Consider the following 144,179-nt stretch of genomic DNA (forward strand, 5'->3'; position numbering starts at 1 on the left):
ATATCTACATGTACTCTGAGAGAAAGTACTCTCCGTTGAGAATTCGATGAGAGACCCGTGTCTCGATACTCACGTCTGATTGCTGAATCAGAGTTTCGTATAATTATGAGTTTACGATTTTATCCTTTGTTGAAAATCCACCATATACAATCTCAATCTCTCGATTTGATCTTTACTCAAGCAAATAGAAATCTACGAGTCTTTATCAAAGAGAGATAACTTGGACGGTACCAAAGACCAATATCCAAGGATCAATCAACTACAATCAACAACCAAAAGTTGGATTAGAGAAGTTGATAATCTTAATGCACAACCTGTATTATTTCAATTATATAAAATATAATGCGGAAAAGAAATAACACAGACACCAGAAATTTTGTTAACGAGGAAACCGCAAATGCAGAAAAACCCCGGGACCTAGTCCAAACTGAATACACATTGTATTAAGCCTCTACAGAGACTAGCCTACTGAAAACTAACTTCGGACTGGACTGTAGTTGAACCCCAATCAGTCTCCCACCGATCCAAGGTACAGTTGTACTCCTACGCCTATGATTCCAGCAGGATACTACGCACTTGATTCTCTTAGCTGATCTCACCCACAACCAAGAGTTGCTGCAACCCAAAATCACAGACTTGATAATAAACAGATCTGTCTCACACAGAAAAGTCTATCAAAGGATAAATCTGTCTCCCACAGATAAACCCTAGTTTTGTTCCGTCTTTTGATAAATCAAGGTGAACAGGAACCAATTGATAATACGGTCTTATATTCCCGAAGAAAAACCTAGATTAATCAATCACCTCTCTACAATCCTTCCTGACTACACAAGCGGATTTTCGAGGAATCACAAACAGTGAGACGAAGATGTTTGTGACTTCTTTATCTTGCCTATCAGAGAACTCTCACGATCCCAAGCCAATCAATCGATTGTACTCGTACGATAGAAGATGCAAGATCAGACCATACAACTACGATAAAGTAGTATCGGTCTGGATTCACAATCCCAATGAAGTCTTTAAGTCGTTAACATGATTTTAGAGAAGAAAATCAAAGGTTAATGGAGATCGACTCTAACGGGCGCACTAGTAGCACACAGACGTGTGGGGATTAGTTTTGCACAATGCTAGATGTCTCCTTTATATAGCCTTCAAATCAGGGTTTTTCCTTAGTTACAAAGCAATCCATATTCACCATTAGATGAAAACCTGATTTAGATTCAAGCTAATATTTCTCAACCGTTAGGTCGAAAAACCTAGCTTGTCACACACATTTTGGTAAATGTTTATTGGGTTCGTGAAAACCATGCCCAAACGTGTACGTGTATGTTGGTTCAACATAGTAACCCAAAAAGGTCAACCATATGAGCATTTCATATTAACCTTGTTCTTCTTCACCATAACTAGTTCAATTGACTCAAATGAACTAGTTAAAGAGTTGTTCAATTGCTATGAGTTCTTATGTAACTACACAATACACAATTGAAACAAAGATGATTAGATTCGATTGAATCGGCTCATGAACTTTATAGCCACGGTTTGCATAAAGCATTCCTTAGTAATTTAAGTTTCATGTTCTGAGCACATCTTTAGATCATAACCTCTTAAGTTCACAAACAATTTCACGAACTTAAGTTAATCGGTTGATTTTTCCAAACTCAGCAGAAATTCTCGGAAAGAGAACTTCCGCCAGTTCGCGGACTGGGTTTGCGGACTGAGTTCACGGACTTAGCACACAAACGAGTTTTGGAAAATCTAGCAGAAATTCTCGGTCGAGAACTTCCGACAGTTCGCGGACTGAGTCTGCGGACTGGGTTCGCGGAGTTGGCAAGCCAATTCCACAATCCTCCCGATTTCTCTTGATCAACAAAGTTCGAAAACTTCGGTTCAAGGAATACATGGTTATGTAATCTAAACTCTCATTTCAATCATTGAGACATTCTCAGAGGACGCTATGTAGCCGTTATTCACAGACCGATTCACGTCAGAGCAATTCTCAAAGTGATTGAAACTTTTCATGACTTTCGTCACTAGGTGAAGATAAACTCGATCAAAGCGAAGCGATTTACCAACACACGATTTCGAGATAAAATATAAGCAATGAATGGTCAGCTCGAAATCTCAAATGTGTATGGTCTAGTCTATATAGCATACGACTTTTGTCTCATAAGAAGTAGGAGATAGAATAGATAGACTTTTGAGTGATAGATAAGTTCAAGTCTCCACATACCTTTTTGTTGATGAAGTTCCACGGTTCCTTGTATAGATCTTCGTCGTTGTATGATGAATCGCCATGAAGTCCTTGAGCTCAACTACACTTTTTTATCCTAGTCCGAGACTTAGATATGTAGGCTAGAAATCAAGACTCGGAGTTTTGATCACTAACATTGACAAACATGCTTGAGATAGCAACGCATGCGAGGTTGACCGAGCTATGCTGTAACAGTCTCCCCCTTTGTCAATTTTAGTGACAAAACTATTAATACATATGGAATACAATAAAGATAAACTTTACTGGCTCCTATTCCATAGTCTAATCTTCAACGTTCCTTGAAATCTTCGTCTTTCCAAGTACTCCAATGATCCCAAAGGTTGTAATTTTAGCACCATCGTTATTGAAGATCCGTAGCTATAACAATGAGAGAAATCGAGATTCTCGATCATTATTATACAGTGTCATAGTACTATTATGTAACATCAAAGTCCAATTGTATTACAACTTTAACAATAATACTACGGTGATATGTATCACTCCCTCTTAGTCAATACTCCATCTCGATCATGGAAACCACTCCCCCTTACACAATGATCCGAAAACCATATGTATTTGTAGTGTGAACTACAATATTTCTCCCCTTTTTTTCAATAAAATTGGAAAAGGTACAAGAATGAGATCATAATGAAATTTCCACAAGAGACATTTCATGACCAAAAGAAAAATACATACCAACTTAATTTAGATGCAATCTAATAGCCGAAGCTAACAGCATTCATCAAGGAGTTTTAAGATACAAGATAACCCCTATAAAATTCCACAGCCGCACTCCCCGCAAGATATTACCATTAAGCACAAGTTCAAAAGAACTCTTCCCCATTTGATGTAATTCCCGAGAGAACAACAAGAACGACCTTAATTTCTAAAGAAAAGAAGGATTTTTTATTGGACACCAAAAACCATGAGAGCGATTTTCTATATCCAAAACTCAACCAAATTAACCACAAGTAAACCCATGATTAATTCAATTGGAATACGCAACTAAATCAAACCACAAAAGTGATCAATTTAATTGAAGGTGCTCAACATAAGTAAACTCACGGAGCTACGACTAAGTCAATCATATGGAGATGACTAACTTAACCGTTCAAATACTCAACATAAGGAAAACCTTACGGAATATATGACTACATTAACCAAAGAACATGATAGTGTAGCCTTTCATATACTCAACACAAGAACTTGTGGAATATATGAAAACTCAACTAGATTAATTACAAGAGAACCTATAGTTAATCTAATTGGAATACAAATAACCAAACTAATCACCGAAGTAATCAATTTAATTATTTTGGGCTCAACATAAAAGAACTTATGGAACCCCGACTAAGTTCATCATAGAATATGACAACCTTAACCGTACATGTACTCAACATAAGAAAGAAAACTTATGGAGTACTAACTAAATAACCAAACTAGTTGATTAATTTAGTTCCTAATGCTCGACATGTAGCATCTCATGGAACAACCAACAAAGCCAAGGTAAATCGACTTAGTTGTAAGGTGCTCAACATAAGACACACAATGGAGCCTTCACGGTAAAACATAATAAAATGGATCAATGAAGATCAATACCGTGGATAACAGACAAGGATCTATTCTATTTTCCATCATAACGACATAATAGACTTTATCCTTGTCGAACAAAAAGATTTTATCCTATTTTCCATCAAATACATGACTGCATAGGCATTACTTTTGTATATGTCAAAAGTCCATTCGTCCTTTCATCAATAAGAATACCGATTCATGAACGACCTTACCTTTGACCACAATATGGGACATTCAAGTTCACGGACGCAAACAATACATATCCCATAAAAATATTGCAATATCACAAACCATTAAAATCCTGCAATAAACATCATCCTCCATATATTTTTAGAATTTAAAACCAATAAACCTAAAAAATAACATAAGAAGATGAAAACAAAAATAACTATGTGTAGTCACAATCATCGCTATTCAAAGCACTAGTTATTATTCCAACTAATCCAAAAAGAAGACATCCTAGGCATCTAAAAAGACAAGCTAGAGAGAATCAGACTCCATTGTTTCCCTGACAGCGAATAGGGATAAGGGCACAACATGATCCTCACAAGACAAGGAGTCTTCCGGCTTGTGAACGACAGCCTTCCCTGCATTATCAAAGAGATGATTCTATTTACGAAGATCATTGATTTGAGATTTTATGAGACCAAGGTCAGACACAACCTTTTCCAACTCAGATTTCACTTTATAAAGACCTTTTAGAGTATCAACAAGCTGTTGTTTTGCTTCCCCAAAGTACTTAAGAAAGTCATGAACAACTTCAGCAGAGATCATATCATCCTTCTCAACATCTTCATGAGAATAAGCAAAGAAGCATGAAGCATTGGGATGATCTTCATCTACAAGTGTTCTCTTCTTCTTGGAATCAACCTCGACACCTTTTTCAAGAAATCCTTTTGCAAAACCACCATAGCAAGAAGAGGAGGAAGACATTCTTGAAAATCCAAAAACCACCAGGAGTACACGTACGTGACTTGCAACCCTAAGAAGTTGGATATATATTCTTTGGGGACAACAATTAAGGGTTTCAAACATAAACTGTTGACTCGGGCCAGAACGGAATCCATTCGAGTACTACAAGTACCCAAGAAATAAAGTCCTTCAACAAAATGAAAACAGGACCTAAAAACACGTTTTAAAACAGTATGCAACAACTTCTTTTGAATTAACCAATACTTGATCTTAGCGGATCTGTCAACACAAGTTTGGCTATGAAAGATAAGAAAATAGCTTAACTTAACAGATGCAAGCAACAAGTATACCTGTTTTTAACACAACTTACTCAACATGACTTTATATGAGTAAGTTCTCTAACCTTGTGATTAATGAGCACAAGTACGAGCCCCAGGCTCATTACGAGGTTTATGTCTTTGGTTAAGTTTGTATTTCCTCTTAGTCTTACAAAGGGATCCTGTTTGACATGAGAAATTATCATAAAATTTACTGTCATCAAAATAAGAGACATAGTTAGAGTTCTTACCAGAAGTGTCTTGACATGAGGAAGAAGATATTCCGTTGACAAGCTCTTTGTATCTTACAATTATCTCTATAATATCATTTCTTATCTTATCAATTCTCCTTTCTTCTGGAATGATTTTCTCAACAGGAACAATGTTGCATTTAGAGACAAGGCGTCGAACTTCCTTAGAACGATGTTTATTAAGATGTCTATTCTGCCCTTGAACATTGGAGGAACACAGTGTACTGACTTTCCTGGTAGCATACACAGTATACGTACGAAAACAAATTGGCTCAATCATACGGATGTCAGTCACACCTTTGAGAATCAAATCTAGGTTGTGTTAAAGTTGAACTAAGGAGTCTTTATTCAACTTGGAGTTTCTCTCTTGTCTAACAGAGCACTTGGTCTCACAAACAAGACATACCTTTTGATCATACGAATGATTAGAGAATGCAGTCTCAATATCATCGTCAAAAGAGTTGTCTCTTTTACAGAATGTCCCAAGTTCAAGATTGGAGAAACCATTAGGAACATCTGTATTTACTTCTGAATGTAAAGCATCAAAAGTTCTTGGTACATTAGATTTCTTTGAACATCCTTGAATGGAGAGTTTATTCAAGCGACGTTCAATATCCAAGCCATCCTTTTCGAGGCTGGCCTCAAGAGTCAAGAATGAAGACTGATCTTCAGCGTTTCCATGGACTTTGCACTCTCTAGCAATACCAAGAAGAACATTGAAATGGTGTTTCATCCTAACAGCTTGAATTCTAACAACATTTAGAATCAATTTACTCTCTTCAGTTGTATCCCATTCATTAGAAGAGAAGATCTCTTTCGAAGGGTAATCATGAACACTCGTACCATTGTTTGTCTGCCTCGTCGAATCACAAGGTTTCTCTATATTCGAGATTGAACTTTTCTCTTTAATAGATTTAGATGAGAGAGAATCTTTATTACTGGTGACGCGTTTATCAGAGATAGTACTCTTGTCCATAGAGTCAGATCGCTACAAACACAGACTGATGAGGTCTTAGCGTGTTTTCCTGCTCTGATGCCAATTGAATAAGCGGGGGTCTAACAAAACCACCCAATATTTCGCTTAGAAATCTGTATGGACAAACTACAATATGCTTTTTATGAGAATCAAATTGACAGTCAGACTCAATCAATAAAAAGATATATCAAAGAGTTTAAATCTCAATCTCTCGATTTGATCTTTACTCAAGCAAATAGAAATCTGCGAGTCTTTATCAAAGAGAGATAACTTGGACGGTACCAAAGACCAATATCAAAGGATCAATCAAGTACAATCTACAACCAAAAGTTGGATTAGAGAAGTTGATAATCTTAACGCACAACCTGTATTATTTCAATTATATAAAATATAATGCGGAAAAGAAATAACACAGACACCAGAATTTTTTTTAACGAGGAAACCGCAAATGCAGAAAAAACCCGGGACCTAGTCCAGATTGAATACACACTGTGTTAAGCCTCTACAGACACTAGCCTACTGCAAACTAACTTCAGACTTGACTATAGTTGAACCCCAATCAGTCTCCCACCGATCCAAGGTGCAGTTGTACTCCTACGCCTGTGATCCCAGCAGGATACGACGCACTTGATTCCCTTAGCTGATCTCACCCACAACCAAGAGTTGCTGCAACCCAAAATCACAGACTTGATAATAAACAGATCTGTCTCACACAGAAAAGTCTGTCAAAGGATAAATCTGTCTCCCACAGATAAACCCTAGTTTTGTTCCGTCTTTTGATAAATCAAGGTGAACAGGAACCAATTGATAATACGGTCTTATATTCCCGAAGAACAACCTAGATTAATCAATCACCTCTCTACAATCCTTCCTGACTAATTTTCGAGGAATCAAAAACAGTGAGACGAAGATGTTGTGACTTCTTTATCTTGCCTATCGGAGAACTCTCACGATCCCAAGCCACTCAATCGATTGTACTCGTACGATAGAAGATGCAAGATCAGACCACACAACTACGATAAAGTAGTATCAGTCTGGCTTCACAATCCCAATAAAGTCTTCAAGTCGTTAACCTGATTTTAGAGAAGAAAATCAAAGGTTAATGGAGATCGACTCTAACGGGCGCACTAGTAGCACACAGACGTGTGGGGATTAGTTTTGCACAATGCTAGATGTCTCCTTTATATAGCCTTCAAATCAGGGTTTTTCCTTAGTTATAAAGCAATCCATATTCACCGTTAGATGAAAACCTGATTTAGATTCAAGATAATATTTCTCAACCGTTAGATCGAAAAACCTAGCTTGTCACACACATTTTGGTAAACGTTTACTGGGTTTGTGAAAACCATGCCCAAATGTGTACGTGTATGTTGGTTCAACATAGTAACCCAAAAAGGTCAACCATATGAGCATTTTATATTAACCTTTTTCTTCTTCACCATAACTAGTTCAATTGACTCAAATGAACTAGTTAAAGAGTTTTCAATTGCTATGAGATCTTATGTAACTACATAAGACACAATGGAAACAAAGATGATTCGATTCGATTGAATCGGCTCATGAACTTTATAGGCACGGTTTGCATAAAGCATTCCTTAGTAATTTAAGTTTCATGTTCAGAGCACATCTTTAGATCATAACCTCTTAAGTTCACAAACAATTTCGCGGACTTAAGTTAATCGGTTGAGTTTTCCAAACTCAGCAAAAATTCTCGGAAAGAGAACTTCCGCCAGTTCGCGGACTGGGTTCGCGGAATGAGTTCGTGGACTTAGCACACAAACGAGTTCTGGAAAATCCAGCAGAAATTCTCGGTCGAGGACTTCCGACAGTTCGCGGACTTGGCAAGCCAATTCCACAATCCTTCCGATTTCTCTTGATCAACAAAGTTCGAAAACTTCGGTTCAAGGAATACATGGTTTTCTACAGAACTCACACCTATATATGCATATGTATATATAATATTCACATGAACAACCCATAAACAAGATATCAACTTCTAAAGAAAAAAAAAGTTGCTTACCTGGTCGGTGTCGGCCGGAATATGGACGGACGATTAGCGGCGACAGTCGGACGCGACGAACTCCGGCGAAATTTTTCTGCTCTCTTTCTCTGCTTGGATGTGAAGAAGATGAAGGGATGAAGGTGGTGTTCGGTCGTGGAGGAGAAATAATAAAAAAAAGAGGTGTTTGTCCCTTTTATATCAAATTTTATTTCCAAAACCTAATTCCACAAGGATTTCCTTTCTTGGGCCCGGACCCGCGAATCCTAAATCGACCAAGGTTCCATCACCAATTCAGCGGTGATACACCAACTTACGCTCATTAGACGATGCTCTATCATGCTACTGGGATCTTCGTTGAAGCCATGGTTCGCTCATACAATGAAAAACCCGGTAACATTCTATCTTACAACTAAGTTCAATTACTTATTTCGTATGTAACTAAAAATCACCATCCGGTGATGACTGAGGAACATGACTGTCCCTCGCTAAGCATGGGACTTAATGTTGATGGTGGATTTTCGACAAAGGCTAAAATCGTAAAAGCATAATCTTACATATTCCTGATCCAGCAATCAGATGAGTATTGAGGCTCATGTCTCTCATGAAAGCATGAAAACTTATGCCACAAGAACCTCTGACTGAGTATATTGTCTTTCAGAGCCTACATGAATATGCAGTGTCTCAATTGAGGCAACGACACATTTCATGAATACTGAACAATTTCAGTAATTACTTTTATATAGAATCAAACGATTGGACGGCTCCTAGACAGCTTGCCTGCTAGTGTAGAGCGATAACGTCTTCAGGATGTAACAATGTTTTCCTTGACTATATAAAAGACATGTGTATAGAATCTTAATGATTGGACGGCTCCTAGAAAACTTTCCTGCTAGTATAGAGCGATAACGTCTTCAAGATGCAACAACGTTCTCCCTGACTATTCATAATAAATATGACACTTCAACTAGTTCATATCGCTCAATTCTCGAATAATTAATGCTCCTAGACGACGTGCTAGTATAGAGCCATCAATTATTTATTTATAGTCATTGGATTCATCAATTGAATTCTTAGAAAATATTTCTACAATTCTTCATAATATTACATTACTTCAATTCATGGTTCTTCCCAGCAGAATTCCATAGGTTAGTAATAGATATTCAACGTACGGGCATCTGAGCCACTATCAAGTAAGCCCCGACCAAAATGGTGCAAGTGTACTCAACAATAATGCACTAACGAGCACCTGAATGCACGAACGAGCATTCAAAAATTATGAAGAAACAATGAACCTATGCAAAATAGGAAAGAAAATAATAATAATAAAATATTAATTGAGGCGCTAAGGAACCAAGCCCACCGGCCGGCCGAACATGCCGTCATGAATGGACCCACGCCTCTTCCCATATTTTATCCTATTTTATTATTTTCCTTGATCTCATGAAAATTCCTTCATTTTAACAAACTCCTTCGTTTTAAGAAAACTCCTTAGTTTCATGGTGTTTCCTTCATATCAAGGAAATAATAATAAAATTAGGAAAAGTGTCACGGGACCGGGCTTACTAGCCGACCGATCATGCCCTAGCTTTAGCCGGTCCCACACCTTAATTCCTTATTATTTTATTATTATTATTTTCTTCATCTTATGAAACTCCCCAGTTTCATGATATTTCTTTCACACCAAGGAAATAATATAAAATTAGGAAAAGTTCACGGGACCGGGCCACTAGCCGGCCGACCATTCCCTAGCCATGGCCGGTCCCACATGCCTTTTTATTATTATTATTATTATTGTTTCCTTCATCTCATGGAAACTCCTCCGTTTTAACGAAACTCCTTCGTTTCAATAAACTCCTTAATTTCATGATATTTCCTTCAAATCATGAAAATAATATAAAATTAGGAAAGGTACCATGGGACTGGGCTCATTAGCCGGCCGGCCATGCCTTAGCCATGGCCGGTCCCACACTAATTCCTTATTTTATTATTATTATTATTTCCTTCATCTTATGAAGTTCCTCAGTTTTAGCAAAACCCTAATTTCTTCATATTTTCCCAAATGTTGGTTAAATGCACATCAGAAACTATCAAAATTCTCAGGACTGAGACACGGACACTCTGGTGACATGGGCATATTACCTTGACCAACCAAGGTTGGATGTTATGTAGGATCAGAATCTCGCAGCAATAATGCCTCAGCGAAATTATTAACAACACAACACAGCAGTGTCGCAGAATAACTTCAGAAACGAAATAATAAACGACGTCAGCTAAATCATGAGAAAAATGTGATGGTCCTGCGAAAATTAGAGAGTTTGTGAGATTAACATTTGTAAGGTTGCGAGAATGTCGCAAGTCATATCCGAAAATGAAGGTTAGATTAGCTGTCATCCACTATGTAAAACTCTATATAAAGAGCCGATCAGCTGTAAGGAGGGACAGATCTTTTTCTGATTGAGAAGCAAGTAAATATGAGAGAGAAAATCTAGAGCAGTGGTTAATCTTGATTCCTTTATCTTTTCTTGTAAGATTGTTCAAAGATTCATCAATAAAATTAAGATTGTTAATCTAAAATGAGTTGAATGTTAATGAAATCTTGTGAGGGGTGTACTGTAGGATTTCCTGCAACTACATAATGACGCTAGAAACAGGGACAGATTGAAGATTAAAGATTATTCTAGAAAAAATTGAAGATTAATATTGAGATTTGTCAAGATTTGGAGTGATTGATTAAGAATTTTACATAATCTCTTGCAATTCATTAATATTGAAGAAATGGCTAGAAGAAGAAATACATCAGAACAACCAACTACTGTTAGAAGAAGCAAGAGAATTGCTGGAAGGGAAAGAAGTGAAATGGGAGAATCTACTAGAATGAGAAATAATAGAGAAAATCAAATTCAACCACCAATTCAACAAATACTAGTACAAGGGAGGAATACAAATTATGATAGGGTGAATATACACACTTGGCAAGCAAATTCAGCAGAAGAAGTAGAAGAAGAGCAGCAAACCAGAAACCATAGACAGGTAGAGAGAAATCAAGAAGCAGATGAAGGAATAATTCATTAAGATGAGGAAATTGGAGCATTAGAAACGTTGAGACGAAGAATACATGAAGAAAGAAGAGCTGAGGCAGAAGAACGTGCGAATTTAACAAGGAAAAATCACGAATTGAGGATGGAAAATATGAGATTACAGAGTAGAATATCGAGAAGTATTACAAAATCATATTCAAGATCGACTAGAAGAGATATGAGGCAAAACTCACCCACAATTAATGCCAGATCTAACATTCAAGAAGAAATATCAAATCCTGATGAAGAACATCGCGAAAATAGGGAAAGGACTGATGATCGTTACGTTCCACAAAATAAAACTTTTGATGATAGGCAGAATGATAGAAATCAAGAGAATGGACAACGTCAGGGACAAAATAATCAAGATGGCGAAGGGAATCGAGAGGAAGGAAGGAGAACTTTACATGAGAGAGAATCTCAAAGAAATCGACAAACAATCGAAGAAGAAATTGAAAGACATTATGCTGAACAAGCACGTTTGTGATGAGGTCTCTCATTATGCTAAACGTGCTTGTTCAGCATAATGTCTTTCAATTTCTTCTTCGATTGTTTGTCGATTTCTTTGATCTTCTCTCTCATGTAAAATTCTCATTCCTTCCTCTCGATTCCCTTCGCCATCTTGATTATTTTGTCCCTGACGTTTTCCATTCTCTTGATTTCTATCATTCTACCTATCATCAAAAGTTTCATTTTGTGGAACGTAACGATCATCAGTCCTTTCCCTATTTTCGCGATGTTCTTCATCAGGATTTGATATTTATTCTTGAATGTTAGTTCTGGCATTAATTGTGGGTGAGTTTCGCCTGATCTCTCTTCTAGTCGATCTTGAATATGATTTTGTAATACTTCTCGATCTTCTACTCTGTAATCTCATATTTTCCATCCTCAATTCGTGATGTTTCCTTGTTAAATTTGCACGTTCTTCTGCCTCAACTCTTCTTTCTTCATGTATTCTTCGTCTCAACGTTTCTAATGCTCCAATTTCCTCACCTTCATGAATTATTCCTTCATCTGCTTCTTGATTTCTCTCTACCTGTCTATGGTTTCAGGTTTGCTGCTCTTCTTCTACTTCTTCTGCTTAATTTGATTGCCAAGTGTGTATACCCACCCTATCATAATCTGTATTCCTCCCTTGTACTAGTATTTGTTGAATTGGTGGTTGAATTTTATTTTCTCTATTATTTCTCATTCTAGTAGATTCTCCCATTTCATTTCTTTCCCTTCCAGCAATTCTCTTGCTTCTTCTAACAGTAGTTGGTTATTCTGATGTATTTCTTCTTCTAGCCATTTCTTCAATATTAATGATTTGCAAGAGATTATGTAAAATTATTAATCAATCACTCCAAAGCTTCACAAATCTCAATATTAATCTTCAATTTTTTCTATAATAATCTTTAATCTTCAATCTGTCCCTGTTTCTAGCGCCATTATGTAGTTGCAGGAAATCATACACTACACCCCTCACAAGATTTCATTAACATTCAACTCATTTTAGATTAACAATCTTAATTTTATTTATGAATCTTTGAACAATCTTACAAGAAAAGATAAAGGAATCAAGATTAACCACTGCTCTAGATTTTCTCTCTCCTATTTACTTGCTTCTCCACCAGAAAAAAGATCTCTCTCCTCCTTACAGCTGATCGGCTCTTTATATAGAGTTTTACATAGTGGATGACAGCTAATCTAACCTTCATTTTCGGATATGACTTGCGACATTCTCGCAACCTTACAAATATTAATCTCACAAACTCTCTAATTTTCGCAGGACCATCACATTTTTCTCATGATTTAGCTGACGTTGTTTATTATTTCGTTTCTGAAGTTATTCTGCGACACTGCTGTGTTGTGTTGTTAATAATTTTGCTGAGGCATTATTGCTGCGAGATTCTGATCCTACACATGTTGCAATGGGAAAATCATGATGCTGTATTATGCAAGTATTTCGCATCCAGATTAACAGGGGAGGAATTAAAATGGTTCGAAGGTCTACCAAAGAATACAATAACATCCTTCAATCACTTGCAGACTACATTTCTGGGGGCATATATAAGTAATAATTCTTCGCGACCTGGTATTGAAGACGTATTTGTATTAAAACAAAGAATTGACGAAAGTTTGAAACACCTAACTAAAAGATGGAGGACTATGTGTAGAGAAATGGCTGGCCGTGTGTATGAGAGATATCTTATCATATCATTTATCAATGCTATGTTTGCAACCAACCTATTGTATATCCAAATTTTCAGAGTCAAGAATACAATCACAATGACTGAATTGCGAGAACTTCAGGAAGAATATATTGCTCTAGAGGAAAGGAAAAATGAAATGGAATCATATCCAGTTGCGAACACCAGTTCACAAACAGCGAATGCAAGCTTATTACCCAAACTAATAAACACAGTGGCGAACACCTCGCAAGTACAACAAGAAAAGGTGACGGGCAACAATCAACAGAAACTGGTGGCTATGGGAAGCCGAGATCAAGAGGAGTATGAAAGAGAAAGAAATTTCTACAATCGTGGTGGAAATAAAAAAATTCAAAGACTTGATCAGCCGCAAGAAACTTATGGAGGTCAAAGACAAAACTATTATAGAGGACAAGGAGGTCACAAGGTAGTATGGGAAGAAATCAAGATGCCACCTCTAAATACAAGTGTGGAGGAAATATGGGAAGCTATAATTTTGATGGAGAATATACCAACACTATGGAACATGGGAACAGAACCACCTCCAAACCACAGAAGTCATGAGTTTTGTTCTTATCATCATTTTCATGGACATACTACAAATGATTGCAGAAATGCAAAAAGAATTATTCTGAGAATGATAGATCAAGGAAAACTAAACCACTTTTTGGTAGGGCACCCACAATCTCAACCATTGCCACCACCACCAGAGCATCAAAAAGTAAACACGATGAAAAAGAAGGAAACATTCTTCATAGAAGTTGGTGCAAAAGCAAAGAATCTATTCTGTCACTCTATCGTACATTCATACAAGACAATTGAAGATTTTCATGACAACGTTTTGAGTAGAGTGTTCGCAAGAGATAACGATGGAAGAGAAATTATGAATATTGCGAAAATCTCGCCACTAGAGGAATGGCAAAAACAGATTATTTCTTTTACCGCAGAAGAAATCCCCGAAGGTGAAGAGGTACATGATAATCCATTGGTAGTAAAATTAGAAATTAATCCAAAACCGAAAGAAGATGAGGATGATGAAGCTGAAGATTCATGGGCAATTAATAGGATTCTAATCAATACTGGAAGCTCTGTGAACATCTTATTTTATCATACTTATAAAACTATGGGAGGAAGAGATGATGATCTTATACCATCAACATATAAGATATATGGTTTTAATGGTACTGCCAACAAGCCTAAAGGGGAAGTTACTATGCGAATTCCATTGAAGGGAATATCTTCTGAAATCCAATTCTGTGTCGTTGATGTAAAATCACCCTACAATGAATTAATTGGTCGACCTTTGCTACATGGGATTCTAGGTGTAGCTTCAACTTTCCACCAATGCATAAAATTCCCTCACCCCAGCGGTGTAGGAATCATAAAGGGAGATTGGGTTGAAGGAAAGAGGTGTTACGAAACTGAGGTAGAATCCTGCGAAGGAAGAGCAAACAAGAAGGAAAATTGACGACACAAAATCAAAGAGACACAAAGAAGTGAGAGGTCGATGGTGGATGCAATCGAAAGAAGAGAAGAAGAGATGTTGCGAAACTAATGCTAGCTCAGAATAAAAAATGGTGAACACACCACTACCAAGGAAACAGCAGCAGAAAATAACAAAGAAGCAGAGGATAGCAAAGGTAATGTATGAATGATTGATTTGTTGTGACACTCTCACAATAAATAAAATTCTCAAAAATACATTTTATTGAATGACAAAATTGAGATTGCGAAATGCAAATACAATATGATGATGTGCAAGAATCTCGCAGAGATAATGAATTCTACAAAAGACAATCAGAGAACAATGACAAAAGAGAAAGGGGCAAACCTTTATGGCGTACACCCTAGTTCGCAAATACAATTTCGCAAGAGGCAAATGTAAGACCTAAAGTACGTCATATAAGGGGGTACCTGTTGCATGGCTCAGAAAAAGGCTACACCGCCACCAGAACCTGAGTCATGGAGATTTGGGGTCAATAAAGCCCATCCACGAGAGGCACCTTGGATTCTCAGCTTAAGCATATGACTTAGGTTGGGCGACTAAGGTAATAAGGATTCTCCCAAGGAGTGCAGAATCTGATCAAGGCACCGAGGTACACGGTTGAGTCAAGAGTTCCAGGGGCGTCTGGAGCGTACCTTGCAATTCTTGACAAGTCTTGGATTATACTACACTCGGCCCGAAGAAAACCCACTTAGGGTGCAGCCTCGTAACCATAAACCCTATAGGTAAAAGGGATAAGAGGCTGTGAAAACAACTGGTTTTTGTTAAAACTAGATGGGAGGAGTTAACCTTGTATGGTCGAAGTACGCCTCCTTGAAGGGGCTACCAGGGGGAAGATAAGGGTGGCACCCTCCATTAGGGAGCTGATAAGTGTCTTAAGACGCAAATGTCATGAGGCTTTTTACTCGCAAGGGTATTAAGGCTTGTCATATTTGTGCAACAATCCTGAAGAGGCAATAATACTAAAGAAAAAGATAAGACGAGATCAATGGGTTTTCGCATGAAAGTGCGAAGACGTCCTGCGATTTCGTCGCAAGACGGCAATGTAATGGGGCTTTATTTTCGCAAGAATATTTAGGCCTGTCATATTGTCGCAACATTCCTGAAGAGGCCATAATACAAAAGAAAAAGTTAAGGCAAGATCAATGGGTTTTTGCATGAAAGTGCAAGGACGTCCTGCGATTTTGTCGCAATGACAAGAGGTGGCATAATAAGACCTTTAACTAGGAAGGAAAAATAAGACCACACAGGAGAGATTTTGAAAAGAATCAAAATTCACTTTGCATATGATTGCGAAATTATACATAAACAACTGCGAAGTTGAGGCACAAAATAAGAAAAATCTGCAAAATCTCTCATTTGGATACAAATAACAGAGGCAAGTATGGGAATGAATGAAATTAGAAAATGTTATTTGTCTCCACATGATAGATTTACGCAAAAATTAAAAAATTAATGATTATATTGATTAACCATATTGCAAGGAAGAATTGTTTTAATGAATGCAGGTCAAAATGAAAGAAACTCATATATTAAGGAATATGGAGAACCAAAAGAATTCGCAAATATACAGAAAGAGGAATAAATGTACAAGTATTACAGAAGATTAAAGAAAAACAAAGACTACTTCTTAGTTGATCCTTCATCATCTTCATCAGACTTGTTCCCTTCTTCGTCTGCATCAGAACTTTTATCTCCATCAGAACCTTCATCACCATCAGATTCTTCATCATCAGCTTCGCTATCAGAAATAGTCAGACTAGGAATGTTCTTTGGGATCTCCTCCAAGAGACAAGGATAATCAGAATGAGGAATACTATGGTCATCACAAACCATTTGAATAGTTTGATTGCGAAAATGCATAGCATCATTCTTAAAGTTCGCAACAGTGATCTTGATTTGATTCTTTAATCTAGAATACTTATCGTTGCGAGAAGAAAGATTCTTTGCGAGTTCCTCTTTTTCAGCTTCAAGTTCCTCAATTCTTTCGCGATATCTACTTTCAGAATCTGTGAGCAAAAGGCAATCAATTAATAACTTGATGAAAATTCATAAGAAACAAAAGATTAGTGAAGAAGAACAGTTAATAACCTTCTCTGTCAGAAATCATATCTCTAATCAAGGCTGTATGCTCAACTTGGAGACTAACATTTACACCTAAATCTTTTCTGGCATCGTCTAAGATTTTCGCAGCCCAAGCGAATTCATCCTCATTATTTATAAGGAGACGAGAACGAATTTGGTTTTCTCTTTCGCAGAGCTCGGTATTCTTGCGGTTAGCTTCATCTCGTTCAAGTTGAACTTCAAGAAGGGTCTCTTGGAATTTCGCCAAAGCCTTAGCACCTTGATCAGAGATGCGATCCTTATCATCTATGAGACCGCTAATTTTGGTTCTTAGCTCATTGATTTTCTCTTTAGAATTAAGAAAGAGACGCTTAAATCGGTTGGCTAAGCCTAAACTAGATCTATGGTCAATCTCTAAGAGGCGAAATTTGGATCTCAGTTCATTCAGAGAAAGAGATGAAATTTTATCATTTGAGAAACTATTTAAAGATTTATTAAGACGCTCAAGAAGGGTATCATTATCCAAGGCATTAGGAAATGAACGAAGAATGGTAGCTTCATCAGAAAGACCATAAATGTCTGCAAAAAGGATCAATCAAATAAGATAAAACAACAGGATGAATGAATGAAGGGAAAGGAGAAAAGTAACATACCATAGAGTTGATTATTAGCTTGCTGAAGACTAGAGATTATTCTTACGAAGAAGAATCAATTTCTAGTTGTTTGTTCTTCTCGCGAAGACTTTGACTTCAATTCCAGTTCCTCATTCTTTGCACGAAATTGAAGATTCTTCTTTTCAAGAATTTCGCGTCTCCTCTCCAGATCTGAGGCAACACGAAAGAAGCTTTTCCAGCCTGCGAGAAAATGTAAAAAGTATTAAAATAGAAAGAGATTTTGAGTTACATAATGAAGAAGTAAAAGACGAAAGCATACCAGACTATTAAGAGAATGCAGGAAGTTGGGAGTACTGATCTAGAAACTCCGCGAAGAGAATTATCACCATCCATAAAGGAACATCGCAAATTGTAGCGAGAGCTTTGCAGGTATTAGCGAATTGATTATCTATCCCATTCCTTGCCAAGAATCAGAAAAGAGGCCAGAGAGCTTAGCCATAGAAGATTCAGATGGAGAATCTTCATTTGCAGCAAGGTCATCATTATCCTCATCACTCTCGGAGTTTTCATGAGAAGGAATATTTGAAGGAGAGGAAGAACGGATTTTCTCTTCTTTGAAGGAGGAGCAGTTGGTTTTTCCCTGCGAAGAGCACCTTTGCCTTTATCACCAGTCTTCGCAACATTGGCAGGTCTTCTATTTCAGCAATAATCTTCACACACAGATAGAAATAAGAAATAGAGGCAACAATATACTGTTTAAAATCATAAGAGAATATTTCTTACCTCATCTGTGTATGAGCGAAGAGCTAACAAGGTACTAGCCTTCCCAGTCCGTGATAGTATCTTTCAGTTTCTGGATCTGTAGAATGTCGCAAGAATCAGCGAACAAAAGAATAAAGACAAATAAAGAAATATAAAGTGGGAAACTGGAAAGACATACCTCTTTCTCCTTCTCGGGCCAAGAGAATACCCAAGGTTGATAGAAGCGAGATTCTCAGGAAGAACATTTGACCCAGCAATGTAAGGTCCTTTCAGCATCAAGGGAAAAACACACCATTTATCATCTTTGGATTGGCGAGGAGTTGTGTTCTTACCAGAGCCAATCAATGTCTTGCATGAGTATTTTAGCTTCATCAATATTATCTTTCCTTTTCAAGCGAATACCCCAGCGAGTATTCTCTTTCTTCATGGAGATCAATTCATAATTTTCAAAGAAACCCGTCACTGTGTATTTTTCAGCAATTATCTCCAATTCTGCGAATTTAGGATCCCTAAGTTCTTTGGAGTAAAGAGATTCTTTACCAGCACCACGGTTAGCGAATTCTAGCATCAGACGGATGCAATCCCCACTCAATTGGAAGATAGCTCGTGAAAATCCCGAGTGGGCGAGAATTTCATAGAATAGAGGAATATCTGGGTCATAAAGAGGAATGGGGAGACCTGCGAGAATTTGACCTAGCAAAATTATGATTGATTGATCATCACAATATTGATCAGAGAAAAGTTTGATAGAAAGAATTGACTTGGCACTTTCACCAGGAATGGTAGAAAGTGTAAAACCTTTATCAGCAAGATCTTTTTGGACGTCTTTTAAGTTTTTCTCATGTTTATGACCACTTGGAGGCATATTTGAATATAGAGTATGGGAATGGATAAAAAGTAAGAAGATTGAAGAGGGAAGAATTACAGTAGCAGAACTTACTGAAGAACAATAGAGTTGCAGAGATGAGAGAATAAAAAGAGAGGAGAAAGTAAAAAGAAAATGGAAAGAAGAGTAAGAAGAATATATAAAGAAGATTTTTTTTTACTCGAAGAAAGAAACACCATTAAGGCGAAAAGACGTGAGCGGTTGAAAAGCAGCGGTTACAGAAGACGTGTCAAGAAATAGATGGAAGAAAGAATACGTGTGATAAATGCAGAATATGAAGAGATGAACAGCTGCGGAATTTCTCACATCATTCTCTGCTTTGCAGAGAAGATATGAGAAGAGGCAAGATGTAGGATCAGAATCTCGCAGCAATAATGCCTCGGCGAAATTATTAACAACACAACACAACAGTGTCGCAGAATAACTTCAGAAACGAAATAATAAACGACGTCAGCTAAATCATGAGAAAAATGTGATGGTCCTGCGATAATTAGAGAGTTTGTGAGATTAACATTTGTAAGGTTGCGAGAATGTCGCAAGTCATATCCAACAATAAAGGTTAGATTAGCTGTCATCCACTATGTAAAACTCTATATAAAGAGCCGATCAGCTGTAAGGAGGGACAAATCTTTTTCTGATTGAGAAGCAAGTAAATAGGAGAGAGAAAATCTAGAGTAGTGGTTAATCTTGATTCCTTTATCTTTTCTTGTAAGATTGTTCAAAGATTCATCAATAAAACTAAGATTGTTAATCTAAAATGAGTTGAATGTTAATGAAATCTTGTGAGGGGTGTAGTGTAGGATTTCCTGCAACTACATCTTTGGCTTGCAAGAGGCCGGTCCCACATATTTTCATAGTTTGACCTAATTTGTTCATATTAGGTTCAAACTCTTTCAAACAACTTGGAATTTCATCAAACGATCGTCAGTCGGCCCCATGACCAACCAGGGCCGGTTCCATGGTCCCTTGGTCGGTCCCTCATTCCGTCATATTTAGGTTTTATCACCTAAGGCTCAGACGAGCATTATTTCAATAAATGATTAAACCAACATTTAATCATCCTTTCACCAATTGGTATTCAAGAGACTTTGGTGCTGGCTCACTCGAGCATTTGGGCGCTACATGGTCAGCCCATCATCCCATGTAGCCGTTCCCTCCTTCACTCCATAGTTGATTTCAATAAATCATCGATTGATCGACAATTGATCAAAATTAGGGTTTCAAATCCAAGGCTCATGATTCCGAACAGGTTTAAACACTTATAATTTTATGTTGATCCCGTGATCAACATTTTAATTGATTATACTCGGTCCAGTTGCCAGTATTTTAAATTAATATTTTATTTGGTCCTGCTACCAATAATTCATAAAACGAGCAACATTTTCTCAGATAAGCAATATTTGTTCAACTATCAATATTCAACAATTCATCGAATGAGCAACATTTGTTTACCTTACTATCAACATTCATTCGACAAATATAACTCTGTCTCAACAGACATGTTCAATTCATGAGTCTTAGAACATTTGTGAATCATGGTCGACTCAACAATACAAAGACTCATCGTCTCATCAAGTCAACAACTGACTAATACGTCTGCCTTGCAAACTCCACAATCACGAGACATCAATCGTGTCACATGGGGGATCTCAACTAGGGTTTTGTTCTGGCGGTCTACAACACGTGTGTTCATCCACGATGAGAATGTGAGCAAGTCGTGAAAACAGTTAGAGGAGTTAGCAAAGTAGTGGGTGGACAATCAACCAAGTCTCCGCACGATGAGAAACTGGTTTTAACACGATTTCCCACTTCCCCAGCAACTGTCACACTTCATGGGATCAATGTGTCTACTACTTTTGACAATATAAATAAGTCTCTGAACCCATGATTGAAAGAACAGAAGAATTCTGATCTCTCAAGAATTCGATCAATCAACCAGAATTTATTCGAACTCAACAGTTCACATGAAACTTGCAGAAACCTTAAACACATTCACAATCTTTGATCACCATTGATTTCACACATTTCTCAGCTTCCCTCCTACAGATCGACCCATCCTCTCTTGTGACCAAATTGACTCTGGAACGACCATTGTCTTTATTTAGGCCGGAGTCTTACAAATTGATCTCTCGAATTCAAGCACTCCATTTGCAGTGCATCTGTGTGAGGTTAAGAAGTTTGCTCGGTTCAAGGATTCTCCTCCGCACGGTCGTCTCCTTACTTCCTCAAAAACCAGCAAATCGTTTTTCCACATCTACACACGCACGAGACCGGACCCACCGGATGGCCGACCATGCACGGGTCGTGGCCGGTCCCACGCCTCTCAATCTTTTCTTTTTTGTCTTATTTTATTATTTTCCTTATCTCTTGTAAACTCCCTTGTTTGAGCAAACTTCCTCGTTTGAGCGGAACTCCTAGTTTTCCATATCTCTTCACACAAGTTGAAAAATCTATATTATAAAAAAAAAGTGGTGTTTGTCTAGCCTGTTAAATCGGACCCTCGATTTCGTCATCCCACGACACGGATATAAATTTGGGAGAGATATATTTTCTAGCGTCCGATCGGGAGACAAGACAAGAAGAGATTTCCTAATACAACTCGGCTTCTTATTAAGGACGAAGATCCTTTATTACAGAATAAATACCGAATTTAACTGGATTTCCTAATCCGTGTTTTTGGTATCTTTGTGCATGCTCTATATAAAAATCCCTCGCCATGTTTACAACAAAAGCATAGCTTTGCTTTTTAACAAACCATTTTCTTATTCGCAATGCTGTGTTTTTGTTCTCTATCTAATACTACTTGATTATTTTATGTAGTTCCCTGAATTTGATTGTACTGATTTCAGTTTGTTGAATTTTCAAGTATTTTTTTTGTCAAAAGTAGAATAAGAAATTTATGCATCTTTTTAAGATTGTTGCAATATGATTGATACAACGAAGCAATTAGGTATTAAAATTTAACGGTTTCTTTTATCAGAATTATGAATCGATTCATTAATTGTATAGAGTTTGATTTTGATTATTTGAACAAAATCAAATACTTATTTGGGTATCTGCGTCTTTATGAAGATGTCCGGTGTTTTGGAGTTTGAATTGTCAAAATCACTCCAATTTATTTCAATTAATTAAATTAGGGTTTATTTGAATGTTATAGCTAGATGCAATAGGGTTTAGTAGATGGCATGTTTACTTGAGCTTGAAAATTTAGACAATTTCTTAATTATTATATAAGAAATGGATAAATTTTGGGTTAATTTCCAACAACAAAGAGTCTACAAAGGGAGATCATAAAGTGCATCTCCATATTATAAAAAAAAGTGGTGTCTGTCTAGCCTGCTAAATCTGACCCTCAATATCGTCATCCCACAGCACAAATATAAAGTTGGTCCAGTGATATTTTCGAGCGTCCGATCGGGAGACAAGACAAGAAGAGATTTTCTAAGGCCTAGCACTATGGTGCCCCGTTTCCCTACCCTATCCCTCAAATGTAGGGAAGAAACTCAAAACCCAACCATTATGATTTCCCATATCCCTTCCCTACTTGGCAAAGTGGATCAGATCATATTCGCCTTGTATGGAAGGGAAATCACACGGAAACTCAGTTTTCGTGTAAAAGACCCCTTTATGGAAACTCAGTAGCCGTTTGGCAGTTGATATGGCTACTCAGTTTCCGTGAAATTTTACACGGTAAGTCAGTTTCCGTTTCCGTAAATTTATTTGTTTGACCTTTTTTCTTTTACACCTCTCTCACACCCCATCCTAAGCATCCATCATTCACAACGGCTCTATCTTCTCCACCGTCGGATCGCAACGGTCATTTTTTCAAAATCCTTTCAAAAATCCTCTATAAATACAACTCTAATTCTCTATTCAAATCACTCCAAATCCTCTTCTTACAAATTGTTTTCTTCACTAAAATCTCTCAAATTATCTTCTTTAAGATTTTAATTTTTTTATGATCATCAATGTCGGAGACTTAAAGGGAAAAAAAGGAAACATAGAGCGAGATTTAGTACTTTAGAAGATGTTCACATTGTTACCACGTACTGTGCTCTAGATGAAAGTAGTTTCGAAGATAAAAATAAGTTTTATAAAAACGTTTTTCAAAAATTTGTGGAAGCTTGTGGTGGGAATCCACACGAGCGTACTATAAAAAGCGTCCGTAATAGGTTTATTGTAATCAAGAATGAAGTGGATAACTTTTCTGAATGTGTTGCAACAGCCGTTGCAACTAATCCGGGCTTGGACTTTAATAACCGAGTATGTTATCTTAATATGTTCATTATAGTTGTTGTACATGTTGTTTGTAAATAATTTTATTTATGCGTATCTTAGTTATGGTTTGTTTACATTGATGTAGATGATAATGGCGAGAAGCAATTATATTGAAATACACAAAAAATCCTTTACTCAAGATGTTGGGTATGAGATGCTTAAAGATGTTCTAAATGTACAAGTAGGTGTAGCTGAAGATATGGATCAAGATTTTAATCATATGTCATCTTAATATCATGGAAATTTCTCAAATATGTTTAATACTCAAACCCCATCTTCTCATAATCCATCTACAAGTCAATTCGTCGAAACTCCATTTGCAAATAAATTTCCAAACGCTTATAATGTCCCTTGCGGTATCCCTTTTCCAGCAGGATATACCCCTAGTAAGAACCCAAATACAATACCTGCAACGTCGTCAGGTGGATTTACAGAACATAAACGCAAGTCCAGAGCTTCGGAAAAAGACACAATTAATAAAATGGGATTTGGACCAACCACACCGGCTACACCATCATCGCAAGACTCATAAATGAGCGACACGGGCAGTAAACTTGTTGATTATCTAAAAGAATCCCGAATGACACTCGCACCTCGTCAACAACGACAAAACCAAATTATGGAAAGGTTGCTAGATATAACACAACAACAAATTGAACACAATCGAGAGAGTGAAGAAAGGAAAATAATGCAAATGGATCTCCAATCGTTGTCTCCAAATGCAAAAAAGTACTTTGAATTAAAATAGAATGCAATATTGGCCAAGCAGTTGGAGAAGCAACAACATAATCAGTTTCATTTTTAATTAAAAGTTTGTTTTAGTTTTAAGTTATTGAGTTTAGAATTTTATTTTTAATAGCTTAGTTTCATTGTTTTTTTTTTAAAGTAATGTCGTGTTTGTGTCCTGGTAATGTAGTTTCTTTTTTCTCAGTAATATTAATTTTTATATTTCTAGTTACGATAATTTGAAGAAAAAAAATCTTCTACCAATGGATACTTTGTAACGACTACTTTATTGGTTACTTTCTAACGGCTAATTTCTAACGCCTACTTTCAATGCCTATTATATATTTTCATATGCTTCCCTAAACACAAACAATCAAAAGTAGGACACTTGTTATCCTGTGTATCTCCTATTATTTTTGTTTCTGAAGATAACATAATAATGGTTGGGTATACCGTAGAATAAGATCTTGCAATCACCACAATGTTTGTAAATGCTGCTACTATGCCTATTGAAGATGTTCAAGAACTCTCCTCCCATGAAAAATGGATGCTGGTGTTCGACGGCTTCCTACAAGCGTTTGGAAATGTTAATAACCGAACCAGATGACAAGTTCAACAACGGATTTTTCAAATTCAAATAGCGGTTCGCAAGTACATTGACATTCAAAGAAAGATTCATGGTTACGCCCGACAACACATGGCAATTGCGATTACTGTAGGTCATCATAAATAGTTATGATATTTGAAATGTTGTTTCCAAATAAACACTAACCTATTACTTTATGCTTGTTTTACGTAGGAGGAAATGGCCAAATTTGTGTTCCGACTAGATACTCGTACAGAATTTACATGTTATGAGTGATACTTAATCTTTAAGGCTAACATTCCTGAATACAATCCGGAAATGAATGTCGGTGATCCTCCAGAAGACGGACCCGACGATTAGTATATGCGGGTGTTGTTTAAGATTTTAAGATTCCTAAGTGCAACCGTGATTACTAAGAAAAGTAACCTAGGTTCTTATATTCAATAATTGTAATGTAGTTTATAACGTTTATATCCCACCGACTACTTTACAACGGCTACTTTCAAACGACTATATCCCAACGAGTACTTTATAACGGCTACTTCTGATGGATATTATAAATTGTCTTATCTTTCTCCAAATAGCAAACACCTATTTTCATACACTTTGCAAAACTCTTAATCACCTCTTTCTATACCTCTCATAACTCTTCATATGAATACAAGCATGAGATCATTTGATCCAATTGCTAGAGGCGATGGATCGAGCGATAATGGAGTCACCCCAGATCTTGCCGATTCACATTTTTTCGACCTTATCTCTTGAATTTGTTTCTGGTTTATCAATCATACATAATCAATTCAATCAGATCTTCATCCTAACCCATATCACCCTAAAAAAAACCAACTTTAATTTCATTTAATTGACGTCAAAATTTTCCTTTACCAAAACCCTAGATTCAATCTTCATAACCAAATAAGAAGATTTCCATGGTGACAAATTCCAGACTAGAGTTAGGACTCCTGGGGGGCGAAAGAATAGATTAAGATCTGGGATTTATGGATTTGAGGAACTGATGAAAGGCACAATTTTGAAAGGTATTTTGGATTCTTTTCCTTTTGAGATTTGATTTGATCTAATCTCTTGATAGGGGTAAGTTTATATGTTTTGATGTTTAGAAGAGGATCTTTTTTCTAGTGATTATTGTCTTTTCTCTATTAGAGATGTTAGATCTGTAAATTTCGTTCAAAAAAAAAAAATTATGTTGTGTAGGCGTATCATTTGGTTTTTGGGTTTTTGATTCTCTATTTATGTTGTTAGCTTTAGGATAGTAATTGATTTGTACTAAATCTTCTTGCTGGTTTGATTGGTTTTTTTCGCATCTTGGTTTGGAGCTCTGACTCCCAACAAGTTTTGATTGGTTAGATATGAAATCATTTTGCATTTATGCGCACTGTTTCGTGTTTCAGTGCTAGTAATTTAAGTTTAGCAGTTGGAGTGCATTACTTGTATTGTTTCTGCAGTTAAGACATTATTTATTTGATTTTCCACTTCTTAAGTTACTCTTTAGAACCTTTAATTGCTTCTCTGTCTAATCCTTCTTGTTACTGTTATCTTCTTAGATTCGTAATGCGATTCCTGCTTAGGGTTGTTATTGAAATTTGGCTCATCAAATATTCTGTTAAAACTGCTTTGATGTTACGAGCTTAAATGCTGTGTTTGGTGTTTGATGATTTAAATTGGGATCTCCCAATTGGATTTGGTGTATGTTGTTAAAAAAAACAAAAAAAAAAAACAAATTTTTTTTTTAAAACCTTGTTGTGTTTCTTTTCTTTATGGAAAGAAACTTGAAAATTCGAAATCCTTCCTATTTGTGTCTGTTGTTCTTGGTGGTCTTTTGACCAGTCATTCGGTTTTCCTTGTATATGAAGTAGTTTCCTCAGTTGTGATTTATGTTGGTATACCGCTGATGCTATTCAATGTAATAGTTCTTATGCTTCTCCTTGTCTTCGGTTTTTCTTGCTTGTGAAGTAGTTGCCTCAGTTGTGATTGATGTTGGTATACTGCTGATGTTATTCAATGTAATAGTTCTTATGCTTCTCCTTGTCTCTGTTCGACGAAGGATTTTGCTTATTCTTCAGTTGTTTCGTATGTGGTTGTAGCCTTGTTTTGATAATCCTAGAATGCGCATTATGTTATTTTTTAGATTCTTGCTCTTTCATATAGTTTTTCTGCTGAATAAATTTGAGTTCTTCACCTTTCCATCTCTCTTGTCTCTATTTCTTAGTCCATGAATTTCTCTTTAATTTAGATAGTCTTGAATCATTTGAGAAGTTGTGTGCTCTCTGTCCGTTCTGAATGTGGTTTGTGTTTCTGCTTTTTCTTCTCTGTCCCTTTCTTGTGGTTGTCTCTCTTTAGTAGCTTCCCTCTGGTTTTTCTGACTTAGGATGACGACCTTTTTCTAAATCAGTTCCATTTTTTAACATCTTAAATTCATTTACGTTCAATATGTCGTGGGTTATAGTGATAGTTTAGAGCCTGTTTTTTCTGTCTGGTCCTATTAGTTACCTTTTTTATTCATCTGGTTATTTTTTCTAAGTTGTACTTTTACCTGCCAGTTATCTGTGTCCAAATGAAGAATTCATCCTCAGTTTCCAATCCCAAGCTCCTCTGATCAATCTAAGCCCCCGGGTAAGTCCATTTAACTACCGTTTAATATCCTCATTTTCTATTTATTACCTTTGCTTTATCTCTTAACTCCCCTGCTACTTTAGTTTGTAGCGCTGCCTGCACTCCGTGATGATTAGCTTTTTCAATTGTGTAATACGTCTGACAAATGTGTATTAGTCGAAACTATTTACTGTTTCTTCACATTTTATATCTTATAATTCTCTTTGTAACTGCTGCATTATAAAGCACACCTTCTTAGTTTTAGTTGTACTACATTTTGTATATGCTGTTTTTTCTACAACATTATTTTTAGGCTAGAGTTTCACAACATTTATTATAGGCTATAATTGTTTTTCGAAAAGTTATATATGCTAGTGTTGTAATACATTCTCTCACGAACCTGGTCAACTTAATCATAACACATCAACTGGTTTCCTCTTCGATCCTCATCCTAATCTCCATTTATATACCCACAACATAACTTCGGGTATCTCATTATCACACACCTTCAATTCTAACTCAAATCATCAAAACCGGACCTAACCTTCTTGAACACACGGTCACATATAATATTCAGCAAAACCCATTTGAATGTTACCAACATCAAAACCACATTACTCCGTCCTCTCACACCCTCCTCTTTTCCTTTTTGATATATTCCTTTTCTTATAATGACTATCCTAGCATGGAATTGTCAGGGAGTAAACCACCCAATTCCTATACAACACCTACGTGGATTAATTTCCCTTCACAAGCCAAGCATTGTTTTCCTTTCTGAAACTTTAGCAAATCAGCATCATATGCAGGGCCTAGCACTTTCCTTACAGTTTCATAATCACTTTTCAGTCCCTAGAATTGGAAGAAGAGGGGGGCTTTGTCTAATGTGGGAGGATAACTTAAATGTACAAATATTACTTCATTCTCAAAAATACATTCACACATTGGTAACGCCTACACCCCCTGAACAACCCTGGATATGCACCGGTATATATGGACCACCACACCCGGACATAAGGAGAAACTTTTGGCAAAACTTTCCATCAATCTTCAACAACATCAACCCGACTACTCCATGGATTTTTCTAGGAGTTTTCAATGACGTTCTGGATCAATCACAAAAAAAAGGAGGAAGACAAGTAACGTATGCTCAATCTCAACCTCTCCTCACAATGATGGATCAGATGGGACTCATGGATTTAGGTTTCAAAGGCGACCCTTATACTTGGACTAACAACCAGGTGGGACAAGACAACATTATAGAGAGATTAGATAGAGCAATGGCAACACAACATTGGCGTACTGCAAATCCACATGCGGCAATTACTCATCTCCCAAGAATAGCAAACGACCATGCTCCAATTCTATTACAAGGAAAAGCAATAGATTGGCAAGGAACAAAAAATTACAAATTTGAACATTTATGGCTCTCACATCCGCAAGTCAAACAGGTGGTTGATTCGGCTTGGATACAACAACAAGATCTAGAACCTACCCTAGACCTTCAATTAAAGCTCAAAAAAACCGGACAAACTCTCATGGAATGGAACAAGGAAACTTTTGGACATCTTCCAACTATGATCAAAAAATCGACGACAAAGATCAAACAGGCTCAACATCAGTGTGCTACCCAATCGGGTTACAACCTGGAATTCTGGCTTGGTCAGGAACAACAACTAAGAAGAGATCACACAGAACTGCTACAATGTCACGCAACATACTGGCAACAAAGATCCAGTATCCAATGGCTACAATCAGGTGATCTCAACACAACCTTCTTCCACACTAAAGCAACCATCCACCGAGCATGCAACAATATACAACAACTTCAGGATCCACAAAACAACTGGGTCAATAAGAAGGAAGATGTGATTCAACTCATTCTTGACCACTTCTCCCAACAATACACTGATCAACCTACAATCATAGATGAAGATCTTTTCAAAGATATCAATCCCAGATTAAGTCCCAGACAGATGAACCTTCTTACTAAAGAGGTAACTGCAGCATAAATCAAAAAAGCTTTATTCTCCATAAACTCAGAGAGTGCTCCTGGTCCAGATGGTTATACAAGTAAGTTTTTCAAATTTTTTTGGGAAACAACTCATCGTCAATTGATTGACATGGTTCACAGTTTTTTCAATGATCTTAGTATACATCCTCTCATGAACCACACAAACCTAACTCTAATACCCAAAGTGGACCATCCATCAAAGCCTTCTCAATTCAAACTCATAGGACTCTGTAACGTCACTTATAAAATCATTGAAAAAATCCTAGTTAACCGAATTAGACAAATACTGTCTTTTTTGATAAGTCCTTTTCAAAGTGCATTTGTTCCACAAAGATCAATTCATGATAACATAGCAATAGATGGAGAGCTATTTCACCATATAAAAACTTCAAGCCTCACCAAAGACCCGAAAATAACTCTAAAGCTGGATATCCAAAAGCCTACGACAACTTAGATTGGGTATTCATCAAAGCTGCCTTCACCAAACTTGTATTTCCAACAATCTTTGTAGATTACATTATGTTATGCGTCACAACTGTAACATACTCGATCAACATAAATGGCACACCTAAAGCAGAAGTTGGTTCGAGGACTTAGCATTTCAAGAAAATCTCCACCGATTATTCATTTAATATATGTTGATGATCTTCTAATCACATATAAAGCTTCTGCTCCGTGTAATCTCCAACTCAAGAACCTGTTTCACTCTTACGGCACTTCGGTAGGCCAGGTAATTAATACTTCTAAATCAGTAATTATTCATCACCCGAGATTGGATCCAATTGAAATAAGTAATCTGCAACAATTTTTCAATATTTCATCCACATCAAAACCCCCAATTTATCTTGGAGTCCAATTCAAACAAGGAAGAGCATCTAATCACACCTTTGCACCGCTCCTTCAAAGATTATGTCGAAAAGCTAAAGGGTGGATGACAAAATGTTTGACTCCAGCTAGAAGAATTGTCCTCATTAAAACCTCCCTAACCCCCACCTCAAACCACATCATGCAAACACAAAATCTACCCATCAATGTCCACAAACAAATAGATCATATCACGAGGAATTTTTTCTGGGGACATGATTCTTCAGTTAAGAAGCTTCATCCTATTGGTTGGGACAAAGTAACAAAACCAATATCTGAAGGAGGGTTAGGCATAAGGAAAAGCAGTGATCATAACAAGGAACTTCTCATGAAAAGAATATGGAATTTACATGAACAACCTAACTCCATTTGTGGAAGTCTATGCAGTGAAAAATATCTCAATCAGCAACCAATTCTACAGGGCATTGACACAATATCGTCTTCCTCCAGCGCTCAATGGAGAATATTTAGCATCACTCATCCCTACCATGCAATAATTGATTTTTCATTGTATTGGAAATGGGTTATCAACACCAATAGAAGCCAACTGGATTCCGCACTCCCCAAACCTAGACCCAGCTCAATGTTACCCTATCCGGAAAGTGCCTGATATCTTGATCCGATCTCTCATAACTGGAACCAGAAAAACTAAACACCCTACCCAATCATACAACTCAGAAAATAATAAACATCCACCTACCCCAAGATAGCCCACATGACAGAATAATCTGGCCCCATTCAAAATCTGGAAAATACACTACCTCTTCAGGATACAAATGTCTAACCCAAGGTCAACCTACTCAAAATCCCCTCCCACCTACAAAATTATTGTGGACTTTACCGTGTCCACCAAAAATTCAGCTTTTCTTGTGGAAAGCAATCAATGAGGGTTTACCAACCTTTTCTCTCCTACATCACATCCATCTGACCAATTCCGACATTTTCCCCAGATGCAACACTAATCAGGAATCAGCGATTCACCTTCTAATTCACTGCCCAACGCGGACTGCAGCTTGGAACACCTTATTCACTCAACTATCAACCTCACCGAACTCCAACTATAACCCCACATGTCCTTTAACTCCACAAACAACCATTTCCTAAATTCTACAACAATCAGCACCAGTATCTGTCATCTCCTCTGTTTGCTTTCTATTTTTGACCTTGTGGCTGGACAGGAATGAACTAATTTACCGCCAAAAGCAAACAACATCAGAACAAATACTAGCTTGGGCGAAAAGACAGCAGCAAGAATACTCTGTGGCAATAGAATATTTACCTACAGTATTACCAGGAGATTCATCGGCTCTTAACCACTCAAGAAATGCCAAAAGGATTTCGACAATTTCGGTAGGTTGGTCCACACCAAACTTGAATTGTATTAAGATTAACACGGATGGGGCAGCCAGGGGGCATGCCGGTTTCGCAAGTGCCAGTTTCATATGCAGAGACTCCGAAGCCCGAACAATTACGACTTTAGCCCAACCTCTAGGAATTACAACTACCTTAACTGCAGAAACTTGGGCTCTGCTATTGGTATCAAGAACATCAGCAGAAAGGCAATGGCCAAAAGTTCTCTTCGAGACAGACTCATAAAACCTTCTGCTCTTCGTCACATCCTCTACTGATCCTCCTTGGCATATCTCAGGGATGATTGAAGAAATAAAGATTAGAATACGACAGATTCCGCAAGCCGCTATCCAACACAACTACAGAGAAGGAAATCAAGCAGCAGATGGCTTGGCCAATCATGCGGCTGACGGAAGTCAAATGGGAAACCTTTCAACCAAAATTTGGGACCAGGCAATCCCGGTTTGTATTAATCAAGTTATTTTTCATGACTCTGTGGGTACCACATACCCACGTCAAATTGTAACCTAATCTTCTATCTACAAAATACATGCTTCAAAAGAAAATTTTTTTTATCCAATTGAAGATTTGGCCAACATGAAAGTATGGTACACCGAAAGTCGAGTTGTAGATCTCTCCCTTGTAATGGAAGAGGCCGACACCTTTTGGGCGAAGATATAACCCAATATAAACAAGATTATGAGAATCCAAAGAGAAAAAGTCTTCAAGACAGGTACCAAATTATCCAAAACGGCGTATGCTATTTTATAGCTATTCAACAACAGATGTTCAACGCCAACCATATTAGGCTATCCCCTCAACAATTTGTAAGTATTTTACAGTTGTTTTTGAAGAAACCTAAATTGATTGATTTTAAATTATAACAATAAGTATATTGTGTTGTGTTATTGTAGCACGAAGTCGTTAAAGCGCGTTATTTAGAGGAAAAGGGGGATGCATTCACATTTGATGAAAGCCATAATTTGATGGTATCTAAAATCCCGGAGTATCAATCGCCGAACAATTCCTCTGGTTCATCCAATGAAGATTGAAAGTTTAATAAATGTTTGTGTAGATTTTGTGGGTAAATCTCTGTGTAAACCCTCACGAGATTATAACTCGTCCACTAGGGTGACCTAGGGGTTTAAAGGCTTGTTGCACGTGCTAAGTGCATCCGTGATTACTACGACAAGTGATTTGGATTTTTATTCAATAGTTGTTGTACCCTTTTGTGGAATTTCAATTTTAGTTATGTTAAACTTTAATTAAATAAAAGATAGAATATCAGATCATATCTAGATTTAAAGAACCGATTAACATAAAAGGTTAAATTAATATAAGATAAAACATTCAAATATAATCATTCTTCAGGATTGTAGATCCGAAGACTTAATTAACATCTGATGTGGGAACACATAAAGACAGAAGATTACATAAATATAAGATAAAACATTCAAATACAGATCCGAAGACTTGATTAACATCCGATGCAGGAACAGATAAAGACAGAAGATTACATAAATATAAGATAAAACATTCAAATATAAGATTACATTCAAATATATGATAAATATAAGATTACAAATACTGAATTTAACTGGATTTTCTAATCCGTGTTTCTGGTATCTTTGTGCACGCTCTATATAAAAAGCCCTCGCCATGTTTACAACAAAAGCATAGTCTTGCTTTTTAACAGACCATTTTCTTCTTTGCCATGCTGTATTTTTGTTATCTATCTAATACTACTTGATTATTTGATGTAGTTCCATGAATTTGATTGTACTGATTTCGGTTTGTTGAATTTTTCAGGTATTTTTTTTGTGACAAAAGTAGAATCAGAAAGTTATGCAGCTTTTTAGGATTTTTGCAATAGGATTGATACAGCAAAGCAATTAGGTATTAAAATTTAATCGTTTCTTTTATCATAATTATGAATTGATTCATTAATTGGATAGAGTTTGATTTTGATTATTTGAACAAAAAATCAAATACTTATTTGGGCATCTGCATCTGTATGAAGATGTCTGGTGTTTTGGAATTTTAATTGTCAAAATCACTCCAATTAATTTCAATTGATTGAATTAAGGTTTATTTGAACGCTATAGCTAGACGTAATGGGGTTTAGTGGATGGCCTGTTTACTTGAGCTGACAATTTAAACAGTTTCTTAATTATGATATAACAAACGCATAATTCTAGGTTAATTTCCAACAACAAAGAGTCTACAAAGTAAGCTCATGAAGTGCATCTCCATTCGATGCCTTGGGTTACCTGATATAAATGTGTTTCCTAACTGCGAGAAAAAGGAAGGGTCTGTGAGAAGGTAAAGAAGTGAGTTTAGTGAGCGAGTAAAAAGGTAACTGTCGGTTAGTATTAGGGTTTTAGGCAACGAGGAGAAGAAGCAGTGAATTGAGTTAGTTGAACAGAAAGAATATAGAGAATATGTTGGACAAAAATTCTTCTGCGACATTAAGATTGTATACAGTACGGGATGAATAGTTTACATATAAAGTAGGGTGTAGAGACTTGCTCCAGGAAGTAGAACACAATTTCCCACAATGATATCACTGAGTCCTTCCATTGGGAAAGACCCCTATTTATAGTTATTTCCCCAAATGGGGATGTCAGGTGTATGTCCTTTCCTATCTTTCTTTATCTTGCTACTGCCCCCTTTGGTTGTACAACTGTACTTCAGGTTCTTCTAGATGGCTTTTCCCACGTGACGCTTCTACACATGTGCTTGAGAGTCCAAGGAAGGTGTACACTTAGTGATGCCCCTTACAGGATATGGGGAACCCGACTCCTCCTTTGGGTGAGGTGTTACGTTACGCTTCTTCTAGGATATGGGGAGGCCTAATTTCCTCCTTGGTACTTTCCAGGTATCTACATTAAGTCCCATGGTTGTTTGGGCAAAGCGTTAGCCTTCTCAACAGTCTATTGTCTCCTTCTGAGGTTTCCTGATCGGTTCATGCTGACGCTTGCACCTCTCTCGCAAGTCTCCTTTCTCGGCGTGTTCTGACTTGCTTATCTTGCGAGTCCCCTTATGTAAAAGCGGGGGTCTAACAACACCACCCAATATTTCGCTTAGCAATCTGTATGGACTAACTCCGAAATACTTTGCTAGAGAATTAACTAGACAGTCAGACTCAATCTAGATAAAAGTATCTCAAGGAGTTAATATCTCTCTCTTGATTTGATTTTTACTCAAGCTAAAAACAATAGCGAGTCTTTATCGAATACAAGGAATACTTGGACGGTACCAAAGACCAATGTCCAAGGATCAATCAATATCAATCAACAACTAAAGGTTGGATTTCCAATTGATGATCACGAAGGCACAACCTGTATTATTTCAATTATATAAAATATAATGCGGAAAAGAAATAACACAGACACCAGAAATTTTGTTAACAAGGAAACCACAAATGCAGAAAAACCCCGGGACCTAGTCCATATTGAATACACATTGTATTAAGCCGCTACAGACACTAGCCTACTGCAAACTAACTTCGGACTGGACTATAGTTGAACCCCAATCAGTCTCCCACTGATCCAAGGTATAGTTGTACTCCTACGCCTCTGATCCTAGCAGGATACTGCGTACTTGATTCCTTTAGCTGATCTCACCCACAACCAAGAGTTGCTGCAACCCAAAATCACAGACTAGATAATAAACATATCTGTCTCACACAGAAAAGTTTATCAAAGGATAAACCTGTCTCCCACATATAAACCCTAGTTTTGTTCCATCTTTTGATATAAAATCAAGGTGAACAGGAACCAATTGATAACCCGGTCTTATACTCCGGAAGAACAGCCTAGATTAATCAATCACCTCTCTACAATCCTTCCTGACTACACACGCGGTTTGTCGAGGAATCACAAACAACGAGACGAAGATGTTTGTAACTTCTTTATCTTTCCTATCGGAGAACTCTCACGATCTCAAGCCAATCAATCGATTGTACTCGTACGATAGAAGATGCAAGATCAGATCACACAACTACGATAAAGTAGTACCGGTATGTCTTCTCAATCACAATGAAGTCTTTAAGTCGTTAACCTGATTTTAGAGAAGAAAATCAAAGGTTAATGGAGACCGACTCTAGCAGGCGCACTAGTAGCACACAAACGTGTGGGGATTAGTTTTGCACAATGCTAGATGTCTCCTTTATATAGCCTTAAAATCAGGGTTTTGCCTTAGTTACAAAACAATCCATATTCACCGTTAAATGAAAACCTAATTTAGATTCAAGCTAATATTTCTCAACCGTTAGATCGAAAAACATAGCTTGTCACACACATTTTGGTAAACGTTTACTGGGTTCGTGAAAACACTTCCCAAACGTGTACGTGTATGTTGGTTCAACATAATAACCCAAAAAGGTTAACCATATGAGAATTTCATATCAACCTTGTTCTTCTTCACCATAACTAGTTCAATTGACTCAAATGAACTAGTTAAAGAGTTGTTCAATTGCTATGAGATCTTATGTAACTACACACGACACAATTGAAACAAAGATGATTCGATTCGATTGAATTGGCTCATGAACTTTATAGCCACGGTTTGCATAAAGGATTCTAGTAATTTAAGTTTCATGTTTAGAGCACATCTTTAGATCATAACCTCTTAAGTTCACAAACAAGTTCGCGGACTTAAGTTAATCGGTTGAGTTTTCCAAACTCAGCAGAAATTCTCGGAAAGAGAACTTCCGCCAGTTCGCGGACTTGGTTCGCGGACTGAGTTCACGGACTTAGCACACAAACGAGTTTTCGAAAATCCAGCAGAAATTCTCGGTCGAGAACTTCCGACAGTTCGCGGACTGAGTCTGCGGACTGGGTTCGCGGACTTGGCAAGCCAATTCCACAATCCTCTCGATTTCTCTTGATCAACAAAGTTCGAAAACTTTGGTTCAAGGAATACATGGTTATGTAATCTAAACTCTTATTTCAATCATTGATACATTCTCTGAGAACGCTATGTAGCTGTTATTCACAGACCGATTCACGTCAGAGCAATTCTCAAAGTGATTCAAACTTTTCATGACTTTCGTCACTAGGTGAAGATAAACTTGATCAAAGCGAAACACTTTATTAGCACACGATTTCGAGATAAAATATAAAATATAAGCAATGAATGCTCAGCTCGAAATGTCAAATGTGTATGATCTAGTCTATATAGCATACGACTTTTGTCTCATAAGATGTAGGAGATAGAATAGATAGACTTTTGAGTGATAGATAAGTTCAAGTCTCCACATACATTTTTGTTGATGAAGTTCCACGGTTCCTTGTATAGATCTTCGTTGTCGTATGATAAATCGACATGAAGTCCTTGAGCTCAAATACACTTTTCTATCCTAGTCCGAGACTTAGCTATGTAGGCTAGAAATCAAGACTTATAGTTTTGATCACTAACATTGACAAACATGCTTGAGATAGCAACGCATGCGAGGTTGACCGATCTATGCTCTAACAATCTCCCCCTTTGTCAATTTTAGTGACAAAACTATTAATACATATGGAATACAAAAAGATAAACTTTAGTGGCTCCTATTCCATAGTCTAATCTTCAACGTTCCTTGAAATCTTCGTCCTTCCAAGTAATCCAATGATCCCAAAGGTTGTAAGTTTAGCATCACCGTTATTGAAGATCCGTAGCTATAACAATGAGAGAAATCGAGATTCTCGATCATTATTATACAGTGTCATAGTACTATTATGTATCATCAAAGTCCAATTGTATCACGACTTTAACAATAATACTATGGTGATATGTATCACTCCCCCTTAGTCAATACTCCATCTCGATCATGGAAACCACTCCCCCTTACACAATGATCCAAAAACCATATGTATTTGTAGTGTGAACTACAATATTTATCCCCCTTTTTGTCAATAAAATTGGCAAAGGTACAAGAATGGGATCATAATGAAATTTCCACAAGAGATATTTCATGACCAAAAGAAAAATACATACCAACTTAATTTAGATGCAATCATGAAGCCGAAGCTAAATGCATTCATCAAGGAGTTTTAAGATACAAGATAACCCCTACAAAATTCCACAGCCGCACTCCCCGCAAGATATTACCATTAAGCACAAGTTCAAAAGAACTTTCCCCCATTTGATGTCATTCCCGAGAGAACAACAAGAGCGACCTTAATTTCGAAATAAAAGAAGGATTTTTTATTGGACACCAAAAATCATGAGAACGATTTTCTATATCCAAAACTCAACCAAATTAACCACAAGTAAACCCATGGTTAATTCAATTGGAATACGCAACTAAATCAAACCACAAAAGTGATCAATTTAATTGAAGGTGCTCAACATAAGTAAACTTACGGAGCTACGACTAAGGTAATCATACGGAGATGACTAACTTAATCGTTCACAAACTCAACATAAGGAAAACCTTACGGAATATACGACTACATTAACCAATAGAACATGATTAGTATAGCCGTTCATATACTCAACACAAGAATTTGTGGAATATATGAAAACTCAACTAGATTACTTACAAGAGAACCTATAATTAATCTAATTGGATTACAAACAACCAAACTAATCACCGAAGTAATCAATTTAATTGTGTTGGGATCAACATAATAGAACTTATGGAACCCCGACTAAGTTCATCATAGAATATGACAGCCTTAACCGTACATGTACTCGACATAAGAAAGAAAACTTATGGAGTACAAACTAAATAACCAAACTGGTTGATTAATTTAGTTCCTAATGCTCGACATATAACATCTTATGGAACAACCAACAAGCGAATAAGAATAATCGACTTAGTTGTATCGTGCTCAACATAAGACACTCAATGGAGCCTTCACGGTAAAACATAACATGATGGATCAATGAAGATCAATACCGTGGATAACATACAAGGATCTATTCTATTTTCCATCATAACGACATAATAGACTTTATCCTTGTTGAACAAAAGATTTTATCCTATTTTCCATCAAATACATGATTGCATAGGCATAACTTTTGTATATGTCAAAAGTCCATTCGTCTTTTCATCAATACGAATACCGTTTCATAAACGACTTTACTTTTGACCGCAATATGGGACCTTCAAGTTCACAGACGTAAACAATACATATCCCATAAAAATATTGCAATAAACATCATCCTCCAAATATTTTTAGAATTTAATACCAATAAACCTAAAAAATAACACAAGAAGATGAAAACAAAAATAGCTATGTGGAGTCACAATCATCGCTATTCAAAGCACTAGTTATTCTTCCAACTAATCCAAAAAGAAGACATCCTAGGCGACAATGCCTTTGAGAAATTCAGCATCATTCCCGAACTCCTGGTTGTCAACAACCATTGGAACATACGGTTCACGAAGATAGGAGTTTATATCAACGAACTGTCTTGGCTGATTATGTCGTACCAGGGCTCTCTGAATTTCTAAGGACTTTGACACCAAAGCCTTTATTTCACGAATCTTATTTCTTACTTCCTTCAACTCATCAAGAACATCGGAAAACTTCTGAGAGTTAGAAGGCACGGCCCTGGGATTTCTTGTATTCCTTCTTTTTCTTTTCAGGGACTTAGAAACAAAAATATTTTTCTTTTTCCTAGATTGAAGATTTAACAATCATGTTGACATCCTTTCCATCTGACATGGTGCTTTGAGAACAGTTATAAACAACTGGATTTGTGTGATTGAATCACTTAACTCAACAAGCAATCTTATATAGGATGTCAAAAAGGAAAAAGGAATGTAGGGTTCGAAACCCATTGACAGGTTCGTATACGCCCAACTCTAAAATCCTATAAAGAGTAGAATTGTCGATAATAATCCTTTATTTTATTTGATAGACAGAAAATAACAAATCTAAGAAAAGAAGGAAAAACTTTACTGAAGCCTGAATCAATACTCAATCTTGTCTCTTTTCGATCAGGCACATGAGACAAGATTTTCCCAACAACACAATCAAGTTGTGTTGCGATGAACAACGATTTGTCCATCTTTTTCCTCAAGGGAGGAATCTTCAGACTTCTGTCCATCAAAACGATTCGACCATACTTTCTTTCAAATGGTCTTACTCTATCCCTGAAAACCAACTTCTTACACGAAGATAAGATCCTACATACCTCGGCGGTCTTCTGAGCAAGTTTCAGCTTCCTTGCTAATCGATCTGCTTTTCGTTGAAGTTTGTTGGGGTGCCTTATTTGGTGCTTGTACTTGTAACACCTGTATAGTTCGTGTCCCTTCATCGAACAAAACGAGCACGTCAAACTTGGATAGTATTCAGGCATCTGAGATGTGAAAGCAACTAGACATACAGTAGATCCTGAAACATTACTGACAGGGTTTTCAGTTAGAGAATCTTCCATCTTGATTGGGTTTCCTTCTTCTCCGAACCCATTGAGGTTGATATATGTATTGCTACAAGTATCAAAATCGATGTTTTCACCAAGGAGCCCTACACTTGATTTCCTATCTTCATCGGAATCATAGGTTTCAGACATTTCATCAAGTGTTACAGCTAGACTTTTGTTCCCAGTGTATTTTCTACGATTTGGGCATTCATTAGCAAAATGGTCAAAACCATTACACTTACAGCACTGAGGCATGTCCTCGTCATCAGCCTCGTCAGCATCCCTGTTTTTAGGAGGTACGCGACCGTGAAGTTTGTCTCTTGAAAACCGTTTACTTCTCTTCAACAGAAGATCCTTAAACTGTCTTGTGATCAAGGAGACCGACTTGTCAAGGTCTTCATCTGAAAAATCATTCTCATACTGATCATCCTCAGAGACATGGACACTTTTACCTTTGGCAAGTAATTTAGTGCTCTTCTGTGCTTTAAAGGCAACATCCTTACCGACTTTGGATGTATGCTCATGGTCAAAGATATTTAGCTTCCCAACCAAGGTGATCTTGGAAATATTATTGAGGTTATTCCCCTCAACGATGGCATGCTTCTTAGACTCGTATCTAGATGGCAGCGATCTGAAAATTTTCATCATAATGTCCTTTTTCAGGAATAGTCTTACCCAATGCAAAATATGCATTAACAATTTCATACACTTTGTGATTAAACTCATCAAATGTTTCTTCATCTGCCATACGAAGGTTCTTCCAATAAGAATTAAGGTTTTGAATCCTAGCTTCTTTTTCACCGGAGTTTCCTTCAAATACGGTTTCTAAGATATCCCAAGCATCTTTAGACCTAGTGCAATTAGACACATGGTATTGAAGACTTGGGGCAATGGCATGTATGATAGCATTTAACCCTTCGGAATTCTGCTTTGCAGCAAGAATCTCGGCAGCATTATATTCACCAATATTCTTGGGAACAGTTCCATCTCCAGCTGCAACAACGAGAGCATCATAACCATTCACCACATATACCCATGATTGAAAATCACGCGATTGAAGAAAAGCTCGCATAGCAATTTCCCACCATAAGTAATTGGAGCCATCGAAGACTGGTGGTACGTTAATAGAGATAGAACCCCTGTCCATAGAGTCAGATCGCTACAAACACGGACTTGTTAGGTCTTAAACGTGTTTGCCTGCTCTGATACCAATTGAAAAAGCGGGGTTCTAACAACACCACCCAATATTTTGCTTAGAAATCTGTATGGACTACCTCCGAAATACCTTGCTAGAGAATCAATTAGACAGTCAGACTCAATCTAGATAAAAGTATCTCAAGGAGTTAATATCTCTCTCTTGATTTGATTTTTACTCAAGCTAAAAACAATAGCGAGTTTTTATCAAATACAAGGAATACTTGGACGGTACCAAAAACCAATGTCCAAGGATCAATCAATATCAATCAACAACCAAAGGTTGGATTTTGAATTGATGATCAGGAACGCACAACCTGTATTATTTCAATTATATAAAATATAATGCGGAAAAGAAATATCACAGACACCAGAAATTTTGTTAACAAGGAAACCGCAAATGCAGAAAAACCCCGGGATCTAGTCCAGATTGAATACACACTGTATTAAGCCGCTACAGACACTAGCCTACTGCAAACTAACTTCGGACTGGACTATAGTTGAACCCCAATCAGTCTCCCACCGATCAAAGGTACAGTTGTACTCCTACGCCTCTGATCCCAGCAGGATACTGCGCACTTGATTCCCTTAGCTGATCTCACCCACGACCAAGAGTTGTTGCAACCCAAAATCACAGACTTGATAATAAACATATCTGTCTCACACAGAAAAGTCTATCAAAGGATAAATTTGTCTCCCACAGATAAACCCTAGTTTTGTTCCGTCTTTTGATATAAAATCAAGGTGAACAGGAACCAATTGATAATCCGGTCTTATATTCCCGAAGAACATCCTATATTAATCAACCACCTCTCTACAATCCTTCCTGACTACACAGGCGGTTTGTCGAGGAATCACAAACAGGGAGACGAAGATGTTTGTGACTTCTTTATCTTGCCTATGGGAGAACTCTCACGATCTCAAGTCAATCAATCGATTGTACTCGTACGATAAAAGATGCAAGATCAGATCACACAACTGCGATAAAGTAGTATCGGTCTGGCTTCACAATCACAATGAAGTCTGTAAGTCGTTAACCTGATTTTAGAGAAGAAAATCAAAGGTTAATGGAGATCGACTCTAGCGGGCGCACTAGTAGCACGCAGACGTGTGGGGATTATTTTTGCACAATGCTAGATGTCTCCTTTATATAGCCTTCAAATCAAGGTTTTGCCTTAGTTACAAAGTAATCCATATTCACCGTTAGATGAAAACCTGATTTAGATTCAAGCTAATATTTCTCAACCGTTAGATCGAAAAACCTAGCTTGTCACACACATTTTGGTAAACGTTTACTGGGTTCGTGAAAACCATGCACAAACGTGTACGTGTATGTTGGTTCAACATAGTAACCCAAAAAGGTTAACCATATGAGCATTTCATATCAAACTTGTTCTTCTTCTCCATAACTAGTTCAATTGACTCAAATGAACTAGTTAAAGAGTTTTTCAATTGCTATGAGATCTTATGTAACTACACAAGACACAATTGAAACAAAGATGATTCGATTCGATTGAATCGGCTCGTGAACTTTATAGCCACGTTTTGCATAAAGCATTCCTTAGTAATTTAAGTTTCATGTTCAGAGCACATCTTTAGATCATAACCTCTTAAGTTCAAAAACAAGTTCGCGGACTTAAGTTAATCGGTTGAGTTTCCAAACTCAGCAGAAATTCTCGGAAAGAGAACTTCTGCCAGTTCGCGGACTAGGTTCGTGGACTGAATTCGCGGGCTTAGCACACAAACGATTTTTGGAAAATCCAGCAGAAATTCTCGGTCGAGAACTTCCGACAGTTCGCGGACTGGGTTCGCGGACTTGGCAAGCCAATTCCACAATCCTCCCGATTTGTCTTGATCAACAATGTTCGAAAACTTTGGTTCAAGGAATACATGGTTATGTAATCTAAACTCTTATTTCAATCATTGATACATTCTCAGAGAACGCTATGTAGCCGTCATTCACAGACCGATTCACGTCAGATAAATTCTCAAAGTGATTGAAACTTTTCATGACTTTCGTCACTAGGTGAAGATAAACTTGATCAAAGCGAAACGCTTTACCAACACACGATTTCGAGATAAAAGATAAACAATGAATGCTCAGCTCGAAATGTTAAATGTGTATGATCTAGTCTATATAGCATACGACTTTTGTCTCATAAGAAGTAGGACATAGCATAGATAGACTTTTGAGTGATAGATAACTTCAAGTCTCCACATACATTTTTGTTGATGAAGTTCCACGATTCCTTGTATAGATCTTCGTCGTTGTATGATGAATCGCCATGAAGTCCTTGAGCTAAACTACACTTTCTATCCTAGTCCGAGACTTAGCTATGTAGGCTAGAAATCAAGACTTATAGTTTTGATCACTAACATTGACAAACATGCTTGAGAAAACAACGCATGCGAGGTTGACCGAGCTATGCTCTAACACCTTTTATCACTCCCCAGAATCCTTCTAGAAAATCTTTCCTCTTAGTTTCCTCTGAGATTTTCGACGTAATCGTCCGTAGGCGCCCGCAAGCTGCCTTTGCAAGTTCCCATGTTCCTTTGAGCTACTCATTTTGACACTTGCGCCTTTCCCTCAAGTCCCCTTGTATTACATTCCTATTTTTGTAAGTCCCCTTGTCCAATTCCTTGGAATTTTCTACTTTGGATCTCATACATGTCGTCCTTCTGGATCTCTCTTACGACACATCCATAGGCGCTTTGTAAGTCCCCTTGTCTTCCTCTCTAGGTCTTGAAGGGTTCGTACACGTGTCATCCCCTGGGACTTGGGTAAGTTGAGGCGGTTGGTCTTTCCTCCTGACAGTTATTGATCGTGGGTTGCATCTTTTCATTTATTCTCGAAAACCGTTTCAGTTACCGTCGGTTACACTTCTCATATGCCTATAAATACATATTCATACATCATTGTGAAGTTATTCATTCATTCTGATTTCCTTCTTTCTTCTCTCTCCTCCAAAATGGTATTGGCGCCTTTCCTTTTTTCACTCTTTTCTTTCTCATGAGCGGCCACGAGAGCTCGGTCGAGGGCGACTAGAACGTCAGTTGTCTGGTCGAGGCGCCTCTAGCACTAATTCTTCTTCGATTTCTGCTTCAGCTCATCAGGACGCCGGATCTTCTCATTTTCACGTAAGTTGGGGTTTGGTAACTTTGTTTTGTCGGTTTACCAGTTTATTTTATTTATTTATTATCTCTAAAAGAGAATGAGCTTTTCACTCTCTTTCTCGCCTCCCCCCTCTTTTTTTTAGGAACGGGCTATGGCGAAGCAGGGTCAGTCTGACGCTAGAGAGGGTAAGGATAGAGGGAAAAGGAGCAAGACCCAAAATTCTCACCAGACGACTTCATCCCATCGAATCGCTCAATTGATTCCCCCAGCTGCCGTGGATCAGGTTGCTCCATCTGCATTTCTTATCTCAGGCAAACCAATGGAGCAGAGGCTTATCCGGGATGGGGAGAACTATGTGACGGGTTTTGGGTTTTGGGTTCCTCCCCGTATGAGCCACTATACGCTCAAGTTGCTATGCAGCATGGTCATATCGGCTCGGATGCAGTTTTCCCTGACCCTAATATCATCATGTCCTATACCTTAAGTGTGTTGGATGTGTTGGGAAAAATGGTGGATGCAGGCGATCGTCCCACAACTTCTCAGCTTCAAGGTTGGCGACGGATGATCACCATTGCCGCTAACATGCAGTTCAACATTGGATGGTTAGAGATGCTTTGGCAGGAGGCGGAAACCAGGGTGAATGCTCGCCGGACTCAGCTGTCGAGTATTGTTGCTGGTCTTAGAGAGAGGATTTCCACGAAGGCTACTCTGGAAGAGTTGATGGTGATTCATGAACGATTAATTCGGGAATCTGTCGAGGTAGTTAGCGGGATTACTCAAGCCAAGATGATGTTAGAAGAGGAGCAGAAGTTATTGGAGGAGGCGGAAGCGGAGCTGGCGGAGCAGGCTGGTGACTTGTTATTATTCATTTTAATATTTTCCTTCTGAGACATTGGGTTTTGTGTTTGTATTGTATTCTTTTCTTGTGGCTCGTATCTCGAGTGTGACTCTTTTGCTAGGTGAATCGTTTCATCATCCCTTTATATGGGGGTTAAAGATTCTGTTGAAGTTTATTGTTTGTTTTGTTGTATATTGGATTCTTTTCTTGTTTTATTCTCGGGTCAATGGCTGACTATGTGCAATTGTTAGGGGAAATTTCCTTACTAAAGCGCCTTGTGGGCGTTTTCCTCTTGATATGCCAGCATTATCAGCGGGAACACGCAGAGGTGCATGGGATGTTGATGGATGTAGAGGGTCAGATAGCAAGCCTTAAGTGTGCTTGACAGGTCGTACCTGTGGCTTTGTCGGAGAGGCGTTCTTGGCCAAAAAAACCGTAGAGTATCCTTTAGGTTGGACCCTAGTTAGTAAGTTCGCGAATGATTCGCGAATCATTCGCGAATTTTTCCGTATCACGAATTTTACCGTCTTATTCGCGTACGTTTGCAACTCCGAACCCAAGTCGCGTATTATGTGGCATTCCCGGATTATTCGCGAATCGTTCACGAATTTTACGTATCCCGAATGATACGTCCGCTTACTTCGCCATAAATTCTTTAGCTTTTACTTTTCAAAGACTCCACTTTTTGGGCTTTACTGGCTCCCGAACATACACGACCGAATATTAGACGTGTTGTAATTTTTATGAAACAAAACCGACTGAAGAGATTTGAAGGTGAGAGAGATCTCAAACTCACTAACCAAGCATCTAAACCACTATACGACGTCCTTTTGGATAACTAATGTTGTATATATTATTAATATCATCATATTGAGTTTATTTTTTCCTTAAATAACTCACACATATGCATAAAAATTGGTCTATGACCTTATAAATACAAATTATTTGTTATATATAGATACCGAATTTTCAGAGCCGAACTCACATTTATAAATCGAATTATACACGTACGTATGCCGTTCCGAATTAATGACGAATCACGTCCCGTTGACCGAATTTTGGACCGAATCTGAATTTTACAAAACCGTATAATACTCGTACGTTTGACGTTCCGTACGTTTGCCGAATCCCGAATTGCTAACTAGGGGTTGGACTTGATATACATTTCTTCTTCTCAAAATGCTGTCGACGTCGCACTCTCTCTTGTCTTGGCCGAATTTAAGAGTCGTACACGTGTTCAAAGAGGCTAGGGTTTGTCAGTTTGTTGAGTTGGTCGTGTATATATGTTTGTTTTCAGTTGGGCATTTCTCATTGCCTTGTTCTTTGTTGTTGTTGTTTTGTTTTTTTTCCTTGTTTTTTTTTTTGGTTCTCTTTCTCGTCTGTAATTATTATTTTGTTTGGATGTCGCCCACTTGTTCCGCTAAAGAGTGGGTGTTGGCACTGCCTGTGGCGCCCCGGGATCATCGAGAAGTCATATATGAGCAAGAAATCCGCCGCTTATGTCAAATTAAGGAGGAATGCGTGCAAGAATTGGCAAGGTGTGAGCGAGCCTTGGAACAGACGCGCGGATTGGTCTGAGTGTGCAGACACTTACTACATGGCGTGCAAGGGTATTATTTCTCAAGTCGACCTTGGCAAGGTAAAGAGTCGTTTAAGGCGGGTCGGGATCTTGCGGATGAATGCTTATGAGGCGGTGAAGGGAGCTCGTGGTAGCTTGACTTTGGTAGAAGAGGAGATAGTAAAGTATCGTATGATGTTGACTAATTTGTAACGTCCATAATTGTGTAACATCCGTAATTGTGTTGAAGGTTTTATTTGTTCAAGTTCTTCGTTGTTTTGTGGAGATGTCTCGTGAGGAGTTGGTGATTGAGATTGAACGTCTTGAACACATGATGAAGGCGGCGCGTATCATGTTTAATTATTTTGTAGAAGAGAATAGACATTGCTCGCGTCTTCTGGCGGGGTTTGAGCGAGAATTACAGTTAGCCATTAGTAATATTGTTCCCATGGCCTCCTCTTTTCTGGAGTGTCGTCGTCAGTGCTTGGAGCGAGTGGACGTTAGTTATGATTGTTATGTGGCTGCACATATGCTTATTAGTATTTTGGAGGGAGCTGTTATCGGTACCCAGTCTTTGCTTGACATAGCCCCTTTAGGGCTGCACAAAACCGACTCAACACACCACGCACCCGCCTGAAATTATCCGCACCCGACCCAACCCATTTAGGAGCGGGTCGATTATGGGTCACAACATCAAAACGCATCGTATGGTGGGTCGACTGTGGATGACAGCTTCCCTCACCCGACCCAACACACCCACCCACCTAAATATTTCTAAGTTAATTCTAACCCTTAGATTACCTATCCTAAATGAACCACAGCCGTTGAATTAATGATATATAATGCTTATAAATGCTTTTTTTGTCGTAAGAGTCAGCTTATGATGTTAATTTTCTACACTTTCAAGTAAACACTTTCAAGTAACTTCTTATGATCTTAATTGTCTATACTTGACTTGGGGTCAGCTTTTTGATAAAAGTTATTACATCCAATCTGTAAGAGTCTTTTTTTTTTTGAAAGTTAAATAGATTAAAAGACCAGAAAAAGTTCACAGAGAGTTACTCAATCTGTAAGAGGCTTAGTTATTTGTATAAAGGTATGTTTAACAGTAAAATTGTTAGTCTGTAAATGTAATGTAATGTTCATTATATTTTACTGTGGGTAACCCACCACCCACACGATCCAACCCGTCGTAATGTGGGTCGAGCAAAAACCGACTCATTGTAATGTTTGGTTGGTTGCGGGTGACAACTTCTGTTACCCACCATCAGTGGATTGGGTGACGGGTGAAGCCAAAACCGACCCAATCCAACCCATGTGCACCCCTAAACCCCTTAGGGCGACTTTATCATATGTATAAGTCTGATTATTATTAATATAAGAGTATTGTCTTATCCCTTGGTGTTATTTTGTTATCTTTCTTGTAATGTTGTTGTTATCATCATCAGTTTTGTTCTTATGGATTCATTAAAGGGGATATAATTTGGGCGCCTACGCCACAGAAGGCACCAGAGCCGCTTTGGTGGGAAAAAGTGTTCCCTTCCCATGATATTTAATAGATTTTTTTTTCGGGAGTATTTCTTGGATTCATTTTAAGGGAGTATTTTTTGGGCGCCTGCACCATGGAAGGCGCCAAGGCCTCATTAGTAGGGAACAAAGTGTTCCCCCTCCTTTTTTTCTTTTTTTGGAATTTGAAACAAAAGTGATTTTTTTTAGGCGCCTGCGCCACAGAAGGCGCCAGGGCCCTTTGGTGGGAACAAAAGTGTGCCCTTTCCATATTATTTTATGGATTCATTTAAAGGGAGTATTCCTTGGGCGCCTGCGCCATAGAAGGCGCGTGGGCCGCTTTGGTGGGAATAAAAGTGTTCCCCCTACTTTTTTTTTCTTTTGTTTTTGGGGATTTATTTAGAGGAATAATTGTTTGGGCGCCTGCACCATGGAAGGCGTCAGGGCCTCATTAGTAGGGAACGAAAGTGTTCCCCCCTTTTTTTTGGAATTTGAAATGGAAGAGGTTTATTTTAGGCACTTGCGCCACTGAAGGCGCCAGAGCCGGTTTGGTGGGAACAAAAGTGTTCCCTTTCCATCTTATTTTATGGATTCATTTTAAGGGAGTATTTCTCGAGCGCCTGCACCATGGAAGGCGCCAGGGCCTCATTAGTAGGGAACAAAAGTGTTCCCCCTCTTTTTTTTTTTTTTGGAATTTGAAACGAAAGTGGTTTATTTTAGGCGCCTGCGCCACAAAAGGCGTCAGGGCCGCTTTGGTGGGAACAAAAGTGTGCCCTTTCCATCTTATTTTATGGATTCATTTAAAGGGAGTATTCCTTGGGCGCCTGCGCCATAGAAGGCGCTAGGACCGCTTTGGTGGGAACAAAAGTGTCCCCCCATTTTCTCTCTTTTTTCTCTTTTTTTTTTTGTTATTTATTTAGAGGAATAATTGTTTGGGCGCCTGCACCATGGAAGGCGCCAGGGCCGCATTGGTAGTAGCAAAAGCGTTTCCCCTTCATTATTTTTTTTGGAATTTGAAATGGAAGAGGTTTATTTTAAGCGCCTGTACCGTAGAAGGCGTCAGGGCAACTCATGTCCCAGAGAGTGGGTGTAGGAAAGCTCATGCACTCCTTCCATCAAGTGGGAGGAGGGTTTAGTCACCCGAAGCCATGAGGCGTAGGGGGGAGGGTTTTTTAGGAACTGATGACCCAGAGAGTGGGTGCAAGAGGGTTCATGCACTCCTCCTTTTATCACGGGTAAGGAGGATTTAGTCACCCGAAGCCATCTGATGAGGTATAGGGTGTTTCTTAGGCACTCATGTCCCAGAAGGTGGGCGCAAGAGGGTTCATGCATTCCTCCTTTTATCAAGGGTAAGGAAGATTTGCGTACTCCTCCCTTTAGAATGAGAGTTTATACGGATCTTTGGGTCTCAACCGATGAGCATCCGACGATTCTTTGATATAGTTGCGAAATTAAATATCAAGAAGGCGTTTTATTCGTAGTGCAAATTGCTTACATATAGAAAGTCTTAAGCCACTTGCCACTGACTTTATCATTGGTTTTACCCATAATAGGAGTACCGTCAGCATGCTCGATTTTGTAATAGCCGTTCTCTACTGCTTCAATGACCCTGAATGGTCCCTGCCAGTTTGGCGCGAATTTTCTAGCGATGTCATTTCAAGGTACATGAGAAAGATGCTAGCAAATCCTTGACATCGCTGTTGACGAAGGGTGTACCGTTGTCGGACCCGATGCACATAGGTATCCTGAAGCGGGTAATGATGTGCTTTTTGATGAAAGCGGCGATGGTAGCCCCAGTAGTACTCTTCAGTGGGATGGTTTCTACCCACTTGGTGAAGCATTCAGTTGCCGTTATAATATATTCGTGTTGCTTGGAAGATTTTTGTGTGATAGGGCCGATTATGCCTAATCCCCAAGTGTGGAAGGTCCAGGGTGTGGCGACACTGTGTAGTGTGGTATGCGGAGCGTGGATTAGATTGCCGTGAATTTGACACTGCTCGCACTTCCGAACATACTCGGCTGTGTCACTTTCCATCGTAGGCTAGTAGTATCCTGCCTCATAAATTTGCGCAAATAACCTAGCCTTTCCTTGATGCTCACCGTCATGTGTTAGCTCCATCACGCGAAGGGCTTCTGCTTTGTCGAGACATGTCAGGGTTTGCTGCCCGAAGCTTTTGCGGAACAACTTTTTGTCGAGAACAAAGTATCTGCCAGATTTCTTGATTAGCCTAAGGGCGGCCTTCTCGTCACTTGGTGAGGTTCGATTAGTTAGATAGTCGATATAGGGCTCTCGCCAATCCCCTTCGTCTTCCTCAGCGACACAGATCTCTGCTTCTTGGGGAGATCCTTGACAAATGACACAATCATCTTGGGTTGCTTTTGCTTGTTCAGCCTGACGAGGTGTCGAATTCGCAAAAATAAATTCCTTACTTCTCTTACACTAACTAGTAGTATACGGATAAGCAGGTTCGTTCCTAAGGGAGAGCTGAGCTAAAATTGTCGATTTAATTTCTGAATATTAATGCAAATATGAGGATGAAAATGATCAAAGACTCTTTCTCGGTCACAAAATATGAATCTTATTGATATAACTAGTTTCTGCAAAGTATCTCATTACTAATAACCCTAGAATATTTAGTACGCTCAAATACTCCGCAATCTCTTAATTCACCGAACACGGAAGCGCTCGACTACCGAATTCTACTTGTCAAGTTTCCTACAAGTACGCTCTCTAGGTGTGACTTAAACAAGTGCATTAAGTTCTGTGAGATAGGCTATTCCTAGTGACAAATACATAGGCTCGACTCATCTACTAGTGTCATTCTCTACACATGGATATTTAACAAAATCCCATCATCAATATCCACGTATTACTACTTGTACTCGGAACATCTAGACAATGATGGGTCGAAGAGTTCTCGAATTAGCAGACGAATCATCCATAAACCAATTTAATTTGCAACTTAAACGATTCATAAACAATTCACATAAGCAATATTAGCACAATAGAGAATGAACAACAAAAAGACATATTGCAAGAAACAGGCAGTTTTAAATATCAATTCTGAATCATGTTTGGACGTCGAAATCGTCCCTAATCAAGATGCAATTAGCTACTGGAGTTCATGATAAAACAACGCAAAGCAATACTAAACAAGCAAACCAAACAGCAGGTGGATTTGTGGATGTGAAGATGGATTGCCGTGGCTGAAGAGGAACGGCAGTGGCGCGAGCTAGTCAACTGGATGATAAACGGAATGGTGATGGCGATGTAAAACTGCTGCTGATGCTGTTTCCTGTAGTAAGCTGCCTTGTTGCTGTGGCGTGGTGGGATGCACGAGATGGAGATAGATGGAACAGCAGCTGGTAGTGTGAACTACGGTCTGGTGGTAGGATGCTGCTGCTGTAGAGATAAATATGGACTGAACCAGTGCTGCTGGAGTTGCTGCGAACAGGTGGAGTGCTGGTGGATAGAGATGCAGATGGTATTGGGGATGCAAAGTGAGATGCGGGTGGATATGCAAGTGCAGGTGATCTATGAAGTGCTGGTGGTAATGGTATATGCAGAACGGATTACGATGTATGCAGTTGGAATGGTAGTTCCTCCCAGCTGGTGGTAATATGGGATGATGTATGATGATGGAAAGATGATGCTGGTGTAGGTGGATATGCAGGTGAGATGGAGATGATTATGCAGATGGTGGTGGTTGTTTCAGCGACCAAAAGCTCGCTGAAACTAGGGTTGCGGCAGCTGTAGGGGGTATCCGATTCTCAAAGGCAAAAGGCTGAGTCTTTACTGGTGTTTCGCCACAAAATACTGTCAAACCTTAATGCTTCTTCTGACCCATCTCAGCACTTGTCTTTTCAGTGCTAGCTCCAGTCACAATACAACCCAAATCAGCCAACCAGTCGGGTTACCTGTAGCTTGTATTCAGCACACAACTCATGTCAAACCTGGCTGTTTTCTCCGCCTTAAACACAGACCCAAAAGTGAAATCAAACTCTGATTCCCTGTCCCTTTCTTCTCGCTCTCGAAACCATTGCTAATCCCCATCACAGACTCACAAACATCCGGCTAACAGCAGCAAAGGCTCGGTTCAGTGAACTATATGAGTTGCGGCAGAACTGGACAGTCATTCAGGCATTTAGTCGAGCATCTTGTGTGTCAGAAACTGGTAATGCAGAGATGACCATTTTGCTGTTCTATGAGCTCTCCTTTAACTTGGAATTTCGAATTCAACACCCATTCTCATAAACCTTTTTAAACACACAAACATTCATTAGTTGGTCACCGTTCTTCAAATTAACAGTAGTGACTTCACACTCTCAACTGGTTTTCCCATAAGCAAATTTGTCCAAGCCAAATCAGAGCAAACCCATCCTGATCCTTCAAAGCTTACTTCGAATCCCTGTTCTAACAGCAAACATTCAATCCCTCCATTCATCTGAATGGCAAGAGTACCTTTTTTCTTCATTGTTTCTCGGTGCCAAAACCCATGTATAGTCCTTATCAGTTCGAACTACATGCTCCTTATTTGCCTGAACTTGCGAACCTCTGTAAACCAAACAGGGCCCAGCAGACCTGAACTTGCCAGCGGCAAAGTTGGACTTGGTGCAACTTGTTTCAGTGAAAGAATCACGGTCTCAAACTCAAGCCAACTCGCTGTCTGTTTCTATTGCCTTACACTCGTATGTTCACAGTGACTAAGACCTGGCCAGCAGTGAACCTGGTGCAAGGGTCTTCGCTGCTCAGCACACATGTGCGTTCCTATGGTGGTGAAGTACACTAGCAATTTGAAGCCTTCAAACTAGTCCAGCACCTTGCTCGCACAATCCACCAAGGCATCTCATGGAGACGTCATTTCATGCCGATACGCATCACTTCGACACTTTTGCTTCCTTTTTGCGAATTTAAGCATTGTGCCTGAAAACATAAAAACAACGAAATAACAAGAAAACTAACAAGAAAAGCATGAGAAATCGTTATAAAAATTGGGTGTTTTAGACACCTATCAAATTTCCGCACACCTAATCTTTGCTAGTCCTCGAGCAAACAAAACAAAATTAAAATATAACAACTCCGTGTCGTCGAGGCTACAGTTACTTTTAGCATAAATAACAAGCCTTTAAACTCCTAGGTGTCCCTAGTGGACGAGTTATAGTCTCGTGAAGGTTTACAAGAGGTGTACCTACAAAACCTTTTACTCCAAATCCCAACTACCTGTGATTACATGAGGAGGTACCTTGATGCAAATCCAATTCATATATAAGTAAACAAAGCTCTACTCGGAAAGTCGAACAAACCACAATACTCGGAACCTAACTAACCACAATCACATATGAATAAATTAAGAAGATGGATATAGAGATAGATGGTTGCAATGTTGATTAAAGTGAACGGTGTTTCCCATATCTGTCTGAAGGTCACTGTCAAGATGAACCTAAAAATCCTATTGGATTGAGATACTGGTCTGAATTCTAATATCAACTCAGCTGGCATATACAAGGGAACCAGTGGTCGATAATCCTAATTCTAGATCAACTCGACTGGCAAATACAAGGGAACCAGCGGTCGATTTATTAGTTGAATAATAATAATAATTTTCTTTTTCTTTTTTTCACTTTTTTTTCTTTTTCTTTTTTTTTTCTTCGAATTGACAACATGATTAGATCTTTTTGATCCAAGCGCATGCTTCTTGTCAGCAGATTACATGGTAATTCCCGTGGATCCTGCGTTCCACGCTTGTTTAGGCGACGGAGACAGAGAGAACACACATATTGCTATCCAAGTGTCAATTTTTTTTCTTTTTTTTGTTTTTTTTTCATTTTTCAAATATAAACTCCGGTTGGTCAAATTGGTCTGGTCTTTTTTTTTTTTTTTAGTAACTCAATCACTCTATTTCAGCCTAGCAGTAATAACAATTCGATGTTAGTGATCCACCAAATCACTTAGAGAAATAAAAAGTGCAAAAATAAAAACAGAAAGTGATATGGTGACGATTCCGAGATATGGTAACAACTATCATATAATTTCTAACACCTGAGTTCTGTCTTTTTAGTCAATGGGTTCCTCAACTCCTGCAACCAAAATGGTTCCATCCACTTATATTGTTAGTGTCATCCTAAAGGCACAAGTTTCTAGATTTTGAAGTTTATCATGCAATTTTTTTTTTAATTTTTTTTAATTAAATACATTAAACTCTACAAATTATATACAAATTACATAAACTGATACTCCAACTCATAGATATTTCTGAACAATAGAGGATAAACACTAAACTAGTTATTTAGTTGGCATCTAATCCCGACTCAGTTGAAATATACCTCATCGTCAAGAACAAATTCCATCTACTTAGAAAGGCTAGTGTTTATTCTAGATTTTTCAAAAATCACTAAAAGTTAGAGTTTTGTATACATCAATTTTTTTCTTATGGAACCCTACCCCCACACCTAAATCAAACTTTGTCCTCAATGTTTCAAACCATTGCAAAAAGAATAAGAGGAATACTTGAAAAAGACAAGGAAGTAAGAATTGAAATTGTGCACCTGATTGACGCATACGAGAAACATTCAAAATAGACTCCCCATATATCAACAATCTGAAAATTTGAGGATCCACCCACAAAATAATCTGCATATATAGCAAAAGCCTCACAAGAATATTAGCAAACTGTGGGGAAAATGAAACTATCATCCCACGAGAGTCACCCCCACACTTAGTTCTTTCTACACTCGGAAGTGTATATAAAACATAAGTGGAAGGCACTTCTATTGGTTTTTCTTCGCAAACCTGCATGGTATTAGATTCAAACACATATGGTGGATACTTGGAAGCAAGAAATTCGGAAAGAACTTTTGATTTTTTTTGCTAAATCCAAGTTGTATTAATGAATAACCAATATGTACAAAGTGTTCATAAGAAAAGAGATCAAAAGACCCCAAAAACTTACAAACTACTTGAATCTGAAATAAACAACATTAGGAAATTCTAAAGACAAAAGGAAATCAGGCCTTTCATCATAATTTAAACCTTCACCATTACGAAGATAACATCCCCTTTTAGCCATCTTGTCTGCTGCAAAATTAGCCTCACGATAAGTATGAACAAAACGAATAGAGTCATAATTGTTTTGTATTCTTCTCCATCTGTGCTTGACAAACCAAGGAAGATTTGTACCCGTCAATGTCTTAATTGTGCCCATTGAATCAGAACGTACAACCACTTTTTTAACATTCCACTTCATAGCCCACTCCAAACCAACAATAATACCATAAAGTTCAGCTAAGAAATTAGTAGTAGAACCCAAACCAATACTCATAGCACCCAAAAAATTACAATCAGCATCACGAACAACAACACCAGCTCCAGCTATACCCGGATTTCCTTTGGATGCTCCATCACAACATAATAAAATTTCATCCCTATTTGGCGGACTCCAAAAGCACTCAATTGGCTGAACCTGCTTAACCTTCCTATGCATCACACGGAAAAAGTTCAAAAGATCCAAGTCCGTTGTAGTATTATGCATGAAACCCTTCAAACGACCAGCGTATTCACTAATCAAATAGAACACTCTCTTCTTAAAAAAATGAATGCTAACAGAAGAATTCTGAAAACATGCCATATTTCTTGTTTGCCATAATTCCGAGCGAATCACCAAAATAGCTAAAAGCCATAAATCTTTGACAATTCTACTTCTACCCTTTGCTGATTTATATGAATTCACAATATCATAATAAGGTGTTAGATTAAACAAACCTGAACACCACTGCCAAATTTGAGTTGCAAACGTACAACTCCAAATAATATGCTCCAAAGATTCTTCCTCCATGTTGCACAAGTAACATTTGTTGGCCATTTCAACTTTGAATCTACTCCTGATCTTGTCTTGAGTTGCACAAACCTCACGACATATCTTCCAATTCTGAGCAGCCAATTTGGGATGAACTTCTTTCCTCCACAAAAGACCATAAATTGCTGATTTTGGATACGCCTTCTAATGATATTCTTTGCTGAAGAGACTGAAAAGTGGCCATTCATCTCCGGCATCCAAACTCTACAATCATTCCCTCCTTGTCAAAGGCAAATTTGTAAGATCCACACCCGCACGGACCAAATTCTGAATATGATCTCCCTGCATCATCCAAGCATTATTAACAATAATATCACTGACCTTGACATTTCTGTCCAAGTCAGTTTCATTAAGCATATCAGCAATACACTCATTACCATACCAAACATCAAAATAAAGAGATGTAGACCTCCCGTCCCCAATTAGAACCTTGGTATTCTTGTCAACAATAGAATGAATCAGTTTCATGCCCGGCAAAATAGAAGAATTTACCCCATAAAGCTTTATACTACCCTGCTTAGTAGTAAATTTCGCCCATAAGAAACGAGCCCATTTCTTGTTAGAAGAACGAATACTCCACCATAGCTTCATAAGAAGCCTTATTAGTAACAACCATGCTGGTTATACCAAGACCCCCTTCCTTCAACGGACAGCAAACCTTTGGATATCCAACAACAAATTTCCTTGCAACATCAGCATCACCCGACCAAAGAAAATTACGAATAACTCTTTCAGCCTGTTGAACAAATTTCCTAGGCCATTTGTACACCGCCATGTTGTGAATAGCATAACTCGCTATCACTGAATTGATAAGAACAACTCTATCTTGAAAAGAAAGTAACTTACCTTTCCAAACTGAAAGTTGGTTCTTAATTTTCTCTATCACATTACAAATGTGACGATACTTAACTGCTCCAGGCATAATTTGAACTCCCAAATACCTGTCCGGAAAAGTAGTAACTTCCATACCCAGTAAATTAGTGATAGTCCCACAGCGACTCAAAGAACCACCACCATAATAAATCTTACTCTTTTGACGACAGACAGTTTGGCCCGAGGCACTTTGGTATTTACCAAGCAAAGCAAGAAGATTATGCAGACTCTTCATATTGCCTTTACAAAAAATCATAATGTCATCAGCAAAGAAAAGATGTGTGGGAGAAATACCTCTTTTGGAAAGCATAGGCGTCATCATCTTCTCAGCAAACAACTTTGTAAGATTTCTACTAAGAACATCTTCAACCAGAACAAAAATAAGAGGAGATAAAGGATCACCTTGCCGAAGACCTCTATTGATTTTGAAGAATCCCTCTGGACTTCCATTAAGAAGAATAGAAATCCTTGCTGAGTTAAGAATAGCCAAAATCCAAGAACACCAATTTTGAGAGAAACCATACCTTCGAAAAACCTCTAAAACAAATGACCAACTAACCGTGTCAAAAGCTTGAGTAATATCCAGTTTCAACCCCAAATTGCCATCCTTACGTTTGGTTTTCAGATCATTGATCATCTCCGACGCCACAGTAATGTTTTCATGAATGTTCCTCCCCTTCATGAAAGCAACTTGTTCTTCTGAAACCAAATTATCAAGAACACTCCCTAGTCTTGTAGCTAATATCTTAGTAAAAATTTTAAAGAAAAAATTACTAAGACCAATAGGCCGAAAGTTTCGAAGAGTGTTGGCTCCTCTAACCTTGGCAAGAAGAATAATAAGACTAGAATTAGCACCATGAGGAATGATTTGCCGTTGCCAACAGTACGTGATAGCTCTGACAAGGTCATATTGCACCACGTCCCAACAATGCCTATAAAACAACCAGAGAAACCATCTGGCCCTGGCGCACTATCCGCACCCAAATCAAAAACAGCATTCTTAATCTCCTCCATAGTAGGAATTTCATCCATTCTCTGACTATCCTCCACCGAGATGATGTTATGATCATAATTAAAAAGCTCCTCATCAATAGGCAACTCATCACCATTAAACTTTGACTCAAAAAAAGAAATCGTATAGTCTCTAATTTGATTACAATCAGTAATAACGGCCCCATTATCATCCACCAACTCCGAAATCATATTATTACTCCTGCGCATTCTGATATTAGCATGAAAGAAAGAAGTATTACTAGCTCCCTCCAAAAGCCATTTATTACGTGACTTTTGCTTTAGCATAGTAACATGATGAGAACGAATTTCCTGAAGAATAATGAAGCCTCCTTGGCAGAATTCAGCTTAGTTATATCCTCTGGATCCTCATCCGAAATACGAAGAGCCACTTCCATAGTCAATTCAGCTTGTTTTAGCTTAGCAAAAATATTGCCAAATACATGTAAATTCCAATCCTTCATAGCAACTTTTAACCTCTTGAGCTTGAAAGGAAAAATAGAAGCAGGAGATCCTGTAACCGGTGCATTCCAACAATCACTTACCATTCTCATGAAATCAGAATGAGCAAACCACATCTTCTGAACTCTAAAAGGAGCTCTCTTCGGTCTAGTATTAACAAAAGGAAAGCCAATAAGAGTAGAATGGTCGGAAACTTCACGGGGAAGAGCTTTACACCTCCAATTCTCATACTTAATGAGCCATGCCTCATTAATCAAAGCTCTATCCAGCTTACAAAGGATTCTATGAACACCATATTGCCTATTAGACCAGGAATTTAGAACCCAAAAAATCAGCTTCAAAAAGATTATTATCATCCATCCAATCACTAAACTCATTGATGACTGAAGTACGTGGTTGATTGCCTCCTTTTTTCTCCTCATTACGAAGAACACAATTAAAATCACCCATAACCAACCAAGGAGTATTAATATCAACTGAGGAAAGTTGTTGCCACAAACTTCTTCTCGTGACTTGAAAACAGCTAGCATGAACAAAGGAAACCAACACCCCCTCTGTTGCAATGGTAATAGCTTGTCTACTAGTATTCATAACTACAGGCGTAGCTATGTCAATGGACCAAAAAATCCATATGTTACCTTTAGACGAATCAACAGCATTATGAATAACTTCCTTCTTATAACCAGCCACATATAATTTGTGTAAGAAACGCAAGGTACAATGCACCTTAGGTTCAGCTAGACAGAAAATATCTGGCTTAAAATCAAGAATTAACTCTCTTAACTTATTTTTGGCTGCATCCCGTGCAATGCCATTAATGTTCCAATAGAGAACACGCATTAAAAACCAGATTTAGAGACCTTACCAACTATAGAAGCAACTCCAGAGTTCACTCCTGGTGAACTCCTTGTTCAACACCAACACGGACATTAGAGTCCTGAAGAGAAGCGGATTCAGAAATTGGTTCCAAAGAAGTATTCCTACCAGCTGTAGTATTCACAATCTTATGCATGGATAGCATGCGTATTCTCTTTACTTCTTGTTCAGCCCTAAACTTTGCATCAGCTGTGCTTTCCTCCACATCTTGCATAGAATTAAGAGCACTATATTTATTGTTATTCAATATAAACTCCCCAGCCGTGAGCTGATCACAAAGAGGAGTTGGAGTTGAAGTCACAATCCTAACAGGTTTAGGAATCCTAGTTCCAACCAAACTTGTCATATTTGAAGGATTAGTTTCACCCACTTTTCCATTCAATAATATGGCTGATTTTGAAGCCTGTGCTTGTTTAGTTCTCGCCAATTCAACATAGACAGATTCAAAATCAGCTTTGGCTTGTGACATAACAGCCTCCAACTGCTTAGCTTTCACCAGCTTAGCAGCAAACTCCTCATCAACCACGTCCCCAACAAAAGTCTCTTCATCATCATGAATAACCTCCAAGCTGTTTGTATCCTTCTTTTTTCCTTTTTTCTTACGCCTAGCAACTTGCCATTCACCACCAACCTTGTTATTCCTCACAGGTTGCGCTTCACCAGTTTCGTGAGATTGATTGGTAACCAAAGGTGACGCTCAGAAGTTTCCTTGGAATGTTTTCTACACTCCTTATCATTATGACCAATTAACTTGCACTTGGAACAATATTTTGGAATTTTTGGATCGCAACAGCTTGCCAAAAATCCAAACCCCCCACCGTGATATGTATAGCATCAGTAGCCGCTTCAGAAAAATCAATATCCACCAAAACTGAAGCAAAGTGTCCATATTCATGTTCAAGAGTTCTTCTATCAACCACAATAGGAGTTCCTAACGATTTTGCAAGAGACAATAACGTTTTTTCTGTCCAAAACTCCAATGGTAACCCTGGAAAAGTAACCCACACCGAAGCATGAGATGTGCGTTGCTTCTCAGCATCAAAACCAGGAAACCACTCAATTAGGTTTAACTTTTGGTTTCTAAAAAACCAAGCTTCAGCATTCAAAATCGTATCTTTGGCTGATTGCGTGCGTAACTTGATGGTAAAGAAACCTCTACTCATAGGAATTAATTGAACAGCATCTTGGCTTAACTTCCATTGATTTAACAAATCGTTTTTCACCTCTTGAAAGGTGATCCCTTTAAGATCTAAACGACCTATGAGACTGAATTTCCAAATATCACAACCTTCTAAATAAAACTCCTCAGGCAAAACAACAGCAGGCTTTCCTTCTTTTGACGTTGGTGTTGGCAAGGTTTTGAGATCAATAGAAGTTGTTGGAAGTTGTTGTTTTCCTTTCAACTGATCAGCATAAGAGCGAGTCCTATTAGTAGATGATTGAGGCGGATCCCCCATCTCAAATCACCTAAAGATGATTGAGAGGAAGAATGAAAAAAGTTGAAAGTTTGTAAAACCCTAAGGAAAAAATCGCCTCAGAGCATAGGAGAGAGTCTATTTTCTTCTGTGGAAAGAACTTTTGAAGCACATAATTCCAGCCCCAAATGAGGTATTTTCCTAAAAGATTGATTACCAATTCTATGAGAAACTACTTAAAGTTTGGGAGGATCATCATTAGATGAAAATTCATGTAAAGGGTTAGACAAACCTCGCATAATCTCGTGCATTACGGGATCCTCAGTATTTCTAAAAAAGTCCATTGATTCTCCTACATCACAAGTATCACAATTCTCATTCGAACTCTTTACGAGCCATTCTTCATCAGTTTCTTCTATATCCAAGTCCTCCTCATACGAAAAAAAATCAGAATCTTCCATAAGCAAATTGTCGTAATCCTTATGTGCTTCGTCACAAGTTCACTTCTCATTCAAAGTATTCACAATCTCTGAATTAGGGGTGTTATTCACAAAGAGGTCATAATCATCATCGCTCTCATACACAACATAAGTCTTACCATCAATTACGGTAGTGTTTCTAAACTCAACTTCTTCCTTTTGAATAGGAGAATGATCATTATAATCATGAGTCGAGCTAGTAGCACTATCATTATCAACATTTTCCAAAGGTTCATCATCCTCGGAATATTCTTCTTGGGGCTCTTCTCAATTATCAATACGGCGGTTAACCTCCATATGTATGGCCCTAGAAATTGCTTGAAGAATCTCTTCCATTGCTCCCTCTTCTTCCAACCGCTCATATTGTCTAAAGAGTTTCTTTATGTTAACACGTTTTCCGCTACTACTCACAATAGGTTCTCTAGACCACGTCTCTTCCCGTTGAATGGGTGAAAGATCATAAGTACGATCCGGAACAGGTCTAAATATACTATCATATGTTTCACTTGGTATGAAACTCTGCACGTTGGGAGTTGAGTCAATCTGGTTCCATGTACGTTGCAAATCCATGAATTCATTAGGCATCTGCAAGAAACTAGATTGGAACGTATGAGAAGTATAACTATCCCCCCATCCTTGTGATTGTCCACTTACATAACCTCCAAAAGGTTGTTGCGATGTATGAGAAAAATCACAAGGTCTTGTAGAATAGTCATCATAACCAAAAGATTGGTTTTGATTGTATCCCACATATGGTTGGAAGCTATTGTAAGAGTGAGATTGAAAATCAGAATTATCACCATAGTGTGCTTGGTCTTGTGAACCATATATGTTGTTCCCAAAAGGATACATCTTGAAAATTATGCACACAACTCGTTAAGAGACTTACCTCTTGTTCCCAATTGTGCACACGCAAAGCAAGTGATTGATGGTACCTGAAATAAGATTCTAAGCAAACAAATTAGCAAAAGATAAAAATAAAAGCTAAATACAAAAACAGAAAATCAAATAACAACTCAAACTACCGACTGCTCCCCAGCAGCGGCGCCAATTTTGACGAGGTGTCGAACTCGCAAAAATAAATTCCTTCTCTTACACTAACTAGTAGTATACGGATAAGCAGGTTCGTTCCTAAGGGAGAGTTGAGCTAAAGTTGTCGATTTAATTTGAGCTAAATATGAGGATGAGAATGATCAAAGACTCTTTCTCGGTCACAAAACATGAATCTTATTGATATATCTAGTTTCTGCAAAGTATCTCATTACTAATAACCCTAGAATATTTAGTACGCTCAAATACTCCGCAATCTCTTAATTCACCGGACAAGGAAGCGCTCGACTACCGGATTCTACTTGTCAAGTTTCCTAAAAGTACGCTCTCTAGGTGTGACTTAAAAAAGTGCATTAAGTTCTGTGAGATAGGTTATTCCTAGTGAAAAATACATAGGCTCGACTCATCTACTAGTGTCAATCTCTACACATGGATATTTAACAAAATCCCATCATCAATATCCACGTATTACTACTTGTACTCGGAACATCTAGACAATTACCGGTCGAAGAGTTCTCGAATTAGCAATCGAATCATCCATAAACCAATTTAATTTGCAACTTAAACGATTCATAAACAATTCACATAAGCAATATTAGCACAATAGAGAATGAACAATAAAAAGACATATTACAAGAAACATGCAGTTTTAAATATCAATTGTGAATCATGTTCGGACGTCGAAATCGTCCCTAATCAAGATGCAATTAGCTATTGGAGTTCATGATAAAACAAAGCAAAGCAATACTGAACAAGCAAACCAAACAGCAGGTGGATTTGTGGATGTGAAGATGGATTGCCGTGGCTGAAGAGGAACGGCAGTGGCGCGAGCTAGTCAACTGGATGATAAACGGAATGGTGATGGCGATGTAAAACTGCTGCTGATGTTGTTGCCTGTAGTAAGATGCCTTGTTGCTGTGGCGTGGTGGGATGCAGGAGATGGAGATAGATGGAACATCAGCTGGTAGTGTGAACTGCGGTCTCGTGGTAGGATGTTGCCGCTGTAGAGATGAATATGGACTGAACCAGTGCTGCTGGAGTTGCTGCGAACATGTGGAGTGCTGGTGGATAGAGATGCAGATGGTATTGGGGATGCAAAGTGAGATGCAGGTGGATATGCAAGTGCAGGTGATCTATGAAGTGCTGGTGGTAACGGTATATGTAGGATGGATGGCGATGTATGCAGTTGGAATGGTAGTTCCTCCCAGCTGGTGGTAATATGGGATGATGTATGATGATGGAAAGATGATGCTGGTGGAGGTGGATATACAGGTGAGATGGAGATGATTATGCAGATGGTGGTGGTTGTTTCAGCCAGCAAAAGCTCGCTGAAACTAGGGTTGCGGCAGCTGTAGGGGGTATCCGATTCTTTGTAGCTTTTAGGTTCTTTTTTATAGCTCCAATGTTGCTGCGAACTTACATCCCACGAAAACCCAATTTCCTAATTCCTCCCAGCTTCTAAAATACGTCTTCAATATGCTCCATTGATACACACGAATCAACGGCAAAATGCTGAGTCTTTACTGGTGTTTCGCCACAAAATACTGTCAAATCTTAATGCTTCTTATGACCCATCTCAACCCTTGTCTTTTCAGTGCTAGATCCAGTCACAATACAACCCAAATCAGCCAACCAGTCGGGTTACCTGTAGCTTGTATTCAGCATACAACTCATGGTAAACCTGGCTATTTTCTCGGCCTTAAACACAGACCCAAAAGTGAAATCAAACTCTGATGAGAGATTTCCTGTTTAGTCCACTAAACCCGATCCGGATTAGTGGCTAGTCCAGCGGGAGACAACATTTACTCCCTAGTCCAAAAAAGATTTGAAAAGAATAAAATTACTCTACTAACCCTAACAAATAATATACTTTGTATGTTAGTAACATATGTAATATGTAGTAACATATATACTAGTATTAATACTAGTTTACTAGTATTAATACTAGTTTACTAGTATACTAGTATACATATGTAATATGTAGTAACATATGTAACTAGTAATATGTAGTAACTAGTAACATATGTAATATGTAGTAACTAGTAGTATACTAGTATACTAGTAACTACTAGTATACTAGTATTAATATGTAGTATGTAGTAAAATATGTAGTAACATATATAGAACAAATGTAGTATGTAGTAACATATGTTACTAGTATCAATATGTTATATACTGATACTACATATTAATATGTAGTATGTTATACATTGGCACTACATATTAATATGTAGTAACATTATTAATATGTGGTATGCTATATATTGATATTACATATTAATATTGATACTACATATTAATATGTAGTATGTTATATATTGACACTACATATTAATATGTAGTGTCATATTAGTATGTAGTATGTTATATATTGATATTACATATTAATATGTTACTAGTATACTAGTTTACTAGTATAATACTAGTTACTATTAGTACTACTAGTATACTAGTATAGTACTAGTTACTACTAGTAAACTAGTCTACTAGTACACATGTTACTACTAGTATAGTAGAGTAGTTACTTAATACTAGTTTACTAGTATACATATGTAATATGTAGTAACATATGTAACTAGTATACATATGTAATATGTAGTAACATATGTAACTAGTAATATGTAGTAACTAGTAACATATGTAATATGTAGTGTCATATTAATATGTAGTATGTTATATATTGATATTACATATTAATATGTTACTATTATACTAGTATACTAGTATAATACTAGTTACTATTAGTACTATTAGTATACTAGTATAGTACTAGTTACTACTAGTAAACTAGTCTACTAGTACACATGTTATTACTAGTATAGTAGAGTAGTTACTTAATTTACGAGTAACATATTCTTTTTACTATTAATATAGTACATATTGATATGTAGTATGACCATATTGATACTATTAGTATATAGTAACATATTACTAGTAATATTCAATGTGTAGATACTAATTAGATCTGTAAGGGTGTTTTAGGCATTTAGAAAATACACTTTATAATCTCCACAAAGTTTTTGGACTAGCGAGTAAATAATCTAGTCCAAAAACATGTTTTTGGACTAACGAGTAAATGTTTTTCGTGGGTGGACTAGCCATTAACTGGGTCATGAAAAATTGGACTAAATAGTAATTCCTACAACTCTGATTCCCTATCCCTTTCTTCTCGCTCCCGAAACCATTGCTAATCCCCATCACAGACTCACAAACATCCGGCTAACAGCAGCAAAGGTTCGGTTCAGTGAACTGTGTGAGTTGCGGTAGAACTGGACAGTCATTCAGGCATTTAGTTGAGCATCTTGTGTGCCAGAAACTGGTAATGCAGAGATGACCATTTTGCTATTCTATGAGCTCTCCTTTAACCTGAAATTTCGAATTCAACACACACCCATTCTCATAAACCTTTTTAAACACACAAACATTCATTAGTTGGTCATCGTTCTTCAAATTAACAGTAGTCACTTCACTTTCTTAACTGGTTTTCCCATAAGCAAATCTGTCTAATCCAAATCAGAGCAAACTCACCCTGATCCTTCAAAGCTTACTTCGAATCTCTGTTCTAACAGCAAACATTCAATCCCTCCATTCATCTGAATGGCAAGAGTACCTTTTTTCTTCATTGTTTTTCGGTGCCAAAACCCATGTATAGTTCTTATCAGTTCGAACTACATGCTCCTTATTTGCATGAACTTGCGAACCTCTATAAACCAAGCGGGCCCAGCAGACCTGAATTTGCCAGCGGCAAAGTTGGACTTGGTGCAACTTGTTTCAGTGACCAGAACTCGCCAGAATCACAGTCTCAAACTCAAGCCAACTCGCTGTCTGTTTCTATTGCCTTACTCATATGTTCACAGTGACTAAGACCCGGCCAGCAGTGAACCTGGTGCAAGGGTCTTCGCTGCTCAACACACATGTGCGTTCCTATGGTGGTGAAGTCCACTAGCAATTTGAAGCCTTCAAACTAGTCCAGCACCTTAGCTCCCACAATCTACCATGGCATATCATGGAGACGTCATTTCATGCCGATATGCACCACTTCGACACTTTTGCTTCCTTTTTGCAACTTAAGCCATTGTGCCTGAAACATAAAAACAAAACGTAATATACGAAGTAACAAGAAAACTAACAAGAAAAGCATGAAAAATCGTTATAGAAATTAGGTGTTTTAGACACCTATCACTGCCATGTATGGCCAATAAAACCCGGCTCGCTGGATACGCCGATGTAGCATTATGGATGCGGCATGGCCGCATGTCTGGAGGTGTATTTCCTCCAACTATTCTTTACCTTCGCTCAGTTCAAGGGATCTACATAATCCTCCTCCAGTCGTGATGAAGTATAGATCCCCATCAAGGAGTGTATAATACCTCAAGGTTTTCCATGAGAGTTGCCTTTCTTCGGGTGGTCGCTTTAGATCTGCTATTATCACACGGCGCCAATCCAGCTCCTCGATGGAGGCTCTCTCTTCAAATGCTAAAGGCGAAGTGTTTTTAATGATAGTGATTACTTCTTTTTCTCCATGTAGCATCTGCAGCTTTGACGTCATTGTTGTTAATGCATCTCCATGTCTATTTGCTAGTCGCTCCATGTGTTCTAACGTGATATGTTCGAAGCGTCTCATTAGTCTCTGAGCTTTGTCCCGATAGATTGCTAATGTTGGTTCTTTCACATGGAATTCTCCTTCCATTTGATTCACAAGGAGCCTAGAGTCGCCCATGACCTCTAGATCTGTTATCCCCATATTTAGCGTCATTTGCATTCCAATGAGAAAGCTCTCATATTCGGCCGCGTTATTGGTGCAAGGATAGTCGAGCTTGAAGGCGTATGGCTTGAGTTCCCCATCTGGTGATTCGAAGACTATTCCAGCGCCCCCATGATCTCCATAAGAGGATCCATTGAAAGACATCTTCCATTTGCGAGGTGGGGCTTCCTCCGCCAAAGCGACTTCACCGGGTAAGTCGGCATGAATTTCGGAAGTATCGGGTCCTGGGAAGGCCGCTAATAAGTCCGCAATCGCCTGTCCCCTGACTCCTTGAGGTCTTATTGGCGTGAAATCGAATTCCAGTAGTTGCATTGACCATCGCGCTAGATTTCCTGATTGAATCGACCTGGTTGTCAGGTATACGATTGGGTTAGCCGTTGCGACCACATAGCATTTGTGCTTCATTAAATAATGACGTATCTTCTGTGCCGCTAAGATCAATGGCAAGCATGCTTTCTCGGCAGGAGTATATCTTAGTTCCGCATCTTTCAGTATTTTGCTAAGGTAATAAATGGGGATAAGATTGGCCCCTCCCATATCTTGAGCGACTAAAACCCCTATTGAGGTTTCTGTATGTGCGAGATATAGGTAGAGGGGTTCTCCCTTGATGGGTGGCCGCAACACATGTGGGTAGGTTAGACATTTTTTGATCGTCTCGAAGGCTTCTTGTTGCTGCTCTTTCCAGAAAAATTCCGCATTTTTCTTGAGCATAGGGAAGAAGTGATTAAGAGTCGCCAGCCCGGGAATGAAGCGCCTTACGTAGGAGACTTTGCCTATTAATCTCTGAAGTTACCCTTTGTTCTTGAGTGGTGGCATCGAGATAATTGCTTCTGCTTTGGCAGGGTCGACCTCTATCCCCTTGTTAGTGACTTGGTACCCCAAAAATTTTCCGGTAGTGACTCTAAACACGCACTTGGCTGGATTCATCTTTACGTTGAAATTTCGACACCGCTGGAAAACTCGGCGGAGGTGTTGGGAGAATTCTCCACGCTTATTTGCTTTGACGACAATGGTATCCACATAGATCTCGATAGTTTCATGATTCATGTCGTGAAAATTGATGTCATTGCTCGCTAATAGGTCGCGCCAGCGTTTTTTAGTCTAAAGGGCATGACGACATAGTAAAAGTTTACTATAGGCGTGGAAAATGCTGTCTTGGCTGCGTCACTTTCTTTCATCCTAATTTGGTTGTAACCGCTCTGTCCATCCATGAATGCATACATCTCATTTCCACATGTTGCATATACGATCATATCTATGTTAGGGAGAGGAAATTCATGTTTCGGACAAGCACGATTTAGGTCTCGAAAGTCCACACAGTAGCGGATTTTCCCATTCTTTTTCTCCACTGATACAATATTTGCAAGCCATGCCGGGTAGTGTATAGGTTTAATGTATCCCGCTTCTAGCAGCTTCTTTACCTCGTTTTTAATATGTGCTTCGTTTTCATAATGAAATAGGCGTCGGGGTTGTCTCACTGGCTTGATACTCGGGCTAACCTTCAGCTCATGACAGACCAAAGAGGGAATCAAACCAGGCATGTACCATACGACCAAGCGAAAACATCCTTGTATTCTCATAACATGTCATGCAGTTCTCGACTTTCTTCATCCGATAGAGCCGCCCCGATCTCTATCCATTTCGGGTCTTTGTCGGACCCCAAGTTGACCTTTTTTGTTGCTTCTACATGCTTGGGCGGCGCATTTTGTGCCAACCTTTCCCAGAAGTGGGGAGCATCCTCAACCTTCAGAGTTTCCATGGCTTCTGTGAGATTAACTTCTGCCGTCGAGGCCTCCCCAGATGATTTCTATAATCGGTACACATGGCGCCCGTCCGGGCGAGATACCTTCCTGAAGCGTCTTTTATCTTGCTCGACATAGTCCTTCTTTCGTCCTTGACTGGAATTTTCTTCTTGATAGGTCGTTTCCCAATCTGGGATCGGGATTGAGTGAATATGCGTCACCACTTCGCTGGGCTCTCTTAAGCCGTCAAGAAAGACGCCTCTGCATAACATGCTTCATCCGCGGAAAACGGGTTCTCAGTAGCTCGGACCCTTTTCTGTTTCCCTTTAAGAATGAATTTAATATACTGGTGATAGGTGGACGACACTACCCCATGCTTGTGTATCCATGGTCTCCCTAGTAAGATGTGGTATGATGTGTTCACATCCGTTACGTGGAAGGGCTCGATTGCTTTTATTGGGCCGACCTTAACTTCTAGATTGATCGTCCCGATTGTGTGTTGACTTAATCCGCCGAAGCCCTGGATTCTGGTTTGATATTTCTTAATTTCTGACTCCTTTCCGCCTATGCTCTTTAGCATATGTAGAGGTATCAGGTTGAGTGACGCTCCAGTGTCGACAAATGTCATTTTGAAAGAGTCCTTCCTTACTTTCGCAGTGAGGTACAATGGACGCGTATGGTCACTGTTAACTGCCTTTTCCTCCTCGGTGAAAGTAATAACATTAATAGGGAGAGGTTATTTTCTATCCAGGTAGGCGCTCACATCTTCCCTGGCTGCAATCCTTGTCAGAAATATTGAGGCAAGGTGTCTTTGTGCTGCGTCGAAACCTAAAAGGTTGAAGAAATTCGCGAATAGTGGCTTTTTTGCTACCGTCTCGTCTATCTGCTTTATTGTACCGCCTGATGATACAGCGTATATCTCTTCTTCTTCTATACCGCTAGCTGCATACACTTCTTCTATAGCGCTAGCTGCATGCAATTCTTCTTCCATGGGATCGTGGGTAAGCGCCGCCACTTGATGATGGTCGGGCAGCGGTTTATCTTGTATGTTGTTATCGCCTTCAACATCTATTTCCCCAGTGCGTTGCTTATTGTAGATCTCCCACTTGAAGGTTCAGCATTCTCTGGTGGGGTGGTCCACTCTCCTGTGGAAAAGTCAGTACCGCGGGTTGCGCTTGTCTACCTATGTCTGCACTTTCCTCGGTTCTGGGAGGGTGACATCACTATTTTTTACCCATTCTTTCAATAGCTCTACCATTTGTTCGTAGGAAGTCAGGCGCTTCTTGCTCCACCCTTCTCTTACCCTTCCTATTATCGTTCCCTGGTGGTCCACGCCTCTTTGGCGCCCCGGAACTATCTTCTTTAGCATACGCGACTGAATGGGACCAAGGTTTTTCAGCCGCTTCGATCTCTTCGTTGGTTTCGTCAGTCCTAGCAAACGCTTCTTCGAGATCAGCGAACATGGTTATTTGAGCGTTTTCGAACATTCGACGCGTCTTGGGGTCCAGTGCAGATATGCAGATGCCCACCAACTCTTCCTCAGATACTTCTATTCGACACTTGAGGGATTCACTTCTAAAACGTATCGCAAAGGGCTTGCGTCTTTCTCCTCTTCTCGGCCTGGTGTTCCCCAAGTTGGAGATAGAGATATTCACAGGCTTGGAGTAAAACTTCTCCATAAACGCCTGTCGCATCTCATCCATGAACGTATGCTATTGGGTTTCAAGGATATGTACCAGGTAAAGGCATCCCCCGTCAAGGTCTTTACGAATTCCCTCATGCACACGGTCTCATCCTGGGCGTATTCATTGAGCGACATGGTGAAGTGGTGCATGTGTTCTGTCGCGTTGCCGCTTCCCTCAAACAGTTTAAAGTTTGGTGTCTTATACTTGACAGGCATCGATCTAGACATGATCTTGGGTGGTATAGGCGAGGTTATGGTATAAGCGCTAGCCTGAGTTTCGAGGTCGTATTTCTCCTCTAGTAACCTTGTGAACCTCCCACCTGTCAAGGCGACTCGATCCTTCTCATATGTCATTGGTTGACTAGCGTACTGGTTAGCTTGCGATCGCCCTTAAGGGGTCCGGAATCCTTGCTCTTGATCAAAGTCGCCTTCCTGTTTCGGTCGAGGCGAGTCAGACCCGTCACCGCGGTTCCCTTCTTGCGGCGGATCGATAGCTGCAAGTTTTTCCAAAAGGGTTTGGCGTTGGCGGTCATTCTCCTCTATGTCAAACAACGTTTGTTCCACTTCATTGAGTGGTCCGTAAACGCGCTGTTGAGCTTGGCGCGAGAATCTGTCAGTGTCCATGTGATGAATTATGCGTTAATCATATGACCAAGTCTCCCACTGTGGTCGCCAAAATGTATACAGTACGGGATGAATAGGGTACAGATAAAGTAGGGTGTAGAGACTTGCTCCAGGAAATAGAATACAATTTCCCACAGTGATATCATTGAGTCCTTCCATTGGGAAAGACCCTTATTTATAGTTATTTCCCCAAATGGGGATGTCAGGTGTGTTTTCTTTCCTATCTTTCCTTATCTTGCTACTGCCCCCTTTGGCTGTACAACTGTACTTCAGGTTCTTCTAGATGGATTTTCCCACGTGACGCTTCTACACGTGTGCTTGAGAGTCCAAGGAAGATGGACACTTAGTGATTCCCCTTTAAGGATATGGGGAACCCGACTCCTCTTTTGGGTGAGGTGTTACGTTACGCTTCTTCTAGGATATGGGGAGGCCTGATTTCCTCCTTGGTATTTTCCAAGTATCTACAAAGATGAATTCTGGGAAGGAGAAGATTTGGTTTGGTTAAGCCAGAACATATTGAGATCAAAAATATTGATGAGATACCCAGAGCTGCAGATGTAGTTTCAAGAGCTCATATGGTAGAACACCGTGAAAACTATGAATCTGGTCTTCATAAAGCTTCTTCTTGCATTACTCCCGTGAGTGAGAAACATGAGTCAAACGAATCAGCGGATGTAATTAAGGGGAGCTCACAGTTGGTACAGGTAAGTTGTATTATTGGTAGTTATCTTGATAACTTTCAACAATTTTCTTTGAGACATTAGAGTAAGTAACAGATTTATTGCGTAACTTGATTTTGATAAATGTGCACAATGTTTACATACCCAATAAACCCCCGGATTTTGGCGAGTGGAAACTTCATCGATGAAAATGGATTCTTTTGTTCTAGAAGAAGAGAAGTGTTGTATGTTTGGGGTTTTTGATTATTGGTCGGAAATCAGTGAAGACTGTTGGAGATGGAGTCAAAAGACATACATGTTTTGAGATGCAACCATAGTTCTTCTGTTAAAAGAAGATGATTGTTAAAGAGCTTGAATGAATGGGTGCTGAAATTCTTGCAGGGAAGGAGACAGAATTGATGATAGAAATAATACCCATTTACGATGAAAATGCTCTTTACGTTGGAATTGATGATATGCTCCTTAGGGAAAGTATATAACATTTCCTATCAGTCTCACAAAACTGATAGGCTAATGGTTTCCTCAGATTTCTCCGACAGTGCCTTATACATGTTCTTTATGCACTTTCCTGGGTTTCACTGATGATTTTTTCTGCCGTAATCTATTGGCTTTCCGTAGGTTAATGTAAGTTGAAAGCTTACCTGAGTTTGGCATGCAGATGCATCGAACTTTTAATTCAGAGCTTTACTATTTTTTTTCAGTAATTTCCACGTTTTCAGACAATTATTTCTACCATGTATTTCAGAGATGGAGTATTTTGGGATTGTTGATGGGGCAAAAAGATTTGTTGGTTTTTAGGAAAATGAAGAGATGATCGTGCGAATGGAGAATCCTCGACCGAGCAAATTGCTTGAACATTTTTCAAATATATGCACTGCACGAGAGTGCTTTGAGTTCGAGAGATCAATCTTAGGACTGCAGCCTAAACCAAGAAATTGTCGTTCCAGAGTCAATTCGGTCACAAAGAGGTAAGAGGGTCGATCTGTAGGAGGGAAGCTGAGAAGTGAGTGAGATCAATGGTGATCAAGGATTATGAATGTGTTGTAGGTTTCAGACAATGGTGATCAAGGATTGTGAATGTGTTGTAGGTTTCTGCAAGTTTCATGAACTGCTGGGTTCGGATGAAAATAAGTTCCAAATATTTGAGTGAATTCTGTTCTGTTGAGAGTTACTGAGAATTCTTGGTTTTGACGAACGTTATCTATCTTATCCTCAATCATGAATTCAGAGACTTATTTATATTGCCAGAATGTTGACACATTGATCTCCAGTAAGTGTGACGGTTGCTCGAGTGAAAGAATGGGAAAGTGGGAAATCGTGGTTAAACCAGTTCCAGATCGTGCGGAGACTTGGTTGATTGTCCACCCACTACTTTGCTAACTCCCCCATTTGCTTGCACGACTTACTCAGATTTCTCATCATGGATGAACACACGTGTCGTAGGCCGCCAGACCAAAACCCTAATTAATATCCCCCATGTGACATGATTGATGTCTCACGAACGTGGAGTCTGCAAGACAGACGTGTATTTAGTTAGTCAGTTGTTGACTTGATTAGATGATGAGTCTAAGTGTTGTTGAATCGAGCGTGATTGACTAATGCTCTATGATTCATGGATTGAACATGTCTGCTGGGACATATGTATAGTTCATAGCATGAGAAAATATTGCTCGCTTGAGCGAATTGATGAACTATTAAATATTATAATATTACTGTCTGTCTGAGCAAATACTGCTCATTTGATGGATTACTAAATATTGATAGTTGAATCAATATTAATAGTCTGAGCAAATATTGCTCACATGACCAAATATTGCTCACATGACCAAATAAAATATTAATTTAAAATATTGGCAGCTGGACCGAATATTATATAATTAATCAACATGTTGATTGTTGAATCAACATAAAATTATTAGTGCTTGAACTTGCTCAGAATTATGATTTGCAGCGCGTTCAGTTCAAAACCCTAATTTCCATCGATTATTGATCAATTGATAATTTAATGAAAATCAATCATTGAGTGAGAGAAGGACCGACTACACGGGATGATGGACGACCATGTAACGCCCAGGTGCTCGAGTGATCATGCACCAATGTCCTTTGCAGACCAGTTGGTGAAAAGATGATTAAATGCTGGTTTAATCATTTATTAAAAATAGTGCTCATCTGAGCATTAGGCAACAAAACCTAATTATGGAGAGGTGAGGGACCGACCAAGGGGTATGATACCGGCCCTTGGTGGTCGATTGAACAAGTTTCAAGTTTGTTGGAAAGAGTTTGAACCCAATTATGAACTGTAGAAGATTAATTAGGTCAAAATTGTGAAAGAGTGTGGTACCGGCTCCTTACAAGCCTAAGGCCCGACCATGGTCGGTCAAGGTGGCATGCTCGTGTCACCATAATGTCCGTGTCTTAATCTTGAGAATTTTGGTGCACGTTTGAGCACTATTTTGGATTTACAGAAGAGTTTGATCTTGATTGAAACTCTCGATTTTGCTCGAATGAGCAAGTAGAACTTTTCTTGTGCGATCAATATTTTGAGAAAATTAAAATAATAATATTTTAATATTTGTCGTGAGTATCCTAGTCGGTCATGTGACCATTTGACTTTTTGATGGTTTGAGCAATATTTGAGAAAATATGAAAAAATAAGGTTTTTGCTTAAACGAATGAGTTTCACGATATGAAGGAAATAATAACAATAATAAAATAAGGAATCATAAGATGTGGGACCGGCCACGGCTAGGGCATGGCCGGCTGGCTAGTAGGCCCGGACCCGTGGCACCTTTCCCTATATATTATTATTATTTTTCATCGTTTGAAGGAAAATTTGGAGAAACTAAGAGTTTTTCTCAAACAAGGAAGTTTGCTCGAATGAAGGAGTTTTCATGAGATTAGGAAAAATAACAAAATAAGATAAAATAAAAGGAGGAGGCGCGAGACCGGCCACGACGGCATGACCGGACGGCCGGTGGGCCTGGTCCCCTTAGGCGCCTCTTTATTATTTATTAATATTACTTTTCTCCCTATTTGCATAGGTTTCCTCGTTTGTCCATATTTTTGAGTGCTCGTTCGTGAATTATTGCTAAGTACACTCACACCATTTTCTCGGGGCTTACTCGGTGGTGGTCCAGATGCCCGATCAGTAAATATTTATTACTAATTCATGGAATTCAGCTGAGAATCAGCCATGGAGCGGAGTAATGAAATAAATTGAGGTATCTATTACTAATTCATGGAATTCAATAGAATGATTATCTATTACTAATCCATGGAATCCAGCTGAGGATCATCCATGAAATGAAGTAATGAGATAAATAGATTGTTTTTTAGGAATTCAGTTGATGAATGACACGCTAGAATTAATCTATGAATTGCTCTACACTAGCATGTGATATGTCTAGGAGCGGGTTTATTCGAGAATCGAGGTATGAGATAATGGAAGCATCATACTTGCTCTGAATATTAGGGGTGTATAGTCAGGGAACAACAAATAGTGTGACGTACTGAAGACGTTAGCGCTCTATACCAGCATGCAATATGTCTAGGAGCCGTCCAATCATTAACAGATTTTATACACGTTCTCTCTACATAGTCAGGGAACAAAAAACAGTGTGACGTCCTGAAGACGTTAACGCTCTATACTAGCATGCATTATGTATAGGAGCCATCAAATCATTTTGATTTTATGTAGAGGTGATGATGAAATGTGCAAAGTGTCGAAAGCTCAGCTGAGAGGCTTTTCGAGAGACATATTCATCATATATCTGAGAGGATGCTCGCTCAGTCAGAGACGGATCATAAAATATGAGTTTCACATACATTTCTAAATCCGTATCAGAAACATGCAGTATCATGATTTTACGATTTTAGCCTTTGTCGAAAATTCACCATCAACGGGGATGTAGTTAAGTGGACTGCTGTTTCAATTATTTATATACCATAGACTTGGGATTATGTTGTCGGGGTAATACGTGTGCATAAAGCAGGAGAGCAGGTAAACTCTCTTTTTGCTATCCCTTTATGCTTATAATCATTTGAGGTTTGGTTGTTCGTTATAACTGTTCACTTACATTAGCTAATGGTATTTGTTGTCTTAGCTCAAATGAAAGAGCTCATGGTTCTCAACCATGCAGTTGTGGGTTCGAGTCCCACAGATGGCATTGTAATTTGAGGTACAATATGCTATATTTCTCTTAAAATTTTCATTTCTTGATCACGGTGAGCCTTGCAATTGCATCCGGCATAATAACTTCTAATAAAAAGGCCATTCATCTTCGCAAACCTCTGTGCTTGCCCCACGGCTGCTATGATTCTCGAAATAGGTTACTTAGATGAGTGAGAGTGAAAGTGATATCATAGATTCAAGAAGATTGCACCATTTCATTGATTGGGAGTGTGTACGCAACAATTTTCAATGAAATCAGTATCTGATGGGATAAGTTTCATCTTCATTGTAAGTTACGATTGTTTGAAATCTTACACCTGTGTGTGAGGTTGGTTACTCTCATTAAGCTGCATAAATGTACTCTTATAGTAGTAATAAAACTTGAACATAAGGTTAATAAGGAAAAGCGGTGGAAATTCATTTCTTGGTTTTCTGATATAATTCTAAACAGTGTTTAATAAGGAGAGTTTCTAACATAAAACGTTAGATTTTTTGATTGATTAGAAGCAAATATTATAGGTTTTTTGAGGAAGATTAATTAATCGATTTACTAATATGAGGTACGCATTGAGTTATGTCTTTGAAAATATTGTAGTTAACATTCTTTCAATTACTGTTGTTTGTTAATTTAAACTATGTTATTCACTTAGTTGAATTACTGTCGTTTGTTAATTTAATTTTTTTCATCTATCTTCTAATCTGTTTTAGACCACCCTTCAAAGATAATTTCCAGAAAAGGAGTTATTCCTATCTACATATTTTGAATATTCCTTAGATCATCAGGTTCAAAGAGAAGTTAAGATGTTCAACTACCAGGAATTGGGACAATATTGTATTACATCTAATAAATCCAATCCTTGCGTTGTTCAATTAATTGGTTTTGGTAATCAGTTAATTTATTTTGGTAGTTGTTGCTAATGGCGTCGCTTGAGAGTCAGTTTCAACTATTGGTGCTTGGCTATTTGATACTTTTTGCACCAAAAGGTAGTTCGTTTCCTGATCCATATATATTCCTTTGGTTTTGAGTCTTCGTCAATGTTTGAGTTGCAAATATCCTAAGGACTCGGACAAGGTGATGCTTGCAAAGCAGACAGGCTTCCTAAGAGCCAGGTAATAGTTAAGTTCTTCTTTTCAAATTTTGGATGTCTAAATACTTATTAGCGTATGAGAGGATGTGATTGGGAATAACAAGTCTAAGAGGCTGTGATATAAAAATTTTCCATCAAAAAGCTTCGAATCAGATGGAAACAAAAAACAAGACTCACACACTGATCCTGAGTATTGATGAAGTAGACGATTATTTGGATTGTCATTACGTATCTGCAGTAGAGTCATCTTAGACTTCGACATCCAGTATTGTGATCCAGTTGTTGAACCAGTATTGTGATCCAATTGTTGAGCGACTTACCTACAACTTAGAAGACGATGAGCAACAAGTTACAGCAATTTAACATTATGACAAAGAATACTAATTAGAGTTTGTTGTGTTGATGTGCTTGAATGCGTTTATCTGGTTTGTTGTTATTGTTCATTTTATCTCCACCAGTACGTTAATACAAATCATATATGCTAATTCTTGAAGAATGGATTGTATTATTATCGAGATTCAATGTTTATGGCAGAACGTGTAGCGGAATGGCAGGAATATTGGCGTGCATGTTATGAGCAAATCAATTAAAAGCGAATATGACTTAAAACTATTACGGAAAACAACTTTCAATTTGTTAAGCAGCATTTCATGCATAATCAGCCATTGAGAAATCAGAGCCATTGATTAGCAATCAACTGTAATGCATAATTTCTTAGTAAAATTGATTAGAATAAATTCTAAAAGGATTGAGATTTCTATTTAGGTACTCATTCCAGGCTGGTGGACAGCGTGATCTACGACCGCAAAGAAAATTCTGACCGTGAAGTATATGCCCATTACATAAAAGTGCTTAGTACGTAATGTTATCAATTGATATAATGATTGCAAGAAGGGGAGAAATGTGTTGGCCGTTTATGGTTTCTTTCTCACATTTCTAGCTGCACGGCCTTTAAATCTACTTGATAAGCAAAGCGTTTTCTTTAATTTGCATGTGCTTAATTTATGTTTGTACATCTATTGAGATTGATTGCATAGAGTATCTCTGCCTTTACCTTTATTATACGCAGTTCTATTTCTTCTAATTATCAATTGATACTGCATCTATTCTCAGCTAAGTTTAAAATTTCTTTTTAAACTAAGACTACCGACAGTTACTGTAGCGCCCCCAAAGTTAACAACTGACTAATCAAAGAGATCAACTATATAATGAGGCACTAAAGATCTAAACAATCTATTTAAGCAATAATTTTACAAGTTCTAAACAAAGGTTTATCCAAATCTAAACCCTCTCTGAAATAAATACAAAAATCCCTCTCAGATGATACATATACATTAGTGATTTGGTTTGCAAATAAAATATACAATAAATTAAATATAACAGAAGCTAACCAACTAAAGGACTCAACTCCTCGAAGCTTCCGTTGCGCAACTCTGATCTGTCTCTGAAACTGAAAGTGAGAATGAGTGAGCACATCATCCCTGAAAGGGGTGCGCAGTAAAAATAACATTTAACTTTCAAGTAATCATTGGCATGAATTGGAAAACAGTACATGTTTTCCCAAACATTAAAAGACAACCAACTCACTGAAATAAACAAACATGTACATGGAACTAACTCCTTCTTTGAACAGATTTAATAATATTGGTGACAATTACACACCTAGATAATTTGTGGGTGACGTTTACACACCCGTAATATTGGTGACAATTACAACCTAGATAAGCATAAAATCATGAAAGAAAGTAGGTATAAATGAAGGAGCGTATCCTATATACCACATATGGAAATTCCCATTTCCCACAACATTCACAAAGACGAACAAAACATTACAGATCCTTTCCAAGCAATAGAAAGATTAAAAGAACCAACAGAACTTTCGGAATTTAAATGAAAGAATGCAAGGAAAACACAACCAGACAATGCATGAGTTTGTTAAACATAAACTTTTGTAAAAGAAACAACAATGGTTACAAAAGAGCTAATGTAAATTCTCACCTCTTTTGATTACAAGTCTCGCCTACCTCGAGATCCACGATCCACTGGTTCATCCTTTGAATCGACCGTTGTTAAACAAACTAACTGTTAATCACACAAGAACTCTAAGAATCTAAACAAAATGGCTCACACAAGAATCATACAAGTCTATCTAATAATTCTAAGCCCACTTATGGTTCTATATCTTTTATTATCTATCTTTAGCATATCTAAGAGTTACTAATTCAATTGGGTTGGTTCTATAAATAAGATCGTTTTTTGGGCACTAGTCAAAAATGGAGGGGGACTACTCTTCATTTTTTGGGTGGGCATTTGAAGTAATTTTGAGTCACCCCTTATCTAATTTTCTTAATACCAAACTTGCCCTTGCTAATTAAATTAGTGTGTGTAATGATTAGTTAGTGTTAATGTAATAATTAATCACTAATTAGTTAGTGATCAGTGATTACTGTGTTATTAATATGATAGTTTTGTTAGAATCAGAATTATTGAGAGATACGAAGATGAAGAAAAAAAGATGAAGAAAAATAAGGAAGAACCAAAAAATCTTATTTTGAGTTTGGTAAATACGATATGAGTGATTCTTGTGATGATAACTCCTCCTCAGAATCAGAACCTCCTTCATCTCCTAGTGTATTTTTCAATACTTCAAACGATCCGGATATGAGTTATTTGTTAGATGATGAAAGCTTTTTACCCAAAACTCAAGCTAAGGACCCAAATGATGGATTTTATCAGCCACAACCAGAAGATGAAATTATGGGTACTCAGGTATGCCTCAAATTTAGTTAATGTAGCTTGAATTGTGCAAAAAAATGGCGAAACTGAAAATTTTTGGGTCAAATTTCGGCTAGGCCATAATAGTTCGGTTACCTATTCTGCAGAAAAAATAACCGAACTTTTATGTATGTGCAGTTCGGTTACTTATTTCAGCAGACGCAGGTAACCGAACTCAATTTTAATGGAGGTTTTTGAGAGTTCGGTTATATTTTTCCAGAAAACGTGGCCGAACTATGTTTATAGATTATGCAGTTAATAGTTCAGTTTAGTCGAGTTTACTATTTTTGTTGCCGAACATTTAGTACGGATAGATCGTAAATTACTTTAATAGAATAGATAACCGAACTTTGGAGTTCGGTTTAGTATATTGTTCTAATTTTAGTGCCAAACTTCTAAGGAGAGAATTGGTCATTCCAATTTCGACAAGATCAAATTTTTTTCTTCTAGAGTCTAGATAACCGAACTGCCTATTCGGCAGGGTCGATAAAATTCTCACATTGTTGAACATGTAAGTGTTTATTGTTTGTGGTTGGCATTGACGTTGTGTTATTTCTCGTAGGTTGCATGTGATCCAATACCAACGGAAAATCAACCTTCCCCAGTTGATATTTTGTACGATGACACATTCCATCACTACATGAGTGACTTGATATTCAATGATCCGGAAGAGGCAAAGAGTTGGGATAGACAACATGCCCAAAAAGACATGTGCGTATTAGTTTTGAATGAGAGAAAAAGCAAAACTCGCTTTGAAATGGTTTGTGAGAGAAGCGGTGATCCCGACAAAAGCCACAAGAGTAAGGGTTAATGTTTATAATGGAAAGACAAATAGGAAGAACAAAACTTTCTCAAAGAAGATTAATTGCCCATTCAAGCTAGCATTTAATTACAACAAAGATTTGAATGGATGGGTTCTCTACAGGGTTATGGAAAGTCGTTATAACCACTCGTCCGGAGCATCTTGAAGGACATTTCATGGAGGTAAAGCTTACTCCTCAAGAGATGGCAATGTAGCTAAAATGAGTACAATGGGTATTTCACCGTTTCAAATGCTCCAAATACTAAAGGAGGATAACAAGGATAAACACTCATCTTTGTCCACCATTTACAATGCAATTAAGACAATTAGAAAAAAGGAATGTAGAGATAGACAAGTGATACAATAATTGTATTTCTTGGCCAAAGAGAAATACTACGCGGTTCAAAAGGATGTGGATTCGGACGGAGAGATAACACAACTCTTCATTGCGCATCCGACGAGTGTTCAATTGGCTCAATGTTTTCATGAAGTTCTAATAATGGACTGCACTTATAAGAAGAACAAGTAAGAGATGCCATGATTAAATATTGTTGGGCGTACTTCGACGATGTCACCGTTTACCGTGGTTTTTTGTTTCTTAAGGGATGGGCAAGAACCTAGTTACCGTGGTTTTTTATTTGGACACTACAATAAGTTAAGGCAATCTTTCGAGGTGATGATATTCCCGGGGTTATAGTGACCGACAATGAAGTCGCATTGATGAATGCGATAGAGGAAGTGTTCCGATTAGCACATAATATGCTTTGTACGTTCCATATATGGTGTAATTTGATGAATAGGTGCAAGAAAATAATTTGTCCACCCAAGAAAAATGGATATGATGAGATTATGAAGCTACCGGAAGATAAATGAGCGGAGGCAAAAGAGAAGGTTGAAAAACAATACGAACTAAATTACGCAGAATGGGTTGCTTTCAATGGTGAATGGGACTCATTTTGTTGGTCTCTTACCGAGGAAGAGTATCATCTAAATCTTACGAAGTTTATCAACCATTGGGATACTCCCGATTACCCCGATGTTGTATCGTATGTTCTTCGGCAATGGTTGGAACCGCACAAAGAGAGGTTTGTTTATGCCTATACCAACCACTATAAACACTTGGGAAATCAAGCGACAAGTTTGGTTGAGTCGGCTCACCACCGGTTGAAGAAGAATCCCTTTAGATGTGTTGATAATTTCGTAAACATGTGAAATGCTATGGAAAATTACTTCAAGCGCGACTTTGATAGAATTAAAGAAAAGTTCCAAAAAAGTCGTATATTCAAAATGACCGGAAAATATGTCGATCACCCATTGTTCAAGGGAACCCATTACAACGTATCTCGGCAATGTATGAAGTTGTTGATTATAGAAGTCGAGTTGATTGATACGTGGGAAACCAATGAGGATGAGGTGTGTGTTTGTAACATGAAGAAGTCTATGGGACTCCCTTATCGCCATATGATAATCAACTATGAGCATGTCGTAATCCCTTTAAGTGACATTGATCCATTTTGGAAGCATTTAAGTTTTATCCCTCCACCAAAGGGAGAAGAAGCGGGAAGAGTTTGGTGATGACGAAATGGGTAGAACCGTACTAGAGATGTATCGAGGCATGATAAAACTCCTAAAACAAATCTTTTGGGATGACACGAGGACAATCATATATCCACAAACTTCGGAGAATGTTCATGAACCGGCAAAAGGCAAACCCAAAGGTAGGACAAGCAAAAAAGAAACTAAAAAACAACTAAGAAAATATGCAAAGGTGTTAGGTAAAAAGAAAAGTGAGCAAACCGCAAATACTAGAGATCCTTCAGCCCATGAATACACCGCGGCAAAGTACTTGTAGCAAGCCAAGAAACGGGGTAGGAGTATTGAGGATAAATGAGAAACAAGTTAGCAAGATTTGAAGGAAAAAGGTCTGATGTCCATCACAACCGATCCAACCATCTTCCGGAGACGTGAAGCTTAAGGCTCCAATGTGACCCATCCAACCATCTTCCCTAGACATGAATCTTAAGGCTCCAAATAAAGACTATTTGAATGAGCTACCTCTATACATTAGAGAATGTGTTATCTCCACCGACGACGTTCCTCCGGATGGTAATTGTGGTTTTCATGTTGTCGTACAACAACTAGGGCCTTTCATCGAAGGTTCCAAGCGATATAATGGGTGTGCAATCACTCATGTAAGGCAAAGGTTGTTGTGGAAACTAAAGGACCATCCGTCCTTTTACAAGACAATGTTGTGCGGGGAGGGTAGTATCAACGAGCAATTTGTTAGGTATCAAAGTCGTCTTCATGGGGGCCATCCGATCACAACGGATTATTGGATGAGCATGCCGATATGTGGACACTTAATCGCCGAGGCATTCAATTGTGTGGTTCATAATTTCTCAAAATATGCTAGTTTCAAATTCACCCCAAAAACAACGGTATGTGTCGAGCAACTCAAACGAAGGAGATGTGTGATTGCATTGATTAATAACAACCACTTTATAGGCCTCTGGTTAGAACCCGATTGTCCATTTCCTCCGATCTCCGGAACCTATTATTGGCCTACATTTAACCCCGATATAATGTTGGGTTGGTGTATTATGTATGAGCATAACATGGAGATGTGGAAAGCTTTGAAGAATTCGTACGAAATTGTACATGAAGGTCAAATCGTACTTGAGGATGATTAAATGATACTTGTAATGGTACTAAGTATGCTTACGGTAACCTAACAGATTGCCGAACTGAAGTTTTCTATGGTTGTACAGCATGGTTCGGCTACGTCGTAGAAGTTACCAGGCAACCGAACTTGAAGTTCGGTTACCGGCTCAGTTTGTCGAACATTAATCACTCAAGGCCCTAACGTCATTAACTGCTAATTTTGACATTGACCCAACGACTAATTTTGACTAATATCCCGTCATTACTCACCCAATGACTAATGTTTTTAAAAAAAATTGTCGTTGGGTCTTTATAATCTCATTCACCTATGTCTATAAAAGGAAACATGTCCCTTTCATTGTTTTAATCTCACTCACTTGTCCCTTTCAAGTTATTCTCTCATGTTTTTTATTATCCTCCATCCATCTCTTTCAAACACCAAAAATGGATCCTCCCTTCAATAATGATGAAGATGTCGCTATTGTTAGATCGTGGATTACGGTTACGAAGCACGATTACGATAGAGCGTGCTGTAACTTTGTTGACCACAACAATAGCCAATATATGTACCTTAACATGGATCAAACATCTGATGCTTGGTGGAATCGTATATATAGGATTTTTGAGGCGTTGGATGGATATATCCATAGGAGGACACAACAAATCGTGAAGACTAGATTCGAGGATGTATTTAAGGAATGTGGGGCTGTAATGGATGAGATTAAAACCGTAGTTGATCATTACCCCCGTGCAGTGCGTACCAAAGGAGTACGTATTTGAAACGAAGTATCCATAGGAGCAATAGTTGGGTTAATATTTTTGGACTTAACAAAAGAAAAAAAAAAGAGAGCAATAGTTGGGTTAATTTTTTTTAATGATGCTAACTTATAGTGATTCATTTGTTGCAGTAGTGTACGACTCTCCGCCGATATGAAACCATAGAAAAGGGTTTTTGCATTCCGATCCCTGTCGCATCTTGGAAGAAATCACCTTTCCATTTAAATCCAACAAGATGATAATTGAAACTCAATACTCAACTTTCCTTCATTCTAACCCCACAAAAAGCTGAGGTGGACAACTCTGGTGAGAGTATTACAAAATACTGCTTTCTTATTGATTTTAGCCCCACACAAATATCATCAAAAATTTATATACATCATTTACACCTCCGACGAAATCCATTCCCATTAACCCCACTTTCTCCAAAAGTTGTTGCCTGTGTAACTGTCTAACTGACGATAATCAACAACTATAACAACTTCGAGGATTTCCTATCTTTATGTTTCTTCTTTGCATCCACTGTACAAAATTAAGATTCACCGGAAATCTTTATCTACAATCACAACATGAATCAAATTCAATAGCTAATTCTTCTACAGAGCTGTCCACTTCGTTCTTCAAAGTTCAAACCGTTCCATGTACCTAATTCTGTCATGTTTTCCTACTCAATTCTCTTTGGCCATTAATATGAGAAATTGGTAAGCATTTTTGTTTTACATTATTTTAACTGAATTTTTTAATTGTGAGTTTGTTGATGGTGGTTTTTCGAATAGGGTTAAAATTGTAAAACTCTGTATTTAATGGGCTGACTCCCTGCAAGGGTATAAAGCCATTTAAGAAGTGATGAGTGCAAAAAACCTCTTCACTCATTGAGCAATTCAATATGTATGGAATTCATTCAGAATGGTGCAACAATCCCGAATATTCTATGAATTTTCCTAATAGCATTATCCATTTAATGCATTGTGTGCCTGGTATTTTTCCATGCTATGTTCTCAGCCAAACTCTCAATACTGAAATCACATGACGATCAATGCTCACTCTCAGCAGAGTAGCATGAATCTCCCGAAGTGCTAGTATTGGGATCTGCGCAAAAATACTCATACATGCTACATCTCTCTGACGAAGAGATCAACGCATACACACACTTTTAATTAAAGTTAGCGTGACTGAACACATATTTATTCTTAAAGAAAATCTAGACTGTCAATATCAGTCTCAAAAAACAATCATGGCCACACGAATTGGCCGCGCGGTTTAACAAGCATATCTTACTCCTAGTAGAACTAGGCAATCACCGGCGGGCCCACTAGTCCTCTAGTTAATCGAACCCCATGCTGCCGATGAACGAGCGCCTCGAACTCCGACCCAAACATGGGCGTTTACACTGCGTAAATCAAAGCTTGAACGAGCTAAAACCGTGAAAATCGGTCTCAAAAGCCATCTTGTCCGTCCAACTTTGCCAGCCTAATTGGACGGTAAAGATCGCGTCCCAAGCAATCTAGGAAGCGCTAACACGTTCACCACCGGACCAGTGTTCTCCCTTACTGATCTACTTGTTCACGGGAGTTAATAGGACACCAAATCGTTTGATTAAAGTAGGATGATCGAGCAGCCTCGAAAACCCTAAATTGAATAAGCGACATTATACAACTGCCGATAATTGATCGTATCCGTCCAATTTCGCCAGCCTAGTTGGACGGCTCAGATTGTGTTTCAAGCGATCAAGGAGATGACAACGTATTCACCATCAAACCCACCCCACACACAGTCGATCGACTTGCTCATAGCAAGTCCAAAGCACACCAAATCGCTGGCCCAAAGTAGAATGAGCATGCTGTTTTCAAAAACCTAAAAATTACTTTGCGACAACACATTACTGCCGCAAATCTATCTTGACCATTCATCTTCGCCAGCTTATTTGAGTGGCTTAGATTTAATCTTAAACTTCCCCGAAGATGTCGACGTGATCACTGTGGACCCACCTTTACACGTGATTGACCGGCCTACACAAACTAGGGCTCAATGCCTCGAAACGCTCGCTCAAAAGGGAATTGGCCGATCGGCCCCTAAATCCTAAACATTACATCAAACGGCGTTGAATAACTGTCGCAAATGATCATGACCATCCAACTTCGCCAGCCTAGTTGGATGGTATAGATGTATTTTTAGAAAACAAGCAAAGCAACATTGTGAAGACCGGCCATCCTTCTTCCACATGAGGCGATCTTCCAAGCAAATGTGTATCCCTAAAACCACTAAATGATCACGCAAAGGTGGTCGATCACGCTTCCACTTTTAAGACGCTTATCCGCGACTTATTCAATCAAGCTCAATAACAATGACGCTACATACACATCGATTAGTTTGAGCTGCTTAATTGCGATGCTTCACATGCATCGAATACATACAATATCTTATATCGACCTCATAAACAACCTAGTTGTTTCACCTAATAGCATCACGCTATTCTCCACATGGGTCCCACGACCCACTTATTCGAGACATCAAACATGTCACAAACTGGGGGATGTTTACTGGGGTATTAGTCTGGCGGTTTACAGCGTGCGACGTGCAACACGTTCATTACGAGAACGTGTCAGGAAAGGCGGACGGTTATCAGTAATGAGAGTGGTGGAAGAATCGTGTGATCAGTTTTCCCTCACAACGGAAACACGATGATCACTACCTTCCGAACAAAAACCCACTTCTCCACTACTTCACTTCCTTCGCTTATAAGAGATCAAGGTGCGCTCAGTGACTTGTATAAATAGGTTTTCAACCTATTCAAAAGAGAACACAAGTGTTATCAACACAAGTTGCCAGACACCATTTTCTGATACACAAGTCATAAACAGCCACACCTTCATAATTCAATACTCTGATCTCAAACACCTTCTCCGCTTCCCTCCCTAAGATCAACCCTTCTCCTTCACCTTGTGACCGAATTGAATCTGTAACGACCATTTCTTGGTTTAGGACAGAGTCTTACAGATTGATTTCTCAAACCTAAAAGCATTCTCGTGCAATGCATTTGTTTAGGGTTTGAACTCGTTTCTCATCAACACACCCCAAATTACCCAAAAACAACAGAATCAGTTTTCACCCTCAAACAATTGGCGACCACAGTGGGAAATTGATCTCTCGGTTGCAAAATCAGTTTCTCAAGATTCATTCCAGTTTTCTCAATTTCAAAAGGGTAGAACTTAGATTCAATTCAATCATTAGATTCAATTTAGGTTCAACAACCAATTTCAATTCCGGTGTTCCATTCACTAAGAAGCTTCACAAAAATGCTTTTTCAAGCAATACTACTGGAAATACCTCGGATAGCTGAGCACCAGTAAATCTCCCGGATGAAAGGACCAGAAAGCCGCGTGGAGACACAAGGCGCGACTTATACTTAGAAGAACGCAACGGCTTCTCTCAAGATCTTGATGGAGCAATCACCTTTTCTGAAACACCACAAGTGTTGTATGGAGCAAGCCAGAAATGCCTCAAAGGGTCCACACCCAGACAGACGGAGTGAAGATTCACGTAGCCGTTGTTTCAGTATGGATATAGTCGACAACAAATTCAACACCAGTGGAGTCCTAAGAAGACACCTGCAGAGGTCACAAAAGAAAAGGTCTATCTCTATTCCACCACTGCTACCAATTTAAGATCGGGAGTATCCGCTATCACTTTATCAACAAAACGTGTATATCCAGAATATGGTGTAATTCCGAGAATTCGTACATCTGCAATAACAAAGGAGTCTTGACACATCTTTAAATCAACATAAAGGGTTCGCCTATTATGTCAACCCGGATATGAGCGATCCCTGGACATCTTCAGGTCTACTGGAGCCGACACCTCAAGAGAGCAGCCTCAAGAAGATAACGATGCCCGCGTCATCATGTCGAGAAATAATCTGCAGTTTGGGCGAATCACTCTGTTAGGAATAATGATTCAACGAACATCCAAATGATCAAGAGATGACGGACCCGAGGTACTGCCACTGCCGCATATTCATTTATCGCTTTACCAGTGAATGCAAGAGCCTGAATCATATTCTCCAAAGAAAGATTAACTCAGGAGAGTTAATCAACGTGCGCAGTTTCATCGAAGTGATCGAACCAACTATGGGTTTCTCTAGGCGCGCCATAACAACTTGGATTCGAAGCGGTCACCCTTGGAGAATTCAAGTCTCTTTCAACCGAGATATCGTGAACAAGTAAGTTTTGTTAAATAATTTTGCATTTTAAAGCCTGCTGGGGACTTGACGCATGCGTCCCACATCGAGGAAGGAAGTCAATGATGCAGTTGTTCTTAGATACCACATTATCTTCCTTTTACATGTTTCCCTTTTTATGCAACATTTGCCATTTTTACGAGATACTTATAATGATCGTATTCAAAACCAGAATGCCGGCTTTCAGCCATTTCAAACATAATTCCTTTCAGAAATTCATTCATACAATCATCTCAAAAATAAACCAATTCAAAAATTCAATCACCTACTAGTTCAAAAACCAGAAAATCAAACTGTGAAAGGAAATCCTTACATCACTCAAGACACCTAAAAGGGAAATATAAAAGAAAATGCGCAAGTATTCAAGGGAAGTATGAAAAAGCGGGGGTCTAACAACACCACCCAATATTTCGCTTAGCAATCTGTATGGACAAACACGAATACACTTTCAAGAGAATCAACAAGACTCAATCAATTAAAAGTATATCAACGAGTTTATATCTCTCTCTTGTTTTGATTTACTCAAGCTAATAGAAATCAGCGAGTCCTAATCAACCACAAGGAATAACTTGGACGGTACCAAAGACCAATGTCCAAGGATCAATCAATGACAATCAACAACCAAAGGTTGGATTATACTAATTGATGATCTAACACACAACCTGTATTATTTCAATTATAAAGATAAAACAATATAATGCGGAAACTGAAATAGCACAGACACCAGAAATTTTGTTAACGAGGAAACCGCAAATGCAGAAAACCCCGGGACCTAGTCCAGACTGAATACACATTGTATTAAGACGCTATAGACACTAGCCTACTCCAAGCTAACTTCGGACTGGACTATAGTTGAACCCCAATCAGTCTCCCACTAATACAAGGTATAGTTGTACTCCCTACGCCTCGGATCCCAGCATGATACTGCACACTTGATTCCCTTAGCTGATCTCACCCACAACTAAGAGTTGCTACGACCCAAAATTGCAGGCTTTAATAATAAACAAATCTGTCTCACACGGACAAGGATATCAAAGGATCAATGTGTCTCCCACAGAAAAACCATAAAATTTTTGTTCCGTCTTTTGATAATAATCAAGGTGAACAGGAACCAATTGATAATCCGGTCTTATATTCTCGAAGAACAGCCTAGATTAATCAATCACCTCACAACAATCTTAATCGTATGGTAGCGAAACAAGATGTCGTGGAATCACAAACAATGAGACGAAGGTGTTTGTGATTACTTTTATATCTTGCCTATCGGAGAAATCAAACAATCTCTAGCCAATCAATATGATTGTACTATTACGATAGAATATGCAAGATCAGATCACACAACTACGATAAAAGTAGTATCGGTCTGGCTTCACGATTCCAATGAAGTCTTCAAGTCGTTAACCTGGTTTTAGAAGAAGAAAACCAAAGGTTAAAGGAGAACCGACTCTAGCACGCAAACTAGTAGCACACGTAAGGTGTGGGAATTAGTTTTGCAGAGTTTCTAGATGTCCCCTTATATAGTCTTTCAAATCAGGGTTTTGCCTTAGTCACAAAGCAATCAATATCCACCGTTAGATGAAAACCTGATTTAGATTCAAGACAATATTTCTCAACCGTTAGATCGAAAACTTAGCTTGTTATACACAAATGACTGTGTGCTTCTATTTTTGTTAACCGCACCCAAACATGTACATTGTTGGTTCAACAATAGTTTACCAAAAGGTTAACCATAAGAGCATTTCATACCAACCATGTTCTTCTTCACCATAAATAGTTCAAATGACTCAAACGAACTAGTTAAGAGAGTTGTTCAATTGCAAGAAAATCTTATGTAACTACGCAAGACATAATTGAATCAAAGATGATTTGATTCACTCGAATCGATTCATGAACTTATACAGTTGTTACACCATTTCTCGTCAAAGCAATTTCCAAAGTAATTGAAAAATTCATGGCTTTCGTCACTAGGTAAAGATAAACTTGGTCGAAGCGAAAAACTTACCAACACATATTTCGAGATATAGATAGGCGAGGTATACTCGGCTCGAAATACCAAATGTGTATAATCTAGTCTATATATATAACATACGACTTTTGTCTCAAAGAGTAGGAGATAGAATAGATAGACTTTTGAGTGACAGATAAGTTCAAGTCTACACATACCTTTTTGTCGAGAAGTTCCACTGGTTCCTTGAGCTCAACTACACTTACTATCCTAGTCCGAGACTTAGCTATAAGAGACTAGAAATCAAGACTTATAGTTTTGATGACTAACATTGACAAACATGCTTGAGATAGCAACGCATGCGAGTTTAACCGAGTAGTGCTCTAACAATCTCCTCCTTTGTCAATTTTAATGACAAAACTATCAATACATATGGAATACAAAAAAGATAATGAAACTTTAGTAGCTCCTATTCCACATGTCTAATCTTCAACATTCCTCGAAATTTTCGTCACTTCCAAGTACTCAAATGATCCCAAAGGTTGTAAGTTTAGCACCATCGTTGTTGAAGATCCGTAGCTATAATAATGAGAAAGCATCGGTCTCGATCATTGTTATACAGTGTCATAGTATTATTACACAGTATCAAAGTTCAATTGTATCACAACTTCAACAATAATACTATGGTGATATGTGTCACTCCCCCTTAGTCAATACTCCATCTCACATGAAAACCACTCCCCCTTACACAATATGAAAACCATATGTATTTGTAGTGTGAACTACATATTAATTCTCCCCCTTTTTGTCAATAAAATTAGCAAAGGTACAAGAACGGGTTCATAATGAAATTTCCGTAAGAGACATTTCATGACTGGGAGAAATAAACACACATCATCTTATTTAGATGCAATCATATAGCCGAAGCTAACAGCATTCATCAAGGAGTTTAAAGATACAAGATAACCCCTCTAAATATCCATAGCCGCACACCCCTCAAGATATGACCATTAAGCACAAGTTCAAAAGAACTCTCCCCCATTTGATGTCATTCCCGAAAGAAGAACAACGAGCGACCTTAATTTCAAGAGAAAAGAAGGATTTTTATTGGACACCAAAACCATGAGAATGATTTTTATATCCAAAACTCAATCAAATTAATCATAAGTAAACCCATGATTAATTTAATCGGAATACATAATCAAATTAAACACAAAAGTGATCAATTTAATTCATTGTGCTCAACATAAGTAAACTTACGGAGCAACGACTAAGTTAACCATACAAGAGAGTGATTGGCTTAATTGTTCATATACTCAACACAAGATAAACTTGTGGAGTAATAAATAAATAACCAACAAGATGATTAATTTAGTTCTAAATGCTCAACATAAAGTACCTCACGGAACAACCAACAAAGCTAATCAAAAATTAATCAACTTCGTTGTATCGTGCTCAACATAAGACACATTACGGAGCCTCACGGTAATACAAAAAGGATGGATCAATTAAGATCAATACCGTGGAATACACAAGGATTCATTCTTTTGCACAAGCATATACAATAGCAATAATCCTTGGATACAAAATATTTTAACCTATCTTCCGTCAAAGATTGACAATATAGGCTTAGCTTTTGTATATGTCAAAAGTTTATTCATTCTTAAACCAATAAACGAATATCTATCATGAACGACTTTACTTTTGATAAAATATGGGACAACATAGTTCACGGACGTAAACACCAATATCCCATATCAAATTGCAATACAATAAATCATAAAGATTAAATACTGCAAAACATCATCCTCCAAAAAGTCTTAGAATTTAAATCAAAAACCTAAAAACAAGAAGATGATAAATAATAGTTATGTGTAGTCACAATCATCGCTATTCAAAGCACTAGTTATTCTTCCAACTAAGCCAAAAAGAAGACATACTAGGCAACATAAACACATGTTACGCATCTTCTTCCTCATCGGACACACTCCAAGATACTTTAATTGTGTTCAATTCTTCCTCAAGCTCGGGAAACTTCGTTGCAACCAAAGACAATTATTCTTGAACACAATTCACTCTTGAATCAACCTTACACACACCTTTATGAATTTTTTGAAGAAGGCTCATGGTAGTAGGTTCACTAAAATCAAGAGAAGCAATTTTTTGTCGTTTGCAAGCATTTTCCCTTATGCGTCTAAAGGTACACGGATGAACCGGTTTGGGGACCCCAAAAGAGTTGCCAATTGAATCACACCTGCGATCACGGAAAATTCGACTAATGAAGCAAGGGTAACCCAACATCTTGACGGGTGAAGTCATCGAAATCATTTGAGAGATAATGAAACCACAAATATCGAGACTTGAAATACCCGAATCAAGGAAATAGACCAATTCCGCAAACTCATGACTCCACCAAGAATTTTCAATTGTGGAGGTACAAAGATTGGGGATACAAAGTTTTCCAAAAGCCATCAAAGCAATGCTAAGATCATTAGTAGGGAACTTTCCTTGACTCAAAACAACCTTCTTGCCACAAAGTCCAACCGAGATATCATCACAAGATGGGCGTTCATCACTTGGTCTAGGTAGTCGTACGTTCCCCAACGAAATATTGGTAATCCTTGAAATTAATTTCTATCAACAAGAAACCTTTCTCTACCAATCATGATTTTTAATTCCATCTTGTTGTAATCAACATCATGAATATTGGCATAGAAAATCCTTGTAAGAGAATCAAATCCTTGACTAAGACCATCAAAGATGTTTCCAAGATTGAATTTTTTAAAGCATACCAAATCTTCTTCATGCCACTTGAAAAATCCAATTTCTTTTCTAGGATGAAACCTTTTGAAGCAATCTTATCAAACACTCTAACACAAGAATCATCCACAAACCTAATTCTAAAAGAGTTTTGGTCACAAGAAGAATTCAAGTTAGAGGTTTTTGGGTTTTTAGAGCTCCTTTTAGTGCTTCTAGAATTCATCTTGGAACTAGAAGTATGAAAGTATGAAGAGAAAAACACTTACTTGGATTCAATCTTGAACACCCTTTCTTTCAATTTCTCCAATGAAGCTTCAATGGTGGAAACACACAAAACCCTAGATTCACGTACGCGGAGGGGTAAAGAAGAAGACTAGGGTGCACATACTTCTTCTTTATAAAGACCACACTTGGGATTGGACCCGTTCATGAACCACGACCTATATAAGAAAGATAGGATTTTCTTAGCCATTTTCACATTAAAGGTTATGCACTCCGTGACAACACACAAGTGAATGACAACGAATGCCATAAAAAGTTAAAATTGATATTTAATCAATGAATAACAAAACTGTACACAACTCAAACCATTTCTTGCACCATTCCAGGATATATATACAAATGGGGAATTGCCATCATTGTTACCAAGAGGCATAATGCGCAGAGGAATGCTCATGCGACATTTCTGGTTGATATCCGTGAACAGTCCTTGTAGTATAATCAAAGTACTGATGATATTCAGGGCAGTTAGAGATTTCTATCCTTTGTTTGATCTGGCTAGAAGAAGGATACTTCCGATTTCTGGATTTCACAGTATCAACACATACAAAACCCTTTTCGGAATGATTCTTAGACTTAACAGATTTAAGTTTTTCTAAGAATTTAAAAACGCCTTCGAACGCTTTAAATAGATCTTTATCAATTGATCCGTTACGATAGTATTCTTCAAAGAGATTAAGAGTTAATCTAGTGAGGTTCTATATCCTTGACCGCGTCGAGCGTTTTCTCAATCTTTCCTTCTTTTTAATTTTTCCTTCTGATTGATTCTTAACATCTAAATCTTCCCTTTTAGATGAAATAAGATTATCATGAGAGACCAGAGGTTTTAGCCATAATAATCTTTGAACAACCTTTAAGGATTTCTGGCGCGCGTTACAGATGCCAAGAGCAAGTTTTCCAAAGAAATTTCTAATGGGGCAATTTTTTAAGGAACTAACAAACACAAACTTATCAGGTTTAAGGTGTTTGCCTGCTCTGATACCAATTGAAAAAGCGGGGGTCTAACAACACCACCCAGTATTTCGCTTAGCAATCTGTATGGACAAACTCGAATATACTTTCAAGAGAATCAACAAGACTCAATCAATTAAAAGTATATCAACGAGTTTATATCTCTCTCTTGTTTTGATTTACTCAAGCTAATAGAAATCAGCGAGTTCTAATCAAACACAAGGAATGACTTGACGGTACCAACGACCAATGTCCAAGGATCAATCAATGACAATCAACAACCAAAGGTTGGATTATACTAATTGATGATCTAACGCACAACCTGTATTCTTTCAATTATAAAGATAAAACAATAAAATGCGGAAACTGAAATAACACAGACACCAGAAATTTTGTTAACGAGGAAACTGCAAATGCAGAAAAACCCCGAGACCTAGTCCAGATTGAATACACACTGTATTAAGCCACTACAGACACTAGCCTACTCCAAGCTAACTTCGGACTGGACTATAGTTGAACCCCAATCAGTCTCCCACTGATCCAAGGTATAGTTGTACTCCCTACACCTCTGATCCCAGCAGGATACTGCGCACTTGATTCCCTTAGCTGATCTCACCCACAACTAAGAGTTTCTACGACCCAAAATCGCAGGCTTTAATAATAAACAAATTTGTCTCACACAAACAAGTCTATCAAAGGATCAATCTGTCTCCCACAGAAAAACCCTAAAGTTTTTGTTCCGTCTTTTGATAATAATCAAGGTGAACAGGAACCAATTGATAATCCGGTCTTATATTCCCGAAGAACAGCCTAGATTAATCAATCACCTCACAACAATCTTAATCGTATGGTAGCGAAATAAGATGTCGTGGAATCACGAACAATGAGACGAAGGTGTTTGTGATTACTTTTATATCTTGACTATCGGAGAAATCAAACAATATCTAGCCAATCAATATGATTGTACTATCACGATAGAAGATGCAAGATCAGATCACACAACTATGATAAAAGTAGTATCGGTCTGGATTCACAATCCCAATGAAGTATTCAAGTCGTTAACCTAGTTTTAGAAGAAGAAAACCAAAGGTTAAAGGAGAACCGACTCTAGCATGCAAACTAGTAGCACATGTAAGGTGTGGGGATGAGTTTTGCAGAGTTGCTAGATGTCCCCTTATATAGTCTTTCAAATCAGGATTTTTCCTTAGTTACAAAGCAATTAATATCCACCGTTAGATGAAAACCTGATTTAGATTCAAGCTAATATTTCTCAAACGTTAGATCGAAAACCTAGCTTGTTATACACAAATGACTGTACGCTTCTAGGTTTGTTAACCGCACCCAAACGTGTACATTGTTGGTTCAACAATAGTTTACCAAAAGGTTAACCATAAGAGCATTTCATACCAACCATGTTCTTCTTCACCACAACTAGTTCAAATGACTCAAATGAACTAGTTAAGAGAGTTGTTCAATTGCAAGGAAATCTTATGTAACTACACAAGACACAATTGAAGCAAAGATGATTTGATTCACTCGAATCGATTCATGAACTTTAATAGCCACGGTTTGCAAAAGCATTCCTTAGTCTTTTAAGATTAAGTTCAGAAATCATCTTTAGATATATAACCTTCTCAAGTTCGCAGACTAGGTTCGCGGACTTAAGACACCGGACAGAGTTTACAAACTCCAGGAGAAATTCTTGGGATGAGAACTTCACCGGTTCGCGGACTTGGCTCACGCAAGTAGTTTGTCAACTCCAGCAGAAATTCTCGGGTTTGAGAACTTCGGCAGTTGGCGGACTGAGTTCGCGGACTTGGCACTTGCCATACTTCCGCTTCTCTTGATCAACAAAGTTCGAGAACTTCTGTTCAAGGAATACATTGGTTATGTAATATAAACTCTCATTCCAATCATTGAAACATTCTTAGAGGACGTTATACAGTTGTTACACCATTTCTCGTCAAAGCAATTTCCAAAGTAATTGAAAAATTCATGGCTTTCGTCACTAGGTAAAGATAAACTTGGTCGAAGCGAAAAACTTACCAACACATATTTCGAGATATAGATAGGCGAGGTATACTCGGCTCGAAATACCAAATGTGTATAATCTAGTGTATATATATAACATACGACTTTTGTCTCAAAGAGTAGGAGATAGAATAGATAGACTTTTGAGTGACAGATAAGTTCAAGTCTCTACATACCTTTTTGTCGAGAAGTTCCACCGGTTCCTTGAGTAGTCCTACTTGTATGATGAATCGCCATGAAGTCCTTGAGCTCGACTATACTTACTATCCTATTCCGAGACTTAGTTATAAGACACTAGAAATCAAGACTTATAGTTTTGATCACTAACATTGACAAACATGCTTGACATAGAAACGCATGCGAGTTTGACCGAGCAGTACTCTAACAAAGTCTTTCAGCAACAACTCATTCTTTTTGGAAAGAACGCCTTTCATTTTTGCGGCCTGCTTCAGTTTGATTCCAATGATAGCCTCTCGATCTCCTCCTCTTTCCGAGCAATGAAGTCCATGGAGGGAACTTCGTTTGTTTCATCTTGCAGCTTCTGGATTTTAGAAAACCCTTCATAGAACCAGGAAGCATTGAATTCAAACTTCATAAACACATCTCAGTGGAACTCCCAGTTTGAAACCACCTCCTCAGTGCACCCAGTCACGCTGCTCATGACATGAATGGAGGATAAAGCTTATTCGACACATCGGACCAACAGGCAATACAACCTTCAACCTTCTGTAAGCGGTTTTACTGAAGCAGCAAGAGAAAAACCACCGAGATACAACATCCTGCGCGTCCAAAATCGCCCACTTCAACTCCAGTACCACATGCACGCCTACCACAATGATAAAACAACGTCCAAAATATTCCATATATGGCTCGACGGCAACAACATCTACGAGGGACGCTTTCAGAATTTCGTCTCCCGTAGAAGAAGTAGTTGTGTCACCAAAGGAGGTTGCGCCTGAGACTTAAGAAGTAAACACAGACTCTCCATGTCAAGAGCTTCATCATATTTGCGAAACCTATTACTTAAGTGATTCGCATGAGGAGACTTCCCTACTCCTCAAAGACACGATCCAAAGATGATAAAGGCAAAGGAGCTTCGCTGGAGACTGCTTAGCACTACCCATTTCAAAGATGATGAATTTGGAGATACGCAAGCCCGCTGTCATTATGATTCCAAAATGCCCAAAGACGTAGACATATTCGAGGGAGCAGATGTATTGTTTAAAGAACAGCGATATGGCTGGATGTCTATGAAACGCAACGTAGACGCAAAGAAGGCCTCATGATCAGCAACTCGTACTATCCACATCAACATTGGGTTCAACTCCAACTCTCTCCCAAATAATTTCTTCAAAAACCCAGCGTGACAACATCTATGAAGTTGAAAGCTCAGTAGATACTCGTGGTCAGGAGACTGTCTCCCTCTTTTCCGTTCCATGAGGAAACATCAAGGAAGCTATCGGTTCCATCATCAGCTTCTCCCTCTAATAACGAGACGATTTCTACCATTATATGAAGACTGCCAAGATCGTGCAAGTAGCTACCACGCCTCTCCTTGCCAGTCTTTTCTGATCACAGCTGCTGCCAAGAACCGTTGTTGCTCGTTGATTGATACCAGCCAGAGCTTCACCATAACAACAACCACTACGGACAGAGGTAAATCACGCTTGGGGACAGAGGCTCAGCATGAAATTTCTTCTCCGTCAGTCAAGGACTTCTTCAACACAAGAGAGACGGTGAATCAAGAAGCGTGTAATTTGCAAGGGAAAATCAAACTTAAGAAGAAGCCGCTTCAACGCTCTCTCCAGAAGCCGCTTCAACGCACGCTCCAGAAGCCGCTTCAACGCTCTCTCCAGAAGCCGCTTCAACGCACGCTCCAGAAGCTGCTTCAACGCACGCTCCAGAAGCTGCTTCAACGCACGCTCTCTCCTGAAGCTGCTTCAACGCTCTCTCCAGAAGAAACCGCTTCAACACTCTCTCCTGAAGCCGCTTCAACGCTCTCTCCATAAGAAGCCGCTTCAACGCACGCTCCAGAAGCCGCTTCAGCGCACGCTCTCTCTTGAAACCGCTTCAACGCACTCTCCAGAAGAAGCCGCTAATATCAGCGTCATTACTGTGGAAGCTTCACGAGCCGCAGAAAATTCTCAACATGAAGCCGTACATGTGCATTAAAGACTCCAAAAGTAAAAATCGGGGATGGTTTCACGTATCCATCCACGCCATCGAATATGAAGTGTAACTGGGGACTGCTCATCGCATCTCATTCCATACAACCATCCAAGATTCAGAAGATGGTTCAAAGGATATCGCTTAGAACGAAGTCCTTGAAGACTTGATAGCAGCACATCGGCGACAGAACGCCTCTCAGCTCGTTTACTTCACTCAAAGACTCCGGAAGATTTTTCCGATACAAGCATTCCAAGCATTTCACCATCGCAATCAGAAAGGCAAGAATGAGCCAATGAGATAAAGGGTCAGAATGAACGCAATTCCATTCCAGTCAATGTTCAGGAGTTTAAAGAAGATTTTCGTTGCGACTCAACACTCCGGACTCCAAGCAACTTAAGTCAAGGCCTCTCGCAATCGAGCACAATGGAGTTTAGAAAATTTCAAAATCTACCTGGAGGCAATTGACGTATGATAGGAGGACGATCACTGCAAGCCTTGATACTTCGTTAAGCGTATCTTTCTCAAAGACCTAGCTGTCCTCTATCTTGGTAACATATGTCTACCTTGCCTCATAAGTTTTATATTTAACTGTCACCATCCATTACTTACCCGGCAACAATGTCACTGTTACGTGCTAAGAAGGGGACTTAATGTTGATGGTGGTTTTTCGAATAGGGATAAAATTGTAAAACCCTGTATTTAATGCGCTGACCCCCTGCAAGGGTATAAATCCATTTAAGAAGTGATGAGTGCAAAAAACCTCTTCACTCATTGAGCAATTCAATATGTATGGAATTCATTCAGAATGGTGCAACAATCCCGAATATTCTATAAATTTTCCTAGTAACATTATCCATTTAATGCATTGTACGTCTGGTATTTTTCCATGCTATGTTCTCAGCCGAACTCTCAATACTGACATGACATGACGATCAATGCTCACTCTCAGCAGAGTATCATGAATCTCCCGAAGTGCTAGTATTGGGATCTGCACAAAAATACTCATACAGGCTACATCTCTCTGACAAAGAGATCAACGCGTTCACACACTTTTAATTAAAGTTAGCGTGACTGAACACATATTTATTCTTAAAGAAAATCTAGACTGTCAATATCAGTCTCAAAAAAACAATCACGGCCACACGAATTGGCCGCGCGGTTTAACAAGCATAGCTTACTCCTAATAGAACTAGGAAATCACCATAGAAATCACCGACGGTCCCACTAGTCCTCTAGTTATTCGAACCCCATGATGCCCATGCACGAGTGCCTCGAACGCCGACCCAAACATGGACGTTTGCACTGTGTAAAGCAAAGCTCGAACGAGCTAAAACCGTGAAAAACGGTCTCAAAAGCCATCTTGTCCGTCCAACTTTGCCAACCTAATTGGACGGGAAAGATCGCGTCCAAGCAATCGGGGAAACGCTAACACGTTAGCCTCGAAAACCCTAAATTGAATAAGCGACATTATACAACTGTCGATAGTTGATCGCATCCGTCCAATTTCGCCAGCCTATTTGGACGGCTCAGATTGTGTTTCAAGCGATCAAGGAAATCCCAACGCATTCACCATCAAACCCACCCCACACATGGCCGATCGACTTGCTCATAGCAAGTCGAAAGCACACCAAATCGCTGGCCCAAAGTAGCATGAGCATGCTGTTTTCAAAAACCTAAAAATTACTTTGCGACAACACATTACTGCCAAATCGATCTTGACCACTCATCTTCGCCAACTTATTTGAGTGGCTTAGATTTAATCTTAAACGGACCCGAAGATGTCGACGTGATCACTGTGGACCCACTTTTACACGTGATTGACCGTCCTACACAAACTAGGGCTCAATGCCTCGAAACACTCGCTCAAAAGGGAGTTGGCCGATCGTCCCCTAAATCCTAAACATTACATTAAACAGCATTGAATAACTGCCGCAAATGATCACGACCATCCAACTTCGCCAGCCTAGTTGGATGGTATAGATCTATTTTTAGAAAACAGGCAAAGCAACATTGTGAAGACCGACCATCCTTCCTCCACATGAGGCGATCGTCCAAGCAAATTCGTATCCCTAAAACCACTAAACGATCACCCAAAGGTGGTTGATCACGCTTCCACTTTTAAGACGCTTATCCGCGACTTATTCAATCAAGCTCAAAAACAATGATGCTACATACACGTCGATTAGTTTGAGCCGCTTAATTGTGATGCTTCACATGCATCGAATACATACAATATCTTATATCGACCTCATAAACAACCTAGTTGTTTCACCTAATAGCATCACGCTATTCTCCGCGATGGGTCCCACGATCCACTTATTCGAGACATCAAACATGTCACAAACTGGGGGATGCTTACTGGGGTATTGGTATGGCGGTTTACAGCGTGCGACGTGCGACGTGCAACGCGTCCATTACGAGAACGTGTCAGGAAAGGCAGGCGGTTATCAGTAATGAGAATGGTGGAAGAATCTTGTGATCAGTTTTCCCTCACAACGGAAACACGATGATCACTACCTTCCGAACAAAAACCCACTTCTCCACTACTTCACTTCCTCCACTTCCTAAGAGATAAAGGTGCGCTCAATGATTTGTATAAATAGGTTTTCAACCTATTCAAAAGAGAACACAAGTGTTGTAAATTTATGTGCCTCAGTTAAATTGTAATTTGATCTCAGTCACTCAGATGATTGATGAGTCTATTTGTGTTGTGCAGTTTACTAACAAATTATGTGTTATACAGGACCAGTGGACGAGAAAGGTGATTGGAGTGGGTGAGAGACAAGATGGACTATATTTCTTTTGTGGTGTTCCTCCAGTTAAAGTGTTAGCAGTTGGTAGGGATTCATACGAGTTGTGGCATCAACGAATGGGACATCCTTCAGAGAAAGTGTTGCAGAAAATACCAGTTGTGAGTGGTTCTTTTAGGAACAACAATAAGGCTTGTGACATTTTTCCACGAACAAAACATCGTAGGAGTAGTTTTCCTTTAAGTCATAATAAATCTGCTAGTTTATTTGAATAGGTTCATTTGGATTTATGGGGGCCTTACAAGACACCTTCGTCTTGTGGAGCTCACTACTTCTTGACAATAGTAGATGATTTTTCAAGAGGTGTTTGGATTTATTTGATGAGAAATAAAACAGAAGTTGAATCAATATTTCTTAACTTTATTGCTCTTATTACACGTCAATTTGACAAAGAAATCAAATGTATTAGAAGTGATAATGGAACGGAATTTAATTCTTTGCGTGAGTACTTTAAGTCTAATGGTATAATATTTGAGACATCTTGTGTTGTTACACCTCAACAGAATGGAAGAGTTGAGAGAAAACATCAACATATTATGAATGTGGCGAGAGCATTAAGATTTCAAGCTAACTTGCCAATAAAATTTTGGGGAGAATGTGCGTTAACTGCAGCATACTTGATTAATAGAACACCGACACCTTTACTTGGGAATAAAACACCATCTGAGATTATGTTTGGAAAATTTCCTCCATATGATCAGTTGCTTGTGTTTGGGTGCTTGTGTTATGTGCATAATCAAAATAGCAAAGGTGACAAATTTTCTAGTAGGGGAAGAAGATGTGTGTTTCTTGGATATCCATTTGGTAAAAAAGCATGGAAAGTGTATGATTTGGATACACACCAATTCATAGTGTCTAGAGATGTGGATTTTTATGAACTGCAGTTCCTATATGTTGAGATAAAAGATGAACATCTTCCCAATAATGCGACAACAAGTAATGAAGCATGTTGGAGTGATGATGAGGATGTGGAGGAGTTACCGTTACATAGAAGTGTAAATGAACTTCCAGAAAGTGTTGAAGATATACAGGATAGGTCTTCACGACCAATATAAAGAGTAGAGGAAAATAGAAAAGAACAAATAGAAGAGAATGAACAAGAAATCATATCAGATTCTAGTAGTGACAATGAATATAATACACCAGCAGAGACAGTGGTAGATAACAATATCAATGAGATGGGTAAGGGACAGCGTAAGAAAATTCCTTCGACAAGACTCAGAGGTTTTGTGACGCATACAGTTCGAGAGAATAGTCCATCTCCTCCTCCGTCTGCACAATCATCTACCTCAGGTACACCTTATCCTTTAACATATTATGTTAGTTGTGATCGTTTTTTCGCTGTGCATAGAAAATATCTTGCGGCAGTTAATGCATCAAATGAACTAAGGAGCTTTAAAGAAGCTATGAAACATCCAGGTTGGCGAAAAGCAATGGATAGAGAAATCTGAGCATTGGAAGAACAAGGAACATGGGAATTGGTGGAGTTGCCACCTGGAAAGAAAGCATTAGGAAGTAAATGGATCTATACAGAAAAGAGAGATGAAAATGGAAATCTAGTACGCTTGAAATCAAGGTTGGTGATCTTTGGTAATCATCAAGTTGAGGGTTTAGATTATAATGAGAAGTTTGCTCTTGTGGCAAAGATCACAACAATACGAACTTTTCTGTCAGTTGCAGTTGTTAAGAACTGGGAAGTGCATCAAATGGATGTACATAATGCATTTCTTCATGGTGATTTGGAAGAAGAAGTGTGCATGAAGATACCTCCAGGGTTTGCTAAGGGAAATCCTAATATGGTATGTAGAATGAAGAAGTCGTTGTACGGATTGAAGCGGGCACCTCGATGTTGGTTTGCAAAGTTATCGACATCTTTGAAGAATTATGGATTCAAACAGTCATATTCTGATTATTCACTTTTTACAATGACAAAAGGGAAGATGCAACTTAAAATATTAGTTTATGTTGATGATTTAATTGTAGCAGGTAATGATTTGCTTGAACTTCATAATTTTAAGACATATTTGGGTCACTGTTTCAGAATGAAAGATCTTGGGAAGTTGAAATATTTTCTTGGACTAGAAGTAGCACGGAGTAGACAAGGATTTTACATATGCCAAAGGAAGTATGCTCTTGACATTATCATGGAGACTGGATTATTGGGAGCAAAGCCTGCAGAATTTCCACTCGAAACAAATCATCGTCTAGCTTTAGAAAAAGGAAAATTACTAGAGGATGTGGATAAATATAGACGATTAGTGGGTCGTTTGATATACCTATCAGTGACGAGACCAGATCTCGCATATTCTGTGCATATATTATCTCAATTTATGCAACAACCCAGAGTAGAACATTGGGAAGCAGCACTGCGTGTGGTTAGATATTTGAAGAAAAATCCTGGCCAAGGTATACTTTTACGTTCTGATAGTGCTCTTCATTTGAAAGGATGGTGCGATTAAGATTGGGAAAGTTGTCCATTGACAAGGCGTTCATTAACTGGTTGGTTTGTTCTTCTTGGTTTCTCACCTGTGTCTTGGAAAACTAAAAAGCAACATACAGTCTCTCGTTCGTCTGCAGAAGCAGAATATAGATCTATGGAAGCTGTGACATGTGAGTTAAAATGGTTAAAACAATTACTTTGTGATTTGGGGATTCATCATACTGAAGGAATGAATCTATATTGTGATAGTCAGTCAGCATTATACATTGCACAGAATCCAGTGTTTCACGAAAGAACAAAACATATTGAAGTGGATTGTCATCTTGTCAGAGATGCAATAACAAGTAAGATCATATCACCGTCATACACTCCTACAACAGTGCAATTAGCAGATATTTTCACAAAAGCTTTGGGAAAAGCTCAATTTAACTCTCTCTTGTCCAAGATGAGCATTCTTGATCTGCATGCTCCAACTTGAGGGAGGGTATTAGGAGAATATATCTTTCTATAGTTAGGAATTTGATATCTATGTAAACAGATTTATTCTAGGAATAGAATTCCTTGAGAGTCAAGGCAATGCCGACTAGTGTAACCTATATAAATAGTTTGAGATTAATGAGAAAAGGACATACGATCCTATTAAGAAATCAACAGTTTTGACGATGCATCTCCAAACTATTTATGCAGAGCTAGGAGTATTTTAGCTATCCAGACCTCCATGAACGGATCTGTTAGCAGCTATTGAAGGTCATTTTGGTTGCATTTTAGCTGATTTGGAACTCAAACAATCACAAGGTCAACATCTGTTCGCATCTTTAGTAAGAGTCGCCAAATTAAAAAGTCACAAACAAATGCTCAAATTCGACTGCAACAACAATGGCTCTCCGAGACATTTTTTCATATTTTTGATGGGGTGTTTTTGAATGAGAAAAATAGCAACATATCATGTTTGTATGAGGAGGAATATTGCAGAAGTCGGATGGTTGTCTATATTCTTAGGCAGAGAAAATATAAGGATTCAACTGATCGTGGTATTGCTCGATCAGTTGGGTATTCCCACAGTGAAATCACTCATTAATCGAACAAGTAATGTTTCTATCTTAATAGGTTACTATGATTATTATTTTTGATGTGCAGTTGGTTAATGGTGATTGATCCAATATTCGTGCTCTGTGCCTTCGTTCTGTTTTGGTTGATGTTTGTTCTATTTCAACCGTTGTAAACAAAAGGCATGCGTCTTATGGGCGTATGTTCCTGGTGTTGCTTGGTATGGAACCATCAAGTTATGTGGTCAAAGGGGTGCGAGTTACACAGTAGAGTGAAATCCATTCACAGTGCAACGTTATAAAGGATGTAAAGCATGTATTTTCTCTTCTTAAATACTGTGTGGTTGATGTTAATGGTAGCGGTGCGACCCTTAAGCTATTGTGTGGTTGATGTTAATGGTAGTGGTGCGACCCTTAAGCTACAGGTGTTATTAGAATTATTCATTTGGGAAATTTGATTACTCTTATGTTTATTGATTACTGTTGCTAAACGTTTTGGTACAAGGTTGGAGTGGTTTCACTTTTTGTGCTTGATTTATCGTAAAATAATCCCTGGAGTCATAAGTCATTCAAACTAAAAACAAAAAAGGCCTTCCTGAAAATATTTGAGATAATAAGGATGATGCTGATAACGAAAGTACGACCCATTACAAAATCCTGAAATTGTGTGCAGAAGTTCCCATGCCGATGTCTTTTCTGACTTCAAAGATAGTGGACTAAATAAGGAATTTAAGCCCGATGCGCAACATGGGTTACTATCTAGTTATATGAATAAGTGTTTCTAAGGAAATTTTAATGTAGTAAGTTTTGTACGTTTCTTTTGGATTTAATGAAATTTAATTTTTGGATATTTGTAATTTCTAAATTTTAGTTTATAGATAGAAGTTCGGTTAGGAACTACAAATACATAATGTAGCCGAACTATGATGCAACAGTTGAAATATACTAACTCATCCTTGCATATAGTTAGCATCCTTAATATCTAAAACTTGATACGAAAAAGTCTTTAAGGATGCAAAAATGATCTTCATATTTGAAATTCTTTCTTTTCCATCGACGCCATTCATTTTTGGATGTTGAAATGATATCCTCGAAGGTTTCATCCCTAAGTCGATAACGCCTTACAATCCGAAATAAAGCCATAAATTCCTTAACTCTTTCTTTAATCTTTCCAAATCGAAGGTAAAAAGCTACATGGTCACGGTTATGTGGATTTGTTGTGTCGGAGCAAAATTTCTCTTGAATTTTTCCCCAATAACTTTAACTCATAATACCATTCGCTCTTCGTTCTTCACCCCTCTTTCGATAGTAAAGTATGTAGTTTCTGCAAAGAGATAGATCTTCCTCTTGAGTAAATTTAGGACTAGCAACAATCATTTAGAGGAGATTTTATGTAAAAATGTTAACTATGAGATATATATATATATATACCATAGAGGTGTATAACGACTATATTTTCAACAAAAAAAAATAGTCGTTACTCAATAATTGTGTCAGATATATAAATTGAAATACATTGTTCGGCAACCTACCAATTTTCGCGACAAAACCGAACTCAATTGTTCGATTACCAGTTGAAAGTTTGAGGTGACCGAACTCTGTTTTGAAGCCTCAAACCCCAAACTAAACATATAAATTATACACAAACCACTCTAAAACAAACTTAAAAGTGCGTTTTTGTGATTTCTACATCAAAAGAATGAGTTTTTCAACTTGTAGACAAATCAAAATTTGAGTCTACAGAGAGTAGTTCGGCAACCTCCTAAAATTTCTGAGGCAACCGAACTCTTATTTGAATCCTCAAACCCAAACTTAACATATAAATTATATACAAACGACTCTAAAAACAAACTTAATAGTGCATTTTTGTGATTTTTACATCAAGAGAATGAGTTTTTCAAGTTGTAGACAAATCAAAATTTGAGTCTACAAAGATTAGTTCGGAAACCTCCTAAAATGTTGTCAGCAAACCGAACCATGAAGTTCGGTTTCCTAATAAATTTTTGTGAGGTTGCCGAACTATACCCTGTATCCTGTTGATTGAAGATTAGTTGGACTCTACTTATGAAACAAACATAACATTCAAACAGAAACCCAATTAAAACAAATTTAAAAGTGTTATACATACCAAACTACGAAACTCCTTAACTAATTGTTTAAAACACTCAAACATACGAAATAAACCATACGAAATCCATAACTAAGATGTTTTTTGAAATTACAACCATACGAAATCACTAACGGCCACTACGACGAACCTTTTTATTTGCTTTTTTACCACGAGTCTTAGGTTGAGCTTCCTCATCAGTTGGGGTTGCATCTCCTCCACCGGTTTCTTCCACCGTGGTAATAGCGTCGCGACTTGAACCTTCTCCATGTTGTCAACCCCTCTTCAATTTCTTAGACCGACTTGGTTCCACCATCCTTTGAGATATAAGATCCTCCCACTGGCCGTAGAGGTCGGTTTGTTCCTTTATCGACATCGACTCTCCAGTACGGATTTTAGTCATCCATTTCTTCAACAATTTCGTACCCTTCTTCACCTGATTCCAATTTTAATAACAGGTAAATATATATTCAATATTTTGTAACAAGTTAAAGTATAAAGAGAAGACATTTTCTTACCACATTATCTCATAACTTAAGGGCTTCTTCTCCACAAATAGGCATCTCCTTCTGAGCTCTCTTAGTCTCCCTCTCCTTTGCCTTTGTCTTCGCCTTATCAGTCTTAGCTTGTGGTTCTCTATTAATCACAATAAGATGACTAATATCTCGATACCACTCCATATAATCTTCTTCAGCTGCATTCACATATTCACCTAAAGGTACACAATCACCTCCAGGTAAGTAGTATTTACTAAGTTCATTCCAATGTCCTACCGTAGGAGTTGGTTCATGTTTTGGAAAAAAATAGTTCTCGGTGTTCTTTGTTCCTCGAACCACCAAATCGAAATTTTCATTCTCCACGTCGGGATCCACTTGGACACAAGAAAGTTTTCTTAGTACTATCCTTGGATTATATATTGCGTAACCATTAGGATACCAAATTGGTCTATAGTAACCCGAGACGGCAGAGAAATCCACCACGTCATCTTCATCTACAGAGACATCATCGGGTACGGTGTATGGGTGAAATACCACATCGTTCACCGTCATTTTATCCAATTTATCTCTCAACAAAGTCAACTGCTCTTCTTTGGACTTCTTTTGTGCATCCAAGAGCACCCATTTTGCAGTTGTAGGTTCCCCATAGGGATAAGGTGTCCTTTCCTTAGCCAATCCAAATGAAGAGAACTGGTCGGAGATCCAAACCTATGTGAAAAACGAAATATTAACCACATAGATGAAAATTGAATTGGAAGCAAAAAATATTAACGAATAATTTGTTAATTAACAATGTAGAAGGTCACCTGAATAAGAGTTAAGTAACCTCCAATTTGAGTTGTCTTAATACTTGACCCTTTACTCACCTCTCCTAGAACAAATGCAAGCACCCCAGTGGTCCAAGAGTTGTTGTTCATCTCATCGAGGTCCTCTAAAAGTTATAGATAATGTGCATCCACCCTATTTCCAGAAGTGTCGGGAAAAATAACAGTTCCTACCTGATATAATTAATAAGCAGTAACATGGTGCTTAAGCGTCTCCTTGTCCATCACCAACTTTCCATTCTTCACCTTCTTATCTTTCCCTTCAAATGCTTGCTTCAACTTTACCAACTTGAATTTCTTGACCATCTTCTTTAAGACTCCATTTTCTTCTTTGGGATTATACTCATTGCCACGCTTAGGGGACTTCACATCACGTCTAAACTCACATTGGGCCGTTCTTGCATCCCATCCTAGACACTTTACCCAATGCTTCAAGAGCTTCAGAACGCATCGAGGGGTCACAGCCTTCTCGAAGACATTTACCTTCCACAGGTAGACCGGTGATTCTCTTGCAATCATCAGGAGTAATTATCATCTCACCAAATGGAAGATGCATTGTATATGTCTCGGGATAATGTCTCTCGAGAAATGCGGATACGACAACAACGTCAAATTCCACATGTACGTACTCAATAGCTCTCCATAACACACATTATTTAACCTTCGCTTGAAACTCGTCACACTCCAAAGAAAGATCCCATTGGGCCGCCTTTTGATGACGAATAAGACGAATTGCATCATTATGATCCTACGAAAACAACATCACACTATTAATACTTGACGAAACATGTCAAAAAAATTTTGTTTTGTTAGTTAATGATGAACTTAAGAATACCTTTGTTACATAGATCTTCGCACCCCATGAATGTTTGTAGCCAAACAATGTTGCCCCTCCATGATTTGGAGTACCATAAGTTGGGCTCTTTGGCGACAAAGACAAATTATCAGGAGGAATGTTTGAATATCTAGGACCAGGCGGCTTCGGTTTCTTCTTCTCTTTAACATGAACCATTTCTCCAATTTCTTGTTCTTCAGCCTCTTCATGTTCTTCAGAGTCACCCTCTTCTTCATATTCTTCCTCTTCTTCTTGTCTTTCTTCTTCTTCAGACTCTTTCTCTCTTTGTTCTTCCAGATCTTTCTCTTCTTCTCCTTCTTTGCCTTATCCTTGTTGTTCTGCCTCTTCCTATTCATCCTCTACATCTTCATCATGTTGATTGCCTTGCTCTTCATTTTCTTGCTCTTCTTCGTCATCTTTTTCTTCTTCAACGGCATGATCAATTGTATTATCCATCAACTCTTCATTGACATTTTGGTTTACATTACGAACATTCTCTTGGTTGACTTCCGGTAACAACCCCACTCCATGTTTAGCATTTTTGGCACCACAGTTTTGGAAATCTAAATATATTCTACCACGAGGGGTGGGAGTTTTCAAATCCTCATCTAGGTGTGGATTTGATCTTTTTTCTTTGTTCCTAATGAACGAAAACCAAAGTATTATCTAAACATAATACAATATTGTGTTATTAAATAAAATAGAACTAAAAAATGAAGTTAACACAACATTTGGAGTAAACGGACAAAAGTTAGGTTACCAAAAAAAATTATCGACAAAATCGGACTCAGTTTTTCCTTTGAAACAATGAGCTCGGTTACGAAGGGTATTTTTGCGAGGTCAGGGAACTATGCAGTTCGGTTGCCAGATATTAGGCTGCTTCACCAAACTGTTCTTATTTCAACAAATAACGAATTAAAAGGAATGGGTATGAAGGAAATTACCTGCGGATTTGCATTTGACTCGGATCAGACTTCTTTTTTCCTGTTGGATGCTTGATTTGATCTCTCAACTTTGCTTCAAGTTGTTTATTAATTTGCAACTTATTTGGGAGAAATCGATCCAGGAAATCTTGGAGTTTGCTTGATACCATTGTTTATAAATGATTGATTAATCGACGATGAAAAAATTTCGAATTGACGATTAACGACGATGTATACTGATAGGTGTTTCAAAACACCTCTCTAAGTATCGATTGGTTATGCTTTCTTAGCTAGTTTTCTTGCGAAATTGTATTATTAGCTTTCTTTTATATTTTATGGGAATTTTGGAGCTTATTCCCGAAAAGAACAAGAAATCGTCCAATTTGCCAAAAGAGATGCCGAATTATCATTGCATGGGAAACCAATAGTCGTGTGGGCGAGTGATATTGGGAACCTCAACAGGATAAGGGGCAACCAGACCACAGTTCACTAAGGGCTGACCTTCCCATTCTCGTTCAAAATCAGAACTAGGTCGACCAATTCCCAGACAACATCTTTTCTTCCTCTTCTCTTCAGGTTACAGGCAAGTTCTCCACTATGCTGTGCCGCTGTAAGCCATGGTTCTTGTGGTTGTTCGCCAAAGGCTAGTTAGGTTCTAGTTGAGAAGAACAAGGACTTGGAAAGTCGAGTTTGCTGGCAGAACTTTCAAACCAAGGAAACAAGGAAAGACCAAGTTGCTGCCATGGGATTCGAAGATAGATGGTGGTTGATCGATGAGCAACTAGAATCAGTGTTGGTTTAGGAAAGATGGGTTGGTCTCAGATTTGAAAATGCAGTCAAGAACTTAAGCTCAAGGCTGAGATTACAGGGAACAAGAAGATGGTTGACTGCCATGGATTATGTCTATGAATTGAGAAGCATTTTTTGTTTATGAATGATGAGGAATGTATGGGTTGTTCTCGGATATTGAATCCACATGTGCAGGGAAGGAGATAGAATGGTTTCATGAACCAACAGTAACTCATATGTGTGTCACCAGCAAGACGCATTCAAAGTGTTTGAACAATGGCCTGACTGAGCATTGCTTCCACAATGTTGAGGTATCGACTAAGTTATCTGCCAGGCTACATTACTGCTGGTGAAGCCATGGGTTTTTACACAAGGGGTTACAATGGTCGGTAGTATGTGTGCTGACATTGATTATCGACAATGAGGTTTGGTGGAGCTGCTTTTGACGGCAGCGATGAAGAAGTGAAGAACTTGGCTTTGATGGTGCTGCTATTCGTGGTTTGATGGACATGGAAGTTGGTTGCTGTGACATGGGATGATGATCGGCACTGTTGCTGGCAGTAATGAACATGGAGCTGAGCTGTGGATACGGAGAAAGAATGATGCTGTTCATCGTCATCAGCGATGGAAAGAGTCAGCTGGGACTATTGCGGCTTATTGGATGGTCATGGGTTTGCTGAGAAGAGATGGAGTTTGGTAATGAAGGTTGATCGATGATGATTAAGAGGAAGAACCTGAGCTCAGCGCTGTAGGTGATGCTGTTATCTGTTGGTGGTAGGAGCCATAGACGATGAAGTCTGAAGTTGGAGCTCGAGTAGGTGATCGGGTTTGAGATGTTGTGAACGGAGTTAATGAAGTCAGAGGTGGCGATGGTGGAATTTTTTATTTTTTTTTTGGTAAGTCAAAATTTATATTAATAGATAACAAATTTACAAAGAAGAGTTCACAAGTGGCGATGCTGGAAGCTAGGGCAGAGATGCAGTTCGAAAATGGGACGGAGTTAGGGGTGCATATACCCTACCCATACCCGCCAACCCTACCCTACCCGCCAGTTTTTTAACCGTATCCTATCCTATCCACTATTTGGCGGGTAGGGTGGCGGGTAAAGATTTTCTTAACCACCAGTAAACGGGTAGGGTGGCGGGTATAGGCCATATCCTACCCACCCTACCTAGAAGTGCACATACCCTACTCCTACCCGCCAACCCTACCCCAGTTTTTTAACCGTATCCTACCCTATCCATTATTTGGCGGGTAGGGTAGCGGGTAAAGATTTTCTTAACCGTTGGTAAAAGGGTAGGGTGGCGGGTATAGGCCATATCCTACCCACCCTACCCGTTGTGCAGCCCTAGACGGAGTTGAGCTCGAATGGGTCTTTGTTGGTCACTGCCACTGCTGCAGAGACGGGAATGGGGAGTTATCGACGGCAGTGATGATGGTGGTGTGGTTGCTGGTTAAGATGATGGAAATGGGCTGTCAGTTTCAACTGAGCGTAGACCAAAAAAAAAAAATATTCTCACTGTGAGGCCCACAATTAATTTTAGGTACCGTGACACCCATAATTATTTCCGTGACACTCATAATTATATGAAATTATTAAAAATGTCTGCATGACGGATTATGCATCATGGGTATAATTGGCAACGCAACTTGGATATAACATATCTAAAAATCCGCGTCTTGGAATTTTACAAATTTTATATTGTTGGAAATCTTTTTAAGAGAGCTATGCAACGAGTACAAACAACAATATCAAATTTTTGTTTTTCACGAAAAAATCGGAGGTGATCATCATTTTAGGCAAAATTTCGAAAACTGAGTTAGCAAATCCCCTGTTAGTCGTGAGAGAGTTTGAGAGATTTTAATGGAGTTAGCAAATCCGCTGTTAGTCGTGGGAGAGTTTGAGAGATTATAATGGAGTTAGCAAATCCCCTGTTAGTCGTGAGAGAGTTTGTCAAAATCTTTTAAAATCTCTGTTAGTGGTGAGAGATTTATAGGGAGTTTCTAAAACTACCTCAAAATCCCTTAAACTCCCTGTTAGTGGTGAGAGATTTGATTAGAATCTTTTAAACTCCCTGTTAGTCGTAAAACACTAGAGTCATAGGGAGTTTATAATTTGGGGGAGTTTGGGGGAGTTTGAGGGAGTTTCATGATGTTTTTGTGCTTGGACAAAATCTCTCAAAAAACAAGAGATTTCTGGGGAGTTTGGGTTAAACCCCCCAAATTGCCTAGACTCTCTCACACTCCCTCTAAATCCCTAGAGATTTAAATACATTAAAATCTCTCAAACTCTCCCACGACTAACCCCCTGTACATAACCATTATGCAGCAACCAAAAACGATGCATAACACATTATGCAGACGCATAACGAATTATGCAACCATTTTCTCGACTGCATAACAAATTATGCATTTATAACAAGTTATGTAACCATTGTTTTGGTTGATTTTAGTGCGTGCATAAAAAAATTGATGCATAATGCAGTATGCATCCATATTTACGGATGCATATCAGGTTATGCATCTATTTTCTCGATGCATAAAAGATTGTGCAACAATTTTCTCGATGCATAATGCATTATGCAGTCATATTTTCGGGTGCATAACAGATTATGCATCTATTTTCACGACTGCATAACATGTTATGTACATATTATTGTAGGTGCATGACAAGTTATGCAACCTTATTTTTTGTTGGTTTCAATACTAAGAAAAAATAACAAGTTATGCAAAAAAAAAAAAAAAAAAAAAAAAAAAAATACAACTTGAGCCATTCTTTATAACCTGCAATCCTAGCTCATTCTCAGCTCAACACACTAGTCCTAACATTCATATACTCATTCATTCCTTCAACCAAGCCATTCTTCCATTTGTTACAGTTCATACACCAACTCTCATCGCGACCCTGGCTAGCATCTTCTCTTCTCTGTAACAGTAACCCACATATTTGAGCAAAACAACTCACCAAAACAAATATCCTGTTTCAGTCCATTCTGAACATCACCACCATTCTCCGCTCTTGTAGCACAACACTTCAAACTTAGCTCATGTACCAGCAACAAAAACTAAGTACACTGATAAATCTTTAATTAATCACCTGTCTTCCAGTAGTTCATCTTTTCCCGGTAATTGATGGCGAACCAAAACTTCAATTTCATTAATCTTTAATCAATCACCAAATTACGGCATAATATGTTCTTCATTCAGAACTTCATCTAATCACATAAACCCTAGTTTCCCAGTCTTCTCAATCAAACCCTAATTGCTTCACACTACCACACAATTACCACCAAACCCATCTTCTTATTATCGAATTCGAACTCAGTTCCATCTGATTCATTCATACAGTCAACTTCAAGCAAAACCCATTCGTAATCTTTTCTAAATCTCTATTTCTTCATCTGTTTTCAACTAATATAACAGACCCTAGCTTAAATCAGATACAAATCAAACCACCGTGTCTTTTCTTCTTGTAGATCTGTCGATAGAGATCGAAAACCTCGATCAAACTCGATCGAGGAACAAACTGACGTGATATTCGTCCTAACAAATTTAAAACTTTGAATACCTGAATAACGAAGAATGAAATAAGATTAGAGCGAAACCTAGAATGTGTTTCAGTTGATTCAAAAAGGAATTGAACTTTCAGCTCCTCCGACAGAGAAAATCAAATGCCTGCTTGAAAACTAAAAAGAAAAAAAAAACGAAGACAAATACAAACGAAAGCATAATTTCAGAAAATATGGGCATGTAAACATTTTTTCCCCTAAATTGGGTGCGCACTTCAAGTTTTCAGGGCGTGGGTTTGACAGTGGAAAAAATCAGAAAAATGGGTGTGGTAGTAGTTTTCACAACTGACAAGCCAAGACCGACAGCTGAAAGAGTTTGAAGGGGCTGGACTTCAACATGAGCCCAATAGGCTCTTTAGCCAATATTTTGCACGAACAGAATTAAAGGTGCGGCTACTTCAAGTTTCGGCAGGAGTTTGCAATCTACTTTACACGAGGTGTGATGCACGGGATATAATGTTTAAGGAGGTGCACTTTCCTATTTTTGCTAGGTTTTCTAGTTTCTTCAAGAAGAGTTTACAAAACTCTATATATATAGAAGCCTAGATACAATTTGAGATATCTTCTTTTCACCGTTTTTCTCCCCCTTAGGGGGGAGAACCATCTCTTTTCTGTATTCTTTTGATTGTTAAGGATGAATTCAAAGTTCTAATTATGAATCTCAATTATTTGCAAGTTTATTTCGAGTTTTGAAGTTAATCATTGTGTATTGTTTTTACTATATCGAAGGTTTATGATTGATTCTTAGATTGGTTTGGGTGGCCAACTAGATTAGTCTATTAATCATTCTAATGCTAGTAGAGAGTTGAGTCGATCCGTAATTGTCGCTTATCTCCTACACAAGTAGAAATCGCAAGACCTTGCGGAGGGATTCTGTGGAGCAATTGCGAGTAAAGACAACACCAGTAAGTGGACCGAGCGTACCGAGTTTAACTGCTGGGATCAAACCTAAATTCATAAATCTTAATGCGTTCGGGGAATTACATATTGTAAGCGAACCTCAAGGTGGTTCTTTTGAATAGAATCTGGTAGTCGAGCGCTTCCGTATCCGGTGATACAAGGAGTTTTGGGGATAGCTAAGGTGACAATTGATTCTAACAAGAGATAAACGGGTACAATGTTGAGTTAACGGTTAGTAATGGCGAAGGATTTCTTCATCATCTTTATCTTATTATCCTTTTTATCCTTCTTTTATATTTTCGCTGATTTAGATAACATATCAATTGCATTACTCTTCGTGGGAACGATCCTTACTACCGTTATATTATTATTTAATTAGTGGGAAACATCTTATTATTTTGTTGAGTAAACGACGCTCACCATATACGAAGAAGAAGAAGAAGAAGAAGAAGAAGAAATGAATATGAAGAGTTTTGAAACTGATTTTAATCAGTTGGGTATTTAGGTATTAATTTAGTGGGTTAGATCAGTGGATAGTGGTTAGATTAGTGGTTTATTAGGATTAGTTATAATCTTAATTAGGATAAGGGAAGATTAGTATTCTCTAATCTTTTTGAGTAGTGCCCAAAAAATCATTCTTAAATAAGTCTTATGACTATCTGCAACTTTGTAGAAGGAACCAAAGGTTAATTCAGCCCATAAGGGATCCAAAATATCTAATTAAGAAAGACTGATCCTAAGCCCAAGTACACTAAACTCGGCCCATTAATATAAGGCCCAATCCACTTGGTCAACAAACGGTCACTAACAGTCACTAGTCAACTAACAGTCAATCGTCAGTCAAAGTCCAAGGTCAAGTCAAGGTCCTGGTCAAAAGACAACTCGGTCAAAGTCAGGTCAAGGTCTGGTCTGGTCTTGGCTCACTAAGACGATTCTGAGGCAAGCCAATCCAACTCAACTAGATACACTAAGTCAGTTAAGCAGACTGGCCTGACTAACAACCTAATTCTATTGCAGCTATGTAGATGGGGAAAAACGATTTGCTGGTTTTTAGGGAAGTGAAGAGATGACGATTCGGGCGAGACTCCTCAACCCAGCAAACTGCTTAACCTCACACAGATGCACTGCACGGGAGTGCTTTGAGTTCGAGAGATCAATCTGTAGGACTCCGACCTAAACCAAGTCAATGGTCGTTAGAGTCAATTCGGTCACAAAGATGGAGATGGGTTAATCTGTAGGAGGGAAGCTGGGAATTGTGGGATCAATGATGATCAAGGATTGTGGATGTGTTGAAGATTTTTGCAAGTATGTGTAAATAAGTTTGATCGAGATTTGTGTTTAAACGATTTTTTATGTGAAAAACCAATGTTTTTTCAGTCATTGATTCAGAGCTTATTTATTTTGTCAGAATAACGAACACATTGACCCCATTAAGTGTGACGGTTTCATGAATGGAGGAGTGGGAAAGTGGGAGATCGTGGTAAAACCAATTCCGTGTCGTGCGGAGACTTGGTTGATCGTCCACTCACTACTTTGCTAACTCCTTCAACCGTTTGCACGACTTACTCATATTTCTCATCGTGGATGAACACACGTTCCATAGGCCGCCAGACCAAAACCCTAAGTAACATCCACCCATATGACGTGATTGATATCTTACGAACGTGGAGTCTGCGAAGCAGACGTGTATTTGATTAGTCAGTCGTTGACTTATTAGACGGTGAGTCTAAGTTTTGTTGAATCAAGCATGAGTGATCGAATGCTCAATGATTCATGGATTGAACATGTTAGACGTTCTTAGATATTGTTCGTCTGAGCAAATATTATAAATTCGAGCAACTGAGCATCGATAAATTATTGAATATTGATAGTTGGATCAATATTCGAGCAACTGAGCAAGTATTTCTCAATTCGACGAATCACTGATAAATTACTGAATATTGATAGTTGGATCAATATTCGAGCAACTGAGCAAGTATTGCTCAATTCGACGAATTACTGAATATTGATAGTTGGATCCATATTTGAGCAACTGAGCAAGTATTGCTCAATTCGACGAATTACTGATAAATTACTTAATATTGATAGTTGGATCAATATTCGAGCAACTGAGCAAGTATTGCTCAATTCGACGAATTATTTATTGGTGACGTGACCCAATAAAATATTGGTAAATTACCAGATATTATATAATTAATCCAGATGTTGATTGTTGGATCAACATAAGCTTATTCGTGTTTAAACTTTCTTAGAATGATGATTTGTGGAGCGTTTGTTCAAAACCCTAATTTTTTGATCAATTGTTCGTCAATTGATGAATTGTTGAAAATAGGTCATGAGTGAGGGAAGTGATTATTGATTTTTCGTGGGTTGTAGTAATGAGGTTCAAACTCTCGGACTTGTGAAGATTAAATTTAAAGGTTTAATAAAATTATATACAAAATTATTAACAATGGGTGCGAGAGGTAACCAAGACACTAGATTCCACTATTATGCAAAATTGAATGATAAATATTTCAAAACTCTATTCAATTCTTAAGTCCTCTTTTATCTTTAATTCACTATCAATCATACAGATTCTCAAACATTATTTGTAAACCTTAAGCATAGATTATCAAGAGATTAAACCAAGCATAACCTATCAAACTGAATAACAAATAAATAAGGCAATCATTCAAATAATTAAAAACTCTGCAAAAGCAGCGATTAGGTGAATTATATAATTAAATGAAATAGTTACCCATTTATGTTGCGTGAATAGCTTCCTCCATTGCGTTGGTGACGAGGGAATTAGCCGCTCATCATGTTGGAAAACCTCTCAAAATATTTCATTGATGCTCAAAAATGGTTTACAAATGATGAGAATATGAGAAATACAATAAAACCGGGTTTGTAACAATTATATTTGTTACAAACCAGAGAACTACGACCCTCAGTGACAAAATAAGACTGCTCCAGCTGTGTCGCAAACGCTGTAGAAAATAAGTCTGCCTTATGTACGACCCACACGTGTGAGTCGTTATTTATGTAGAAAAACGACTGCTGGTGCAGGTCCGTTCTTCGTGTTCTTCATGTTCTTCAGCAGCAGCAGCAGCGGAAACCGAGTTTGGGAAAACTCGAATTTCTTCTTCTCTGGCTCTCCTCAGCTCCCAAAACTCTCGACCCCCTCTCTAGTAGACCCAAAGAGCCTATTTATACCCAACAACAGCTCCAAATCTCGCCAATAACTCCAATATAATTCTTCATTATGCGGGCAGTGAATAATAATATTTTCCGAATATTTTCTTACCAAACTTGGAATTTCTTGCGTAAACTTCCTCCCTCCACGCTCCAAATCGATTCTTCACGACCCAAAGTGATGCTCGAGCCATTCCACATCATCAGAACACGTCCATAACTCTCCATGACGCGTGATTATCATCCTCCAGTGCATGCTTGTGCTGTTTTGAACTCGAGAATCAAAACACGTATTCCAGCCAAATTTGATCGAAACCACCACCCAAACTTTGTTCCTTATGCCAAATCACATCTTTTTGCCAATTTTCAGCGATTGAATCGCACTCTAACCCATTCATTTTGACAATCAAAATTCTGCCGGTTGAAAACTTCATTTCCCGCCAAAAACACAAATTCAAATTGTTGAAGAAGGTGCCCCTTATCCAGAGTGCTGGGGTGCGAATATCAATTGGGGTGGAAATAGTAATTTTTCTGGGTTCCTCCGGGACATTTCTGTGACGCTTCCGGTGCATTTTTGGGGTGCCTACGGTACATTTCTCCGGGGTGTAAAACACTGCTTTTTGAGCCCATTTCACCGCAAGGGCTTATTTCTCTAAAATTTCCTACAAGAACACAAAATAACACAATAAGTACTTAATCGAGTCTAACAATACAGAACATTGAGAACAAAATAGACACATAAATGCGTCTATCAAATACCCCCAAACTTATTATTTGCTAGTCCTCGAGCAAATTTATTCTAGAAAGGAAAAACATTTGAACCCCTAGGTGGACCTAGTGGCGGAGTGTTGTCTCCGGAGGGTTTACCAGAGGTGTACCCACAAAACCTTTACTCCGGACCCTAGCTATCTACGCAGAACCTTGGAAGGCACTAAAGAACCTCATTGGTTGGCATACTTATTGCTTATGGGAGGAAGAACCCTGATGCGAAATTCTAATTGTTGTACACGAGTTTGCACTCAAGCATACTAAGATTCATATAAAGTGACAGAGCTCTACTCAGATAGTTGCACTATGGACATCATATTCAGAGTCAAACTAATCATATGGATAGAAAAAGGAGATGGAGATAGAAAAATGTATATGGTTTTGATGTTAACCAAATGATCGATGTTTCACATATCTGTCTGAAGGCCTCTGCCAAGATGAACCTAACCTAAATGACTGAGATACCGGTCTGACTAATATTAACACACTGGCATATACAAGGGAACCAGTGGTTAATAATCCTAACTCTAGGTCAACACAACTGGCATATACAAGGGTACCAGTGGTCGACTTTATTAAACACACATTTTAAGAACTAACAACATGATTGGACCTTGTGGACCGAAGCGCATGTTTCTTGTCAGCAGATTACATGGTGATTCCCGTGGATCCTTCATTCCACGCTTGTTTAGGCGACGGAGACAGGGAGAACACACACATATTGCTATCCAAGTGTTAGTATTTATTCCGGTTGGTCTACTGGTCTGGTCTAAATTTTTTTTTTCTTTTGAAAAGGTAACTCAGTCACTCTATTTCACCTTAGTAAAGGTAACAACTTGAATCGTGTGCCCCAACAAATCACTTGAAATAAAAGAAAACTAAAAATAGAAAGTGAAAAGGACTCGACGAGATATGGCGAAACTATCATGTTATTTCTAACACCTGAGCTCTGTGCTTTTCTGAATAGACTCTTTATGTTTCCATCTAATCAGATTGGTTCCTCAACTCCTATAACCAAATGTTCCATCCACTTAGATTGGTTAGTGCAAACCTTAATAGGCATAAATTTCTAGGCTCTGGAGTTTATATTGCAACTAAAAAGTTTCTCCCATACCCCCAAACTTAAATCTAACATTGTCCTCAATGTTCTAAAGATGAAACTAAAAGCATGAACAAGGAGAAACTGTTACCATTTGAAGCGAAGAGTTAAGGAAAGATATTACCGTGTTGCATGAGCATGGGATACCTCCCAAGAAGTGCTAAGTTTAAAGTCTTCAGCCAGACTTAGGAAAGGATTAGTCAACTCGAACCATAAAATAACAGTCGAAATAACTGTGGGTCTTCAAAACTAAATAGAGCTGACCAAAGGAAACTGCAATGAACCAAGAAAGTGAACAAGACTAGCATGCCCTTACTTAGTTTCCTGTTTCCTGATTAAGAAATTTATCTCTAATTGTGGTTCAGGTTCAGGTTCTATGAAAGGGTCTAAATAGAAAATTTTCATTGGTTACGTTTCTTCATAGGTGGGATCCGAATCATTAGTCCTAGAGTCTGGAAAAACTCAAATATGATCTTAGAAGCGCACAATAATAACCTAAATAACTGAGGATCCTATAAGTCAATAAGATTTGACTTACATAATTGACCAAATGAGAGTAGTGGTCATTCTTAAGCAAATGTGTCGATTCTAATTTCCTAAAGCATTTAGGTTTAGTCTCACAACTTAATATTCGACATTTGGAATATAAACGTTCCCACAGTTGGAAGAAAACTATTTGGTGGGAAAACAAAGTCAATCTGGGGATCATAGCCTGGGAAAACCACATCAACCAAGGATGGGTTTCTAACGACTGAACTCCTTCATGGACATCATTAGGCTCGGGAAAACGAGTATGAAGGTAATCTTGTAAAATGGTCGAGGCACAGATATCAATCCTAAGTGTGGGGACTTTCTGAGAGTTAAAGGTAAGGCACTAGGGAAGTGATAATCACCCCCAAACTTAGAGTTTTCAGTGTCTCTAGATAGACATCTAATTATTTCTTGAATTTCCGTATCTTCAGAGTCCTTAAAATATTCAAGAGATTCTAAGTTATTATCAGGTAGTGCATCTTTACTCATCTCTACGGGTCTATCTTCTTCTTCCAAGACTATTGTTTCTAAGTCGCTAGACTCTAAAACAGTATTTTCGAAATGAACCCGTTCCTCTAAACCACTATCGGCTTCGTAATCAAAAGGAAAAACTACGTCTAAAACGGTGGTATCCCTAATCAAATCCTCGTCCTTTTGAATAGGTGAATAATCATAAAAAATTTGGATTTGAACTAGAAATAATATAATCATTATAAAGCTCAATTGGATTAATAGATTCCTGATCACTATGCCTACATATTTCAGATTCTTCATTACTACTATCCTCATCATCATAATAGTACAAAGATGATTGAACCTTATCTAAATAAGTAGTGTCTTTTATTCTAACCTCGTCCTCTAGATTGGGCAAATATTCACTATTGATATCAAGGGTAGAATTGGAAACACTATTTTGGAAATTTAGATTATTTCGAGCAGCATTAGCTAACTGTTCATTTTCTGCCTCTAAACGTGCTTGAATTTCACTGAGCGTAACACTTATACGTTCACAAGTCTCATTGAATATCTTAGACCGTTGTGTACTCTCTTCTCTTGAACTAACTGCACGTTCATACTCCCTTCGAATTTGTTGGTAGGTTTCTTCTAGAGATTGAACAGGTTTAGAAATGTCATAATCAGGACTAGTTTTTAAGTAATTTTCCAAAAACGCATGACTAGTACTATAATATTCCTGATTTTCTTGCTCGTAAGACCAATTCGTGTGTGGATAGTAATTGGGCTCACTATGGTATGAACCATAACCTTAAAAAGGTTGGCGTTCCCAACTACTATTCCCACCATGGTCATAAAACTGATGATGTCCATATTCAAATTCAGGTCGATACTCATTGTATTGGCTTCTATCATACCAGTTCGACATTCTTAATTGCAAGGGAATTCTACACAACCACAAACAAGGCTGACTCGACCAAATCAAACCTATAAAATCTAGCGAACAACAAGCATGATGGCTCCACTTAGATTGTTTCTAGACTTGCTTCCATCTCTCGAAGGGGAATTCGTTACAATTTAAGCAAACCCCTCTGGAATCAATCCGAGTCAAAGTAAGTTGAATCGAGGCGAGGGAAGCTTAGTAGAGCTTTGATACCCAAGGCCTCACCACATTAGAAGGCGGCGCAGTCATGCATTCAACTCACAGAAACCATCATGAACTTTGAAGTGTGCTTAAAGAGCAACCAATATTTTTCGAACGAGTTTCCTATTAAGCTCGTTACCCTATCGGTCTCGTTCTATTCCAAATTTTAAAGCTTGGGTTCGCGTTAGGTTTCGTTTTCCTAAGGCGGGCAAGAAGGGAGCGGTGATGAAATCCGAACCCTTATCTTGTATTGGCCAGGCCTTGCCCTTTACTAGGAATTGAAAAACAGTCCAAATTCGTCCTCAATCAATGAATCACCTTAAGGAATACAGTAAACCCGCTGACAGGAGATTCGCGAGTGTTTCGATGGACTTACCTCCCGTACCAGACGGGGGATGAACCGTTGAAGTCGACTCGGGCCACGACTCCTATGTCATGTACGAACCCGAGGGGCCGAGACGATATAGTAATCGTCGTCCTTCCCTGCACACAGTTTATATAAAATTTTTTTTTTTTTTAATAATACCCTTCCGTAGGGTTAAAAAAAGAATAAAGTCCAATTGTCCAGAATAAAGTCCAAATAAAAAGTCCAAAAATTACAAAAATTATGAAAAATAAAGCCTATTTACAAATCCTAAAAAAAAATTATGTCTTTTTTTTCTTCTCTTTTAGCTTTTAGCTTTTAGCTTTAAGCTTTTTGTTCCCAAGTCCTTAGTAATCCACTTCGAACCTGTAAATCAAAGACACAAAAAGAAACGTAAAAAGGAACAAATAATAGTAAAAAAAATAATAAAAACCTAAAAATTCTACCTAAGCACAAATCCGCGTCGGCGGCGCCAAAATGATTTTTGATTTTCCTGGGTTGTAGTAATGATGTTCAAACTCTCGGACTTGTGAAGATTAAATTTAAAGGTTTAATAAAATTATATACAAAATTATTAACAATGGGTGCGAGAGGTAACCAAGACACTAGATTCCACTATTATGCAAAATTGAATGATAAATATTTCAAAACTCTACTCAATTCTTAAGTCCTCTTTTATCTTTAATTCACTATCAATCATACAGATTCTCAAACATTATTTGTAAACCTTAAACATAGATTATCAAGAGATTAAACCAAGCATAACCTATCAAACTGAATAACAAATAATTATGACAATCATTCAAATAATTTAAAACTCTGCAAAAGCAGCGATTAGGTGAATTATATAATTAAATGAAATAGTTACCCATTTATGTTGCGTGAATAGCTTCCTCCATTGCCTTGGTTACGAGGGAATTAGCCGCTCATCATGTTGGAAAACCTTTCAAAATATTTCATTGATGCTCAAAAATGGTTTACAAATGATGAGAATATGAGAAATACAATAAAACCGGGTTTGTAACAATTATATTTGTTACAAACCAGAGAACTACGACCCTCAGTGACAAAATAAGACTGTTGCAGCTGTGTCGCAAACGTTGTAGCAAATAAGTCTGCCTTATGTACGACCCACATGTGTGAGTCGTTATTTCTGTAGAAAAACGACTGCTGGTGCAGGTCCGTTCTTCGTGTTCTTCATGTTCTTCAGCAGCAGCAGCAGCGGAAACCGAGTTTGGGAAAACTCGAATTTCTTCTTCTCTGGCTCTCCTCAGCTCCCAAAACTCTCGACCCCCTCTCTAGTAGACCCAAAGAGCCTATTTATACCCAACAACAGCTCCAAATCTAGCCAATAACTCCAATATAATTCTTCATTATGCGGGCAGTGAATAAAAATATTTTTCGAATATTTTCTTACCAAACTTGGAATTTCTTGCGTAAACTTCCTCCCTCCACGCTCCAAATCGATTCTTCACGACCCAAAGTGATGCTCGAGCCATTCCACATCATCAGAACACGTCCATAACTCTCCATGACGCGTGATTATCATCCTTCAGTGCATGCTTGCCCTGTTTTGAACTCGAGAATCAAAACATGTATTCCAGCCAAATTTGATCGAAACCACCACCCAAACTTTGTTCCTTATGCCAAATCACATCTTTTTGCCAATTTTCAGCGATTGAATCGCACTCTAACCCATTCATTTTGATAATCAGAATTCTGCGAGTTGAAAACTTCATTTCCCGCCAAAAACACAAATTCAAATTGTTGAAGAAGGTTCCCCTTATCCAGAGTGCTGGGGTGCGAATATCAATTGGGGTGGAAATAGTAATTTTTATGGGTTCCTCCGGGACATTTCTGGGACGCTTCCGGTGCATTTATGGGGTGCCCACGGTACATTTCTTCGGGGTGTAAAACACTGCTTTTTGAGCCCATTTCGCCGCAAGGGCTTATTTATCTAAAATTTCCTACAATAACACAAAATAACACAATAAGTACTTAATTGAGTCTAACAATACAGAACATTGAGAACAAAATAGACACATAAATGTGTCTATCAGGAAGGACCGACCACATGGGATGATGGACGACCATGTGGTGCCCAAGTGCTCGAGTGAGCGTGCACCAGGGTCCTTAGTTGACCGGTTGGTGAAAAAATGATGATAAAATGTCGGTTTCATCATTTATTAAAATAGTGCTCGTGTGAGCGTTAGGTGATCAAAACTAATTATGGAGAAGTGAGGGACCGACCAAGGGGGCATCAAACCAGCCTTTGGTGGTCGTGGGACCAGCTGATGGTTGTTTGAGCAAATTCCAAGTTGTTGGAAAGAGTTTGGACCCAATATGAGCAATTGAGCAAATTAGGTCAAAATATAAGAATGTGTGGGACCGGCTCCTTGCAAGCCTTAGGGACGGCCTTGGTCGGTCAAGGAAACATGCCCGGGTCATCGTAATGTTCTTGTCTCAGTCCTGAGAGTTTTGGTATTTTATGGTGTGCGTTTGAGCAATATCTCGGATTTTCAGAAGAGTTCGATCTTTGACTGAAATTCTTGATTTTGCTCGAATGAGCAAGTAGGACTTTGCTCGTTTGATCAAAATTTGGAAAATATTAAAATTATAATATTTTAATATTTGGTGTGAGTAGGCCAGTCGTTCATGTGACCATTTGAGTTTTTGGCCTTTTCATGGTTTGAGCAATATTTGAGAATGAAGAAACCATGATTTTTGCTCAAACGGAGGAGTTTCATGAGATGAGGGAAATACTAATTATGAAAACAAGGGATTGCAATGTGTGGGACCGGCCACGGCTAGGGCAAGGCCGACCGGATAGGTAGCCCGGTCCCACGACACCTTTCCCTGTTTTATTATTTTTCATGAAACCGTGAAAATACAGAGAAACCGTGAGTTTTTACTCAAACAAGGAAAGTTGCTTGAATGAAGGAGTTTTCATGAGTTCATGAAAATAAATAAAATAAGAAAAATAAAAGGAAGAGGCGTGGGGGACCGGCCACGGTGGCATGACCGGCCGGATGGTGGGCCCGGTCCTTAGACGCCTCTTTTCTATTTTTTATTATTATTTTCTCTCTCATGTTTTCTGTAGGATTCCTCATTTGTCCATATTTTTGAATGCTCGTTCGTGCACTTGGGTGCTCGTTCGTGCATCATTTTTTAGTACTCTTGCACCATTTCATTGGGGCTTACTCGGTAATAGTCTAGATGCCCGGTTGTTGAGTATTTATTACTAATTTATGAAATTCAGTGAAGAATGATTCATGAAACTGAGTAATAAAGGTGAGTAGTTATTTATTATCAATCCATAAGATCATTCGTGGATTCGACCATGGATTCGGAATAATAAAATGAGCATTACCATCCCATGGGATCATGGATTCGACCATAGAATCGGAGTAATAAAATTATCTATTACCATTCCATGAGATCAGCCGTGGATTCGATCATGAAATCGGAGTAATGAGATAAAATAGATTATTTTCTAGGAATTCAGTGGCGAATGTCACGGTAGAATTAATGTATTGTAGAATTGAGATATGAGATAGTGAAGCATCATACTCGTTTTGAAAGTTGTATAGTCAGGGAATCAACGTGCAGCGTTGTTAATGCCCTGAAGGCATTTAGACCCCTCAACAAACAATTATGTAAGAGAGACGCCTGAATCTATACACGGTCTCCCTACATAGTCAGGGAACAACGAGTGTCGCTGACGTCCTGAAGGCGTTTTGCCCTCTCAAAAAACAATTATGTAGGATGATCGCCCAATCATTCTTATATGTAGAGGCGGGTCTCTCTATGTAGTCAGGGAACAACGAGTGTCGCCGACGTCCTGAAGGCGTTAATCTCTCTCAACAAACAATTATGTAGGAAAACCGCCCAATCATGTTATTCTACATAGAGGCTCATGATGAAATGCGCAGCATCGAACGCTCAGATAGTGGGAGGCCTTTCGAGAATCATATTCATCATGGCTCTGAGAGGAACTCGATCAGAGATCGTGAAACGGTTAACGGATCGTAAAACATTAATCGTCACATGCGTTCCTGAAGCCGGGTCAGAAACATGCGGTATCATGATTTTATGATTTTGACCTTTGTCGAAAATCCACCATCAACATTAAGTCCCCTTCTTAGTGAGGGACAGTCATGTTCCGCAGTAAGCATTAGATGGTGATTTTCCAGTCAACGAGAGGAGTTGAACTCAATCGTATAAAGGTATTTTCAGAATCCTCGATTTGCTCCAATGGTGTCATGTATGAGCAAATGCTCAGGTAAGGACCCTGATAGTATGATAGAGCGTCATCCCGTGAGCACGGAGAGATGAGGCACTGCTGATTTGGTCGGTCAAAAGTCTAATTTTGGTCGGTTTAGTGTTTACGGGCCCGAGCCCAAAAAAGGAAATCCATATTTTATTAGGTTTTGGAATTAAAATTGATATAAAAGGGAAGAAGCCCTAAAAAAATTCTTTATTTTTTGATTGACCGACCACTCTCCCTCTTCATCACCTTCACGCGAGCGGTAGGAGAAGAACAAAATTTTCACGCCGGAATACCAGTCGTCGGCGCCACCGACCACCGTCCCGCCGGCGCCGACTAGGTACGTGAATTATTATTTTATTTTTAAAAAAAAAACATACGTGATTTTTTTTTTTGATAAAAAATCAAATAGCAATTTTGTAGTAATTGTTAGGGATAAACAATTGTATTTTATGATTTTATGATGTGTATTTGCGGCATAAAATCATGGAACGTTCACATGAAAAGTTTATGTGAATTGTTCATAGTTTCGTGAAAAGTCAGTGTCGACTCTTGAATGGTAGATTTTGCTCATCTTCTCAGGTTTGAAGGAGTGAGCAAGATTTTCGAAGTTTTACGTTATTATCACTAATTTTTTGAAACCGTAAACAGGTAAGAGTTAAGGATTACCATTTTCGTAGACGCTGGTGTGAGCATCATAATTATTACGTTGCTTTAATTCCATTGTGTTGATGAAATTCGTGTATGGATGTCACAGCAACTTCGCAAAGATGACTGATTCCTGTGGTAGCGCTTCTGAAGATGATGTTTCTAGAGAGGATGTTTCTACAGACACGTCTTCTAGAGATGATGATTCTTCCAGAAATGATGGTTCTGGGACTTCTAAGGAGAAAGAGGAAGCTCCTAAAACCAAGATCATCCCATATACTGATGATGAATTCTTCGTGTTTCTGTATAGGCCCGAAAATCATCCCTCAGTTTTATCGTTTCGGCTGCTCATAAATCCCAGGAGTACTACTCATAACAAGTTAGTATCTCCTCAAGCAATAATTAGGTTTTGTTTGAGTGGGAAACACTTTCTGGATTCGCATGTGGAACTTAAGCTTTCTCTAAAACCCCTGGCACATTTCTCTGGATGGGCAAGGCATATGTTGGGTCATAGTCATGTAAGGACCATGATGGATCGTGCACAGGTGACACGAGCTATTCAAGCTTCTAGGGATTTAATCATTCATCACGACATACCAGGTATGGTGGATTTGCTTGCTCGCTGGAGCGTTCCTACTCATACTTTCATATGCAAATGGGGAGAATTCACCACCAATTTAGAAGACGTAGTCGCTTTGTTGCATCTCCAAATTACTGGCAATTTACCTGAAGAGCTCTCAGCAGAGGAGAATGTGATATCTGACGTGTTGGAAACTACAATGCATGAATTCAACAAGTCACCCAAAACTTTCTATGCTCAATGGTTGAAGCACTGGTGGACGAGAGATGAGGTTCCTGAAGAACCTGTCGATAGTCCCTTGACCATCGCTGCTTTCTTTTGCTTGTGGCTCTCCAAAGATGTTCTTGAGGATAGCGGACATTTTTTGAAGCCATTTGTGATTCCTTTTGCCATAAAGATGGCCAAAGGTGAGAAATTTCCTATCGGCAGTCTGTTTTTGGGTTCACTGTTTTCCAATTTAGACTCCTTAGTCATAGACTCCAGTATCTCCAACGGCTTCATGAAAATTGAAACATATGTTAATATTATGTTCCTCCAAGCTTTGATGTGGGAGCACTTTGAAAAGTATGCACTGATTCCTCGTAGCGTCTAGTAAGGGACAAATGTCGACAATCGCCATGCTTTCCTTGAGAAAAATAATGCCAGGATCATGTGTTGGTCGACAAAGCAACCACAACAGAAGATACGTCTCACCAGTGTTTTGGACATCGAGTCTGAGTTTGATTTTATCCCTTGGGTGTTGGTTCCTCCGCTCTTCTCATAATTGATTACTTTCAATACTGTTGAAGAAAATACCATATTGAAAACTGGCACCGGTTTGAGGGATGGAGAGAAGTATTTTATATTGAGTTGCACTCCTGGTTACTTAGTGTAAGTAATGCATGAAGAATTTCAAGTGGAAGAATATAACATTGATAAAGCAGCTCGACAAATGGGTCTCGATCAGTGTACTCCAGGTCATCGAATGAATAAGCCATCAATTGAGCATTTGAAGGCTAACCTGGATTACACACATGTGGAAGGAAATGATTATTTGTTTCCTTGTTCTGACCGAGCTACTTATGCGACTCCGGATTATGTAGACTTCTGGCTTCAGCAACTTGAGCGCTTGCACAAGTTTGTGATAGACACATTTTTGTGTCTACGTTGTCCTTAATTTCATGTATTGTTGGTACTCGATTTTTGTACTTATTATGGTATTTTATGTGTTTTTAGGTATTTTTGGAAATAAACATTCTTGGAAAAATCGGCTCGAAAAGTCGTCTAAAGTACCGGAAGGAACGTGTTATTTGGACTCTCACTTTTGGATAAGGGGCGCCCAAATGATAAGGGGTACCCAAAGGATATTTGCACCCAAGTAGCTAATCAGAGACACCCCTCATGGCATCTGCTATTTGCACCCCAGGACCGGATAGGGGGCACCCATCTTCTTCTTCACGGGAAAGATATTTGGCGGGAAAAGAAATCTCAACTGTGTGAGATTCTGGTCATGATATTATGGGGATATTTGTGTCTTTGAGACATGATTATCTTCTTACCATGACAGTAAGATTTTGTACGTGTCTTGAATGGAAGGAAATCGTATACTTTTGGATATTTTCGAAAACAGGGAAGGAATTATTCACAGAATTAATTGAAGATATTCTCTTCATTATTTGGCTCAATTAAATGAGAAGATTTGGATATACCATACAACTCAGAAGACATGTGAAAATGGAGAGGAAATATTCCCGTGAAATACTTTCATTAACTGCAAAGATCTTTTGGAGTAATTGAGATGATTGTCGACCTAAGATTGGCTTCACAGTATAAATAAGAGTGTCTTGGGTATCAGTGAGGGGATGGGGGGAGTTTGGGGATCGTTTAGAGCAAACCCGGTTTAATCATTATTTTCTCCCATTTCATCACTTGTAAACACTTTTGAGCAATGAAAAATTATTCTGAGTGTGTTTCCAATATGCGGAGCTAGACCCAAATCCTTGGGGATATGGAGGAAGTCGTTGTTTCGGTAAAAGTGATACATTTCTATTTTTAATTAATTATAACAACTCTATTATGATTTTTTCTTTGAATTAAAACTTCATTATATGATTTTAATTAGTTAGGTGTATTTTCTCTTGATAGAATATGCTTGCTTTAGGGTTTTGATATTCTATGCTTGGATTAACATCTATTCTTTTGAAAATCTACATGTCTAGGCAATACTATTAGAATCATTTTGAATGTTGAGTTGCATAATTATTGTTTTATTAAATCACTAATATAGACCAATGGTGGAATCCTAGCCCCGGTCTCTCCATAATTTTTACAACACTTTTTAATTGAGTTTGTTATTTTTATTTATAAAAATTAAGTCTAAAAAAATCTTCCTTCACAAGTCTCAACGAACCTTTTACTATAACATCATTGAAAATAACCATCAGTTTGCAATGGATGTTAAGTCTCTGGTACGAAAGTTTACTCCTGCTGATGTGATTTCTGATCGACCAAGGTTGAAGCATCTCTCCAGTGGTGATAAAATAAAAACGCCTCCAGAATGTTTTCAGGTTAGTTTTCTCCTTATGATTTTGGTGAATGCATGATAACTACATCTTAATTACTTTATTATCTTTGTTGTAGGATGTCCGTGTTGTGAGATCTCGAACTCATGTAGACTTTTCAGAACTTCAAGAAAGTCCCCATGGTGGAGAAAGCAGGAGCAGAACATCTTATAGGATGATAACGAATAATGTGAAGTCTCCAGCCATTTCTTTGGTGAGTTGTTAGTACTTCCCTTATCATCGCGATTTTTCCTTTGTCCGTGTAATTAGGATCCCAAAAGAGTATTGTTAATTTGTTTCAGAATTTTTCTCCATCGGTCATTGACGGTCTTCATCTTACCTCTATAAGAACAATCAAGGAATCTAGCATCGATGAAGAGGTTGATGTAAGTATCTCCTTTTGTGCAAGCGATTATGGTATTTCCTTGAAAGAAGTAATGACAATTGTTGTTGACGCATCCAGGAGGAGATTGTTGTGGAAATCCAACACGATCAGGTCATTCGTTCGTCTTCAAATAGTGGTGAGAAAGAGAACCTGCAAGAATCAGGAGCGAATGGCGGTAATAGTGCTCCCACTGTTGATGCCGACCATACTAATCCTTCGAATGACTTGGAAGCCCCTCAGGTAAGTGTCCATATCATATTGTCTTCATAGAAGTATAATATTTCTGATTTTTTGAATGGATGAATGAGAATCCATACGAATGAATGAAGATTTTTAGTGAAATATGTCGTCAGAAAATTTCAGAACTCGGTCTTTTAGAAAACAAAACGCCATAAAATCTTCATCCGATGTCGTATTTTCGCGATCTACCCATGTATACTTATGCCCAGGAAATTTACAAGATTTATCAAAGAAGTTGTTTAAGTTTTGAGCACGTTTAGGGTCCGAAATCAGCAAAACAGCGAACTTCCAGGAGACCTTCAGGAATTTTTCAGCTGACATGTAGTCCAATGTTTTGGCCACAACTCCTTACTCGTTTATCCAATTTCTATGAAATTTTGATATGTTGTAGAAAACATATATATGAAGATAATGGTATATGAATCAACCTTAGATTCCTTACCAATTGCTCCCAGTTTGTCGTCTTATACAGGGCAGTATAAAATCTCTCCAGACGAGTTTGTTGAAAAACGTGTTTTAATGACTTCCACACTATTTTCTCATGTCTTGAATGCATAATAAAGAACTTAGATAGTGTTAGTTCACTTACATGCTGGAATTTATGATCTCCTTTGGTTTCCATGCTTGAATCGCTCTAATCTCATGTAATCTTCATATCAGGTACCAAATGCCGAAGTTGAGAATAATGGAGCAAATGATGATTCAAACCACATGGTGAATCAAGTTAATGATGTCACCATATCTGCACCTCAATGCCATGAAAATATTTCTACTGAAGTTGTCCAGGAGAATGAAGTTCAAATCATCGTTACTTCAGAGATAGAAGCAACCGAACCCAGAATGGAAGAAACTGCTCAAGAGACTGCTCCCACAATTGCTGGAGCTGCTCCAATAATTGAGAATCGCATAATAGTGCATGAATACCCTAATGCAGGGATATTTGTGATCCTCCATTCGGTGAGCCAATTCCATATCACACATTAGTTGGTGGATTTAGCGTTCCCATAGGGTATGCTGACATGTACGAGAAGTTGTGGAAAATGTATGGTCACATTGTTGTCACCAAGGATCCAAAACGTAGTTACTTCTTAACAATGCAAGTAGGAAATATTTTGTGTGTCATAGATGATGTAAGGACCAGGGCGATAAGTACTGTTACTCAAGATGTACTCTTTGATTTGGAGTACAACTTGAAGAAATCTGAAGAACTTGGCTTCAACTTGAAGTGGCTTCGTCAAAGGATCAACACCATTAAGGACGCTGTAGAGAATAATCTTCCTTTTACCAGTGATGTTGTGGTGGAAAAAATGGCTAAGATTGTTGAATTGACTAAAAAGCTGGAGTTGGAGAAAGCGGCCTTGCAAGGCTTGGAGAATGCAGAGAAGCAAAAATCTTAATTTTCCGGCTTCCTTTAGTTTTCTTTCCATAATCTCGTGAACCTTGAACTTCTGAGAGATGTGAGGTTTTATTTTTGTTTTGAATTTTTTGATTGGTTTTGAATTAGTGAGTGATTGAGGATTTTCTTCTTGGATTTGATAGAGATTTTTCTTAAAATAAAGAACTTTGATAAATTGCTGAATTCAAATATTGAATGCAAGAATTGCAAACTCCTGGAGAAATTGAAAATACATGTAAAAGAAAATCCTAAAATGAAAACGTTAAGTGCTTTGAGAATTCATGCCTTTAACACAAAACGCCTTGGGACGCTGAACGTTTCATGCGTCAAAAGCCTTTAGCCAATTTTCGTGAATCACTGGCACACTTGTCTTGCCCTTCATGTTAGCCAATTTGTAGTATCCTCTAACTACTGACTTAGCAATCATAAAAAGTCCTTCCCAGTTAGAACTTCTTGTGGAATGGAGATTATGCTTAGTCGCCTTGAGTACTAAATCCCCTTCATGAAATTTGTTAGGCTTCGTTGCCCGTGACCTAAATATCTTCTGCTGGTTCGAAATTCCTCGTATGGTGGGATTCCATGTTGGTGAAGCTTTCCAATTCTGCGGCACATGTGGAAACTCGTGCAATGGAGAGTATTTAGGATATTGATTGTGAAATTCAGTCATTATTCCAGCAATGACTGTGTTAGTGAGACGATAGATTCGGAGAGGTTTAGCGTCCAACCATTTGGTGAATTATTGCTGAGGCCAAACTAACCACTCATAACGTTTGATGACAGCTGAGTTATTAGTAAGATCAAGTCCCCGGACCAGAGTAGCATATTTGAAAGTTGGTAATATAGACTCATGAGGGGGAATGAGACTTGCCCGAGTACGGAACCTTTTGACGAATTCATGTGCGCTTTCTTCAGGTTTTTGTGTGAGTTCCATCAAGGCTTCGACTTTTCCCAGATGTTCGAATAGTGGATCGTCCTCCACTTCTTCCGAGTCAGAGCTTTCTTCAACATAAAAATGTGCAATCGAAGGTATTGTAGTTACCTTTTCACCATGAATCCATGAACGTCCAAGGATCATGTCATATCCTAGATTTTCTCTGATTATGTGAAACTTGGTTTCTGACCAGGTTTCCCCTACTTTCATTCTGAGGATGATGTAACCATATGCATCTCTGGATATTCTTTCGTGATTTCTGACTGAGATAGGAGCATGAGTGGCTTCTTGGCGAGTAATGCATGCAGCTCTGAGAGTCTTCAAAGAGATAATATTTATAGTTGTGCCAACATCGATTAGAACTCTTCTGAATTCATTTACTTTGAGATGTACTGTGGTGAGCAGTCCCCAGTCATACATCTCTTTGTCATTGACTAGAGGTTCAGGGATTGCAAAAGTTCTGATTGGGAGAGGATTCTTGTGCACTCCTTCAGTGCCCAGTTGAAGATATTATGGATCAACCTTCTCTTTGAAGATGTGTTTCAAAATATTGCAGTTACTTGTTGGATGATCGATGAACCTATGAAGGCGACAATACCTGGGATTCTCCATTTCTCCTTCAGTTGGCTCTCTCCTAATGAACGATGATTTGATTGCACCATCCTGAGCCCATACTTCTAGTAACCCGATCATTACTTTATGAGAAGAGATAAGTTTGAGTCTGTCTGATCATTCCCCCGTTCCTTAATGCCGGGTCGAGGTTTGTGCATTTTAGGATTGGTTATATTTTCTTTGCGCATTCAGAGAATCCTGGGATGTTGGAGAAGCGCTCTGATGTTGTGTCTCGGCTTTCCTTTCATTCCTTTCAGAAACAACGTTTGTAGAAGGATAGAGATTGTACTGATTGTTAACTATGCGTCGGCTGCTTCGAGGTTCCTCGACAGACTTTGCTCTTTCCAGTAAAGCAGGTGCAGTAGTAGTTGATCGTTCGGTTGCTTCATGAAGCTATGAGAAAGTATGAAAGATTTTCCATCAAGGCTCTATAGACCGGGATCATTCCGTTGATGCACAAGTCCACCAGTTGGTTTTCAGTGACATTTGGGTCATGACAATCCAAAGCTTGGATTTTGAACCTCTTCACATAATCGTTCGGATGTTCAGTATTCTTCTGAGCCATTCTTCCTAAGTCAGAGAGAGTAATTTGCTCAGAGACGAAGAAGTATTTCCTGTACAAGGAATTAACTATTTCTCCCCAACTGGCGATGGTCCCAGGTGCAATGTTGTTATACCAGGTGTATGCTTGGCCGGTCAAAGATTTCGAGAACTCCTTCAGACGGACGACATGATTATGCTCATATTCGCCTAGTGCTTCCAGGAATCAAGAGACATGTTCTCGAGCATTCCCAGTTCCGTTATACAGTATGAACGTTGGAGAGGTATATCCCTTCGGGAGAGGAATTATTTGCGTAACAGCGGGATATGAAGGTTGATGACGGTGAACATATGGCGTTTTGTCTTTTCCTCGATCCTCCATGAAGTGTTCCAGGTTTTCACGGGTGATGAAGCCTGCAGGTTCCTTCGTTGGTGGATTATCTGCAGCCTTGTGGACTTCATCATTGTCTACTACATGGAATGGAGTGACTTCAGGATCAGCAGCCGAATATGTTTCTTTGGCTTTTCCCTTCTCCTAAGTTTTCTTTGAAATCTTGTCTGTGAGAGTGTTGAGATAATTGCACAGCTCTTTCTGTGTTGCAGCCATGTCAATCTAGTTCTTGGCGAGAGTCCCTTGCACCTTCATGAGATCACCTATGGTAGGTGGATTTTCTCTGATTTCTTCAGAAGAGAGGACGAACATGGTATGGTCTCCGATGTCAGTTTGAGGAGTGGTATCAAAAGCACTGGTGTTGGAAGCAGGAGTAGTTTCTGGGGTACCACCGTTGTTGCTAGTGCTAGCATTGTTTGTGTTAGGATTTTAACTGAACCTGACCTAAAATCAACCATTTTGTGAAAATGTGAGATTGCAACCAAGAGATTAATCTCCCACTGTGGTCGCCAATCTATAGATGGGGAAAAACTATTTGTTGGTTTTCAGGGAAGTGAAGAGATGACGATTCGGGCGAGACTCCTCAACCGAGCAAACAGCTTAACCTCACACAGATGCACTGCATAGGAGTGCTTTGAGTTCGAGAGATCAATTTTTAGAACTCCGACCTAAACCAAGTCAATGGCCGTACCATAGTCAATTCGGTCATAAAGAGGGAGATGGGTTTGTTAGAGCATAGCTCGGTTGAACCCACCAAGCGTTGGTATGTCAAATTTGGTTGTCATATTTTAGTGAATCAAAACTCATTTTAAGAGTCGCTTGATTATGTACTAGAGTCAACTTCATATAGGTTAGCTTGAAAGTATTAAGATATGAGACATTACAAGTATTGTGAAGACTTGAAGAAGTGGAGAAGTAAGAAGCTACAACGATAACATCATCCTTCCACTTGAGGTTAGTGATATTTGACTTGAACTGTTTCATTGCCTAACATATCTTTCAAGTCGTGCATATTGAAAACGAAACTGTGAAGCATGAACACTCTAGATAGACATAGTATTAAGGAATACAATATGAAGTTTATTGCTTAACCATTAAACTTTGTAGATAAGACATCGACATAATCGTTTAAATGTTATTGTGATTATGTATGGGTATGAGGTGAGGATTTCATCCTATGAAACAATATTTTACATGTGTTTTAAGGAAGTAAGTTCATAAACTTATTTATGAATTGAAAAGGAAATCGTCAGGCGTTATTGGGATTGTTATTCATTGCATATCTTATGAACATCCAATATGTGTGATTTAGTATAACCACTCACGACTTGTTTATGTTCTTGGTAAAACTATTCACAAAGGCCTGACTTATGTATTGGTATGACTTTTATTAGTGAAACCGATCTTAAGTAATCACCTGAGATGGTATGATCGAGTTTGTGTTTTGTTGAACCGAATCTGGGTAAAGGGGAAGCGATCATATGAAGAGGTTCAACACATCACAAAGGGGAATCGATCCTTGTATGAGGTGCAGCAAGGTTTGTAGCAGAAAGGGGAACCGATCCTATGCACATGTGCAACACGGTTTTAGGCAAAGGGGAACCGATCCTATGGACATGTGCAACACATATGAGTTAGATACCATATATATGTTGGGAACCGATCCTAGTACCTAGTCAACCTAATTTTGGAAAGCTAGTGTAACTACGCACATTACTCACATGGAGGTAGAACCGAAACTTGTTTTGGTAGAACCATTAAACCCATGATTTGTGATTGAGGGTTTCTTAATCAATCGCATAGTTCTTGAAAGTCAGATGAATCAATTCTAAACTTTTTTGGAAGTGTGGAAAATCGGTTTCAAGGTTGTAAGTATGAAAGAGGACTTACAAAGTAAGGATGCCGGCATACTTTGAACACGTACAATAATGTTTATCTTTTATTGTTCAAAGTTATTCCTTAATAGCTACATAAAGAAAATCCCAGGATCGAAATATAAATAAGTTAAAAATCTTTTAATTAAGGTTGTTAATTTTATTTTAGGAAAATGAGAATTAGTGATGTGCATTTACTAGTTGAGATTTTCCAAAGAGATTTTCGGTCATTATTTTGGACAGTGCATTTCCAGGAATTATGAAAACCGAATTTGGAATATATTGAATATCTTTGAGAATATTTTCGGTTTTGGAAATTCCTTGGTGTCCAAACTTCCTTGTCTATAAATACTTGAAGTTTGCATTTCTAACAAACTAATCATTCGTGACAGTAAACTTCCTCGGTTGTGTTGTTACTGGTGTAGCCGCCTATTCGGAGAGGAGAAAAACCTAATTAGGCGAAATCTCTTAAGGCCGCTCAGTTTAAAGTCTTCTTTGGGATGAGAGTCTCTACGAGTACCGCTGGTGGGAAACTAGATAATTGCGGTTTATCTTGTGTTTTCGATTGATTTGATTGACTAACGGTGGTTGAACTTTGATTGCACCTAGTTTGTTTATGCTTGAAAATCTTCTCTTCTGATATAAGATTCACTCAAACTAGATCGAAGTTTCGACATGGATCTTTAGACTGTTGTTAGTGCTAAAGAAGGTCTTGTGATAATCCATTGTTAACACAGATTCCGTTCTTTGCGTGATTGATCACAAGAGATTCAAGTTGTTGTATGCAGGTGTTTATTGAAGATCTAAGAAGATTTGAAGACAAAGAAGATATTGAAGATTTCTGATTTGGGGTTCATAATCTTTGGTGTGCACAATACTTGTTTCGGTGTCAGAGGATCCAACTATAATCGGTTTATCCTTGTGGTAGATTGAATTGATTAGTTGTGTAGATCGGCATCAATACAATTCTTTATGACTAAAAGTATTGATTGCAAAATCTTAACAATTACCTTTGGTGATTGAACATAAGATAGATCTAAGAACCTGACGAAGGAGTTTATGTTAAGATAAACAGAAGAGTCTTTGTCCGACTCACATCACTTGGTTGAATAGAGTTGATACCAAACAGATTTGTTGTTCCTTTACTGTTTGAAATATGAACCAAAGGAATTGTTCCAAGTACGTGACTTATTCATAATTTGGAGGCGTGGGAATACAGGCGGAACTAGGTGAACTATGGGTTTAGTTGCTTGGTCTCAACTATACGAAGTTAGGTCTAATTTTGTGTAGCGGTTTAATCCTGAGGGTATTCAATTCTGGGCAAGGTCCTGGGGTTTTTCTGCATTTGTTGTTTCCTCGTTAACAAAATCTTGTTGTGTCATTTACTTTATATTTCCGCATTATAATTGTTTCATTATAATTAAAGTAATTTACACAAACGTTAATTCCTATTTACTTGATAAGCAATCCTATTGTGTTTGGTTAAGTTTTATCAAGTAAACATACTTCATCGTTGTATTGTCTCAATCTCGTGTCCATAGACGATCACACGAAGTGTGAACCGATTAGTTGCATTGTCTCGACTCAGTTCATAGACAATCACTTTCGGAGAAAGGACTTATAGGTATGAAAATTTTTAGCTTGAGGTATATTTGGGTACCCTCGCCTTTTCAATTGGTATCAGAGCAGGCCCCTCACCTTTTCAATTGGTAACAGAGCAGGCAAACACGAAAAGATCTAACAATATGTGTTTGGTGCGATCCAACCTATAAGAAATTGAATCTATGCCTGATTCAGTTAACGTTATGCAAGAGTTTGAATACTCAAAAGTTGAAGATGTTAATACTCCGTTGACTCATGATCCAGGAGTTACGAAAACATCTGTGTTCATCTCTGATGGAAAGGAAGATGCTGATAAAGAGTTGGTAAAACTCCTAAACCCTATAAAATCTCTGTCTTCTAAAGTGGTTTTATTAAAGACAGAGACAAATCTTCTTAAACAGGAGATCAGAGATAAAGATATTCAACTGAATTTTCTGACCAAAGAGAATATGGATCTCACTGTCAAACTAGAAGCTCTTGGTAAATCTCTTACTGATAAAGAGACACATCCTTTGACTCTGACAAATGATTCTGTTGTGATTTCTTCTGATACCGAGGAAACTAAAAGTCCTTGCTCGACTTTTACAGACTGTGATAAAACCGGTTTAGTCACATTTGAAACAGATCAAGATAATGGTAGTTTTCCTAACTACATCAAGTCAGAAGAGGATGAAAAACCAGCCTCTAGATCTACTGATGACCAAACGAAATATTTGGAAAGGAAACTTTGAACCGATTCCGTGAAGGTGATCTTAAGGAATAAAATTTTCAGTCACTTGACAGCAAACTTATACTTCTTCAACATACGGTGGTAACAATATTGAAGGAAGTTTCTTGTCTTAAAAAACTGAAAGACCATTCCTCAGTAGAAAGACAGATTATACCATTAACCGATAAGATCAACTCAAAAGAATCTGAGGAAAGAGTTGATAATCACTTCTGGAAGAAGGTTCCTCCTCACCCATATCAAAACAATCCTTGTTTTGATGAAGAACGACTTCAAAAGAAAGGGAAAGAGAGAATCTCTGCCAAAAGAAACAATCAGGAGTTTTCGATAATTGTTTCAGATAATCACACTGATGTGAATCATAATGAAGTCCTTAGAATGAGAAAATCTTATGAAAATCTCATTGAAAGAATTAAGAGAGATTTATCTATCTCCGAGAATTCTCACATCAGTACAATTTCTCCACATGATCATATCTCTAGAGTTAGAAAAGATCATCGTCTTGGGAGAAAATATTTTGGGCAGAAATTCCCTAAGAGAAACATGAACTATGTTTCTAATATTCAATGTCAGCTAGAAAAAGCTTACTCCGATGCAACCTAGTTGTATCAAAATTGTGCATTCTCATCCTCTTTTGTGCTCATGTTCATGGATGGGAAAGGCACAATAAATCTGGAGCACATTTGTTTGTGTGTTTATCAGAAAAGTTTTGAAACCTTATGGATAGCTGCGAATCCATAGCTGTCTAAAAATGTTCATGTTTATCATGATCTTCCAAAAATTAGGTTATATTTGGAAGTTTCGAATTTTAATAAACCTTCCAACTTGGGAAGTTCAGACAAAGGAAACAAAATATATTGTTTAATATTTTCGGTTTCCCCAGATATCTTTCGGTACAGAAGTTGTCTCATTTTAAAGGGAAACTATCTCTTGTCTGTATTCTGATACCCTGATCAATCCTATATATATATTTATATATGAGTAAGCATGCCTCCAATAACTCGCAGTATCTCAAAGGCTAATAAGGAGGAAGCTCAAAAGGTTAAAGATTGTCAAGGAATCAATACAGAGAGGAAGAAAAAATTCATATCAAAAATCATGTATGATTATGATTCTGATAGTTCAGTTGGTTCACAAGATGAGGCATGTCTGTTGGCTTACAACAAACAAGATCCAACCAAAACCAAGTGGATTCGTTCTGATAGTATGTATCAATATATCCAAGGTTTTGAAGAACTAGAAAACAATCTTGTTATGACTGTTCGACATCAATATTGGATCAAAGATAAGATTGAGGAAACAAAAGCTGATATTGCTGATGTGAAGATTCAAGTTAAAAAGCTTGAGAAACAAAAATTGGTTGCTGACAAGTCCCTTGAGAGATGCTTTAAAAGTTTGAACACTGAAGAAACCTCAGTGAACAACAATAGCACCATTAGAGATTAAGCTATATGTTGTAATACTTAATCTAAGAAAATAGACATCAATTTTTTATTTCTTTCAATGATTGTATTAGGTCTATTATGAATAAAACTATTATGAATAAAATGATTTGATTTTTATTGTGATGTTTTTTTTTTTAATTTACATAGCCTGTGCTTGAATGCTTTATTATTGCTATCGATGTTTATGGGACGTTTGATTTAGGTTTTATTGCCTTGATATTCGATCTCATAGTATGGTGAACCATTATGGTTTGGGTGACTTTTTGATTTAGCGGGATTAAGTTCTAGACCATGTTGGTAGGCTTTATCAAAGGATCATGAGGGGTTCTGGTAGAAACAATATGTGAAAAAGTCACAATATGTTGAATCAGTTGGTTTAGCATAAAAGCATATGTGTTTCGACGGTTTTCAACTTTTGCTTGCAATTGTTAAAACCGATTTTCAACCTTTCTCAGGTAAAGGTTGGTTGTTGTTATTCTTACTGTTAGAGCATGGCTCGGTTGAACCCACCAAGCGTTAGTATGTCAAGTTTGGTTGTCATATTTTAGTGAATCAAAACTCATGTTAAGAGTCGCTTTGATTATGTACTAGAGTCAACTTCGTATAGGTTAGCTTGAAAGTATTAGGATATGAGACATTACAAGTGTTGCGAAGTCTTGAAGATGTGAAGAAGCAAGGAGATACAACGACAACAATCATCTTTCCACTTGAGGTTAGTGATATTTGACTTGAACTATTTCATTCCCTAACGTATCTTTCAAGTCGTGTATATTGAAAACAAAACTGCGAAGCATATTTGAACTCTAGATAGACATAGTATTAAGGAATACAATACGAGGTTTATTGCTTAACCATTAAATTTTGTAGATAAGACATCGCCATAATCATTTGAATGCTATTGTGATTATGTATGGGTTTGAGGTGAGGATTTCATCCTAGGGAACAATGTTTTACATGTGTTCTAAGGAAGTAAGTTCATAAAATTGTTTGTGAACCAAAAAGGAAATTGCCAGGTGTTATTGGTTTTGTTATTCATTGCATATCTTATGAACAACCAATATGTGTGATTGAGTATAACCGCTCACAACTTGTTTGTGTTCTTGGTGGAATTATTCACAAAGGCCTGACTTATGCATTGGTATGACTTTTATTAGTGAAATCGATCTTAAGTAATCACCTGAGATGGTATGATCGGGTTTGTGATTTTATGTCTGACCAAATATGGGAAATGGGAACCAATCCTAGTGTGATGTGCAGTACATCACAAAGGGGAACCGATCTTTGTATGGGGTGCAGCAAGGTTTATAGCAGAAAGGGGAACCGACCCTATGGACATGTGTAACACATATAAGTTAGATACCATATATATGTGGGGAACCGATCCTAGTACCTAGTCAACCAAATTTTGGAAAGCTAGTGTGACTATGCACAGTACTCACATGGAAGGTAGAACCGAAACTTGTTTTGGTAGAACTGTTAAACCCATGATTGTGATTGCATGTTTGTTTGATAAATCACATAGTTCTTGAAAGTCATATGAACCAATTCTAAACTTGTTTGGAAGTGTGGCAAATTAGTTTCAAGGTTGTAAGTGTGAAAGAGAACTTACAAAGTAAGGATGTCGACATACTTTGAACACGTGCTATGAATGTTTATTTCTTTAATTGTTCAAATTTATTCCTTAATAACTAAGGGAAGAGAATCCCAGGATCGAAACATAAGTAAGTTAAGAATCTTTTAATTAAGGTTATTAATTTCATTTTATAGGGAAATATAAGAATTAGTAATGTGCATTTACTAATTAGATTTTCCGAGAGATTTCGATCATTATTTTTGGACAGAGCATTTCCAGCAATTATGGAAACCGAATTTGTGCTCTAATGAATATCTTGAGAATATTTTCGGTTTTGGAAATTCCTTGGTGTCCAAACTTCCTTGTCTATTTTTTTTTGTTAAGTCCATAGTTTATTAAAACAAAAAAGAACGTAATTACAAGAATTACAAAATTGGAGAAAAAATTCTCCCTACCCCCATATACCAAAGGGGTTTAGATAACAACTAAGAAATAGCTAAAATAATAACCTCGGACACGAAAAATAAAAGAAGCTACCTATATCTATAGCCAACTCCTTTCAATTTACTTTTGCTACTACCAACTCGATACGATTTGCTCTTGGAGAAAATTTCAGCCATGATATCCGTATCGAAAGCATAATTGCCATAAATATCTTCATCCTCATCCTCATAAAACTCTCCACCTTCATCTTCAAAGTTACCAGGAACAAGTTTAATGGGAGAAAACTTACTAGGGGATTTTTTTCTTTGGAGCCATTCTTTCCATTTGGTCCTTTTTTTCTTTGAAGTAATCTTGTCTATAAGCTAAACTTCCAATGAAGTTAGCACGCACATCAACATTCTGAATATTTCTTGCCTCTTATAATTCTTATTTAGACAAAATATTATTCTTATCAAAGCTAATATCAACCAAACCGGATTGAATTTCCCTGGTAGAGTCACAGTTTGATAATCCCTGGTACCCAAACTTCCTTGTCTATAAATACTTGAAGTTTGCCTTTCTAGAAAACTAATCCTTCGTAACAATAGACTTCCTCTTTTGTTGTTGTTACTGGTGTAGCCACCTATCCGGATAGGAGAGTAACCTAATTAGGCGAAATCTCTTACGGCCGCTCAGTTTAAAGTCTTCTTTGGGATTGAGAAGCTCTAGCGTGTACCGTTGGTGGGAAACTATATAATTCCATTTTTATCTTTTGTTTTCATTGATTTGATTGACTAACGGTGGTTGAACTTTGATTGCACCTAGTTTTTTTATGCTTGAGAATCTTCTCTTCTGATATAAGATTCATTCAAACTAGTTCAGAGTTTCGACAGGGATCTTTAGACTGTTGTTAGTTCTAAAGACGATCTTGTGATAATCCATTGTTAACAGACTCCGTTCTGTGCGTGATTGATCACAAGATATTCAAGTGATTGTGTGCAGGTTTTTATTGAAGATTTAAGAAGATTTGAGGACAAAGAAGATATTGAAGATCTGACTTGGGTTTATAATCTTTGGTGTGCACAATACTTGTTTCGGTAAAATAGGATCCAATTAATAATCGGTTTATCCTTGTGATAGATTGGATTGATTAATTGAGTAGATCGGCATCAACACAATTCTTTGGACT

At 38.3% G+C, this 144,179-nt stretch overlaps 1 protein-coding gene across 1 annotated transcript; it reads right to left on the minus strand.

Annotated features, from left to right (window-relative positions):
- Window positions 1-66,678: 66,678 nt before the first annotated feature.
- LOC113359836 lies at window positions 66,679-67,701 on the minus strand. The gene has a single exon (XM_026603409.1). The coding sequence runs from the start codon at window positions 67,699-67,701 to the stop codon at window positions 66,679-66,681; it is 1,023 nt and encodes a 340-aa protein (XP_026459194.1).
- Window positions 67,702-144,179: the final 76,478 nt, after the last annotated feature.

This window comes from Papaver somniferum, chromosome 3 (genome assembly GCF_003573695.1).
Source record: "Papaver somniferum cultivar HN1 chromosome 3, ASM357369v1, whole genome shotgun sequence".
Taxonomy (NCBI): Eukaryota; Viridiplantae; Streptophyta; class Magnoliopsida; order Ranunculales; family Papaveraceae; genus Papaver; species Papaver somniferum.

Bases quoted from the DNA above. Each gene is read 5' to 3' on its own strand.
- LOC113359836 (XM_026603409.1), bottom strand. From the start codon at position 67,701: ATGGGAGGGGCCAATCTTATCCCCATTTATTACCTTAGCAAAATACTG.